The sequence below is a fragment of the Lipophrys pholis genome (genome assembly GCF_963383615.2).
Source record: "Lipophrys pholis genome assembly, chromosome: 3".
Taxonomy (NCBI): domain Eukaryota; kingdom Metazoa; phylum Chordata; class Actinopteri; order Blenniiformes; family Blenniidae; genus Lipophrys; species Lipophrys pholis.
In genome coordinates, this window is record NC_137627.1 from 22,725,152 (window position 1) to 22,855,866 (window position 130,715).

At 41.4% G+C, this 130,715-nt stretch overlaps 3 protein-coding genes across 4 annotated transcripts in view; 2 read left to right on the top strand and 1 right to left on the bottom strand.

The window, feature by feature from the left end:
* rhbdd1 (rhomboid domain containing 1) overlaps window positions 1–933 on the bottom strand; it is a 6,122-nt gene extending 5,189 nt beyond the window's left edge. The window contains exons 1-2 of the mRNA XM_080459482.1: window positions 684–933; window positions 1–119 (exon numbers count right to left, since the gene is read on the bottom strand). The exon at window positions 1–119 is cut by the window's left edge and continues 97 nt beyond it. Coding sequence (XP_080315608.1) covers window positions 1–56 — 56 coding nt within the window. The 5' untranslated portion in view covers window positions 57–119; window positions 684–933. The remainder of the gene's footprint in view (window positions 120–683) is intronic.
* Window positions 934–8,889: 7,956 nt separating this feature from the next.
* eml2 (EMAP like 2) lies at window positions 8,890–45,475 on the top strand. Of its 2 annotated transcripts, XM_080459297.1 has the most exons (22): window positions 8,890–9,160; window positions 19,470–19,697; window positions 20,090–20,207; window positions 20,608–20,709; window positions 29,690–29,718; window positions 29,974–30,103; window positions 30,639–30,788; window positions 35,125–35,194; window positions 35,278–35,388; window positions 35,726–35,821; window positions 35,947–36,081; window positions 36,188–36,287; window positions 36,853–37,007; window positions 38,399–38,524; window positions 39,269–39,400; window positions 39,472–39,539; window positions 40,588–40,676; window positions 40,754–40,851; window positions 41,050–41,137; window positions 41,247–41,342; window positions 42,462–42,592; window positions 44,122–45,475. In XM_080459297.1, exons 1-22 carry the CDS (start codon window positions 9,064–9,066, stop codon window positions 44,245–44,247), a joined length of 2,475 nt encoding a protein of 824 aa, XP_080315423.1. In that variant the 5' UTR covers window positions 8,890–9,063; the 3' UTR covers window positions 44,248–45,475. The 2 variants fall into 2 exon arrangements, with proteins under 2 accessions (XP_080315423.1, XP_080315422.1); XM_080459296.1 differs by lacking the exons at window positions 8,890–9,160; window positions 19,470–19,697; window positions 20,090–20,207; window positions 20,608–20,709 and adding an exon at window positions 22,307–22,437.
* A 12,305-nt stretch (window positions 45,476–57,780) lies between these two features.
* On the top strand, window positions 57,781–113,689 carry gpr4 (G protein-coupled receptor 4). The gene is made up of 4 exons (XM_080460164.1): window positions 57,781–58,001; window positions 105,430–106,229; window positions 106,959–107,223; window positions 109,944–113,689. Exons 2-4 carry the CDS (start codon window positions 106,101–106,103, stop codon window positions 110,663–110,665), a joined length of 1,116 nt encoding a protein of 371 aa, XP_080316290.1. The 5' UTR covers window positions 57,781–58,001; window positions 105,430–106,100; the 3' UTR covers window positions 110,666–113,689.
* The last annotated feature ends 17,026 nt before the right edge of the window (window positions 113,690–130,715 follow it).

Sequence of the window (130,715 nt, forward strand, 5' to 3'; positions counted from 1 at the left end):
AACTGGGAGGCCAGGAGCAGCAGGCCCAGGTGGGCCCCCCTCTGTCTGTTCCTCATCCCGAAAACTGACTGGTGAGACCAGAGTGTGAGATTACGCTCAGTTCTGGATTAACCGGGAAGCTGTGGAGAAAGAAGAAAGATGTGATTACGAGAGGACGCTTGCTGTGAAGAACAATCTGCAAACTCTCAAATTCTCCTTCACCTCAGAAAATCACATCAGGAATTTTGTTTTGTTTTTTTCATATTCGTGCTCTGGTGTGATGGCATTGATTAATGAAAGAATTGCTAATCAATTTGGGGTTGAGTAGCTTCAGTCACACGTTTCGTTTTACAGATAATATCAATATTTTTAGCGTAAACAGCCTTTATTCACTGAATGTTTATTAAGGAAAATAATCCAATTAAAAACGATTAACAACATTCTTGAACAAACTTCAGGCCACTATATGACTTAAACAAGAACACATATTCATTGATAGACTATATGAGTGCTTGTCAATCTAAATATATGAATTCAATGTCGTCAACCAAGCACAACAGATACTTTCTTGAAAGCTTCATAAACAGGCTTTTAGGTAACAATAGCAATCTTTCTTTGCAAAACACCTCATTTTAGCTATGTATTGTGAGTATCACCTGAAAAAATAATGTTTCTGCACCATTATTGACTAAAATTAAACTTACTGTCGAAGCTCTTCCTCGTCCTGGAGCCAAAGCGAAGTTGAGGTTATCCGCTTGTCTCACCAGCCAAGATCAACGATAGCTGTTCCACGTCAATCTAAAACCCAGCTGTACAGAATAAAAAAACATGTTAAATACTTGTCAGCAAAGTATATTTCTCCACATTTCATCATTTATCTCGAGCAGGCTGAAAGCAACGAGTCCCCAGTTGCAGACGGGTGCGTCATGGCATCATTGGTCACATGACCAAAACAAAACTCCCTCTCCAGCGCATGCGCAACAGAGAAGCCTCATTGACTGACACTGCCCTATAGGAGTTGACGTCGCAGCGCGACGCCATCTTGAATAGGGCACCCTGCGCCTCCAGTGCATTTATTTCTACTGAGGAAGGTGTAGTCCAACTATAATTTTCCAAACTCTGCAAAGTTTCACACGTCAAAAGCACGTGCTTTCATGCTGAAATACTTTTTATTATGATTCTTTACTAAAACTGACATATAGCATAGCAATAAATGTATAAATTAAGAAACAAATTGATTGAGAAATTGGATTTCAAACAAGTCGTGCTCTCTCACACATGTACACACCAATAACACAAGAATGTCTTCATATTTTTTGTGTGCTGTGAGTATATTTAGTTTTTTGTAACTATTTCAGGCACATGCATGGGTGCTAACACACGCACGCACGCACGCACGCACGCACACACACACACACACACACACACACACTCACACACACACACACGCCGTCAGAAAATAAAGATCAGAAAAGTTGTAACTACTTTGACATTTTTGCGCATTGGGCAGTGGAGTCATAATATTTGTGAGACTCAGAGATAAATAATAATACTGGTAATAAGTAGTGATGCACATGTGGTTTTGGAGTCAGATTGGAGGTTTACTGAGTTGGTTTGTTGCACGTTTGATTGTTTTCCGCGATCAGAGAGCGGATCGCTGCAGTGTATCGTGGGAGTTTCTGTACGTCGCGTTTTAGCTGTTGTTGGGGGTTTGGTTTATTGGTTCGATTCAACTGGTTGGGATGATATTTAAATGTAAAGATGTATAAAATGGCCTTGGTGTTCAGTTAAAGTTCTCAACATGACAATTCATGGAGCAGCACCCAGCACGACAGAGGACATGAGGCCGCGGTCAAAACAATCACCTGAGGAGAGTGTCAAAGGAAGTCAGCCCAGCACAACATGAAATATGAGCCAGAATGTAACAGACCCAGATATCAGGATCACAGCTGCCTGTCACAGTGTTCTTCACTTCATCTGTCAGGACTCATAATCTGAAGGCTGATGTGTGTTTTGACCACAAATGCATTAATGTCTTGGTCTCTCGAACAGCATCATCAAAACCTCAACCCCCCCCCAAAAAAACAACCTGGGAGAGTTCTGAAAGGAAGGATGAACTCAAACTTTAAACATGGATCTCTTTTTGTTAACTGACACTGTGCTGCCGTCTGCTGGTGGTGATGAGAGTCAACATGATGGGCACACATTTTATCATCTATAATCTGTAGTATCAATCTCCGTTAACTGCTTTTAAAACACAAGATTTAACTCTTTTTGAAGCAAAACTAGATTACACATCTGATCACCTTCTATTCACAGCAAGCTCGTATCTAGTTTCATTGTTAGTGCAAAGAGTTTTTAAGTTTCTAATCACAAATAATAAATTGGTTTCTGAAGAGTTCCATCTGTGTCCCTGGTGACTTAAGAGGGTAGTACATCTTAAATCTGATGTTACACATAAAAGTCGTTTTTATTCAATATTATGGCAAATCGTTGACCTTTCCATGATTCATTGGTAACCCCTGGACCGAACGTCACTGATTTGTCCCCTTTGTTTACACTGATTGATGGGCGATAAAGAAAAACCCTTCTCCTTAAAGTCACGGCATGAAAGACCATGCCGTTTACTTATTCATTCTTACCTGCAAATATATGCAATTTTTCTCCCATTTTGCAGCTTGACCGTTAAATCAAGATCCTGAGGCGAAGGAGATGTGTAATGTAAAAATGAACCACCAAAGTGCCAAAATGGGAGCACCCTAGCGCAATCTAGAAACACTAAAACGGCCACCATGGCCTGTAGGAATGTTGTAGGGAGATCAAACCAAAACTCAACTGTTCGTCTCATTAGGACCAAAAAATCACGTGCCGATACCCCTGACCTAAATCCAACAAGAAGTCTGCAATTTGCCTTTCAAAGTAAGATGTTCACCAAAAAAAGGTCCTCACGCAAATGCTATCTCCTCTTAAGGCAAATACGTTTGACCCCTAAACATGTTCAAATGCTCACCAAATTTGGCAGGCTCATCAAGACTGGCGAAAATTATAAGAAAATGTAAAAGATAACCCCCAGAGTGCAAAGATGTGCTCTCTAGCGCCACCTAGAAACACTAAAACGGCCAGGCAAGGCTCATGCAGCAGTATTTGGCTTTTTTTGACATAGTTTATTTTTTTTATAGGTATTTACATACCTATGGATACTATGGAGGTATTATTGGTGAAAAAGGTTTGTGTACTTGTTAAAGTGAATTTGTAGTTGTGTCCCTGTAGAATTGTTTTCTCCCCACAGATACAACACCACCCTTACAAAGTCACAACTTCTTCATTGCAGATGCACAAATCCTGCTTTTACAAGTCACAGATTAAAGAAGCTGTCATGCTGATATTTTCCCTCATGACTAAATTTCATAATTTAGTCATATTGTGAACAAAGAAATCTGCTGTGAAACCCAGGTCACTGGCTCCTGATTTGCATTCCAGACTATAACTGTCTAATGAGCAAAAACAACTACAGGGATTTCTTTATCTTTATTTATGATGTAATGTTCTGTGTTGTTATTATTGGTAACTACAAACAGTAATATTGCAAAAGTCTGGACCAATATGATGTCAATATTCAGACAATAGCCAGAGAAATATGCAAAATCTGCACAAGATAAGTTTACTTCACGGCTGATAATAAAACACACACTTCTAAAAAGCTTATTTCCAGTTCAAGAAGTATCATGGCATCATGTATTCTCTACAAAGTAGCAGATCACGGCAAGTGCTTTAAACTATTAATCAGCAGGTGATGGAAGATAAACACTTTTAATCGACTCGGCAAGGTGTAAGCTTACTAAGTACAAAATAAATGTAATAAGAAATATACTTAGGTCTTATCTAGCCAATAGGGTGGCCAACTCCCTGAAAAGAAAATAAGGGACACTTCACTGGCAGGGCCGGCCGGCCCGTTTGCGTTCACCGTTCCTGGCGTGGTGATATTTCTTTAGCTCTTTTATTTCTGTGTATGAAACACTTTTTTTACTTTCTGACTTGAACCTGAATTTTAGTAGATGCATATTATTTGTGATATGAACACAATGAAAGCCAATTATTTAGCAATTTCTTTTTATTGCAATAAACCAACATGAACAGAGTAAAACCTGTATTTTTCTTAAATAGAAACCTTCATAGAATAAAAATACATGTTTGCTTTAACAGAACTTCATCTGGCTTAAATGACAACAGAATAAATACAAATGAACTTAAAATTGTATAAATTTCAGTCTGTTCCACCGATGTATTTATTTGTAAAAGATCTATCAATTGTATTTATTATTTATATATATTATCTACCAGTTGTATTTCTTTGTTTCTAACCATCACTAATATTAAACATGGTTTATCACTACCCTGGCATTTGTTTCATTCTTACCTGTCAACCAGGCAAAGCTGCTCAATGATCTTCTCCATGTCATTGAAGGAAATCGTCCCACGTGCAGAGGGCGGCTCCAGAAGTCACGGAGCGGATCGCCGCAGTGCATCATGGGAGTTTTTCAACGTCGCGTTTTAGCTATTGTTGGGGGTTATTTTAGGTGTGTAGCGTTGGTAATGGTTGTGTTGTGTTGTGTTGTGTTTTTTTTTTTTTTTTTTGCTTTGTTCATGTAGTTAGTTAATTCATCTAGTTTAGTTTGGTTTATTAGTTGCGGGTGGGCAACCAGGAGTAAAGAGGGTTTTGTGTGAGGCTTTCAACCTGCCATGGTGCATTAAATGATCAACAAACCCCAACGTTTAGAAACATTATGTCTGATTATAGCCCCAATTTTACTCTCCACATGAAGCACTGAAACTGGTATTAGGTGAGTTACAGTAACTAATTGTCAGAATAGTCAATGTATCATCTTCACACAGACCCATTTACATGCACAATGAGTAGGTGCCTGATCAAGCGGTTATCTGTCGAAGAGATTCTGGTCCAGCTTTTTCAACATGATGAGGAGGGCACTGAAATTGAACCAGAGATAGAGGAGGATGTCTTGGAAGTGGAAGACAACACAGATTTTGATCCAGACTTTCAGGAGATAGACCAGTCAACAGATGGAGAGGGAGAGGCACCTGAAGAACAGGCACCTGAGGAGACATTGCAGTCCAAGAATGGACACTTGCTCTGGTCTTCATCCCCCCAGGACAGAGGAAGTAGAGCGAGAGTGGAAAACATCATAAAGATGACGCCAGGGCCAACACGGTGTGCGACATCTCGTGTGGATGACATCAAGTCCAGCTTCCAGCTCTTTTTTACCAGAGTCTATTGAGGGAATTATACTGGAGATGACAAACCTGGGGGGGAAGCGTGTGTTCGGGGACACCTGGAGAGAAATCGACCTTTTAGTGAATGACAGCCCTCTGGGCAGTGGCACTGCTCCACAACATCCTTGATGTGTCTGCTATCAATGCCTCTGTGGTGTGGTCAGCCATCAACCCAACATGGAATCAGGGGAAGAGTTTCAAGAGGAAACTTTTCCTGGCAGAGCTGAGGAAAGCTTTGGTGACTCCTCTTATTCAATGGCACCAGCACATTCCCCGCACACCAGCCTCTGTCTGGTTAGGAGTGTGCCAGCCCCAGCCCCAGCCCCAGCCCCAGCACCTGCCCTGGCTGGATGTTAAACACTACTTTGAGACCTTGTTCCCAGCTAAAGAATGTTGACTTAAAAATTTTGTGGTGAAAAATGTTTTTTGTGCTAATTTAAGAGCAGTTAAAACAGACCGGTCAATTTTGACCGGGAGCACTAAAGTAAGGGGCGGGAGGTGAACACGACAGGGGGGGTTAATGGTTGTGAACCTAATTGCTAATTTTATTCTCAGATGTCATTAAATCGCAACAATGTTAATGTTATCAATTTGCGTGACACAAATCACTTAAAGGGGACATATCATGCTAAATCCACTTTTTTAGCCCTTAAATGCATGTTGTTGTATATTTAGAGTGTTTAGAAGTACAGAAAAGTTCAAAGTAGTCTCTTCAGGTGCTCCGTTGATATCTTTATATTCTGTTTTGGTCATATTTTGCGATCCGTTTCGATTTTTCTATTCTCTATTACGTTTTTTGAACTATTACGTCACAGTATTCCCGGCGGAACTGCCAAATTAGGACATCGACACTTCGAGCAATCCGCCATTTTTGTTTCTCGCTGCGATTTTGTAGTCCAACCGAAGTTACGAGAGGATAAGTCGAAATGTTCGGTTGTTGGATGTAGTAACCCACAAGCTTCGTTACACCGTCTCCCAGCATCAGAACCTTTTTGAAGTGCCTGGTTGAGTTTTATTTTTCACAGAAATGTACCCACATCTGTGGGTAAGGTCATTTTTGTGTGCGCGAAGCACTTTAAGGACGACTGCTTCAGCAACCTCCGCCAGTATAAAGAAGGATTTGCCGAAAGACTTCGTCTGATTGAGCTTTCAGTTCCTTCTATCTATGGAGACGACGAACAGAGCACTTCGGTAAGCTGTATATAACGCTAAAAAGTGTGATGATAAGACGTCCCTGTCATTGTTTTGTTAGCATTAGCAGTTGCACCGTCTTCATATGTTAGCGCTGTGTGCTCGTTTTAGATTATAATGTAACTTCTGTGTTAAATAGTCGTTGTAATACAGGCAGTATTGTAGTAGTGGGCATGGATGGAGAAGTTAGTGTAAATATAGTAACACACCATTGCGTTACATCCATATGAAGACGTTGTTCTGTAGGTGCATCATCGTCATTTTCATCTCGCTCCGCCGGGTCCGACTCTGGCTCCAACATGTATGGCTGGATGGACAAATCTTCCGTTGTTGACATTTTGTAAATAATGTGTGAATATAAAGTTTCTGCGCCGCTAGATAATTGTATCTGTTCTATCAAACTACAAAGATGGCCGAACAGGGTGGCGTTGAACCGAGTGTCACCTCTGCAACCTGGAGAGGAGGCGGGGTATGAAGAGACCGCCCCAAAACGAGTTGCTCTCAGAAGCACATCAGAAAAGCGGTAGAAAAGGGGCCTGTGGAGCTATAATAATGAGGAATTCAGACCCAAGCATTGCAGTTCCGCTTTATATAGACCACAACTGTATGATTTATATGTAAAAAGGAAGGATTTAAAAGCATGATATGTCTCCTTTAACACCCACGCGAGTCACTGATCTGTCTGGATGTTAAGAAGTTGTCTACCAACGTAGTACATGAAATTAGACTCCTACTAAAGTAATATTTATTGAGAGATGTTGGTCCGCAGCTCGAGGGACCAAAAGGCTGCGGGTTGCTGACCCCAGTTCTAGACATTTACTGAGTCTCAACTGTTTCTTCTCTGAAGACAAATGTGGCTCAGATATGTGATAAGAGGTGTAGGCAAGAGAAACCATGTCCAGAAGAGCCGTTCATGATCTTCATTCAATGTTCCATTCATGTTCAGGACACTTCATGTTCAGAAGAAATCATTCAAACTGTTAATAATGACATTTGAAGATTTTTTTTGTACAACTTTATTTGTGGAATCCCTGATGCGGGCGGCCCAGCCTCACCCGGACCCGAGTTTAAGACCTCTGATTTATTGCTTTTTCTGTCTTTTTAAATCACATTCCAAACAAATACATGTATTTTTTTTTTTTATAAACTTTATTTAAACTTTGTGGTGTACAAACATAAACAAATCGGTCATTCCAAATTCACAAATCCTAACCGCAACAGCAAAACAATGTTTACAACAAAGATTATGACACTAAAGTGGCAGAGATTAAAGAAGAAATACCCCAAAAAATTTACAAATAAAACAAGAAAAAATTAATCAGTGATTTGTTTTTACATATAAAAGAAGTGATTTGGTATGGCGTCACTTCCGGTAGTAGGATGTGGTTAAACCTCCCGCTCTGATTGATTAGTCTTTGGACTTCAATGATCAGCACGTGCGGCAGGTGTAACTCCCCTTTCCTTCGTGAATCATTCAGTAACTAATCCTCACAAGCGGCTTCATCTTTCTATCTCCCAGTAACTGAAGCCTCCTGTCGGCTGCTGTAATCCAAACACCTCAAACACTTCAGCTCTTCTCACTCTGCTCTACACACACCGGGAGCAGAGGAGAGACTGTTGCTATGGTAACACCAGTACGCACAGCGGAAGCAGCGCGAGGTAATTACATTATTGCAGGAAAGTGGCGCCTCTTCAGAATAAAAGTGCTGTGTTTGTGTTGATGTGATGTGCCAAGGAAATTCTTTGCACTTGATCCGCATAGAATAGAATAAAATAGAACACAATAGAATGATATCACATATGAATTCAAGGCAATTATGATTTGGATTCTGTACTGCTGAATCTATATGATTTATTTCTCCGTTTTTTTTTATTTATGCGCCTGCTTCTAGTTTGTATTTTATCTTTACATGTAAAAAAAAATATCAATGAATAAAACAAAATGAAACATTTTTGGAACACTCTGGTAATATACAGTTTGTGTTTAGGTTTTATATTTGTTCATTCATTTTTTCAATAATAATTCATTTCAGGCATACGGTATAATATATTATATCACATACGTAAACCAATATCCATATAGTCCTTAAATACACACATACATAGCCTTCAAAATACAAAATATGAAATCAATTTCTTTAATATAGTTCATTTCGGAATGACGTGCCACTGAAAGAAGGGTGTCGTTCTTTTTTCGTTTTTTTTTAAGTCGTCTAAACACACCTGCACACACACCTATCTCGAAATACATACGTACACACTTCGTTTGAATTTTGTGATATTCAAAACGTTCTTATGGATTTTCTTGGAGTGGTAAAGTCGAGTTGAACTGCAGCTAAAAAGTATTTTGGTCCCTGAGGGACACGGAGGTCGCGCTGCTGTGGGGCTGTGCTGTTATTGTGACATCACCGGAAGTGCCTCTTGTTGCGCGACGTGAACTTGACGTGAGGCTGTGAGGCACGAGCGGGAGCAGTGGCGGCAGGTACAGGTGTGTGTGTGCGTGTCTGTGCGTGTATGTGTCTGTGGATGTGGGGGAGACAGGGGAGACAGGGGAGGCAGTGAAGAAGAGACGGAGAAGGGGGAGAGGAGGACACGACGAGCTGGATGAGAGCAGCCGGAGGCGGGAAGAGGATGTCGGAGAGGATCGCTTCGTGCGGGAGTCTGTGTGACAGCAGCAACCTGCTGCTACAGTACTGCAACGGTGAGACACACACACACACACACACACACACACACACACACACACACACACACACACACACACACACACACACACACACACACACACACACACACACACACACACACACACACACACACACACACACACACGCATCATGCAATTCTATAGAAAACAGGAGAAACATGGTTTCCCAGCTGTGCATGTAATGTGGCTCTAATGTATTTTATTGCCTGCTGATGATATTAAATGACTGCTCTCAGACCGTTTCAATGTGTGTTTAGTATTGGATGGTAAATTTACTTTAATTTGAGCTATTTTGGTTGACATTTCAATGCATCTACGCTCAAATTTCCATTGTATTAAGAATGATTTGTGGTATTTTAGATATAATCTTGAATACTCAGCATTTAAACTGAGTTCTCAACCCATAGATGTGATTCCTAAAGTAATTTAAATATCTTCATCTTTAAATAGTAACTTTCTTTTCTTTCCCTATTGCTAGATTCTCTTGCATTGGCCAGGTTTATATTATAACTTGTGGTAATACTTAAAAAAGAAATGGTTGTTTTTAATGATTGAGCATCTTTTCATTACTCCGCTATTCAAAAACGATCGACTTTTCTTATTTACCTTTATATGTCTTGGTTGGTTACTTTTGAGTTTCTGTTAACTTTTCATCATGTTGTATCACATCCTGCTGTAGATATAAAAGGCAAATCCCTCTGTGGAGCCGTCAGGTCTGATCGTATCTGTGTGCTGGTGGAAGAGCAGGGCACTTTTAAACAAATGAACTGGCACCTTTTCCCCAGTGCCGGGATAAGATCTCGCACGGGGATGCAAATATAACCAAGGTCTCTTTAGTGCCGGTTAAATCATAGGAAGTGAGTGTAAGTGGATTTCTCAGACAGACATATTGTGCAGCAGGTGTGGAGGCAGCGTGAGGTCCTGGGGATCTGGTGCGAGCTGCGACGTTTCCCGTCCAACATGAAGACGACTGTACGTCGCTCCGAGCCGCTTCCTCGAGTCTTACGGTCGACAAGCTCCTGCGGCTTCCTGTGATTTCAGTTTATCTTGAGCACAAATCCACAGGAGCTCAGTTTCGGTGATAGAAAGAGGCAGAATTAGAAAATCCACAGAGAAAAATGTCATGTTTCTGCTCCGGGAGGAGTGTGTTGTGTGACAGCTGCTCCTGCAGTGATTGGTCAGCTGCTGCATTTGGGGAGTTTTCTGCAGGATTTCCAGTTTTCAGTCTGCTTTTAATCACACTTTGCTTACTTTACGCATTTCCAGACATCATATAAATCACCGCAGAAGCACTGATACTCTGTTTGGGCTTTTCAACATCGACTTAAACCCAGAACCTGCAGATACAGGACGGCCGGTGCTTTTGTTTTTGGAATAAAACCTAACTTTTCTTGATTTCAAGGTTGTTTAAACTCATTTTATGTTCAAAGCCAGACCTGTAAAAACATCTGAACTAGTAAAGTTGGATCAAAATAATAATAAATGTGCAATCTCAAATTGCTGAGGCCATTTGTTTCCCAGAACAGGGTGTTTCTGCAGCCATTAGCCTGGTGTCCTTTGATTTTTATTTTATTTTTTTTTACTGAAACGGTGGACAGATTGCAAACAGCATTAACTTTTATTGAAACGTTGCAGTCAGTCATTTTGAAGCTTCAAAACGGGCCACCTGTTTGACACCCCTGATCCTCCATGCATATTGAAATACATTTAAAGTGAACATTTCTACCTGCCTATAAGGATATTTCCATCAGCATAATAGAGAAGTTTGATGTTCAAAAACTGGCAAACACAAAATGTCGTCTGAAGATGTGTCGATCGGAAGTTTTATCTTCTTTGAAAGATGTCGTAGGTTCGTGTGAGGCCAAAGAGGGTTTCTCTTCTCATTGTCTCATCCTCTCCACACAAACAGCTGATTTAAATCCCTCCATCAGACACTAGAGGTGGCTCATCTGGTGAAATCTGCTCTAATGAGCCTGGATTATAGAAGCTGCGGCGAAGCAGCTCATGACATGTCGTGACGCTGGAAATTGCACCTCCACGAAGTGTGAATTAGTCACGAGGAGAGAGAGAACGAGCTCATAGAGCACAGTGTTCACACAAGTTTCATTGTCTTTCCTCCTTGTTTTGCATCTGGCGGGCCTCCGTCTTCTGTGCCGCTGTGCCTCCGTGTGCCATCTGTGCAGCCGCTGTAACCGGAGAGCCTCCGTCCACAACGGATCTGCTTTCTGTTTGTTACCTGCTCGTCTTTCTTAAGCCTCACCCTATACACTTTAATACCGACACGTTTTATGAGATAAATCTGTTATCAAGGCAGGGCCAGAGAGCTTACCCCCCCCCCCCCCCCCCCCCCACACACACACATTATTAATACCTGCAAACATCTTAACTTTTTTCCCTTTCTGAATGGAATACTAACTTGCCGATACTGTAGTTAAGTATTTGAGGTTGCTCCGGAAAGAAATTACCAATCTGAATGACGGTCAATGAATAGAGAATGAAAATGATCCTTCTCTTAATCTATACTCCAAGTGGATGCTTGGACACGTCCAAATCTGCACCCCCTGTTTGCAACATGTGGCTCTTCACTAAATGATATGTCAATAAGCATTTTATCTTATTTTTATTCTTTTTTAAAAAAAGGACACTTAACTCCGGGCTAAAAATGACTGATTAAAAAAAAAGCACAATAACTAAAAAACAAAAAAAGAAAGAAATACAAGAAATGAGTAAAACTGCTAAAAACATTTTTATAAAAAACAACAACAAAATGACTCAAATTTCTAAAAGGAAAAAAAAAAAAGACAAGGAAAAAAAGAATCTTGCACACCTGCTATAAAAAGTGCCGTAATGGTTAAAATGGTCTCAAAAAATGCTGACAAATACTATGAAACTGCTAAAATCTGGTACAAAACGGCTGAAAATGTAAATGAAAAGTCCTAAATGCAACACGCAGTGTTGATACAGTTTACAGATTTAGTTTGGGGAATCAGACGTCATATTTTCATCTTTGCATTGTTTGTCGTTAAAACGAGACGTAGTGCGCCCAGCGCTGAGTACAGTGTAGTACAGTATAGTACGGTGCAGTACGGTGTAGTACGGTGTGTTCCTGCTGCTGCAGAGCCAAACGGCTGATGAGTGGAGCGAAGCAGTGAGCAGTCGGATCAATCATCACTGCTTCTCTTCTTATTGGTGACTGCGTCACCATTAAACAGACGGAGTTCACTCCGTTTCTTCAATGTATATTGAGGCTTTGTTAAGGGAAGGATTGTGATATGTAACTACATAATCTCAGGTGATGTTGTGTGCGCGCCTGCCGACTGGTATGCCGGCCATTTAGTTTTTTTAACCAAAGGTCCCATCCACTTTGAGCGGCAAATTTTTCTCAGTATTTTGGTAATATTTGTGGTAATGGCTTGCCGATCATCAAGAAAAGTTGTAGCACACTATTCACTCATTTTCTGATGTGCTTTTTCTGCATCTTCACCCATTTTCACCCAAATCCCATCCGATTTGACTAGCAAATTTAGATTACCGGTAGTAACCTTTGCTCCTCGCCTCTTAAAGAGACAGGCACACAGAATTATAACAGGAAGGAACGATTCGCAAGTAGTTTTTCTGTGACTTTATCGAATCAAGTTCTAGATACACCTAGGTATAGCCAGTTAGCACTACGACTCATGTAATAGACCACAAATTTATCATTCATTCATTCATTCATTCATTTTCTTCCGCTTATCCGTTTCCGGGTCGCGGGGGTGACAGTCTGAGCACTGTCACCCAGATCACAATGCACCGATTAAGAACCTTCCTGCAGGTGGTGAGCCCACGGGAAGGTGACACCCGGCGTGGGACACGAACCCACTACCCCTGAGATTGTGAGTCTCATGCTCTACCAACTGAGCTAGCCGGCTGACTGAACTCAATATATCTGGCAAATCTGTCCCCAAATATACGTCGATATGAGTGTCTGAGGTCTCAAAAACTGTGAAAACAAAGTTATGTGTGGGTTAATTTAGGGCCCATAGTAAGAATACTAATGATGAAGAACATATCAGCATCAATTTTTATCACAAATTCCGTCACGTTTGCATTTTCACTTTAACACTCATTTAGGATATCCCTTCATACCATGGTTTCCTTCCACAGTCCAGAGACATCCGTTTAAGATGAAGTGGTGACTAACGAGCACGTATGTGAGAATACAGGTGTATGTGGTCTTCAACCACCGTCAGCTGGGGTCAAACCCACCTCAGAGTAGAGAAACTGGATGTATAGATGGAGAAAACGATTGAGTGACTACAGGAGGAGTGATCGAGTAGTCTGGGAACTCGGAAAGTTACCAGTTGGGAAAGTCACATATTTAAGCTGTTTTGAATGTTTTTCATGGTTTCATTTCTGTGTCAGCTTTAGCTACACATACCAACAGGTTTCCTTGCTTTTTGTGAGGATTTGCAGAGAAAAAATGACTGAATATTAAGTTTGGAAAACACAAAAGTTACCGTCTTACATTTGTATCTGTTTTTTGTCTGAAAACACAACAATGGTCTGATGTCAGTGCTCGGATTTGACCCGTTTTAAAATAACTGGGTGACCTCGCATGTGAAAACGCTGTGTCACTGCAGAATGTCTCATTGTGTGTTTTGAATTATTGTTGATGCAGAAAGTGTCTGACATGTGGTGTGTAGTGTGTGTGTGTGTGTGTGTGTGTGTGTGTGTGTGTGTGTGTGTGTGTGTGTGTGTGTGTGTGGGGGGGGGGGGTGTCATTGATCCTGGAGTCTGGCTCTGCAGCATCTCTTCCTGGTGGTGCCTGGCTGTGCAGATTGTGTAGTGTGTGGGTGTGGCCTTGAGCCAAGCTCCCCCTCCTCTGCCGCCGCCGTTCATGCTGCTTATAGCAAATGAAACGGCAGGAGGAGGGATGTGAGTGGAAGAAGGAGGATAGAGACGAGGGGAGGGGGGGAAGAGGGAGTGGTCATGGAAGTGAGGGAGAGATGGGGAAGTGGAGGAGCGAGCGGTTGGATAGGATGGGATGGGAGCTGGTGTGTGTGTGTGATAGAGAAACAGTGTGTGAACTGGAGGGAGGGAGTGACCAGGCGCTGGACACAGACGGGGAGGGGGAGTTCAGGAAGGGGGGGGGGGGGGGGGGTGAGAGCGGTTGGACACACTGACTGACCGACCGGCTGGTTGTGCAGTGGCTGAAGCGGTTTGATTGACAGGACGAGTGAGCGGGCGGTCAGCAGCGTGGCACCATGGCAGGTAGGCCGGACCAGAATCACTTCACTGCAGCATGAATATTTCAGCAGCCTTCGATCCTCTGATTGCCCCACACCGACCTCCCATTGTCCATTTCACTCCCTCCTAACACACACTCACTCACACACACACTCACTCACACACACACTCACACACACACACTCACACATGCACAGCCATCCATATCTCGGTCTGTCTTCCCTTCTTTCTTACAATCGCCTCCTTCCAACTCCTTCTTTGTCTCTTTCATCCAGCTCTGCCTCTTCTTCTGTTTCCTGACAGCTCTGTGTGTGTGTGTGTGTGTGTGTGTGTGTGTGTGTGTGTGTGTGTGTGTGTGTGTGTGTGTGTGTGTGTGTGTGTGTGTGTGTGTGTGTGTGTGTGTGTGTGTGTGTGTGTGTGTGTGTGTGTGTGTGTGTGTGTGTGTGTGTGTGTGTGTGTGTGTGTGTGTGTGTGTGTGTGTGTGTGTGTGTGTGTGTGTGTGTGTGTGTCTCATCACACATCAGCTGTAAATAACACTTGACTGTCTGCTGGATCTAGAGGAAGTTAACTGGTAACACAGAGTGTGTCAGTGTGTCGCCGGCTGAATATCAAACAGACGTGGCCTCTGGTTTATAAGGAGGATAATGAAATGGTGTAGCGGCTGTTGTCGAGTGTGTGTGTGTGTGTGTGTGTGAGATAATTCAAGGGCATATTGGAAAGTATCCGGCGCTGCAGCTCTTTTAAACAGGTGTCCTGACGGCGGAGGGCATGAAGGTGAACGCTGCTCCGCTCTCCATCTTTGTTTTCACTTTCCCTCTCTGGACAAACGTTCCTTTCTCCTTAATCCGTTTCTGTTGATGCTGTGAAAGAAACATGCAAGTGTTGACATGATTCAACACGAGCCAAACAGAATTGTTACACTGCTTCTCTCCATGCAAAAAAAACATACATTTGTGGGATGAGCGGTGGAGCTGGAAATGTGACTCGTGCACATTAATAATTCTCTGCCAAATCCACATATTCTTATTTGTTGTGCAGCACAGGATATTCATACATGGTCATACATTTGGCCGCAGGACATAAAGTGGATTTCGTCAGCGGCAGGTGTGCCGGGGTGTTGCAGCTCTCTAATCCATCAATAATATGGCCACTGACCTCTTAACTGTGTCAGTGCTGCTGATTTCACTAAAACATTACATGTTCATGTCTTGTGAAATAAAATCTGTTTGATTTGACTTAAAATAGAGTTTTAATAAACCAGGATATGTTTGAAGAATCTGGGTCTTCCTGTTACGGAGCCTTAGTTCAGTTTGAAAGAGTTTTGGTTTGTTTAAATATAATCCGGGCGTAGTTTAGAGAGTTAAGGTAAGTCTGAATTAAAGAAGTGGATCTGCCTGTGAAGATCCATATATTTTAAAGAGTCCAGGTTGGGTCTAAAGAAATCCAAAGTAATAATGTTAACTGGAACATTTCAGATGGAATTTGGTGTGTGCCTGCTGCTCGCTGACTAGTTTCCCCTCCTTTTTCTCTTTTTTAACCAAAATCCCATCGACTTTGACTGGGAAATCTTTCACAGCTTTTTTTTTTTTTTTTTCCAGATTTTCGCAGAAACAGTTTTTCACATCATAAACAAAAGTCATAGCAATCTATTCCCGGATTGTCTGCACACATTTTGATTTGCTTTTTGTGTACGTGCTTCTGACGGTGCTGGATTAACTACAAGCTGGCAAAAGAAACAACAAAGCTGGCGCCGAGATTAGTAATCTGTGTGCCTGCCTCTTTAAGAGGCGAGATGCAAAGAATAATAATTTGGACTTCAAAGACTGCAGATGGTTTAAGAAAGAACTTTTCCGTTGCTTTGTTTTTCTCTTCAGAGGACATTAAAGGTTAATTACCTACAGAAGTTTTTAATAGCTTCACTTGTGCTGAAGCTTTCACATGCAGCCATAGTAGAACTGTATACTGTATATTTAGTGTATTTAATGTGATATTCTGTGAACAGACTGAGCTAAATTTGAATCATGGACCAATAGAAAGTAGTGTGTTTCAGTGTTAATGCTGCTTCTGTGACCAACATCAAACCCTCTGATTCAGAGAACAGCAGCACATTCCCTCTGTCACCTCGCCCTCAAGACACGTTTAACTCCTTTTTACTGCTCGGCTGGTAAAGATTTCCCCCGACAAGCCGACTGGAGCAGGTTACAGTTTGTGAAATATCTGCAAAAAAATGATTAAAAGTTTATGTTTGGATTGGATGATTGCAGAACATCGTTTGAACGATGAAACAGAAACTCCTCCTCTTGTTTGCTCTTTTTTTATAATTTTTTTTTTTTTTTATGGCTGCCAGCTCAAATAACTTTACTTTATGGCCCCGTGCGTTTATATAAACATGATTATCGCGGCCGTCGGTTAAAAATTAATCATTTCTTCTCACTCTGCTCCCACGGCTTTGTCTTTTCTCAGCTGCTCAAAAACCGCCGACCTCCTCCCACCGACATGCTGTCTTTGCTTTCAGCTAACGACTGTTTCTAATCTGTCTTTCAATCTTTCATTCATTTTCTGTGCAAATGATTGTTTAGTTTTTTTAACATCAGATATGTTTGGGTTTTCTTTCTCGCATGAATTTCCTTATCGAACAGAGAGTTTCTTAAGCTCAGTAAATAAAAGTATGTGACAAGCACTCATGGATCATAGTTTCTCTGTATGTGTCATGAGAGGATAAGTCTTCAAATCCCTTCACTTTTGCCGTTACATGTTGAAGTATTAAAATGAGGCTGACACGGCTTCTAAAGTTTCATATATACAGTAGTTTTAGAAACTCGTACAAAAATTGTAGCTTATGTCGCATTTGTGAAGTTTCTATGACAATTTCCGGGATGGTAAACCATTTTGGAAGCCATTTTGAACGAATGGATGACTTTTAACCTCTTTATCTCTTTTCCAAGCAGTTTAGCTATTATTTTTCCTCCATTTTCAAGCTTTTGCCCCTTTAAGAAATCCCAGTCATTTCATCGTTGTTGCCCCATTTGACTTTTTGTGCCTTTTATTAAAACCCCCCCCTTTTTTTTTTTGTCCAAAAGATAAATGTCCTTTTGAAAGTGACTCCGGTACATAAAAACAATTAAAACAAGATTCTTTTTGTGTCATTTAGTGAAAGCTTGCTGGAGAAGCTACAAAGAGCGACTCGTGGCTCCAGAGTCGCAGGTTGCAGACCTCGGTACGACACAACGTTCCCCTGAGCTTGAAGTTTTGCATGTAAACCGTAAAGCTTTGCTTCCCTGTGGTCGCTTCCTGTCTCATTTGACTGCGAGATGTGATCCAGCGCACAGTAACTGTATTCTCTCTATGGCTCCCGGCTCAGTTTACAATGCTGAGCTCCTCCATGAGGGGGACCTGTTGTAGTGGCAGTTTGGGGTTCCTCAGTGTCATATTAGGAGGTTCTTGGGTTGACAAGCTGATGCTTGGTGGATTCTTATTCATAATGATGGAAAGAGCAGAGATCAGAGTGTCCAAGAGCTCATCCCAGACTTCATCTGGAGATATTCTCACAATGAGCACAGAGAACGGGGACATATTAGCAGATTTCTGTGTGAATTATATGAAATACACTGTAGGTTTGGAAGATCTTCTACATGTGCAAGGTTCTGATGTTTTCTGCAAATGCAACCTTGTTTTTTTGACCTAATCTGCTCATGTGGGCCAGATGAATAATCTGCTCCGTGCGGTTTGCCTTTGATAATCTGATCAGCCTGTGGTGGGGTCAGTGAGACGGGTGGGGGCGGGGGGCGGATGTTGCATGATTCCGTTTGGAAGCAGCTGAAGTTGAGAGGTCGGGAGACAAAAGCTGCTTGTTTATGGAATGAAAAGTTACTTTGCTTTTGACTGGATCACAATCATTTAGCCCACTTTTATTTAAGTTGATAACCTTTTGCTTTTTGGAGAAACTACAGTAGAGGCTTTACATATTCTAGAAATAAATACAGCGGGGCCTTTTAAAAAATCGACAAAACAGCATTGAATGTAATTTATTCCCCATTAAGCCTCTATAGCAACATTTGTTTACGATACCTTCCAGCCTGCATCAGTATCGTATTGTGCAAGTTGTTTTTGAAAACTTCGGCTATTCCGGAGAAATAATGTTGCTATTGTTTCTTTATGAAAAGCTTTGTTTCTGTGCCTCTCCCTTCTTTTTCTTTGGTCCTTCTTTTCCAGCCCGTCGGTTCAAACCGGTGAGCTTGATGTGGTTTCACTCATTCTTTCTTTCACGCTCGCTCATAGACTTAGTTTTAAATTATTTAAACCAGGCAAGGCTTCTTTTCTTCCACTGAGAAACTTAAAACCACCAACTCACAAACCTCCATCCATCCATCCATCCGTCCATCCATCCATCCATCCACAGGTCAAACATGCAAACTTCCCACACAAAATCCTAAAGTCCCAAAACTATATAAAATGGCTAAAATAGGTTAAACCACCAGAAAAAGCTGAAAATGGGCCAAAAATAAGTCAAACTGATAAAATCGCCAGGAAAGACAAATATACCCAAAACAACTAGAAAGATTTAAAATGGGTAAAACGAAAGAAAAAAATGGCAAAAGAATAAAATAAGCAAATTGGCTAAAACAATCAAAACGGCTGCAAAGGGTAAAAAGGAATACAACTAAAGTGGATGGAAATAGTTAAATCTAGTATCATAATACTAATAGAAGGCAAAACTGTTAAAAACAGCCACACTGTTATGGATTGTAGTTGTGAAAAGTCTCATGTGCAGCCAAAGATGCATTAAAATTATATTCAAAAGTTTCTCCGCTGGGCCGTCTTGATTCTCAAAGTTTTGTGGCTTCAGATGTACTTCATTTGGTGATAAATGTTGCAGGATCTTGGAATTTCTAATTCAGCGCCGCCAGGTGAGCTGCTGTTTCAGTGGCTGTGCCGTCCTCACACGGAGGCTCAGGGGGGGACATGCAAACTCCAACACAGCTGCCTGGATGTAAAAACCATGACGGACACCTTGCGGCGTGTGAATGTTACGTGTTGCTGACGCTCTCCCTCACCGTCCCCCCCCCCCGTCCAGATGACACGGTGTCGGCCAGCAGCAACATGGACATGGAGGACCGGGTCTCCCACCTGGAGCAGCGGCTGCAGCTGCAGGAGGACGAGATCCAGCTGCTGAAGGCGGCTCTGGCCGACGCGCTGCGTCGCCTGGGGTACTGCGAGGAGGCGACCCAGGGCGTGCAGGCGGGAGGCGCGCACGCCGGAAGGAGGTCTCTGGCTACCTCAGCTTCAGCGGCGCCCACCAAGGGTAAATCCAACCTCAACCATCAGGCCTCATTGTGCTGGGCTCATCTGTTTGTCAGCAGGTTTCATATTTTAAGATTTTCTGCCTCCTGTCATTTGGAGGAACTATTCGATTGCATGCTCCATTGATCTGAGCCACTGGCGTTGTGTCAAACACTCATCGATGCCTCTTGCTCTTAGTGAATTCAAAGTGCTCGTTATGTTTTCTCTGATTGAGTTGCTTCAGCTGCCTCCCAGTGAACACAGCACCGCATGCTGTCTCTTCATAGTGTCATTACTGCAAACTCTGAATATTTCATGAATAAGGTTGTGAGCTGTAATCGTACGTCCTCGCTCCCCGGAAAACTTGTTAACGTCCCGGTGCGATGAGGCTGATTAGAGTTTGTTATCTCGCAGTGCGTCAGCTCCTGCAGGCTCTTCCCTCCAGACCTCTGAGTAACGGCTACGTTCAGCAGAAGCGCCTCCTCTCCTCCCCATCGTCTCCAAAGAAGGAGGTGCTGCAGTCCATTAAGAGGTACGATCGGGAACTGAAAGCTCCTCCATCTCGACGCACTCAGTAACCGTGTGTGCTTTTTTTGGGCTTTGCGCTTATAGAAAAATTGCAGTGGAGAAGTGCAAAAGTGACGGGGAAGGACAAATGATTTCGGTCACGAGACAGCACTCCTGTGGGGAAATGAAATAAAAAAAAAAAGCCTGCGAAACAGTTTGAACCTGATGAAGGATGTAGATTTTACTTTAGCGTCGCAGCAGGTGGACACGAGACAGTTTCTATCAGCCATTGACACAGTTTACCTTCTTTCACGTCACACAGCGAATTGTCTATTTGCCAATTTCACCTTTCTTCATAAATTATCATGGTGAGAAAATGAATTGTCTGCACATACAGAGATGCTTGTCCTCCGCTTCATCCTCAGGAAGAGCATGTCCACAGAGCGCCTCACCCTGGTGAGGAGAGAGATGGCAGCAGAGAGTCGAAGTAGAACCACCTCGTCCAGCAGCTCCTCCGGGGGGAAAAGGTAAACAAACTGCCTCCTTCGGCTGGGAGGTGAAGGATAAGCTCTGTCTTTATCGCTCTCACTTAGTGTGTGGCAGCGTGGGAAACATGGCTTTATAATATAAGAGATGTTAATATTATCAAGACTGCATTAGTAACTGATTACTATCATGTACTTTTACTTGGGTTGTGACCGTGGGAGATTTCCCCTCTGGCAGCGCAATTAGCATGAGCCTCTTCCTCCCACTAACTCATGTAACTTCAGATGAATTTGATGAGTGACTCAGTCAAACTGACCGACAGCAACACAACAAAAAGCATGTCGAGAATGAGCCAGAGGTAATTCTTGTTTTTAGTGAGTGATGTGATCTCAAAAAGACAAGAACTATCATGTGTTCTACAGTATCCATCAGTGGTTCTCAACTTTTCATAGTTTTTCACGGCCAAAAAAACCAAGATGTAAATCCAAGGAGCATCATTTATCTACACTACTTAACAGTAGGTACCATTCATAGTGGGAGTCGATACTCGCCACTGTTTCACATTGTAGAAGCACCTCAAACTTTGTTTACATGTTGTAACAGAGGCTAGTTACACACGGGTATGATACGGAATTAATATGAAAACATGCTGTGCAGTGAGGCATGAAAAGGTGTTTTGGAATCTTAATGACATTTTATTTTGTATTTGTGCATTAAAGCAAAGTTCAGACTGTTAAAAGAAAAGGCTCACTGAAACAAAAAACATTTGGTTGTATTTACTGCTATTTGAACATAAATAGAATTTTTCTCTCTAACATCCCCACTAGTGAGTCATTTCTTCCATTGATCATCAAACGTGAGTATTATTACCTCCTGTGATAATACAAATCACCTCCAGGGGGTGCTGTTTCCTCCTTTGAGAACAGTGAAAACCAGTGGGTGAGTGTCCAGAGGCGGTGCTGGCTTTAGAATAAGACGGGGTCAAAGGTTAAAATAGAACTACTGCCTCAGATGGTCCCGAAGAGTCACAACTGCTTTGATAGTGGATCTTTTCCAGGTTTTATTTGTCGGCTCAGTATTTATTCTCTGGTGTAGGTAAAGTTAAATAGGTGTGTGTAGATATGAGGCTTTAGTTGTAGAAAGGAGAGGTGAGGTGGATTCTGCACTGCAGCTTTGTTGTTCTGTACTTTATGGTGTGTCTCACCCTCACGTGTGTTTGGGGAAACTCCCCCAGTCGGCTCTTCATAGATGTTTCTCATGCGGCCATGAGTTATTTCTCACACTTCATGATGGAGTCCTGATGCAGACCCTGAAGTATCCGCTTGTCACGCGTATATAATTCTGTCTTTACTCTTTCACTTTCATTGTACTTTTTTCTTTTGACTTTTCCATGTGAAACTTCCTTTTTTCTCTCTGATCTTCTCCCCTCTCATCCTCTCCGCTGTCTTTCTGCTGATGGATCGTATTTCCAAACAGTTCTCGGTGAGGCGGGGAGGTTGTGGTTCCTGTGCAGAGGGGTGGGAGGGTGGACGGGTGGTGGGGGTGTGGTTTGCAGAAGGAGGAAGTGTGCTCTGATTGGCCGGCCGGGGGTTTACAGGCCGTTATAAAAGTTTGCAGAGTGAAGGAGGAAGTGGGAGTGTTGCTGTGGCTGTAGAACGGGACAGAAACCTCTCTGGTCTGATCTGGTCTGATCTGACTGCTCTGACTGCTCTGACTGCTCCCTGCCGCTCGTGTAACGGAAACCCTGCAGACATGAAGAGGTCCTCCAGGTAAATACCTGCTTTACCACCAGTTAATGATTGACAGAGAAGAAGAAGAGCGAGATAAACTTTTGTCTCATTCAGTTTTGGACGGAATCTATCGTAGTAAGAAAAGAAGTGTAGCTTTGACCTTTGGATGACAAAATGAACCTGCAGATTTTAAATGTTGTTGTGATAAAGTTGTCACACCCAGTGCTGCTTGCACAATGATGAACAGTGAGCTTGAAATGCATTCAGGCTTCAGGGATTTGCAGTTTTCTCTTGAAGACAGCCTGTGGGAAGTTGGTTAGAACGGTTGTCACGCAAACAGAACCATGTGGTGGGTGTCTCTCTCTCTCTCTCTCTCCGGCTGCAGGGCTGTGGGTTGCTTTGTGTTGCTGTGGGGAGGGGCAGCCGCATAGTGACATGAAGAAAACAGAAACAAGAGCCGGGCCAGTGTAGTGCATCATGGATCAGATGGCAAAAGGAAGATCTGATGGAAAAGCACCAGTAATATAGAGTTTTTTTGTGGGGACGTGTTAGATTTTTAATGTTGAATCCTGTTGGGAAACAAAGTAGTATTTAGCGGGAAGTGCTTCTGGTTTAAAGCACAGGTGTCTCCTCAGTGTCACGACACCATACATCTGTTGACCGTGTTTGTTGAGACCTGCAGCTTCGGTTTAAACAAACAGACATGGCACAATTCTGTGCAGTTAGAAAACACACACACACAGATGAGATGAGATGAGATGTGACAGGAGGACCAGGAACCCTGTGCTCAGCACATCTGACAGCAGACTGGTTATTCTGTTGAACCTGACTGATCCTGGCAGCGTCCTGCTTTACCAGACAGCACAAAGGCGCTTGGATCACTCCATGTCCACTTTTTTCACAAACTTCCCACCGTCGACTACACTTTGATTGGCACACCCTGCTTTAATTAGCCCGGTTTTCATGCTTGAAACATTCCTTTTCAAATAGATTATTTACACGCAAAAGCCTAAACAGACATTCTCTGTAGCACTGTGGAGCATTACGGCCAAAACACAGGAGGCTGAGGTGGAGCTGTGGGACGGACCATTACCGAGTCTGCACGGCTTGCAGAAGCACTTACATTGATTGCATCTCCCACTGGACATGCTGCAAACACACTGACCACAGCTTTATGAGCAGGAAGGCAAATTTACAGCGGCCGCTTTAGATTTTTCCCTGGTATCAAGCAGATGTGTCGTCAGGCAGAGTAACAGAAGTAAGAATTATGTGCAAAGTTGACTGTGTGAAAGGAGCTTGCTCACTTTTTAGTCACGGAATAAATGACGTTAAATATCGAGCTAAATCTTCTGAAAAGAGCAAAAGATATAATTTTATGTATTCTCATCCTGTGCTGTGTACCAGAGCCCTGTATCCCACAACGCGCAGTTCTTTACTTCGTCTTTATTGGCTCCGTGCGGCTTTGAAAACTATTATGTGCAAATATGCATTTTAATCGGATTTTTAAGGTTGCTCTTCTGTGACTAATCTAATGCGACTTAATAAAGGAATAGTTCAGTAGTTTGTCATCTAAAATATGCGTCACAGGCCGTCATGTCGCCAAACCCCAGAAGGTCATGTTGAAAGCACCAAACTGCTTAAATCGCCAAAACTGCTAAAACAGTTCAAACCACTGAAATGCAGCGCAGACTGATAAAACCATGAGAAAAAGCCTTAAACAGCTAAAACTACCATAACGGTTGATATGGCAACAAAAAATAAAACATTCCAAATTGTCAAATATCATAATTGCAAACTTCTTACATATACTATATAACTTCCATAAATGGAACTGAATCTACAGTTGTTGTTTTAAAACGAGATAAAATGCAAGAAAGACCATGCATCTGGCCTGATGAAGGGTAAAAATTTATCTAAACATGCAAATTCTGATGGAGGAAAAAATCAACACATCTGTATCACGATCCAATCTTTTCCGTTTGAGTGGAATAATGGACAGTGATGGACGAGGAGATTGATGCTCACTTGTTTGTCTTCCCGCAGGTCAGGCGACTTCTACCGTCGTCTCTTGACCCACGCCTCCATTTCCTCTCTCTCTGCATCATTTATGCGTTTTCCCACTGAAAGCGACTTTTCTAATTAAGTTTCCTCACAGAATGAAGGAATCTCATCTAACCCGTGTGTCCCAGTACTCGTCCAATAGATCGAGGTTTGTATACAGCGGTCTCGGAAAAAGTCAAGATTTCTTAGATTTTTCACATGTGTAATTTAAAAAATCTGTTCAGTGTTTTTATTGCATTAGGTGATAAAAGTATATTTGTCATCATTTTAATTCATTTTCGTCACATGACTCCAATTCTAAAAATGTTAATTTGAACCAAATAACTGAGTTTTACTATATTTTAAATCTTGATTTATTATCATAAATTACAAAAATCCCGATTGCAGACGTTTTCCTACTTCTTTTCAAAATGCAACCTAATAATTTGCAGAAATAGGATTCTAATCCATATGAAACCTACTACTGAAGATTAGATTATATCATATTGAAAAATGACAACAAAAACAAAAGAGCTGTACATTTACAATAAAGTTCCCAAACTAGCTATTTTTTAGAGGCAAGCCTGAAAATCAGTTAGTAACAGCGGTTAAGACATGAGTATCTCTGTTTGATCAGTCTGTTTTAATTCTAGGCTGTTTGCACAACATTTCAGTTAAAAACGTTTTAGCATTTTCATTTCAGACACGTTTTGAAAGCGATGTCCGTTTATATGGAAACGACCGAAATGCTGAAAATGATGTAGCTATGCCTGCCAAGTTGGCACTGTTGCTTGGTTTTGTATTTCAACTACAAGCGCATGCGTTTAGACAACGGAACGCTCTAAACATTAACCATGGGAGGACAAGGACATTCTAGTGGACAGACGACCAAGTTGGGTTGTTATTACTGTCCCAGGAGAATATGGACTGGGAGTCATGACACTCTGGAGGAAGACATTGTTCTTATTGTTCCATTTACTGAGCATGTGCAGTAGCACCATTTCCCAAACGGTGCGTTTTCCCCCATAAACACTGAGATGGAGTTGGAGCATTTTCCCAAAAAATTGCATTTTTATTTACTCCAAGCACCGTTGTCCTGTAAACGGACGTCCAAAACACAGCAAAAGTTTTATGTTTTCACTTGAAATCGATGTTGTGTAAACGGGGCCTTTTGATTAAACTTGATTTCGGACGCTGAATGCGGAACATTAGAAACGTATTGCCTCGCTCATTCAGGTCAAAGAAGCTTGCATATTCCCTGGAAATCCTGCTTTATTCACATTTTAAAGATGCAGTTTCGTAAAATATAAGTTATGCCTGTTTGTGAACTAGGGGGCAGTAGTGAGTCGATGTCGGTTAGTAGTTTGTATCTTAATCTGTAATTACCGAGAGGTTCCACCACGGTTTTAACTTCTCCAGTTCCTCTCCGTCTCATCGGACTGAACGCAGTAATACTGGACAGGATGACGCTCCATGTTAGTGAAACCTGCTGCACAAGACTTCGGCAAAGAGCGACTCGAGGAGAAACGCTGCTTGCTGTGTGTTTAGAAAGTTTTCTTTTCCCAGTATTCAGTTCAACAGGAATGTTAATTGAGCTTCAAAGAAGTTTTGATGCCCGTGAGCGAAATCTTTGATGGCACTTTAAACGGAAAGGCCTAATTTCTCATGAAGGCTCTTTGTTACTTGTTTGTCTTTTTCTCATTATTACAAACATAAATTCCCTTTCCAGAGTGCAGCCAGGCTGAAAATGCCAACCAAGCTCTGAGTGTCAATGAGTGTTCTGTTTGTGCATTCCCTCTCCGTGGAAACCCGGCGAGTCGGACCGCTGCCACATGGGCTTTACATGCCGAGTTATTTGCCCTGTCCAGCTGCCAGTTACCCAGCAGGCCTTGCTCTGCACTAATTACCAGGCCCGGATCGGTGGTGCCCTGCCATTGGTTGAGAACCCGGCTCCACCTCGTCTTCCAGGCAGAGCAGGCAGACAAGCGTTCCCCAGACAAACGGGCCTTTATGTGGTTAGTTGAAAGAGCACCGACACCCTGCCTGGTGGCCTCCGGGCCGCCCAGAGACGCAGCAGGCTCCACTCAGGTCCTCAGATTAGTGGTCTGTTTGTTCTGCAGTCCGTCCTTTAATCTTCTTCAGAGGATCGGCGCTGTGTACAAACACGGACATGCAGCGCTGCCGTGTCTTCTTCCACGTGTCGCGTGTTGACTTTATGAACACACTTTGAGACACGCCTGTTGGGGAAAGCACAAGTGTACGTTTCGCTCGGAGACGCTTCAGAGCCGAGACGCTGTTTTCAGTTCACTCCCAGTTAAACAAATGTCAAGACGGGTGAAGACAGGTCGTTCAACATGGTGCTTAAAGGCGTCCAGCTCAAGGTTCTACAAACATGTCAAAGAGTATCGCTGGTGTGAGTTCGATCGGAGGCCCATTTGTGTGGAGTTTGCATATTATTCCTGTGCGTGGATGGGATTTCTCATCACTGGCTCTTGATTACCTGCATATCCATACGTCACCTTAAACAATGAGCCAGTTAAAGTTGACACTGAGGATTACAGGAGAGATGCGAATGATTTTTATTTAGAAAATCGACACATCGACTCAAACTTGCAGCAAAACACCCACGAAGGTCATTCATGCTCTGAGACGCTCGGGAAGATGCTTGAGCTTATCCTGCACCAGAGGGTGTGGAAGTCTGATTGTGCGTCTCTCTGGGTTAATCTCATGTTGTACTGTCGACCCGTCTCTTGAACGCACCTCGGCTTTCGCCTGATTTTCCGCTGGGACGGAGTCCAATTTCTGAGAGGCTGATTTGGATTAGACGAGCTCGGATGATGGATGGTAGAATGGATTTACTTAATTTGTTTACATCCTTGTTTGTTTGCAGCAGCAGCAGCCTTGTTATACACCCGCCCTCATTCCTGTCTGTATTAAACTGTTTGTTAAAAAAGAAGAGAACAGTGGAAGTTATTTTCTTTGATCTCATTGGCCTTTGGATGCACGAGACAAACTATTGAATGTTATTGCAAATAAGAAGAAACAGATGGGATTGTAGAGTGACTTGTGTATTTAATTTCAGCAACTAAGCCTCACTTAGTTAACTTATCAATCTGTGGAATAAGACAAATATACAGTATTTAATAAACCACTGTAACTGCATTACTTCTACATGCTTAATTGTGTAGGTTTTCTTTGATATCTTAGTTGCTGCTCGGAAATGTGAATGGTGTATATGTGTATATGTGTATACTGTATATTATAGTCAGAAGAAACTTCACATTAACAAGAGTTAGAAAAATAAATTGGATTATGTCCAGATCAATTGCAGGCCTGCTGCCAGTAACAGTGTGAGGAGTCGCTGCGGAGGTAGTTAAGGCAGTATTGTACGTGTAATACAGCAGGTATACTAAAGCAGTAGAGTGTGTAGAATGGTACTATTCATGATATATTATAATATATGAATGTATGTAACATAGTGTATAATGTACTATGTATAGCATCATATATGAATGATTATTTTATATATAATAATCACATACATGTAATGCTTAAACCTGTTGCTTGTTCGATGCCGGTTTATAGAAAGTAGAACTCCACAGAAAGAACTTGTCAAATCCGTGTACAAACCCTCGATTCTCCCACATTTTTATTAAGAGTTTTTGTCCGTCGTAGCCGCTGTCATGGCGATTGGTTGATGGCATCCCGAGTCAGCGGACGCTTCTGATTGGTTGACGGTCCGCTGAGTCGGAAAGTGTCGGGAGTCGTGCAGGAGGTTCAGACTGACGGGCGTAATCATGAGTTTTGTCAGGAAGGCTGAAGCAGCATGTGACAGGTTTGATTTAACTCCCCGATAAACTGCATCTCGTTTCTCCGTGTGACAGTTTGGCTGAGCGCCGCGTCGCCTGCCAGTTAGTGTCTTGACTTTATATCCTTCAGAGGCTTTCAGTGTTTCAAGACCACAACTTTCCTTCATTCTCTGTGACCATCAAAGAAAAACTGCTCTTTGTGTTCATGCTCCTGTTTTATCTGATAAACGAAACGGCCCACAAGGCTGCATCAGTCGAAAGTAAAGAAAGAGGAATCTTTTCATACAGGATATTAACATGCAACACAAAATAAAAGCTCCTTCATACACGGCAGCGATGAAGACACTTTTTAGATTTTGTGCATTTGCTATATGACTCTACCTTGGTTTTTCTGTTCAAATGCCAGTTTGAGTTGTATTTTGAGAATCTGAGAATAACTGTCGAATGGATTTTATTTCTTTAAGCGTTCTGTGCTGGAACGAAGCCGTTTGCTTAGAGAATAAATGCTTTAATTCAACGTTAGTGCCTTCTTGATGATTCTTCCAGAAGAAATAAGGTGGTTTTCTCTTGATATAGCCGTTTCAAGCGAAAGCAAAGAAAATGCCTTCACATTTCTTACCATCCTTTTCTATTTTTTAACCATTTAATGTTTTTTTCAGGTGGTTTTGTCTTCTAGTCGATGTTTAGACTTTTTTTTTTTTCCATCAGTGCTTCCTATTTATTTGTAATTCTTATTTCTGTTATGTCTGACTATTAAATTTACTCCAGTTTTTATCCATTTCAAATTTAATAATTACTGTTTATATGCCTCGCAGTGCTATTTCATTTGTCTTGTTTTGCTGTAGTCTAATTTTTACCCTTTTTTCTTTCCTTTTTTTTCTTTCTTTTTTCCAGTTTTTTTTTTTTTTTTTCTTGTTATTTTTGTTTTCTCCTACCTTGCATTGTAATAAGTTGCAAGTTAAATTTTTGAACTGGGGAAATATAAGCTGACGCCGGCTAGACTAAAGTATTTGTTGGTGTTGAGAAATCAGCTGTGTTTTGTTGGCCACAGAGATTCTGTCCACTTTGTTGTGTAAATCTTCCCTGATTACACTCGATGTTTCAGCCCAGCCTCTCATGGTGCATTATGTGGCCCTCCGGAGGATAAACGCTGTTTTTCATGTCTTGATTATATGATGAGCAGCCTCTCGGGTTTCTGCTGACTGTGCAGTTTGTGGCTCCTCCCTGCACATTACTGCCCACTGGTTCAGCTGAGTGTTGAAGGGTGCAGCCTGCAGAATGAAGAATAAATAATTCACACATGAGCAATGTGCAGGAACAATGTCCCTGGAGATTCGCAAAATGCCTCTATTGTTATCTTCTGTCTTTGTTTGATTTTTCCCATCGTCACTTTTTCTGATGAATTGTGGATGTGACCATTTTTTTTCTTTCCTCTGTTTTAGCAAATCCAAAGAATGCACCTTCAATGCAGGTACAAGAACATTTCTATCCTTTATATTCTTTATTTATGTGTTAAGATTTTGCAACGAGGTCTCATGTGTGAAACTCAATCATCATGTGGATCCATTGACGTGTCCATTGAAAGCCATTAGAAATAATGAACTTTCACTTTAATCACGTCAATTAAAACAAGTCACCGACACTGAGTGTGTTAACTTGGATGTGTCCTTTGACGGTTGAGAAAGACTAATCCTGACTTCCGTCTCTCTTCTCCGTCTTTGCGCAGAGGACGGCTACGTGAGAATGTTCCTCCGCGGCCGGCCCGTCACCATGCACGTCCCCGCCCAGCAGAGGGACGGCTACAACCTGGACCTCAAGGTGGCGCTGCCCGAGCGCAAGCTCAAGCTGCAGTGGGTGTATCCTTCAAACTGAGAGGCAAAAGTACTCGCATTCTTTTCTGGAGTCCAAGTAACCAGTTGGGCTGCAACGGGGTGGAACATTTCCGGTAAATTTCCATGGAAAGTTAAGCTGGGGAACTTTAGATATTCAACTGTACTTGCATGAAATCTGTTTAGGTTTTTTTGTTGGTTCTTTCTGGTCAGGATTATGCTCAAATATAATTTCCCCAACTATATTTAAGTTCCCTAATAAGAGCTCAGCTTCAATTTAACAAATTCCATTTTTCTTCCCGTTAATTCCCATAAATTCCCATTTATTCCCACGGAAAGTTTCCAACTTTGAAAATTCCCATAATTTTGCCACCCTACTCTTTAGTACATGATGCCTTTTCACAAGCATCTTGCAGCTTTTTTTTTTCTTGTGCACGCAAAACTGTTGTTCTAGTAATATATGCAGCTTAATCATTCAAGGATTCTATTGGGTCAGAGAAGCAGAATTAGCTTTTGAAACGATCGATTATCAGTTTTCTCCTTAACTCCGGCCGTGCGTCAGGTACGGCTACCGCGGTCGGGACTGCCGCTCTAACCTGTACCTGCTGCCCACCGGGGAGATCGTGTACTTCAACGCCTCGGTGGTGGTGCTGTACAACACCGAGGAGCAGCACCAGCGACACTACCTGGGACACAACGACGACGTCAAGTGGTGAGAAAACCACCCAGAGGAAGTGTCTCATGGCATGAGGAGTGTGTGGAAAGATGAACTGACACACCGAGTTGTATTGTTAGGATTATACATAAGGAGTTCTCGATTAATCTAGTGTTATTTTAGTTTTAAAGTCATCATCCAAAGTGAAACAGAAATTAAGGATTAATCTTCCAAAGAGCTGTTACAGTGATAGTTTGTTTTGGTTTTACGACACACATTCTTGGTGAATATTGCCTGTTATCACACAGAAACCCACACAGTTTCATATAAAACATCAAATAAGCAGCTGGTTCTTAAATTTTAGCACTTTTGAACTCCCGGAAGTCATTGTTTTGACCCACAGAAGTGGATTTAAATTGAATCTCACCAGATGAGTCGGGTTTTAGCTGGAGCCTGCAGTTGGCTTCAAAAGTATTACAAATTTATGCATTCATAATTTCATTAAATTTGATGAACTCTTGAAAAGTCATATCATTTTAGGCTACGGTATTTACATTGAGAGTAATTTTTACTGCCGTCTGTTGTCAAAATGAGTCTAAAGGAAGCTGAACTAAGCCCTAAACGTAAGCTGCAATATGTGGTGAAACAATGAAAATATTAATATCATGACATTAGTAATGATAATAGTATTAAAGATCACATTGACTGTGATGATGGTCATCCTTTTCTAACGTGTCAGTTCCACCTCTCTGTTTATCATCACCGGCCTCTGTGGTTCTCTTAATGACAACATGTTGATGTCCTGAATGAGCTTCGGCTCGGCGGCCGCTCACGTGTAAACATCACCTCCGCCCCCCAGGGCATGCTGGGAAATCTACTCCTCTCTGCAGGGAAATGATCACCGTTTTCTCCCTCCCGTCACGCCGAGTCCTCCTCTGTTGATTCACTACATCTCAGAGGAGTCACCAATTATTCTGGTGGTAATAACCTGAAACACTGATTCCCGGGGGCTCACCTGGCGGCCCTCAGTGTAAAGCAAGAGGTCAAGTACTATGAGCTCATAAAGAACTTTTCAAAGTTCAGTCTTGTTATTGAGTTTGGAAGTACAAAGGAAATATGCACAGACACACATTTTGATGAAAAAAAGTTATAATTCACATTACAGTTTATATTTGACCTTGAAGTTGGTTTCTCTTTGGAAAGTGAGCCACTAAATGACTTTACACTGGAACGTACTGTAGGTTTATGTTTATCCTAAATCTTGACTCATTAAATACTCACAGCATCCAACTGTGGTGAACTGTGATAAGAGAAGAAAGATTTGCTTGAAAGATATGCTAATATCACGCTGATACCCCGGACACGAAATCCAACAGGAAGTCCGCAATTAGTCTTTCAAAATAGGATTTGCAAACACTATCTCCTCTGAGGCTGAAAATCGTATCGGCTTCAAAATACTATTAAATTACATAGGAGACTCTCCTGCTCAATAATCCAGATCACTTTTTTGCGTTAGTCGAGCGGTTTTGTTTTTATTAGCTGTCAAAATTCCGAACGCCGAATTCCGCCGCCTCCCTCCTCTCATTCAAATACACACATTCAAACTGCGCCTCCTAGTGTCTGAAGTTTACGTCTGACTGCTTCCAAACCCACACAGACTGAAAGACAACAAATCTTCCTCTCAAGAAATGATCATTTTATCAAAATATTTGACCGAAAGTTGTTTCCAAAATATTTGGATAAAATCTGTCCTCTCCCCCACTGTGATGACATCACTAACTGCAGGCGGTCATAAAACTGCTGTGTAATTCCAAGAGCGTAGGAATGAGTTTAACATTGGGGGGGGGGGGGGACACATGTTGGAAACCTGACAGATCCATAAATAGTTTAAGCAGAAATGTCAAAAAGTTAACTACATGGCAAACCACTGAGAAAAACTGCTTCTCCCTCTTTCTCCACAACAAACTGGCCTGAGACTTGAAGCATAATGATCCTGTCGTCACAGGACTGTACACTTACTCGCAAGCTAAATATTTCAGTAGAACAAAGACAAATTTAGCAGCACACACAGGTGCTCGGTTTAATATGTTTATATTGGTGAAAATCCATTTGATTGTGGTTAAAAAAAAAAAAAAAAAAAAAAAAGCATTTACTTTGAACTGGTTCTTTCAGTAACAACTTTCTGACGTGAAAAAAATGAATAATGTGAGAAAAGTTATTCACTTTTGAATATCAGATGATTAAAATGCAAAAATGACAAGTTTTAACATTATATAATTATACTTCTTAATGTTGTGCCTCTTCCTAAAACCTTAAGTAAAACAACCGATCGTATAATAGACCGACTCAGTTTGAAACTCAATACAGCGAATCTGGACAATGAAAATAAAGTCTAATAAATAAACAAGATTTGTTTCTTTTCCAATGACGTATGGTTCAGTGCAAAGGTCTGGCCATCAAAAATAAATCAAAGTGATACCTCTCACATCTAATAGACAAGCTTAGTGCCTCACTGACAGTCTGTGCTCCTGCATTCACTAATCTGCATGTCAGAGGATTGAAAAACGCTGGCCTGAGCCAGGGAGACTGAGGGTAGAAGAAAAGTCCCTCCTATCTCCTTAACTATCGACTTTACCTTAACCCCGTGACGTCACGGAGTTAAGGAAAGGTGTGAGGAGGCTTCCTAAAGTAGTTGGTGAAAGGCGATCACGTTGGTGTGGCAGTCGGACCGCACTTTCACTTGATGACATCATAATAATCAGACGGCGGCGGAAGTTAGTGAAGTCTGCCGTTGTCAGGGAAAGAACTACAAGTTTCTGAAAATGGACTCCAAAAAACGCATTTCTACCACTTTTCCCCCTGTGCCTCTCACCGCTGATATAATCTCAAAGATTATTGCTTTGGTAACTTACATGATCTGCGTCCTCCTTCCGACGTCGTGAGTTTCCGTAAACGCTCGGATGAGCGGGTCCCTTTTTAAATGTTGAATTGTGGGGCAGCGTGAGCTCGTTGTCATGATGGAGCATCTCACCATATCAATATTCAGAACACTGGTGGGGTGTTGCCGCAAATCAAAACCTCACCCAAACCTTTATAGTACTATGAAATAATGAAATGATTGTTGAAAATGTATCTTTAAATACAAATCAACTTGACATCAGTCCTCACCTGTTCTTTTTTCTGGGTCTATTCTCACCATTAATCTGGTTTTTAAACTTTGCCTCACACCCTGAAGCTCCACCTCCTCTCCCGTCTCTTCCCTGGATGGATTACGGTCATCTCGTCATGAAATAGTTGCTTCCTCAGTCTCTCCACCTCCCTTGGCTTCACCTGCTTCACTGTTCTAAGTTCTGTCATTCTTCAGAATTAAAGTAGTGCATCCTCACTTTCCACTCAAACTCCCACCATGTTGGACTGTTAGTTAACTTGAGTCCAGATCTGAACGTTTCCTCCCGGTCATCATCCATTATAACATTTTCCTCCAGTTCCCATCTTTCCTTCACATCCATAGTATTATCATTGGATTCATATTGTATATATTTTTGACATAAGCCCATTATTTGAGTCGTCCTCTGTAAATGACATGAAGAATTCTCCAACGTTGCTTGTTTTTTTTTTTTTTGCTTTATTCTTTCCCATTCGTCATGTTTCTGAAGGTAATGTCTCAACTGTAAACATTAAAGTCTTTATTTGGTAAATTTAATAAATTTTCAAGCTGTTCAAATGATTTCAAAATTTCCCATTTAAAAATGTATGCTATTTCTAATAGTCCACTGCTTGTCCATTTCTCAAATCCTGCATCCATAGTACACGGTATAAAGTCTGGGTTTTTGGTTATTTTTCTAGCTCTACCGACAGACCAAGATATGTCTAATAATGTATTTCTATTCTATTCTATTTTCTGAAAAAGGCTGTTTTTGTTTCATAGTTCCTGTATTATATGAAACTTTATATGCTGAGTCAGCCTCCTTTTTAAGGTTAAACACGTTTGGTCTCTTTTGGTCATAAAGGTTGAAGACCTCTGTATTATTGGCCCCCGTTCGTATTGAATTATTCTCTTTCTGAAGATAACATTTAACCCACTTTAACAATGTGATCAGGTTGTGGATATTAGACTTGACGGAGTTGGGAAATGGCAGCTTGACAGCATTCACAGCCTAACGAATGTCACGGTTGTTTGGTTTTCTCAAGTAAAAACCGCCAAATCTAATTTACACACTTTCTCCTAAATAAAGTGCTCTGTGTCATTTTTAATGTCAAATTCTGATTAAGTTAGCCCTTTAAGGATTTCTTTAGTTGCAAATACTTTGCGATCTGTAGCATAGGAGGCTTTTATGATTTTACGGTGTAAATACTGTAATCCATTGATTTGTGCCTTATTCTTCCTTCTCAGTCTGAGTGTGCACCCGGACATGGTCACAATCGCAACGGGACAAGTGGCTGGAAACACTAAAGATGGAAAGGTGCCATTTCATAAAAGGAGCATTGTAGTATAATTTAAAGTACAGAGAGATGTGGCGTGTTTGACTCGCTGTGTTTTCTTCAGCTGCTGGCCCCTCACGTCCGTGTGTGGGACTCTGTGAGCCTCAACACGCTGCACGTCATCGGGATGGGCGTGTTCGACAGAGCCGTCACCTGCGTGGCCTTCTCCAAGTCGGTAAGCTCAATTACGCGCCGGCGATTCTCGACATGTGGACCGCGGCCCAAAGAGTGGGTCGCTGGCTGGTTTTCCAGTGGGTTAGTTAGAGCTTCTTATTGGATTCACTTCCACTGATCCACAGGCAGGAAACTGGACCCAACCATTGTAAAGCAGACGAGGGGAAAGGTCCTGATGTTTTTTATAAACACACGTGCATCATTATCTATCTTTAACCGGTTTATTTAGGTATTTTAAGAATGTAGAGTTCCTCTGAATGTTGATTTCTGTCTGTGGGTTAAATGTGTACGTGTGACTGTGCTTTTCTTCAATAGAGGTTTAACCCGTTTTGTTTCAGAATGGCGGCGCCTTTCTCTGTGCTGTGGACGATGCAAATGACCACATCCTGTCGGTCTGGAACTGGCAGAAGGAAAAGCAGCTGGCTGATGTCAAGGTAGCTTCATCCTGGACTCTGGCTCTCTTCATCTATCTTCCAGCCGGATATTTCTCGCCTATTCAGATTATAATCGGGTGAAAATAGAAAGTAACTGAATCGGGTTTGAACTCCTGGGTCTGCAGTGCTCCAATGAATCTGTGCTGGCGGCAGTGTTTCATCCCATGGACACCAACCTGATCGTCACCTGTGGAAAGTCTCACATCAACTTCTGGACGATGGAGGGAAACACTCTCACCAAGAGGCAGGGCCTGTTCGAGGTATGAGCAGAGGGTTAGGGTTAGAATCATTCAACCCGACTTCGTACGACGTACAAACGTGAGTCCAGAAGCGAATCCTTCCTGTTCTGTGCTCCCCACCTTTTAGAAACACGAGAAACCAAAGTACGTGCTGTGTGTGGCCTTTGCTGAGAACGGAGACGCCATCACCGGAGACTCCAGTGGAAACATCTACGTCTGGGCCAAAGGTATCGTCCGACACCTTCTCTGATTCTTCCATTTTTAGGTTTTTATCTGTGTGTTTATCTTTATGCAGCGGTATCAAACCGCTCACTAGAGGGTTCAATCTGTCTTGTAAGTGTAGAAATTAGAGAGAAATCAATCATTGACTGCAATTTTTCACAATAAAAGTAATTCAGTTGGTCGTAATAAAACACAGAGAACCCGAACTGAACAGCAGATGGCAGCGTTGCTCATTTCCAAGAGATGAGTGACGCTTCCTTATTGCTACTGACAACCACTAAGATGAAACTGTGCACACGAAAGGCTGCAGAAGAGAGTCACTTTTTTCCCACATTAGTTGGAAGAAACACCGTTTGTTTACAGATGTAACAGGTTATTCATCCTCGATTTAACAGAAAAAAATTTGAAGTTCTCGATGAAGTTGTTTATTCTTTATATGTTGCAATGCTATTTTTTCCTGCCGATCCTGAGTGAGTTCAAATTATATAGAACATAGGAAATGGAAGTAATCCCATGAGAAGCGGTGGGACTGTGGTGTGTTCACTCCCTGACTCCTCTGTTTTCTATCAGGTGGTAACCGCATTACTCAGGTGCTGTCGGGGGCCCATGAAGGGGGGATCTTCTCCATCTGTGTCCTGAAGAACGGCACCATGGTGTCCGGGGGAGGGAAGGACCGCAAGGTGGTGCTGTGGGACCACAAATACAGGAAGCAGTCCGAGATGGAGGTACGATCACTGTCCTGCGGACATCAGATCTCAATCATCCCGTCACATTGAACGACTCCCTCGTGATTCAGATCAAATCTCCAGCCTCCTCTTAGTTTCAGTTGGAGTAAATGACACAGATCACACTAACTGATGTCCCGGTTCAGTTTCTTTAATGACCCTTAAGGACAAATCTGTACTTTAATATGTATTTACATGAGCAGATTCTTTCAATATGCACAAGATAACTTCAGCTGAATTTGAACAATTTAAATAACAATAATTAGATTACTCTTACCTTTTGAAGGGAAACTTATTAACTGTCCACGATGCAGTACTCTTATGGAAGCGGCTTTTTAAAATCTGATTTATACAAATGATTCATTCATTTGAAGCTCACTCCTCATTTGAAAAGATGTGATGACTTCCAGCCGATCGGAGGATGTTGTGTCATCACAATCACGTATTTCCTTTCATGTTTAAACCTTGATTTTTACTGGAGTGTTACGGTGCAGCAGGTGAGGCTTGTGTGTGTGTTTATTTGCGTCACTGCAGTGTGATGACCAGGTGATGACCCCCCGGGATTAATTGTATTTTAGGCATTAAATCATAGATGACAGAAAATGTCCTTTAGCTCAATGAGGACAAAACTGGAGTTTTCTGGTTTCTCGGTCCAGAAGATAAGACCGAGAAAGGTTTGTCAAGAATACCGGCACCGCCTTTAAAAACATCCGATCAAGTAAAGAACCGGGCGTTAGCTTCGTTTTATTCCACATGTAAAGTGTGTGGTGAAAACAGCTTTAGAAATATATATCCAGAGTTTGCATTGTTTCTCTCTCGGGGGAACATGGAGATGTTAATGCTTTATTAGTTACTCTAATCCCCCCAACTAATGCTTCTCTAGAACTCGGCTGCTATAATCACATTACACCGGTTCTAAAGGCAGTGCATCGGCTCCCCGTGTCTTTTAGGATCGATGTAAAGGTTATTTTAAAATTCTGAATGGTCTTGCACCTTCTTGTCTTTCAGATTTACTTTTGTCTCATACATTATCGCAAACCCTCAGGTCCTCCGGCACCGGCCTTTTAATAATTTCCCCCCGTTAATACAAGAACAAAAGTCTACCTTGTTTATAGAACAACCCTTGTTACCTGATATAGGATTTTAGAGTTTTTGTTTATTCATCTATTTATCCTTTATGCATGTACAATGGCCGGGGGCGGGCAGACTGGTGGGTTTTACTCGTTTTTAACCTGTAAAGCAGTTTATACTGCATTATTATTGTTTGATTTGACGTTCTGTGTGGAGTTTTCATGTTTTGCCTGTATGTGGATGGGTTTTCCTCTGGGTGTTCTGCACAGGCGGGAACATAGGAGCTCTTTCTCAAGCTGTGCTTTGTGTCCGTTTTCCAGGTGGGAGACTCATTTGGGCCCGTCCGGGCTTTGACTGAAGGAATATCTGGAGAACTTTTTGTCGGAACCACGAAGAACGCCATCCTCAGAGCCGCCTTCCCCAACACCCTCACTCCCATCGTACAGGTAAAACGTCAACGCACACTTTGTCAAGTGATATTTGATTCTCCTTTTTAAAGAGAAAAGTTAAGTTTTATTTCATTCATTGATAAAAGTTGAAGGAAAGTTTGCTTTCATTTCCAAACTTCTGAAGAATAAATGTATGTGAACCCCTTTCTACCAAACTATTAGACTTTATACTAATTTCCACTGTAGCTGAGAGCCTCATGATAACACGATGATACTCTCACTTCATTTCTTTGTATTTTGATAATATGCTGGCTTTAAATGTTTCAATCTTGCGTGTGAATTAGACTGTTTTCATTCCTTCTCGAGATTCTTCCATAAATTGAATGCAGCATTCCAGTAAATTTGGTTTTATGAAGGTCGCTGTTCCTTGTTAGTTAGAATTACTTATTTAATTATCTTATTGCAATTCTTTCTGGTAAAGTTTCTTTATGAGTTTTATACAAAATTTTCAGAATACTTTAACCTACTATGTTGTGAAATTTCAACAAATTTGTTGCATCTATATACATTTTATTTTTGATAGATTATTCTTATTCTTTTCGTAAAAATACGTAGCAACACATCTAAGCTTAAGGGGACGTGTTCCTCATTTGACAAAACCCTCGTCCAGTTCGATCTGATACCTGAGGACCAGAAACTTCCTGCACAGCTGCACACGCAACACAAAGACGGAGCGACGCTGAAAGACTCACCCAGCACGTTGTTTCCATTGTGCTGATCTGAACTTGGATCGTGTTCCAGGGTCACACAGACGAGCTGTGGGGTCTGGATGTTCACCCCTCCCTGGAGCAGTTTGTCACCTGCTCACAGGACAAACAGGTTCACCTCTGGGACACCAATTCCCATCAGCCCCTCTGGAGCAAGACCATCGAGGTGAGCGCCACGGGAAGAAACGTGACACTGGAAATGAGTTGAAGGAATTATTAAAAAGGGTTTGTTTTCAGGACCCGGGGAGGTCTGCAGGCTTCCACCCCAGTGGGGCCGTCCTGGCTGTGGGCACCATGACGGGAAGGTCAGTTTGATCTGTGACACAAAGTTTATTTCAAACTTGAGTTGAAACTCAACTCTCATCTGTTTCTGAGAGTTTAAAGTCAAAGTTCACAGAACTTTAACACTAGACTGGAATAATCAGGGTTAATAGAAGGATTCCTGTAGGTTTCTTTTACAGTGATTTTCTTTAGATTTTAAACTTCTTTAATTTAAGCTTCGCTTTGCAAGTTTTATTTCATTTGGGTCTTTAAAAGATAAGCTGATATTGTGAGGGACTCGGTCTCATTTGAACTCTTCATAGGACATATTGCCTAAGCAAAGTTAAATATATCAGTGTCCGTGTAAAAACATCGGTATGTTCCATTTACGCATTATAAAAGATGTTGAAAAGCATTATGATAAATACAATCACACATATTTCACTATATTTATCTTGTGAAGCCTGAAATTGTATTGATTTCTTTGTGGATGCCTGCAAAAGATTAGTTATATGCTAATGAGCACTGCTGTCCTACTATATGGAAAAATGTAACTGCTCCGAGTATGACTCACTAAAACCATATAGTTTATTCTATTTCTAAACTAAAAGCATCAATCAGGTGAAAAAAGTCCAACAGCGGCACTCTTATAAGCTTAACAAAACGGATAAAATTATGTATATATATATATAAAATCGTATTGTGTTCCCCAACGGTCTTAATATAATAGTTCTAACATTTTAAAATGAATTGATCAATATATAAATGTAAGCAATAAAAAAGATTATATTTCTTCCCACTCCTTTTCGGACTTACAACCAGATTATGTTGTTTGTTTATTTACTGTTTGTTTGCTGAAGTAACCATTTGGTTGATTAATGTAAACTATTTGTTTAAAAATGTACGGGTCTGAAATAAGTGAAAAATGACATTAATGTATGAAATATTCATAAAACTCTGGAAGAAATGAAGTTATCAAATAAAACCACTTAAAGGGCTGAAATGTGATTTGGAAAAACCAGCTGCTTACAGACTCATTTCAACTTGCAATTTCACTTTGTAACCAAACTTCTTTGTTCCTGTGTGTTGCAGGTGGTTGGTGCTGGACACCGACACCCGGGACCTTGTTTCTATGCACACAGACGGCAATGAGATCATCTCCAACGTGAAGTACTCTCCAGGTAAAGCGTGAGCTGCTGATGTGCTGCCTCCTCCTGTGTCCAGCCTCCGATAACTCCCGCCTCATTTCTCACTGCAGATGGAAACTTCCTGGCTGTTGCTTCCCATGACAACTTTGTTTACATCTACGCCGTGACGGAGAGCGGCCGGAAGTACAGCCGCGTGGGGAAATGCACTGTAAGAACGCGTTCACATGATGCCTGAGGTTTTTTTTTTAATAATGTATACGATCTGTGAAGTCTTAAGTGTCAGTAAAGTCTTCAGGGGCCATGGTACAGTAGTCGTATCTTCTGCATTGCTCAACCTTCAGTGTTCATGTTTTTAAAAAACCACCTCCTCTTAATCCGCGTGTCGTCCGGTTTTCTTCCTCCACAGGGACACTCCAGCTTCGTCACCCACCTGGACTGGTCCGCCTGCAGTCAGTACCTGGTCACCAACTCAGGAGACTATGAGATCCTCTTCTGTAAGACATTCTCACAGTTGATAAGTGAAATAAAATTTGACTACAATAGAATGGATGCGCCCGTCAGTGACGTTCACAGAGCTCGATCGAAGTGTTTTTATTGTTTCAGGGGAGGCATCCAATGGTAAACATGTGACCACTATGGACACGGTGCGCGACCTGGAGTGGGCCACGTCCACCTGTACTCTGAGCTTCAACACCTTCGGTTGGTTGATTTCACTTCATTTTCTATTCAAGCTGGTGAGCCAAATGCTGCCAAATACAGCCGAGTGCTCTGCTTTGACTGGCCAGGTTTAGCAGGGAAATGAGAACAGCCAAATTACCAATGCAGCGGTTCAATCGCGAATGCTACGGATGGAAGCAGGAAGTACAGATCAGATCAGTCGGTGACATGCAGGAAAGTACAGAGAGGAGCAGAGAGCACAGACCTAATTAGTTAATCACAACTATTTTCTCACCTTCAGGCTCTCACACACTTACACCAACAGACACTTTAAAAGTCACCGATTAACCTCAAACTAAAGAACAAACGAAAAAACTCCAAACAGAGTTGACGACTCGGTGGAATAAATGAGGCCTCCCAGCAAAATACAGCTACAGCGGGATGAAGCTACAGCAGTACAAAACCTATACTGGTATAAACCCACAGCAGTGTACACCTACAGCAGAGTAAACGTATCAGTGTATACCCGAATGCTCGGCCTCTCATCCTTCCTTTTAATAATTTGGCCTCCATCAGATGAACTGAAGAGAAAACATTTCAGATTTATATCTCATGTAAATTACATAAAGTACCTGGCACTGTATATCTTTGCCTATTCATGTTTACATTACATTTTGGACCGATTTTATAGTACTCCCTATTTTATTCTGTTGCGTTCTTTACTCATTTATGTTTCGGCCTCGAGCACAGGATTCCTTACCGTGTAACAGTGTACTGGTATGACCATAAAGAATCCCTGTGTCCTAAATCCTTATGACTGTGCTTTTAAATGTGGAGGTGAAGAACATATTCACAGAATAAAGTCCCAAGTCATCTGAGCATATATTATTTCTCACCTTTCTGTTTTCAAACAATAAAAACGGGGCAGTCTTTACAAGACTGTCAAATAGAGTTGCCTTGAATCCATCAATAGAAACTTCTGCGACTGTACGTGGCATCATTAAAAGTCTAGTAGTGTGTTTTCTGATGTGAACACTCCCGAAGTTTGTTCCGCGATCTCCTTCAGGCCGAAACAGACCGCGGGGTGAATATTAATGTCTGAGCCGTCTTGTGCTCGCTCTCCCGCTGCCTTTCTCACCCTTTCTGTTTTGTGTCCCTCAGGAATTTGGCCAGATGGCGCAGACGGCACAGACATCAACGCCGTGTGCAGGTCACATGACGGATCCCTGCTGGCGTCCGCCGACGACTTTGGCAAAGTGCACTTGTTTTCCTTCCCCTGCTCTCAGCCGAGGGTCAGTGGCGCACGCGCTCACACAAGTTCGGTTTCTGTTTGAAATCTGCACTTCTTCCTTAACCTTTTCAGAGAAGGTTGTGAGAAACACAGTTATGGAGCCTGAAGCCTCGTAACGTCAGGCCGCATAATTTATCAGGGGGGAAATTTTTTTTACAAATCCTGACCTGGACGACACATAAAACTAATTAACAGTTGAATGTACAGTAAGAAATAATGTAAACATTAGAAGGATGCAATTTTCTCTGGATGGTGATGATGAAAGCTTTTTCTCGAGGAAGAAAATTAATACAACTCTAGTTAAAGGCTTTTCCTTTTCGATTTATATTAAGTCTCTATAAATAGCCTGTCATCCTTGTTAGACTCACTTTTCACATTACAACTTCTTTTACGATCTGAATTTTCATGGCTGTATGCAACAAGACACACGATGCAACGTTGCACCGTTGTACAGTCTGAAACTATGGAAGAATGAAACAACCAATTAAAATGATGTTAAAAGTCTCATATTATGCACTTTTTCCTACAATTTCATGTCGGTGTCAGCGTTCCAACAACATTGTATTCAAAGTGTATTTCCCCGAATCCAGCCTCGGTCCTGAATTTCAGTCTAAATGTCCCCCCAGTGAGCTCCAGTGAGAACAGGCTGTTTCTCTGCCTGTACCTTTAAATACTACTGCGTCTTTTCCAGCAGCATTTGGGAAGAGAAAAATTGGCACCCGCTTGTAATTTTAAATTGCAGAACTCAAATGATTTGCGTGTTGTTAAAGTTAGGGCTCTGCCATACTTTTCCACATTGTGCGTTCGCAGACCACAGATGCACACGCAATTCCATTCGTGCTACATTTCAGGGTTCACGTCGGTCGGTACGCCTTCAGTAACGTAACATAACGTTATTTCTCTCCAAGCCTTCTGACTATCTTTAAGTTCTTTTAAATTGGCATTGTACAGATGGGGAAACCAGCAGATCTCCTCATACTAATGCTCCTCGAAATAGACGTCCTTTGTTGTCCTTTGTTGCTCTGGCGCATGCGCCATCGGTGCATTAAATCCATGTGATTGGGCTGTGCACTCTCGTGCACAGAGGTGGGTGACCATGTTTAAATCACATGGACCAACGCGCACCCTGCCGATACGCGGAAAGTATGAATTGGCCTTTATTGCCAAGTAGCTAATGGTATTATTCAGTATATATAGGGATTGGTTATTTCCCTGCATGATGTCATGAAGGGAAAAGGTATGAGAACACGCTCGCTAAAATGTCAAGCATGTAAGTTGACAGACTATCTTCACTTCTGGAGCCTCATACACAGACGATGGGGACACCTATTACTGTTAGGAAACCATTATGAAGTCAATTTAGTATAATATGGGACCTTTGAGGTATAATGACTGTTAGGTCAGACTACACCACTGTGCAAGTCACACGCTGATTCTTATAATCGATGTATGTAAAAGCTGCTAAGCAAACAGCAGCATGTTGTTGATTTGTTCATCAGTATTTTATCATTCCTCTCCTTCCCCTCTCAGGCTCCGAGTCACGAGTACGGCGGCCACAGCAGTCATGTGACCAACGTTGCCTTCCTGCTCGATAACAGCCGCCTGATCTCCACCGGCGGCAAAGACACCAGCATTCTGCAGTGGGTGGTTGCTTAGGCGTTGATCAGCGTCTCATCTGACCCCCCCCCCCCCTCCTTCCTTTACCGATTCACCCTCTTGCCACCAGGGGGCAGACCCTCCTCTGTGCCTACAATAACACCTGGCATGACCCCACCGACCTGCAGATGTCACACTGGATGAAATATCACTGTTTTGAATTAAAGTGTCCCACTGTTTGTTCTAGATTATAGAGAAAACAAGTTAATCGATCACAGAAAAGGCTCCACTTCACACCATGAAACCTGTGATTCTAGCGTTCGTATTGACTGTGCCTAAACTCTTATTTATTCCAAGTCCCTTTAACTGGGAATTCCATCTATTTTACACAAGTTGGTGCTTGAATGCATGTCACATAGTTATGGTTTAGGGAGTGTTATGTATTCTACACTTGTGAAAATGTTCAATTGAGTTTAGCAGGCTCTAGAAAAGTAGAGATTAGCCTCTTGATGGAAGTAAAACGTGTTTGCGGCGATTGACTTCACAACTCAGATATTCTTTAAGATTCCTGGAAGCGGACTGAATGCATGAAATCGATTAGATACTTTGATTAACCGCTGAGTTTGCAAAACAAAAGAAAAAGGAGCTGCGGTGGTTTGAAATCATCTGAAGTACATGAGACATTTATCAAAGCGTATTAAATCCACAGTAACGTACTGAAATACGGCAGAATGTAATGCATGTCACTGAACAAACAACGATTGTAAAAGAAATCTTGAAATAGGTGGGATCCCCCCCTTTTATTTTTTAAGAAGAGAAACTTACTATGACCCCATTGCCTTCCCATCTCTCTCCTCCGCCGGCCAGCTTTCCAAACTCTCCCGGTGCAGATTGTAATTATGACACATTGCTGTTGGAGCTTGTGAACGGTACTCGGTGCTCTCATTGCTTCACCCCCCCCCCCCCCCCCCCCCCGCCGGCTGCTGTGTTCTCCGACTGTAACCCCGCTGTAATGCGCTCGGGTGGCACCAGGTGACGCCGCCGTGCAGCAGAACGAGCCGTCCCTCCTCTGTAGCTGCTGTTCATGTCTCTAGAGTAAATCTATATCATATGCAGTATATCCGAGTGGCTGTGTTATTTTAATATTTAACAGTGAATAATGACGGGCGTTGTTGTGCTTTTAGCGACGGGCAGAGGGCCGCTGTAGGCCGCTCTGCTCTGCAAGTGTGCTTGAGCTGTGCTTTGCCTTCTGTTTTGTTAATAAAGTTTTTACCCAAGTGCTCAGAGGGATGTCGGTGTTTTTTTTTTTTTTTTGAACAACGTCTTTTTATTTTCAAATACAACCAATAAACAATATAATCACAGAACTTTTACATACATTTCTCAATAACCCCACCCCACCCCACCCACCCACAGTTACTGGACCATCTGCAAGCTTACCAAGCACATTTGTAAACATATTGACAACAAAAAGGAAAATTAAAAATAACAGGTACATAGTCACTTGGGTTATGTTTCAATATTGGCAGCTGCCATGTTTTCTACAAAAGCGATAAATGGCTGCCAGGTAATATAGAATTTTCTGGTAGACCCCCCAATGGTATATCTAATTTTTTCTAAATGAATATGGTGCATGACTTCCCTTATCCATTGGCCATGTTTTGGAGGCCGGGCATCCTTCCATTTAAATAGAATAAGTCTCCTGGCGAGCAGGGTGCAAAAGGCCATCATATTTCTAAAGTGCCCAGGGAGAGGAGTGGCCCCCGGGGCCACACCAAACAGTGAGATCATTGGAGAAGGATCTACTGTTGTTCCACATATTATAGACAGTGTCTCAAAAATAGACCGCCAAAAACTGTACATCTGTAGGCATAGCCAGAACATGTGTAGTAATGTGGTTGAAGCTTGTTTGCAACGGTCACATGTAGGATCAATATCTTTATTAAACCTAGCTAGTCTTTCTTTGGTCCAGTGATGACGGTGGACTATTTTAAATTGAACCACAGCATGTCTAAGGCATATTGAGGAGGAGTAAATTCTTTGTAATATTTGTTGCCACTTTGCTTCTGGAATTTTTTTCATTTAAATCTTTTTCCCATCTGTGTTGGAGAGAGTCCAGATTATCCACATTAGATGTATTTAGTAATATGTACATTCTACTTATTATTTGTTTTGAGTTGACATTACATTTGAGAATTGCTTCTAGTAGAGTTTCAGGTGGACGTAATGGAAATTGAGCAAAGTTAGAGGCCACAAAATCTCTGGTTTGTAGGTACCTGAAGAAATGGAACTTGGGAAGATTAAATTTCTGTGATAGTTGTTGAAATGAAGCAAACCTGTTCTCAATGTAGAGGTTAGATAATGCTCTAATTCCGCTTCTTGACCAAATATCAAATGCCTCATCCATCATTGATGGGGCAAACAAATGGTTTCTTAATATTGGTGCTGAACATGAAAGGTCGATGAGGTCAAAGGACCGCCGAAACTGATACCAGATTTGGAGCGAATAGGTGAAGGATGAGATAGGCTGATTTAGTGGTAACTTGGAACATGGGATGTCGGTGGTTTTTATTCCGGTTCTGTCACAGGGCGAACACACTCAAATTCACAGCGACTTTTTATTTCTGATTTGGCAAATATCTGGAGAAAGCGACGAATTGTAATAGAGTCAAGTCCACAGTGCGAAGCACGACTTTCACTGTGAAAGCAAGTAAAATCAAAGCTGTATTGCTGATAATTACACTAAAACATGTTTATCTTTTGAATTGGTATATGGTTATTCTCACTGTTTTTATCACCTGCCATCAACCTCTGACTATAGGCTCTTTTCACAATGATGGGGCGTTACATAAAGTAGTTTCTGCAAGATTCCGAGTAACAAAATCGTTTAAATACTGCAGCTCAGTAACTTTTTCTTGTGATGGGCAAATGGTTTACCTCAGATTTCTTGTGCCAATATTTATCTTTTTTTCACGAGTATCAACCCGTAATGGACACATAGGGTATCAAAACTTCTTCAAAGTCCTTTATTTGTCACAAACAATTATATATGTATAATGTGCAGTGAAATGTTTGAAGTACCTGTTTCACGCCAAAGGTTTTTTTTCTATTTTTACTAGTGTTGTTAATCGATTAAAAACAAAGTACTAATTAATCACACAATTTTCTATTATTAATGCGATCAATACAAATTTTACTAAGACTGAAGTTTGTAAAAGACATTTATTTATGGGAAATCATGGAATTAAGGTAGACTCAACACACAAACTATATTTAAATTCAAAGACCATTTTTATAACTTCCTTTTATCTTTGAGTGAATGCTGTTTCCAAGTGTTTCCAACACTCATCACTTCCCTGTTTCAAACTCTACGAGGAAATGCTTCTACCTCAAAAGTAAACCATCTTCCCTCTGTGAGGAGATCATACGAACTACTATATAACCTGCAAAACATAAGGGTAAGAAAGTGTCTTGACTGTGATGACAGTCCACATTAATGTGATGGATGGAAGTGAGTTAGTTTTAATCTCCTGAAGAAGCAGCTCCTGTTCACAGATAAATGAGGTCCGTCACCTCTTTTTCAATAAATACACATTAATCAAAAAGGGATTAAAGTGGGGAACATGTGGTGGTCGATACTCATTACAACAGGAAGTCTGTCTTGGTGTCAAAGAGTAGGGTGAAAATGTTTTGAGCATAAATCAGCTGGTTTGTTTTGTCCTTACATGAATGATGGTAGAATTGAAACTGAAGTGTGAAAAACGGAGACGGAAATAAGAAACTGAGCTTCAATATATCTCGACAATAACTGGATGGACCGTCATAGAACTATAGAAACAAATGTCCTTCTGAAAACAAGAAAAAAAAAAAAAAAACTTATTTTAAGGTACTTTTACCTTTAAATAAGTGAAAAGAATCTGCCAATAGAACAAGTGCAGTTTGTCTTGGCAAGACGTGATATTTAGACTATTGAGATCTCAGAATTAGCAGGTGGAACTTATTTTAGATTATATTTTACCAGTACTTTCAAGCTCGGTCTCCTGGAATAAGCCACAAATGCTAAAATCAAGAATATCTATCTTGAACAATTTATCTCAGCTTGAAAATTTAAAACTAAACCTTTGTTTCTTCTAAAAGTCAACTCAAGACAAGATTGTTTGACGTAGAGTTACGGTCAGACACATTTAAGATGCATTGTCTTCAAACTAGTCCCTCTGCTGGAATATTTCAATCAAGTGGGATGAGATATTTTGACTAAAAACAAGCCCAATGAACTTGGTAAGATTTACAGTGATTATGTGCAACTTTCATGAAATCCTCTAGGACGATTCACACAATGTGTTATAACACATTGTGTGAATTAAACGTCCTCTCCCACACGCCAAAAAAGAATGTGCAGAGGTACATTACTGACTCTATATTGCCTGTAGGTATCCCTGTGTTTCATTATGAGATCTGGGCAAAATGTGTAAATCTTCTGATGAGTTGTTTGTATCTTGAGTTTTCGGCGCATCAGGTCATCTAAACATGAGCATTAGTCCCAAACACCAGCAGAGTTTTGGCATGTGAAGCCCTCCCACTCGTCCTTGTGTTGTTTCTCTCTGCTCCTCATTGTCTTTGGATCGGGTGAATAAAAACATACAGAAGAATTACATGCACATACTGCGCTCTTTTTTGTGTGTGTGTGTGTGTGTGTGTGTGTGTGTGTGTGTGTGTGTGTGTGTGTGTGTGTGTGTGTGTGTGTGTGTGTGTGTGTGGAACTTTGTCCTTTCAACAACAGTGCGTTCACAATCCTCGCAGAAAAATCGGGTGGCGGAAAATAATTATTGTCCCAAAAAAATGTTTATTTACTCGTTCGAAACTGAGACTTTTCTTTCTTTTCTCAAACATGTTGAATGATACAAGTGTGTATTCAGACCACTGCAGAATTTTCACACATCAGTTCTTTAATAATCTCTCGGGTTTTAAATCTCTTCAATCCAATTCATAGAACATGAAGATCAACAGAAATAACAAACACTGGGGTGGACTTTCCATCATCTTTTTGAGTCGTAATAAAACCCTCCAGAGAGTTTTTGTAGTTGAAACAGAACATGCATGATGGGAACTTGCTGTTTATTTATTTATCTATTTTTTTTAAATACATGTTCAATTAAGTCTCGGTTGTGTATTTATAAGAGTTTCATAATAATAAAAACAACAGTGTTATGAAGTATTGAATTCCCTTCCAGTTACATAATAGAAAGTGTTGGGCCTCTTTGGCTCGGCTGGTGGAGCGTGACATCGTCCAGTCCCAGGTTGGTGGTTTGATCCCCCCACAAGTTTGCCCCCGGTGCTTTACTCGTACCTTGCATGGCGGCTTTCCCCCGCTGGGTGTGTGTAAATGTGACTGTTTACGTGTGAATGAAAGGTCAAACACTGATATATCACAGCTTTCCCTCATTTTCATTGTCGTGTAAACGGGGCCAAACTCTGTCGTTTGTTTCAGGCTCCTTTACTTCCCCTCCTCGTGTCTCATTGTTTCACCTGTCTGAGTGTGGGATTGTCTTCACCTGGTGACGTTGGTTTATATTGGGGATTTTCTTGTGCGTTTCTGTGATTTCTACATTCCTTGTGTTTGGATTTTTGTCTGGACAGCATGCCAACATTGGCTGCTTGTTCCGCCTCCTCTTTCCCAGGCGCTCCTAATCAAGAAAAGCTCCGGCAGCGTCTGTTCTGATGAGTCCTTCCCCAATCAGTTATCCCTGCCGGTGACATCAGAGTCGTCTCCGGGGTCTGAAATAATCTTTTTATGGTTTTGTTTTAACCTTTAAAACTGATTGCATCGTATATTACTGACCTACAATTAGTTGACCTCACTTTAAATAACAAATACTTGTTTATCCTCCTATAAAACTTCAATTATATAAAATTTTCATTTTCTTGTAAAGAATCAATGATATTTGCCAAAGATTTAAAATGCTCAACAGGGGAAAAGTCCATTTAACATTTACACTGATTGTTGTACACGATGTATCTGCACCTGTGGGCGAATGATGAAGATACAGAAGATCCCAACCTGGACTGTGACTGAGTACCTTCGAGATGTGAGCTTCAACTTCTAACTCCACCAAAATGCAGCCAACCAAACAAAGTTAAAGTACCTTGAATTTAAAAAAAAAATAAAAAATTCTTCGTAGTAAAGTTACTCAGTCGTGCACGGGCTCAGAGTTGCTGTGTAATTTGTGAGGAAAGCGGAGAGGAAGTGTGTATCAGCCGGGTTGTACTCCTTCGTGCAAAGTGAGTGTGAGTTATACCCTTCCTCCCAATTACAGTGTGGAGGAGAGTTAACGGCGGACGGGCATCTGGAGTTGCCCCATAATTTACCTGCGTTGTGTGCGACGCTGCCCTTTAGAGACACAACACAAAACTACAATTACTCTCTGGAAGCCAAAACACTGCAGTGCTTATTTTAACAGTAAGACGCTTTAGCTTCAGCGCCGCCCCCTCTGTAACGTCCATAAAGCTCCAGGTTCATGCTGGTGGTGCTGCGACTGATATATATTGGCCGAGAAAACAAAACGTTAACTATCTGTGTAAATAACTCGATGTTGAAACCAGGTACGCTTGGATTAGTTGGAGAAGTGATTAAACTCGCCGCCTTAAAACCCTGAAACATCCACATCATTTCACGATTGCATGATCTGCACCCAAGCAGAGTGTGACGAGCAAATGTCTCAGGTCGAGAACACTGGAGAGGCTTTTACGTGTGGTCCGATGGAGAAAAAAAAACAAAAACTGTTGGTAAATGAAGCATAAGTTAGTGTTTTTTCTGATCATAAATAAACCGTGAGAACGAGAAAATGGGCCAAATGGTTCCCAGGGACAATTAATAGAAAAACACAGGATGGAAGATTCTGTCAGTCTGGAATATCCAAATGTACAACCCTGAGGCCACACACACACACACACACACACACACACACACACACACACACACGTTTATCCACCATAACATTTTTTTAATTATCTCGTTAAAGAGACACAAAGTGACTCACAAAGACAGTGGCGCGCGGAGGTTTTTCACGATAACATCCAGAGTTGTTCCTTTACACACCACTAGGTCGTCCCTCTGCCATGGAGTATTACAGCTCTATAACTTTAGAATACATTCAACATTGACTGGTTTACTTCTTTCAAGAAATTCAAGAGGAAAACTCTGGAGGAGGAAACAACCGATCAACCTACTAACCAACCAATCAGCAAAGCAGCCAGCCAGCTAATCAACCAACCAAACAACAAACCAACCAACCAACTGACAGACAACCTAAATAACCAACAAACCTACTTTCCAACCAGATCATCAGCAATCATACAAACCACTAAATAATTCAAATAACAGGCCAACCAAATGACCGACAGACAAACCTACAAAGCCAGGTGACAAATCAACCTACCAACCTAAATAACAGGACCAACACCACCGACACCAAACTACTAATTCCATCGTTTTTTTAACCAGATACGTTGCGTTTGGATGTAAAACAATGAGAGAAGCAACATGAATCTCTCACCACGTCAACAGATTTGTGTGCAGATACTTTTCTGGTGCTTCTCCCAGTTTGCTGCTGCCCACCATGATACCTCAGATGATTGATTGTTTACAGTACATTTTTCATATCCTCCCACACAGCGCTGCACTTAAACTGTGTGACATGTTGAAGGTTTTTTTTTTTATTTTTTTTTTTATGTATTTAAATCTTCTGTGAGTTGTGTCCTATTTTAGAGGAAAACATACTGGCTGAAGAGGCTGAAAGAACCAACGAGCTGTTGTGCTACATTAAAGTAAAACATCTTCATATTATATATATCATAATGACTCACTTCTGGATTTTATTAAAAATCTCTATGTACTGTGGCTGGTTTCGCACCTTTAAACATGTTTGTCATGACGCTGCCAGTATCAGATTTCATATTCATCTGTGTTTAACTGAAGACGCTGATGTATCCGCCAAATGTTCTGTTTTGGATAAAGAAAACATCAGATCATAATCTAGACATAGTTTAATATCATAACAGACCCAGACTGCAGAGGAAGACAAAGAAGGAGATGAAATAACAAGACAAAAATGACAAGTATTCGTGTTGCTCCACAGCGTGGCAAAACGTGAGATAAAGATGAATAAATCTCTCACAGCTTCTCACTGCTGCATGTTGTCACTTTCATCTCAGAATTTCTAAAAGTCATTTCATTTTTTTTACACTTTTTTTCTACTTTAACACTCAGTTAAAGACTTCAGTTCAGCATGAGAAAATCAGATGTATATATTTTTATGTTTATGTACCTATAGGGGTACATACATCAGTTATGGTTTTCTTCTCTTAAAGTGTCAGCTTTGTGATGAAAGAAAACTTAAATAATAACAAAAAAAAAAAAAACATCAGATACCTATACAGATACACGTAAAGCCTTCCGTCCATAGTCTGCATTCATTTCGAATTAATTTTGCACATAATTTTGTCCTTCTGAAAGCTTTTGGATTTGGACAAAAAGAGCAGTACCATCAGTAAATACAGGGGGCAGTGTTGGGATTAAAAGTCAAAAACACAAATGGTGGAAGTGTTAATAAAGCTGCACCTCCTGAAATGTTGCCTCCAACTATAGATTCTTCTGTATAATCCTTTTGAAACTGCTCATTTTTATTGTTGAAGTCCTACTTGGGTTTTCTGATGAAGAACTCTTCTATTCTCCTTCGTAATTAATATTTTCATGTCGAGCAGCAGCCGCTGGTGGAACTAAAAATCCAAATTCTCTTTCCAACACATTGGATGCATGATGGCAGTGACATTGAGGCCACGTTCACACATAGCTAGATACTTACAAAAAGGGATATTTCCCAATCTGTTTTGACGAAAGAAAAAAAAAGATAATTTACACAAACCTGCAAAAAACAATGCTACAATGAGCATGTAGGCGGCAGTGTTACGAGAAGCTGAAAGACCGTAAAACTGTAAACACGAGTCACACACACAATTTTGATGACACATCTGTCGCATACTGGGACATTAAACTCCGCCGCTGAGTGTCTACATGCAAACGTAATAACGGAGTTTTTCCAAATCTCCACTTTAGCCGGAGTTGGGGCTTCTTTTATGTGTAAACAAAAGGTCCAAAGGCACTGAAGCATCACAGTTTTTGCTACTGCAAATGGACCTCGCACTTTTTCGAGCACACGAATGAGTCATTGTGTTCACATGGAGAATAAAAGACTCTTTAAGACTCGTTCCGGTGTTTGTAGCAGCGATTACAACATACGTCTACACCCGGAATGACTTTATATTCAAATACATTTCAGAAGCAGACATAAAGCCACTGACTCGACGGCGTTATGCTGAGAAAGGAGTGTATGGAGCTTCAGACGGAGGGAGTGGTGGAGAGGAAGAGTTCAGAGAAAAGGTCAGGAATGCAGATAGTGTGGAGGACGCTATTCTCTGGACCGCCGGGGGTCCGAGCTGCTGCTGAGCAACGTGTTGACGTTCGGGGCGTCGCTGAATAGTTGCGGTTTGTCTGCTGCTCGTCCTGCGAAGCAGAGAAAACCTGCGTCGAAGTCACCTCGCGTACGGCATGAGACCACCGAAGCTTCCTGCACTGGTTAGTTTAATCTTTGGAGTCGTTGCTAAAATGTCTAAAAATTAACATTTCAAAAAAGGAGCAATAGTTTTTAATCTGATGTTCTTCACAGTTTTACAGATTCACACAGAACGGCAAGCTAAAATGCTAACAGAAAGATTGCTAACGAGCTACCAAAAAGCTAACGTTGATTCTTTTTTTTTTTTTTATTATGCCCAACATTTCAATTCATTTGTTTTTCTTAAAATGTAGTTTAAGACAATGCAGTTCATATTCAGGGCTCTGAATATTAAAAGGTGGATAAAGTGAAGATTTGTGACCTTCTGCCCCATTTCTTATCAGAATTATGAGACAACGTAAGTAGCTTTTGCATTTCGACCAAATTTTTCCGAAGTCGATAATTTCCACTGGATGTATAAAAACTGGATCTCCCACAAACTGTATACAGTTATTTCAGTATCTGTACCCAGCGAGCCATGTATTTACGCATGTCTGTGCCTAAGCTTATTGGAACAAGTTGAGAGACCATCTCACTGATTCAGCCTCACACGCAAATCATGACCGTCCTATAAAGTGTAAAACACCTCGTTGTACTACTTCAGGTCAGTGTTTCATCTCCGCACGGCGCCTCACTCGCTCTTGGAGTGTTGGAAAGTCTCCACCTGTCTCAACAGAGCAGCTACAGAGCCGTGGATGTGGTGCATGTGGAGAAGCCACATGCTGATGTTCACACATTAAGTAACACGGGTGGAAACAACATGTTGAGAACTGAAGAGGAAACATGCAGATTTGGGGGAAATTGGGACATTCTCAAGAAGGTCTGTTTGGGGAAACACACTCAGAACACCATGATCGCTGGTTGGAATCCTCAGCTGCTCAGATTGCATCGGGAAGTTCATCCTTCAAAACATCAGCTCTTTTAGAAACCTTTTAGAGATGTGGAAAACAAAAGTTGCGATGAGACGGAGCAGAATCACTCTGACATGACAGGTCGATGCACGTTTTTACCCTCAATGTGTATAATTGTAGTTCAATCTAACATCAGGTACAAAAATCTGTTCCGCAAGTATGAAAATTCTGTTCTGGCTTTCAGCCAATTTAATGACAAATCTGAGGCTTGTCCATCTTATTTATTTACTTTCTGTAGCTTTGTTTCTGTGACTTTATAAGTATTGCAGTAGAAGCTGTTGCTCTCTGGTACATCGTTAAACATGAATGTTTTCTTTCACTGTTTGAGATTAACTGTAAGAATTAAAATGTGGTGGAACTCATTGGAGGTGATATTAATTGTTCTGAAGTCTGAGATACCGCGGAGGTCGGGGAGCTCAAGCATTAAGGTGTGTTTCCCCCCCATTATATAATAATGGCGCAATATGTAATAATGTATTACATTGTCAACTCATTATGTATTAAGGCCGCATTTTCTAATAAACTTTGCCACAATTTGTAATAACTTGTTACATATTGCAACAGTTGTGACAAAGCGTGGCTTAAATGATTCAATGTACTCAGTCTCACGTACAATCTGGTTTTCAAAAGCAAAGAGTGACATATAATTCTAGTCCAACTGAATCTTCATTTTTTTTCTCATTATTCAACATAGAACCATGTAAAGGGCCAAATTTATTACATAATGCACCAAATTATAAAATTTTCTGAAACAAGTTATTACGAAATGCAGCAAGGTTTAGTAGAAAATGCGGCAGATTATTACAAAATTCTGGTGAAAATATAATGAGTTGAAAATGCATTACATATTGAACCAATATTACACAATGAGGCGCTACAAGGTGTAATAAATGTTCAGGTTTGTGGTTTAGTGTGTTTGTGGTTGCCATTGGAGCAAAGTCTTGTTGTTTGCATTGGTTTCAGGGGTTAAAACAGGAATTACACTGGGTTTTGGACGGAGCAGGACAAGCGTTTGTATCTGACAATACTTCCGGGTTGTGTGATTGTTTTTGGCCAAGAAGACAAAACAAATTTAGTCCGAAAATCCAATCGTGGTCTTTAATAGCTGTGGTCAGTAGAATACTGCATGTCTTCCGTTTCATCTCTAACAGTTTGAATCTTGTCTTCGAGTTCACAAAGTGTGAGCGCGCATGCGGCCGGCCTCCTCCACATTTCACACGTCTGCAAACCAAACACCTGCTGGAGTTCAGTCTGAGAAATGTGAAAATACAGAGACATCCGTTTCCAAATGAAAACTGCAGCGTCTTCCACCTCCAGCTTCTCACCAAGCCAGAAGATCATCCGCAAACACACTGTCTGCTGCAAAACAGCACAGCTCAGACTGAAGAGAGGAATCCCTTACATTGAATGAATCGACCACCGGAAGGAAAGATTTAAGACTGGGATCTAAACTTGAAATCTTTCTGGTTTAAGTCCGGGGGATTACATGTTCTCCCCGTGCATGTGTGGGTCCAAAAGCATGTGTTTGAGAATAACTGGTGTTTTTAAGTTGCCTGTAGGTGTGATCTATTACAGATGGGCCACATAATGGGATCTACATGTAGCCTGTGACAAACCTGAACTACAGTGCTTTTACTCTGAAATGTACAGAAAATTACACAACTAAAGCTTGGCCTAAAAAAGTAAATCATTTGTGTCACAATACGAGGGGTAAAAATAAAAGTGTTTGCGTTTGCATTTTCATTTTTTCTATTTAAGTTAGTTTTGCAAATTCTGACTGAAATGTGAATTATTTTCTGTAATTTCAAGTGAAGTTTGAATAAAAGAAAGCGAAAAGGTTGAGGAGCGGAGGCAGCAGGGAGGGAGCACAGACGCAGAGGAGTCCTGATTTATCTCAATACGGCACCAGGGGGAGCAAGTAAAAACAAGGAGCTGAAAAGCTGCTGCCACTAAAGTTTTTACTGTTCAGTATTTCGTTACATCATGAACAGCAGGTGTTTCGTTTTCCTGGAAAACATATCTTTGTGGAATGAAAAAAAGAATGACAATAAGCTTTAAAATTTACTCAGTATATCTTTGACTTTGACTATAAATAGATTTGTTTTGCAGTGGTGTACATTTTGATACTCAGTTTAAATGCCAGAAAAAGACAATTAGAAACTTTTTCACTAACATACAGATCCTTAATATGAGAGTGTATCAATACTTTAGTATGAGCAACATTATTCTTGAAGTCTATAAGTAACCATACATACTACTTAATGTAAAGTTTTTGTAATCCAGAACTAAAATGATTGCTCTGTTTTGTTATTACTTTTTTGTCTTTTAACATTTTGTGTCTCTGCGTCTTTAAGAGGCAAAGCGCACAGATTACTATCAGAGGCACCCCTTTTTCACACAAAAAGCACAGTGGAAACGTGGGAAATGTGGAAAATTCAGGAATTGTGTTCTTTGACTTTTGTTGCGAGCATGTTGGGGGGGGGGGGGGGGGGGGGGGGATTAAACATGCTGCTGAAAATGTTGGTAATGTGTGCTATGACTGTTGTTAAGGATTCTGCAACTGTTTCTGCAAAAATCACAAAAGACTGTGAAAATTTGGCCAGTTTTGATTGGATCGGATCAGATTTTAGTGAAAAACTCAAAACGGGGGATACTAGTCGGCCAGCTGCAGGGACGACATTGGCATATATATATATATATATATATATATATATATATATATATATATATATATATATATATATATATATAATTCTTATTATTCTCATCATATTGAGCATAAATTAAGAAGCAGCATAAGACTGCATCTATATGATTAGTATACTGTTTTTACTGTATTTATTAGTAGAAAACATTTGAAAGAGTATGAAAGTAACTAAAAATGCTAGTTAATGTAAGAATTAAAAAATTTTGACAGTAATTGTCTTTGAATCCATATGTTCAGGAGAGAAAGTGAGACTGACGCTCAGAGGAAGCGAGAGTCATCAAGTCTCTCTCTCTCTCTCTCTCTCTCTCTCTCTCTCTCTCTCTCTCTCTCTCTCTCTCTCTCTCTCTCTCTCTCCTTGTCTGTATGTGTTTGTGTGGGCGTGCACACGCGCGGCTCAGTGCGCGCCCCGCCGCGCCGCGCTGCGCTCCGTGTCTCTCTCTGCCTCTCGCTGTGTGCGCGTCTCTCTCTCTCTCTCTCTCTCTCTCTCTCTCTCTGTGTCTCCCGGAGGACCAGGACGCTTTAAACGGACTTTTCTGTGCGGATACGAGCCGTTTTGACAAGTGACTGCGGGAATCCGAGAGTCTGACTGTGAGTAGCTGGATTAATAATCCCCCTTCCTTGCTTGTGAGTGGAAAGTGTCACCTGCAGAAATCCGCCGCATTGTGCGCGCCGTGGGAGCGAATCACTTCACATGCTGTGCGCGCATCGGGGAACGTCTGCCTTCGGACTTGCCTCCGAGAGAAAGCGAGGTGGGGTGGTCTCACTTTACCGGAGCGAGAACCGTCCACACGGTCTCTCGTTTAAAGCGGAGGCGTGTTGAAATCTCCGGTTCCTGTCAAGTTTCAGTTTGTCTCGGCGCGTCTTGCTGCTTCACATTTGGAAGATTGAGATTTTTCCAAGACAGATGATGTTCGTGAAGCTGCAAGCGCGAGCGTCTAACGCAAAAACAAAGCTTCCACCTTCAAAATACAAGCAGGTCATGCGAGATGTCGTAATAGTAATGATACGTACCAATGATGCGATGGTGTTGATGGGAATTGGGCTTTGGGAAATAACAACGGCTTTAATTTCATTTAAATTTAACAGTGGTACTAATTGACACCAGCTGTGACTGAGCTGGGGTTTTCTCTTTTTCTTTATCATGTTTCTTTTTTTTTTTTTTTTTTAAATGTGGCCTGTCTTTGTATTAATGAATTAATTGTGAATAATCACACTTTTTCTTTTCAACTTTACTATCTATCTATCTATCTATCTATCTATCTATCTATCTATCTATCTATCTATCTATCTATCTATCTATCTATCTATCTATCTATCTATCTATCTATCTATCTATCTCATGAGGTCAGCTGATTCTCCTGTCATCTCATTCAGCCACATTAGCTCGACTCTTCCTCTCAATGATAAGCTGTTAGTGAGCCTCCATAAACTTTTTTAAAATTTTTTTTATTAACATCACTCTCCTCTCTACGCTGGGCTTTCTTTCTGTTGCTGCAGCCTTTAACTTGTTGCAGAGTTAAGTGGAGCCGCATTAGCAAATGGAAAAGCGTCTCTCCAGCAGGCGCTTGTTGTTTGTGCCTCAGCTCCAGGGCCTATCGACTGCACATGATTAATAAATCATAAGGCCCAACAATGAAATCACCCACTTGTGTCTCTCAGACCACTTAAGCTGCTTTTCGCTTCGCCCAGAGGCCCAACGTCGCTCGTGTTTTTAGTTTTACTAATGAAAAGAAGAAGAAGAAGCTCCGAGTCCGCGAGGTTGTATGTTCTGAAGTCAAAGTTTGCCCTTGCATCGCTTTGTGAAAACAGTCTGTGGTATTTGCTCGGGAGTGAAGTGGCTCAGCTGGTAAAGTGGGTAGTTTTCCAGTCGAGGGTTGACGGTTCAATCCCTCACCTTGATCTGTCCTTGTGTTGAAGCGCCCTCGATCAATATGCCGAATCTCAGACTGCTCCTCGTGCAGGTTGAACATGTCGGCTGGTGTGAGTGAGTGTGTGCAAATCGATTTGAGATTGTTGAAATGGTGAAAATGCACAATATAAGTGAAGTTTGTTCACTATTAAAGGGGTCATATTGTGCTAAATTCACTTTCTAAAGGTTTTCCAACATTAACTTTCGTCTCCATACCTGGACTGACGCCCCAGAAGTGAAGACAGTCTGTCCTCTCACTCCTCTGGCTTGTTTCAGTTTTTATAAAGTGTGTTGCTCCAACCAGCCAATCAGAACTCAAACCCTATATAGTGTCATCAGGGGTTTAGCCAATCCTAATCAAGATAGGCCCTCCTTTTGACCCTCCTACAATTAGGCAGCTCTGCTCTGGCACATGGCACCACGAGAGGAAGTACTTCCTCCTCTTCGCAAGATGGGCATGTGTGGGCGGAGCCAGTCCAGCTCACACAGACACAGCAGATTCTGAATGCAGCTCCTATGAAGGAAAAGTTGGATTTGGGGCAATAAACTTTGAATATAATGTTTTTGGATCAACGAGACCATGTGAAAGTGATGAAAAGCTGCATAATTTGACCCTTTTTCCTGCAGAGCTTCAGTCTGTCACATCTCTTCATGAGGAATCACTTTTTTATTCTGTTCCTTCCCCCTTTTTTTCAATCTTTAAGTTGTTTCCGTGCAATTGTAACGAGGTGTGCGGCTCAATTTATGTTTTCTATCACAAACAGACGAGAACATTTCCGTGACATTTAGCAAAGCAGTTTGAAAATCAGCACAAATCCATTTGAAGGAACGTTTGGATTTAATGAATTGGTGACTCACTTATTTGTTTTGCTCTTTCATTGTGTTGTAATTTGCAGTAGCTGCTGCGTGTGTTCATTTCGTTTTTCCTCTATTTTCGCGTGTTTTGATTCTGTAGAGCATCATCCGTCACATCATTTCCACAGAGAACACCATCTTTAACTTGATTATCACCCATTCATTTTGATTTGTTGTTTGTTTTGGTGTCAGTGCGACTGATTCAAGTTTGTTTTGACTGCGTTGAGCTGCTCTGAACGATGTTCCTGGAGATTTTGGGATCAAATCTGAGGCGAAAACGTCGGAGCTGCAGACCTTTTAATGCGCTCAGTGAATCTACTGTTCCTCCTCCGCAATTCCTCTTTTCTACTCCAACATTTGTAATATTAAAATCAATAGAATCTCATTTTCTGCCCCACCCGAGCCGCTTTCCACCCGCTGGGAAGATGGATGGAGTCGCTTTGTCTCGGATTTTCAGCTCGAACTCTCTTCAGCAGGGGACCTCGGTGATACCACATAAAAACCTCCGAATTTAACTTACGATCCAGTGCATTCAGCTGCCATCTTCTCTATCGTTGCATCTTTTATAACTTTGCTAGAAGACCCCCCCCCCCCCCAACCCCGTTATTGAACTGTGTCTGACCTTGTTGGAAAGATAATCTGTGCAGTTTTAGCTCCAACCTTGAAGGCAGGAGGATGACTGTGGTTAGCTAAGAGTCCCAGCTTTACTTACACTCAGTTTTTCACAGACACACACACACAGACACACACACACACACACACACAGATGCACACAGACACACACACACACACACACACACACAGATGCACACAGACACACACACACAGACACACACACACACACACACACAGATGCACACAGACACACACACACACACACACACACACGCACACACACACGCACAGACGCACGCAGCGGCTCCGGCCCAGATCGGCGATGCCTCCTCATTGTCTCGACCCAGAAGTCAGACGGTGGCTGTGACCTTTAGAAGAATGTGCTCACCCATGGATGGATTGTGAGACGAGCACACATTCAGCGGAGCAATGCTGAAACGGAAGGCTCCGGTGAGCCGCGCCACACGTTTAATTATCAGCTGGTTTTGCCGTGTCGCTTCTGCACATGGTTTTCGCCGTCATTTGGACGGTCAATTTTCGGAAAAGACGGCCGAAAAAATAGTGGACTTGATGCGCAAAGCCTCTAAAATATATGTATAACGACCATCACCACTTGTCACCGGCTAATTTTGCCTTAATTCATCTTTTTTCCAAAATGTTGACACATGTTTGCATTTTGCCCATCATTCATGCTTTTCATGGAAGAATAGAATATTCTTTGCTGTGAAAATGTTGATTTAGGTGTAAGTATTGACAATCATGATTGTTCCATCATCAATTTATGTGTGACTGTGACATTCTAATGTCTTGGGACCTCGCAAAATAAGCTAAATAATGCAAATAAGCATCTAATATTCAATTAAAAACTATTCATTCATTCATTCTCTTCCACTTATCCGTTTCCGGGTCGCGGGGGTGACAGTCTGAGCACTGTTACCCAGATCACAATGCACCGATTAAGAACCTTCCTGCAGGTGGTGAGCCCACGGGAAGGTGACGCCCGGCGTGGGACACGAACCCACTACCCCTGAGATTGTGAGTCTCATGCTCTACCAACTGAGCTAGCCGGGGGATCTCAATTAAAAACTAATAAGAGGATAATAGAAACTATTTCAAAGTTCAGTGTCTACAGGTGCTCAGTTTAGGGGTGCAGATAGAAGATATGTGTCTACTACAGGGGGTTTAAGCAAGTACCTGTAGTGAAGTTTGGAGTGAGGTGAGTCAGGTACGGGTACGGGTACGGGTACGGGTACAGGTACAGGTGAAAACCATCACCATTACTTTAAAAGAAAAAAGACAACTTTTTAACAAAGCAAGAACGTATATTGGATGCATCAGCAAAAATGTCAAGGAGAAAAGGAAATATATTACTGTGGAGAAGCAAATGTCACAATGTAGTATTTAGTAGTCCAGAATGCAATCTCTCTCTATTTATTTATTTTGCTAAAACAGCGACCCCGACCCCACCCCCCCACCGATACAAAACATTTTGGGCACTCACATTTTTGAGATGGACATCATAACACTGATTTCTGGCTAGAACCATGCTTCTGCAACACCTTGATTGTTGAATTAATCTTCCAGATATGCACAAGTATGTCAGCGTCCACTGATTGATGAGAAAAACTGAAGGTTTTGATGGAAGGAGTGGCACGGTGGTGCAGTGGTTAGGACTGTGTGATATGAGTCAAACATGAGAGAAAGATGTCGAGTGCTGGAATATATTACTGCTATTAAATGGACATAGACGTATGTGATGTTGACTTCATTGGGACTTGCACTTCTTAATTAAAGTGCCATTTCTTTTCTTGGACCCGACCTGAATTGCACCGTGTTTGTTCATTGTTTTTTGTTTGTTTTTTCAGATCACGCGCTGGGGTGCAGTCGCGTGTGTTGGGGCTGTGGTGGCGTACAGAAATCAGCTCGTGTTTAGCGGTTTTCAGTTTCCCTATCTATGAGGAGAATGGAGAGATCATTTCCCCAAAGGGATCATTGTACTTTCTTTTCTCTTGTTCACTTGAGAATTTAAATATTTGAAAATGTATCTTATTTCTGTTCAGTCAGTCGTTTGTGTTATGCACCGTATTTTCAACACTATAAGTTGCATCTTTTGTGAATTTGTTCCTCAGCTCTGACCGTCGTGCTTTCAGCGCACAATTTATTTGTTTCCTTCATCACGCTGACGCTTTCTTCACTCCAGTCCCTTTCGAGTTTCTCACACACTCTGACTTCTGCTGCTCTGCTTCTGTTTCCTGCTGCACCTTTTAGAATATTTAGTTTCAATTCCGTTTCGTTGCTTTGTCTTTTTGTCAGACACAGTGGTGACGGAGGATTTTCTTTGGTAATGTAGCAGTATTCTGTTGTCATACAGTGACATCTAGTGGTCCCAGATATTATGTACCAGTATAAGTCACATGACCAGCCAACAACCCAAATAAGTGTGATATATAATCCAGAAAATATGGTATAATTAGAATGTTTGCATCGTATTAACCATAAGTATATGGTGCAGCGCAAGTGGCTAGATATAGTAGTTAGAATATCCTGGTGCTCCTGGAGTTTGCACGTTCTTCCAAAGTTAACAGAACTTTGAAAGTCCTTTACATCCTGTGTTTAGTCATCAAACTGAACCAGAGTACATCAGCTGGCTCACTGAGGCCTGAGCGCCTCGGTTGTCTCAGAAAAGTTTTGCGTTTACAAATGCAGAGACATTGAAAATGATGTAGTTAGTATGCCAGGCCACGAGTTGGCGCTATAAATGTTAAAATTGAGATTACTCGAGATTCATATGGACAGATGAGGAATTGGATGCTATGCGGGGAGAATCTCAATTATCAAACTATATATGAAGTGTAAAAGTAAAACATGGACTGGAAATCCTGCCATTGTGAAGGCCGTCATGTTTGTTACTCGTGCATGAGCAGAAGAATGAGAACGCAATGATAGTTTTGCAGGGCCTTTGTCCTTTATCAGGGGCCTGGAAGTGCAAAACACTACAAACTTAAAAAAAGACACTACAAAATAGAGGAAACACTGCCAAATCTTAAAACCATTTCAATTTGGTAGTCCACAATGTGGACAAACATCTTGTCTCCTAACTATGGAGAGCAGTCTCTAAATCTACAGACCATGCTTCAGTGGACAGGATTGACTTCCTGTTAAAGAGACGGACTTCTGTCCAATCAGCGATGAGCGTGTCATTTTCAGCACGTCCAATCTGTGACGCCGCCGCTGTCAGTAGGTACCTAATGTTTCCCTTGTGTTTTCTATGTTTTGTAGTTTTGGATTTCGTAGTGTTTTCTCTATTTTGGAGTGTTTTTTTTTAGACTTTGGAGTGTTTTCTTGATTTTGTATTTTTCTCTGAGGTTTGTGTTTTGCACTTCCAGGCCACCGTTCATGTGTCCCGTGGGCCAAAACTGGCACAGCAAGATGGCTCAACTCAGCTCGATTTTAAGTTTTTTGTTTTTAAGACAAGCAATAGTAACTGGTGATTTGCCCACTGGAGGTCACAACTGTTTAAGTAAGACTGAGAAGGTGTAACGTAACACTTGGGCACAGACCTGAACAGCCTACTGACGGAAACACTGTGGCAGGTCGGATGTCAGATTACACAGATTATTTATACATTTTTTATAAACGTGACCATTTTCAGGTTGTTTTTCGATCAAAGCTAAAAGTTAACGTGTGAAATTCTATCATCAGCCCAGTTGAGTCCAAACCGGATCGTCTGTGGCTCCTGAAATAATTTCAGCTCGACACCCTGAAAATAGCTGGAAATTTGTGTGTGTATCAGTGGACTGATAAGATTAAGGGAAGTAACCGTCTTTGGCCTATTTTCAGCTCGGCGGGGCTCCTGACCATGTTGGCCTATGTTGGATAACATTGTGTGTGTGTGTTGGACGAACGGATGGATTCAAGGACAGGACGCCACACAACAAGGAGGCAAAAGGGACAACAACAGGTTATGAGTTTTTAAAGGAAAACGGATAAAACAGCCGAGCAGGAGAAGAAAGGAGTGATGGATGGAGGGGAGAGTGGGAAGAGATAAAAAAAGGCCTTCAGAGGTGAGTGAATGAGAAAGAGATAGCGGCGATGCTGTAATTGCTCTCCAGAGGAGCTCTGATAAGCAGCACTTAAGAGCCTGTGTGGTTAACTAATCACGATGATTAACGGCTGCAGCGGAGGAGAACAACGCCAACAGGCGGCCTGACTGGCAGCCGGACGCCCACTGCAGTGCTCCATCACATTATCCTGTAACACAAGACCCCCGACACGTCGGCCCCTCCCCGCTTCCCTTTGTCAACACGCCGCAGTTGTGTGAGAAGAGTTTAACTCTGCTCTGCTTCAAATAATCCCACAATGGGATTTTCTCCAGGTGCAGTTTGTTTTCAGGGAGTGTTCAGGTTCACGCCGCTGAATTCAGTTATTTGGTTGATTTTGGGTGCCGTCTAAATACCGTAAACAACGGGAGCCAGACCACCTGCTTGCAGACAAACCGTCTGAAATCTGAACCTCCGTAACTGTAAGCAGGTCTCTTGTGTCTGCGGATAAAGGTCGTTCTTGTATGGAGGGGACTTTGAGTACAGTTATATGGTTTTTAGATATTTTAAAGATATATTATCAGTGAGAGAAATTAAAATGGAACAAAGTGTAAACAAAAATCTAAATAAAATAAACAAAATATTCAATTTGAAGAAATGTGGCAGACATCCGTTGTATTAATTGTATTGGAATTATTATATTTACACAATAATTACCTTTAAAAATGACACAAGGTTACAAAGATCGTGACCCATTTATTCTACTCATATTTCTTCACTTGGTCAGTACGATAATAACATATTTCAACCTTTTTTCATGCTTTCTACTCAACCTGAAACGTTAATAGTTTCATAAGTTACCAGGCCGATGCTATCAGACGCTAACATCCCTTATTTTTATTTTATAAGTTCCATTTGTTATGTAAAACCCAAGAAAATGACTCTACAAGATGAGGTTTTCAACTGAGTTAATAGCCATAAAAACCTGGTTGCAGTCTGAACTGGTAAACAGGAAACTACAAACGTAGCACAGAAACTGGACCATTTCAGGTGAGAGTTTGTGTTTGTCGCTCCCTGCGCACTAGTGGCCCTCCATTTTGTGTTTTCCACCAAAACCGTACCCACGTCGACTGGCCCATTTTTTTCATTTCTTTTTGTTTTTTGTGGAAACGGTTTGCTGAATAACTAACGAAAGTCTTGGCACACTATCCCTGAATTTCCCGCACGTTTTGATGTGCTTTACACAACGTGCTCTTTGTTTTTAGCACTGCGACCTGGGACCTCTCCGAAGCCTCTGATCCAGTGTCAGTTCCGATCATTTGCAGTTGCTGTGATCCAACTCTTGATTCCAGGCTGAAGTTGTTTTTTCGTGTGAGGTTTGCATGTTCTACCTGTGTGTGCGTTAGAGCCCTGTCCACACGAGCCAAAACAATCTTTTTTCTCCCCGGGGTTCTCAAAAAAGATTCTGTCCACACGTCACTATGAACACGGCTCAGCACGAGGCTTAAGGGCATGTAGTACATACGCCAGGCCTCTAGGGGTGCTGTGACTCAACAAATATACCAAAAATGCTTAAGAAGACCCGGAGCACATAGAAATTTAGAAGTAGACTCCTGCTCATAGACTTCTATATAACTGCTCCTCCTCGGGCTAGCGTCAGTAGCTTCTTACGGTCGACATGGAGCATGAAGTCCGCCATTGTTGTGGATATTAGATGACATCACGGACCGCGGTGGGGAGGAGAGGCGGGGCAATTATGTCATCTTTTTTTCACAGATGACCGTCTTTGCCGTCCACACCTTAAAGCCAAGCCAGGGTTTTAGAATGTCCCCACTCTGGGGAAGGTTTTTGGGCTTCTAAAACGCCGGCCCGTGGGAATGATCGGCCAAAGAGTTAACGTGAAACGGCGTTCTCGTGTAGTTTCCTGCAGCTCCTCCAGCTTCCCCTCAACAGCCAAAAGCAGATCGGAACCGTTTTATGTTCATGTCACGTCACCTCTGGCAACATCTGGAATGCTTCCCTCATCCGTTTCAGATCCATCTCTTGAAACATCAGAAACTACCTGAAAGAGTTTTGTGCCCAGATACTGATCGCTACGTCGTGTCCCCCAGTACGACCGTCCAATCACAGACAAGATTCACCAGCATCTCACGTATTTATTAGCTTGTGCCTCTTGGCGTCCAAGAAAAACACACCGATGTTGATTTGCTGAAGTCTCAGTCATTCACATCCTGAATAGCAGACTCCACTCAAATATGTGAGTTTGTTGTCATCAGTTGTTAATTCATCCCAAAGAAGAAACAACAGTAAAACTGTCATATATGTCTGATTATTTTATATAAGCTATAAGTTATATATATAACATCATCATAAATAATAACCTGACTTCTCTTTTTATACCTATTGATTGAGCCTGTGTTGACACGTACAGACGTTTTTCCACTCCGGTATGTAGATAAAGAACAGCGGGACGAGAAACGGTGTTTGAACAAGCAAAACGTGATAAAAAAACTAAATATAAAAACTAAACATATATGACGGACTGCTCTCAGATAGTCTCCACATGGCTGCTGTTTCCTATGTGAACTGTGTGATTCACACAGTGGAAGAAACCCAGTTCAACATGTGAGCGAGGATCTGACTTCTGTCACAGAGAGACCTCAGGTTACAAGAGTTCAGAGATTTAAACCGTTTCAACTGTCAAAAATGACTCGAAACAAACATGATTTGATGAGTGAAACCGCAGAAAATGACCAATTATTACTTTAAAAAAAACAACAACCTGTGAATAAATAAATATAACGGCTGATTCTCACAGGTGAAGTGCAGCTGACGCACCAGAGATATTTAAAGCAAATGATATATAAACGCATGGTTGTTTTTTTTTTTGTTCTTTTCAGAAAAGTGGCTCATTACCAGCCTGACGTGTAAATGTTGAGAAGTGTAACTGGAGGAAACCTCCGCCTGCAGCCTCACAGCTCAGATAATGAGATAATTGTTCTGCAGAGGACAGGTGTCACCATCCTGCTTTCTTAATTAGCAGGATGACTCATAACGGAGTCTCTCTCTCTCTCACACACACACACACACACACACACACACACACACACACACACACACACACACACACACACACAGGAACGCAGTGCTTTATTTTTGAGGACTTTACATTTACACGTTAAAAGCCGAACAACAACAGATATGTTGACGTTAATCTAAAAGCAGGACTCGCTGCACATCGAGTTTTACAGGCATTACAAAGTATCACACACTATCCATTGAGTATGTTTGTTGATTGTTCCACATCCTGCTTGATCCTGGCAGGAGTTCATGCATGTTCACATTTGTTTTTACAATGTTTGATAAGATGCAAACCAGCTCAACTTTCTGCAGCGTTACTGTGCTGAGAGTGATTTCCTCATCTGGCTCACCATGACTTTTATTTTGTGATATTATGTATTTAGTTTTTGTTTTTTGTTTGTTTGTTTTTTTTAACCTCAGATTTTTATTTTGTGTCACATGACCTCCTTCACTTTTATTTTCCCAACTCCGTGCTTCGCTGCATTTTGGGGGTTTGGTACGGTGGCCTGGAAGTGCAAAGCACTAAAACGTACGCACTAAACACTATGAAATTCAGAAAACACTACAAAATCAAGAACACACTGCGAAATTCACAGACGCAACAGAAAAGGTAGGTACCTGCTGACGGCAGGGTCGTCACGGATTGGACGTGCTGCCAGTCACACGCTCATTGCTAATTCGTCAGAAGCTTATTTATTTATTTATTTATTTATTTATTTATTTATTTATTTGTGAACGTGTCCCAAAAATAAACAACAGAAACAAACAGAATAAATCAACAAAAAAGAAACACAATCATCCAGATGAGTAATCCAGAGATCACACGACACACACTCCAATTTTACAATGTTCGAAAAGTGGGTAGGAAGAAATCTAACTTTTTTTAATCCTACCCCTTTACATCTTCATCGTTACAAATCACTCAAAATATTTATTTAAAATGTTTTAATTTTTCTTAAATTACGTCGATGTTGTTACGTCAACAGTCAGCCTTTTAACATTTTTCGAGTGGCGTCTTCGTTGCCGCTCATGTTTGGACGTAGTATTGATTTACTGTTCAAAAGAAGGACCGTGCTTCTCTCCAATCAGTGACAAGCCGTGCCCTCAGCAGCTTCCGATGTGTCCGTGAATTTCGGAGTGTTTTCTGAATTTTGGAGTGTGTTGCGTTTCTGTAATTTGGCCTTCCACTCAATCACGTTGTGGGGAATGGAAGCTCCTGAGCCTGGAGGCGTGACCGTTTCCAGCTGGTCTTTGTGATGTTAAACGGGTCTAAAACACCAAAAACCCTCATTGAAATGCTCCTCTTTCACGTTGGTGACACACACGATGTTATTCTCAGTTGATCAACTGCAAAAACAAACCAAAAGCACAATGTTGTTACGTGAGCCTGCAATTAGCATGCTTCACGCAGGATCTTAACCTCTGCATAATTGGAACCTTAGCGCACATCTTTACCCTCAAATAGCACCTTGTCAGGCCCGGCGTTAAAGGTGAGACGGTCCCCACAATTATTGTAGAACCATAAGGCTAAAACAGAACTGGCACGTAGGCGGGACCCCATTCATGTGCTTCTATTACAATACAGGACCACACACACACACACACACACACACACACACACACACACACACACACACACACACACACACACACACACACTGAGCAGTCCTGTGCTGTTTAATTGGAGGTCTCTGAGGAAAGTGCTGTTTTCGTGTTTCACTATGGGTGACCGCTTTTGTTTTCTCCGAGTCGACGGCTCGTTTACATCGACGCCTCCTGCTGACCTCGGCTTTCTCAGTCCTCTAAATGAGAACATGCATTTGTTTTCGTGAAAATCTGCGACTTCCACCGTACGTCAGAAACACCAGTTTACTCCAAACTTCTCTGAGTCGTTTTGAATCGCCGCGCTAACGCCGCAGCACTCAAGTATTGAATGGGATTTTTAATAGCTGTGTGGCCTGCCAGACATTACTAATGTGACAATTTACTATTCCGGGACTTAAATCGAACGGCGGTGATGAATTATAAACGACCAATTATTTTCTGATTGCGAATAAAAGAACAAGGAATCTTTTCTTTTTTTTCAATTAGCAGTCATGAAATTGTCAGATATTTTGTAGAAGAAATGGGGTGAGTGAGTTTAAAGTTTCATTACTATGTACAGTTGGTAAAGTTGAACAGTAATGCTTTAATTGTTCAGTGTTTTGGTCGGTAGGTTCAACTAAAGCCACATAAAACTTACATTAGTGAATGAATGAAAGCTTATTTTCCTGCTGTGTGTGACTGAAATGCATCTGCATCAATTCAGTGCTTTAAAAGTCAAAATGCTGTACAGCGTTATTGCATGTTTTAACAATGAACTGATCGCAGTCCTGTGCTTGTATATCAAATACAAATACAATAAGTCCAATTAGTGATAAAGCTGCACGTGTAAATGTTTGGGCGTTTCTCTGTGATGAGTTATTGTCTTCCTCTGCAAGGCCTTTAACACTGTAACTGTGTTATTGTAACATTAGCCGAGCTGTCAGCACTGTGTGGTTTTATATCGATGACGGATTCACTTCATTTAGTTCAGCTGAAGTTCCAGCAGCTCGTAGGAGGAAGATGCTCAAAACTCAAGAATGTTAGTCCTGTGGATACAGCTCGGTGTTAATGATACTGACCGTTCATGCTTCACTAAATAAGGGTTTAGTGACATTGTAGCAAATGAGCTAATGCTAACAGGCTGCTAAGGCCCCCGTTTACACAACAAGGTTTTCTACTGAATACGATAACAGCTCTCAAGCGCTCCGATGGCGTCTCCATGGAAACAGGGGAAAATGCAACTTTTCGAAAACTCTTGAGTACGTCTTCATGGGAACTTTTTGAAAACGATTCATCTCCGTGTACACACGGGAAAACACAACTTTTCAGAAACTCTGCTACCGGTCGTGGTAAAAAATGTCTTCTGCACATGCTCAGTAGAAGGACAATATGAGTGTCATGACTCCCAGTTCATATTCTCCTGGAACTCGGTAGTTTTATAGTTGACAGTCACCGTAATAAAAAACGTTGTCTTCCATCTCTACGAGTGTCTATATTGTTCATCTTTATAACGTATTGTTCTGTGCGCGCACGTGTGTGGTCTCAGCACCAACCCATGGCCCGACACATTCATTACCTAATTTTCTGCAATGCAGCGTAAACAGACATGGTTTTCAAATCGCTGTCGTGAAACTTTTCTGAAACAAAAACGAGGATATGTTTACACTTGAAACATCGTATAAAAGGGGTTGAAGTGAGCGAGACGGAGACGGCAGCTCTGTCGCTTCAGTAGAGCTCACTGCGACTTTAACTGCTTTGTAGTAATGTAATTGGGGCTGGGCGATATGGCCATATCCATATCTCTATATTCTTAGGCCATATCATGATACACCATATTTATCTCAATATTTTACCTTGAAATCAACACTTTTGATGCATCAGTCACACCCGTATGACGATTCTATGTCTACATTAAAACATTCTTGTTCATACTACATTAATATATGCTAATATTGAACTTGGATGCAATAAGGGGGAAATCACAACAAAGGGAATTTTGCCAAAACATTTTTTATTCAACAGCACAATCATGAAATGGTCGTGTTTTTCTTTTCTTCTCTCTCTTAAATAAACAACGCAGGTAGAGCTATCTCTGTAAAATATTTGCGAGCAGGCAGATTACATCTTAGGTCAGGTGTGTTTTCTGAATCTGGACTTTTCAACCCCACTAACTGGGACCACGTCTTCTGCCATGTGGTGGGATAACGCAGAGGGTGGAAGGGACGGTTGGCTGGGTACCTTAAGGGCTTACAGAGGGGACAGCCTGGGCCGAGCCGCCGCCACTGCGTTGACGGTTCCAGTTCCATTTTTAAAACTATCAATTGACACGAAGTGAGTCATTTATTTGTTCTTTGTCTGTGCACTGTGTCTGGTAAATTAGTCCACATTTTTCCTGCAGTGACGCCACAATGGTGCTTATGTGAGATGCACATTTGTGTAGCGAGGAAGTTCAGCCGGAATCAGATCGGGTCTGACGGTGAGGTCATTCACGTTAAAAAGTGGGATCAGAGAAAGTGTGCAGGACTTTTGTTTAGAAAATCATTGTGAAGAATGGAAAAGAGTATCTGTGTGTGTTGATGAACTGTAGGCCTGCAGACTTCGTGTGTGTGTGTGTGTGTGTGTGTGTGTGTGTGTGTGTGTGTGTGTGTGTGTGTGTGTGTGTGTGTGTGTGTGTGTGTGTGTGTGTGTGTGTGTGTGTGTGTGTGTGTGTGTGTGTGTGTGTGTGTGTGTGTGTGTGTGTGTGTGTGTGTGTGTGTGTGTGTGTGTGTGTGTAACAGGGCTAACAGTGTTTAGAGACAGACAGGAGTGACCTCATGATGCCCTGGGTGCATTTAGGCACGGCGTCAGAGACACACACACACACACACACACACACACACACACACACACACACACACAGTCTCTGCTGTGAAGACAGCAGCACCTGTGGCCAGTTTCTGAGGGTCGATAACCATCCAAGTCTGTTTTCTTTCCCATTAAGCCTTCATCCCTCCATCCTTCAATTTTCCAGCCCTCTCTTCTTTTTCTAATATCACTGACTTACTCATCTTTTCCTCCTTTACAAGGTTTTCCTCCTATTCAAACCTCTTTCTTCCCTCCCTGTTTTTCCTACCTCTCTCTCTCTTGTTCTTTTCACGTGTGTAAAATGACCTTGTGTGTTTCTATCGATTCAGCCGAAGCCCTTTTCAACCCGTCCTCCTCTCACATTATCTCTTTCCACTTCAGTTATCTGTTCTGCTGGGAGTGTGATGCAGCCACCTCTCTTTACTCTCAGATAATCAATACACGTCATCTTATTCTCTCTTCTGTTCTCCACCCAGCGCTCTGGCTTTGTCTCAGTTCACACACACACTGTTCTACCTAAAAGTATCAGACGCACGCACGCACGCACACATCTAATTTCGTGTGTTTTCACACTGGTTATTGCAAACAAAATTGTAAATGAGCCGTGACAACTGTGGCTCCTTCACAACTTGTCTGTCGTTGAAATCCAGCACTAACGTTGTGGAGCGTCGTGTTTCCATGACGACCCGATATGTTCTAACAAAGAGCGTCGTTTTCACGTGTCTCCAGACTGGAAATGTACTTTTGCTGTCATGTAGCGTTTTTTTTATACAGAGTGATTGAAGCTCCTCTGCCTTCACCCAACACTTCACTATTCTAATGTGTTGTGGTTATATATGTGTATTTATAACATTTATAACAACATCCACATCACTCATACGACGACAGGAGCCTTGTCAGCTCAAACCTGTGGCTAACTGCCGTGGTTCCTTTCGGGCTCGCCAGACTTGGACTATTCAGGCCACTCCGGCAGCTTTACCTTGGCCTAGAGTTTAGTTCTGCTTTCACACCCGAGTCCCCAACACAGACTCCAACCCGCTGTGAGGTGAGAGCGCTAACCACCACACCCCTGTGCAACTCATGCGGTTCATGTGTGATTTACATTCAATTGTATATTTATGTTTCACAGGGACAGAGTTCATGAGGTGGAGTGAACCGGCTGTAAAGTGTCTTAAGTACTCCGAGAAAGAACATTAGCACTCACGTCCTTTGTTTGTTCCGAACTTACAGTCATAAATGATGACAGTTACAACATGCAGTATATGTTCAGAATGTTAAGATCGGTGGTGCCGGAGAACATCGAATCTTTAAAAAAAAAATACATTGAACTAGAGCAAGTGACAACATGTCATTTTTCAAACATACAGTGTATGTAGTGAGTCCTGTTCATGGCCACATCAAAAACGTCTAAAGAGCCATACGTCTCACTGAATTCTGCTCAATATTTCTTTCTAAAAACCTGTACGCTACATGGTTTTTAGAAGCTGCTGTTTCTGCTTTGCATTAAGGAAGTTCTCATTCACGGCAGATTTTGTCTAATACATTGCCTGGTAGGGGTCACATGACCAATGGCGTTTTCAACCGTGCGGTCACCAAGTCTTCTCTTTGTTCTGAGAAAAACGTGGTCTTCCCCCCTGCTGTTTTATGGCCTGTTGGGAGTGAGTCATTAACCGTTTCAAACAGGAGTCATGCAAAGTGAAAGAAATCAAAATGTCGTCTATAAACTATAATCTCATTCATACAACATGAGAATTAATTTTCAGACTCAACCGAAGGGGCCACTTAATACATCAGGTCGGCTTTGGGCTGAAACTCTGAAAAAGTATGTGAATTTTTCATCAATAACACCTTGAAATAACCTTTTTTGAAAATAATGTAGACTATTTATTTTTTTCACCCTTCAAACACTTTGATGAAGAGCAGCTCTTGTTCTTCCATTTGACATGTACGACCCATTTGTTTTGGTAAAAGTACAACAGCGAGCCGCGGTCGGTTCTCACTGTGCTGCTGTGCACATCTGTGAGGAACGGCACACCACAATGCCCCGCAGATAATTATAAATAGGTCGTCACTCATAACAAGAGGCGCATGTCGGTGCCCAGTTTGCATGCTCTCAGTGGTGCGTGCAAAGATGCGAGGAGCAAAGCACACTGAGACAGTTTGAGGTAAAATGTGTTTTACTATTTACTGCCATTGGGTTTCAGTGGCTCAAAGTGATTCGGGATGAAATGTGAACCAGACAATCTGATAGAGTAATAGAAAAAGCTTTCTCTTTCTCGTAACCACTTCCTCTCTTTCACCGCCTCTCATCTGCTCTGCCACGATACGCTGTTTTTTTTAATAATGGAGCGTCCAAGACGATTATTTAAAAGTTTAATGGCACCAGAGGGGACAAAATAGATTGTTTGTGGCTTATATAAACATTCACAGTTTTCAGAGACAGAAGGAGAACCTTTAATTAGTGGTAACTTCTATTTTCCACAGTGGCAGTGGGCATATTTACTATTTCAGCTCTGAGTCTGACTGTCTGCCAGTTCTGGCTGCGACCGGACTGATGGAAGCCTGTTTGTTTTTGATGAAGTTCAAAATATACAAAATAATACTCAGATATTAGTTATATTTTGGTTTACAAAGGCTTCCCCTGAGTTTTCCCAGTTAATACAGCAGATTTTTTTATTATTTGTCTGTGTTTAGGGACTCTCACACTGTGACCAACTGCATAAACAAACTGCAAAAACCACCAGTCATGGTATTATTGCAGGATGTAACAAATACATTTTCAAACAAATAGATGTGCCTTTCTCCCATTGGTAGGACAGCACCTTATATTGCAAATGGATCGTTATAGCATTCAGAGCATCCATATTAGGGCTGCATCTAACGATTATTTTGCTAATTGATTTTTTTTTTTTTAAACAAACAAATTAAGAACATATTTCAAGTCAAGTCCTTTATCACACACAACAATTATACATAGAATATTGTGCAGTGAAATGCTTTGGGTACATCAGTTTTTATAGGATACAAGAATAAAGAAATGAAGAAAAATCCATGAAGAAAAAGAAAAAAACTAAATAAATTGTACCTTTTAGAGAATTTTATTGAAATAAAGCTTAATTAATGCTTAATGAGCAACATATTGGACACAAATATAAACTGCTGTCTCGACCTCGTCTCAGTTTGCAGGTCACATGTCTTTTCCCACACTTTGGAGGAATTTTTTCATGAAGTTTTCTCTCCTGATGCATCGCTTTTCTCCCATCTGTTCCCGCCGCCAGCAGCCTCCGCCATCTTGCTGAAAATATTCTCTTTGCTGTGGCATGTGATGCAATAGGAGGCCAACTATTGGCTGTTTGCTGCTCCTCCTGCTGTGCTGGTAGATTACAACCACTGGTGGCTCATTACTGCCACACTGTGGTAGCTGTTTGAACAAATTGTTTGAAAATTGGTCAAAAACACTTCAGTGTTGGATTTGTGGCAGATCATGTGTTTATTGCAGCACTAAACATTATTACATCTTCACCTGGTCCATCAGGTGCAGGATACACCCTGGACAGATCTCAGTCCGTCACAGGGCAACCACACACTCACATTCACACTTATAGGGGCAATTTAGGGTCACCAATTAACCTTGCGCGCATGTTTTTGGAGTATTGGAGGAAACCCACGCACACACATGGAGAATAAGCAAACTGCACACAGAAAGACCAGGCTGGTATTTGAACCCAGATCTCCCAGCTGTGAGACGAGCGTGCTCACCACTGCTCCACTGTGCTGCCCTCAGGTGATAACACGCAGCTCTAATTCAAGTAATTCAAGTATATATGAGATGTTTCATCTTCAGAAACCTGCCGCAAGGGTTTCTGGGATATCAAAGATGGCGTTGCGGCAGCACAAGCAAAAATATCAACATTTGACCGATTCAGCCCGAAAAGTCTTCAAGTCACGAGAAAAGTCCTAAATGTTGTGAAACTGATCGTTAATCGTTTTTCCAGTGCGAAGCGAGATCAAGTTTACAAATGGAATCCTGTGTTCCCAATGTCTCGGGAAACTTCTGGAGTTTCCTTGACCACAAGATGTCAACAAAACCCAGGTGGGTATGTTGTGGGAAGTTTAAATGCTGAAAATACGTGTTTGTATCAGTGTAAAGATGAATTTCCTTCAGAAAGGTATTGATAACGTATTAGCGATGCACATCGACAACTAAAACTGCCTCCTAAATGTTTTCATTTTTCCCTTGAAGACCTGCTCTGCCCACGTTACTCAACACTAATAACCAGAATAGAATCGACCAATCAGAAGAGACGAGACAAAACAGGACGTGGCACAGGAAGCAGCCGCATCCTGGTAGAGCAAACACACACACAAGCACACACACACACACACACACACACACACACACACACACACACACACACACACACACACACACACACACACACACACACACACACACACACACACACACACACACACACATAGAAAATCCTCACTGATATCACTCCCTGATGATCGTGAACTTTGAACTGATACGAACTCAAATCTGAACACGAGGAAGGAAGAAGTTTTAAACTTCTTTCTCACTGTGTTTCGGGTGTGGCTTCCCCGTGGTGTTTCAGAAGTGTGAGCGAGTGTGTGTGTTTGGGGCAGTTTCTCTTATCCATCAACACTCATAGTCTTACATACTCACCCACACTTACCCACACTTACCCACGACTCAACACGGGAGTGTGTGTGTGCGTGTGCATGCGTGCGTGTGTGTGTGTGTGTGTGTGTGTGTGTGTGTGTGTGTGTGTGTGTGTGTGTGTGCGTGACACACACACACACACGGCGAGCCCCGGTGGGATTAGTCTGGCAGGCTGCCCTCAGAAATGAGTGGAGGTTTTCTGCAGCCTGTCATTGAAACTGCTGACACCTCCACATGCAGACCTCCACTGGAACATCACTCGTGCTGCCAGCGTCCGAGGACTCGCTGTGCAAATCACCGTGTCGGACTCCAGAAAGTTTCTCTCCTGGGGGAATGGTGCAGTGAGTAAAAAAAAACTTTGAATCTGGAAAAAACTTTGACCTTGAAGCCAAAAATGTCACTTAATTAAAATGATTCATAGAAAAGGAACCCCGATCACACAATAGAGTAAAACACTTGTGTGCGCAGTGTCAAATAGTAAACAACAGTCTGAGGAAATTCCAGCCCTTTACACAGCTTCCAACACAAACAAGCAAACAGGCCAGAACGACATGTGCTCTGAGTTTAATGGGTGAGGATCATGATTCAAATTGAATCATGGTTCTGAGCGGGAAACAAAACAAAAAAAGGTTTCTCCACAAATCGAGTCTGATTTTCTCAAATGAACGATGAACTACATCACACATTATTTTGCATGTTCTGTCGGTTACGGGAGGATTGAAATGAGAACGACCTGCATTGCTTCTGTGTTTGTCAGCTTGTGGTCACCGGGACGATTGTTTTCACCCCCCCACAAGCACACAAATGTGGAATTGTTGGTATTAACTAATGGTAAAGTAGGCCAATGAAAGTCGTGGCGAGCCAGCTGAGGAGCAATAACAGCTGGATTGCAGCTCCTTTTTCAAATGTTTTTCAAAAACAGTATGCATGAGAACACATTAACCCACTCATTGCCTTTTCAGACTGACTGTAAAAACATGGCGCTGAGCTGAAGAGACTCTTCCTGCACACTGCACACCCTATCTTGTGCATTGGCTGCGGGAATAAGCACTCTCAGCATTCATTCCGTCCGCTTACGGTAACGAGCGTTTGGTGATCTGATCAGAGTCACATTTGCCCATTAAAGCTCGCAGCGGGAAGCGTCTCAGGATATGTGGCACTTTTATTGAAGTCATTAATTTCCCCTGCAGGGCGCCCGGTCGAGCCCACGTGGGCTCTGAAACATGCTCCACTGCACGGCTACCCGAGCATAAAATGAACAGGCAGGATTAAGTACCTGCGGCCTTCAGCTTCGCCTCGTCCCGCTCGGTTCAGACCCTCGGCCGCCGTCTTCGCTGCTCACTTTGTCTGTTTTCTGTCCGATAATCCATTTCTCTTTCTTCCTCTCTCGTAGAGGTCAGTAACTAGTAAATAGCGCCTATACACGAGCTACTGAAAGCAGCCCTGTGGGTTATTTCTATGGATAGACTGCAGTGGAGGACCAGACGGCATTAAATTGTTTCTACAAGGTCTCATGTCACCATCTCATACATCTTCTGTAAGAGCTTCAACGCAGCACTATCGCACCAAAACCATGCGGCATTGTTTTGATAAATTTTTAGAATGATTTGTTTATTATTTAGGTGACTTTACTTCAAGGATTACTTTATTTTCTACTTCTAAATTAATATTCTTTCATTTTAAATTCAACTTTTTTTTAAATAGATTTTTTTTTCAGGTATTTCTGATATATGTTATATATATTTTGCAGCTTTAAAAGACCCACTGCTGTCACTGGTTTCCATTTTAGTTGCACTGCTTGCTCATTTTGCTAGTACTTATTCAGAATCAGAAACTTTGTCATTGTCATTGCGGTAAAACAACAAAACTTTGTTGGTGCAATCACACTTCTTCAAGCAGCACATAAATAGGAAGAAGATAAAAAAAATTGAAAAATAATATAAAACAAATGTTAGATAAATATATAAAAACAGGTAAAGAAAAGTATTTTTATCATAAGTCTTTTTTTTTTCTTTTTATTAAAGGGGACATATTATGCAAAATTCACTTTCTAATGGTTTTCCAACCTGGAATGACGCCCCAGAAGTGAAGAAAGTCTGTGGAAAAAAGTGTGTTGCGCCAACGAGTCAATCAGAAATCAAACCCTATATAGTGTCATCGGGGGTTTAGCCAATCCCAATCAAGGTAGGCCCTCCCTTTGACCCTTCTACAATTAGTCAGCTCTGCTCTGGCACATGGCACCACAAGAGGAAGTGCTTCCTCCTCTTCCCAAGATGGGCATGTGTGGGCGGAGCCAGTCCAGCTCACACAGACACAGCAGATTCTGAATGTAGCTCCTATGATCCAATATTCAAATGAATGAAAATCAAGGAAAAGCTGGACTTGGGACAATAAACTTTGAATGTTTTTGGACCAGCAAGACCACGTGAAAGTGTTGAACAGCTGTATAATATGTAAGATTACCCTTGTAAGATTAACTCGATTAAAATAACTTATCAAATCTTTGAGCAGTTCTAAAATACAGGTGGCACACAGACACAGATCAAAACTCAAAATTGATGCAGTAAACCCTCAATAAAAACTTGAATTGAGTGCTGTTGCTGTTATATATATTTATATATAGAAATACACACAGTAGCAGTGATATTTACAATATTCTAATTCCTTCTAGGTTTCATCAACAAACGGTTCAAAAACTTCCAAAAATTTGAATCTTGAAAGCAATAAAAGGAAACATGGAAGAGGAAAAGGAAAGCTTCAGGTTTGCAGGTTGATTTATGAACAAAGAACTCCACAAAGGATCAAAGCTCCTATTATTGTGTCCAGCTCACCTGCCATTAAATCCCCGTCTCTTTCTTTCACTTGTTTTTACTGTAAACAGGTCGTGCATGTAAATGCAGCGTTTTGATGGAGTTTGTACTTCCCGGAGACATATTTAGAAAGCGGAAGTGGGGGGGGACATAAAAGCGGGGCTGACCTCCTGAGTGCCTGAGGAAAAGTGCTGCAAGCTTGTCGGTCTGAAACTGCTCCCAGAATTCCTGGAATTCCTCGTTGTCACATGAAATCGCTGGAGGGAGGGACACTTTAAGACCCTGAATGAGATGGAATAATACTCTGGCACAAGACGCCAGAACCATTGTGATTGTACAGACACATTTAACCCTTTATTGGGGACAAGGGATTCTTTAGTAATCGTATTTCTTATTGTTTCCTGACGTGGAAAATTTGATTTTGTCAAGATAAAGACAATATGATGCGTCTGCTCTAAACTTTCTACATATCGACAACGTACCTGCTTGATGCTCTTATGTTGACTGTGCAGTAAAATACAACGCACCTTCAGTAACCACTTTTAAATAACTCGTTTAACTGCAAGACAAAAGACCAGAATGACATTTTATAACCTCTTCTAGAAATACAATGAGAAATATTTCCTATTCCAACACATTCCATAGCTTTAAATTGTAAAATGTAAGTTAATTTTGCTAGATTGATGTGTCAATCAAGTGTGAGAACGTTTTAATTTAGCAACACCTTAGCAGCATCTTTATTAAGATTAATATTACTAATACTAATACAAGTAATACTATTAATGACAATAATATTAATTATGTTTTATCCATTCATCCATCCATCAAGCTAGCGCCTATTTATTTACTTTTTTCAAAACAAAAATGAGACGGTACCAGATATTGTCATTTTTCCAATAAAGGGTCAAAGATATGACAAAGCTGGACTTGAACAGTGGCTACTTTTAAACATACAGCTAATAGGTTTTATTGTAAGGAACACACTATGTTGTAGGACAGTGGTACACAATAATATGCATGAAATATTTAATAGCAGCTGGAACAAGATTCTTTAATCTTTTCACCTCAAAATGTTGGAATATGCGCACAAATTGTCTCTTTAATTCATGTGTAATGGTGTAGCTTTGCGCAGACGTTAAAGTTGGAGTATGGAAATAGCCTGCAACAGCACTTGAGGGTTAAAACACACACACACACACACACACACACACACACACACACACACACACACACACACACACACGTCCAGGTGAGCGGGCCACATGATGACAGCAGCTCCTCGGGCTGCAGTCTCATGACTCAGCTGTGCAGCTGACGACGGGCTGGAAGCTGTTATCATGCGGTGGCTCCGTGTTGTTGCTCCCTGCTGCTCTCAGCAGCTCTGTCATCTTGTCCGACATGCGCTGCGGTGGCAGGCGCCGTGTTCAGGCGCTGCCGTAACAGGAACGCATCCTGTTCCTGATTATTATTTTCGTGGCGTTTGCTGGTTTCGCGGTCATTGAGACTCTCATTGGTGACCTGCAGTGGAAGAAGTGACACGCACACACACACACACACACACACACACACACACACACACACACACACACACACACACACACACACACACACACACACACGCACACATGCGCACACGCACGCATCCTCACACAGTTTGGCCTGTTTTCCACCAACATCAGGTGGTCACATGCTGGACTGTCACCTCTTGTTCGCCAGGTGTGACACCGATCGTTGCGTTGTTTCACTTTTGCAGTCATTTGGTCCGAGGAGGTCTGGGTGCCTCTCGCTCCCCCGGTGCTTGTGTAACAGAGAAGCTCCGATGTTTATCCAGACTTGATGCATCGCTTCCTCTGCACCGAGAGAGTTTCTCCCACCACGCAACTGTGACACTTTGTCAGCTCAGCAAAGTTTTATTCAAAACCTGGATCACGTTAGAATCTCTGCATTCAAATGAGGTTATTTTTTGTGTCCATCTACCAGCTGTAGGTACGAGCAGCAACCTCTTTATGATGTGCCGTGTTGCTTCGGGTAACCGGGGGTGATGTTATGCAAAATTCACTTTCTAGTGGTTTTTCAACAGTAATAATCGTCCCCATATCTGGAATGACGCTGCTGAAAAAAAATGTGTGTTGCTCCAACGAGCCAATCAGATTCTGAATGCAGCTCATATGATCCAGTATTGAAATGGAAGAAAATCTGGATTTGGAATAATAAACTTTGAATATAATGCTTTTGGACCAACGAGACCACGTGAAGGAAATAAAAGATCATTTGATAGAATTATTATATTGATCAATTTCAATTGGTCATTTTCAATTCAGTCTAGCTATAATTATACTGTACAAAGCAGTGGGGGCACCAGATAGCTTAGGGGGGAGAAATTTAGGGAGACTTGATTTGTTGGGGGGGGGGGGGGGGGGGGTCTAAAGAGATTACATAAATATAAAACCTTTACATATTCTTTCATATCTCTTTGCACTGACACATAAGAACATATGCGGAATTGTCTTTAATTTTGAAAGAGCTGTGAATGGTTTATTTCGGTTACGGTTACGGTGTGAAAATTCCATTTTGGGCATTTAGTTTATAGTGCTTAAAAGTTCACTGACACATGTTTTGTTTTGTTTTGTTTTTTTTACTATTTCTGTAGCTGAAATGGGTATAGGCTGAATCCAAGGATTATTATTTTTGCCTATCCCTCAGAACTCCATTAAGTTACCCTGGACAACAGTGATACAAGAGATTAAAAAACAACTGAAAAAACAAAACATATCAGAAGTAATACAAAAGAAGAGAAAAGCTAAAACTTAGTTATTCTTCTTAATTTGTTCTGATTTCACTCCGTTTTCATTGAGGAGTGTGACCCCAGCACCTTTGGGAAATAACTGTGCAGTGAGTCTTACGGTTCTTACGGTTGCGTTGAAGTAAACAGACCCTGACCTGCTCCTGTCACCTTGCTGCGACCGGTGCGGGCCGGTGTGACGCACGGCGCGCTGCAGTTTCCCGCTGAGCTCGACAAATCCAGCGCATGTCGGAGTGCATGACAGACATGTTCTGGTCCCGGCTGATGACATCCAGGACGCAGCGCTGACTCACACCCTGCAGGGACGCTGCAGTCAGATGCCATCGCGGTGCACTTTACTCCAAAGATATAACAACAACCCCAAAAAAAAAAAGAAAAGAAAAAGTGATTACCTTGCTGGAGACTGATCCGTTCTAATAATACAGTCTGCTTGGTTTGGTCCAGATACTATACCCAATCATTTTCAGGGTAATCTCATCTGAGGTCACTGTCTGAGGTGACTCACCCGTAAAAGGGTTAGGCGCTTGATGGATCGCTGTAATAACTGGAACCGGGAGAGGCGTGGAGAGGCGTCCGCGCTGCTGGTGACGACTGTCTGTCAGCACTTCCTGTCACAGGATTTAAACATAGTCACGGATCAGCACGTACATACTGTCATCTATAGAGTCCATTATTAATAAACTGCAACATGTTGAATCAGGAACTTGGTTCTAAGACCCACAGCAAGAAACCTGCAGTTCATGCTGCCTGCCAGCGGTAGAGCGCGTCCTGTACCCATGAGCGTATTTCTGTGCTCGGGTTATTTATTTTACAGTTTGCGCATGCTCAATTTGGTTACGCAACAGCTATTAGTTTAGGATGTGGTTTATGTGTCTTTGTTTGAACTATAAATGCAACAATATCGTGAGCGAGGTTACTGTCTGTTTTTGGATGTGAGGAAGGCAGAAAAGTGTTCAGAAGATGTGTGTAAGTGGTGCTTGAGGTTTTGTTTGGACTCATGTAAGTGGCTTCACACGCAGCATCCAGCTGCGTTGTTCAAACCGTGTATTTAATGGTCCGTGTGAGGGTTTCCTCAGTTTGCTCCAGTAGCAACAAGTTTCTTCCATCCTCCACAGGTATTAAAACAACTTGATGATACTCAGTAGAAAAGCCTTAATAAACATAATCGTCGTTGATAATCGCTTTCTGTTTGAAACTGGATGCCAGCAGTGATCTTTTCCTCTGAAAAGCAGCAATTGTTGCAGTTAGTCGGCACGTCTTTATTAATCTAAACAGGTTTCACAATTTATTATATTGTAATCGCAATATCAGAGTATTTATGATGCAACGGACTGATTCAGACGTGGTAAGTGACGTTTCCATGCACTGTGCATTTCTGAAGTGTGAGCAGTCACAATTATTTGGAAAAAAATGTGTGATTGACTGATTGAAAATTTTAACATTGCATTTTTAAAAACAGACACATAACCCAACCACAGCTGGTGTGAATTAAGGGGCAAAAGAAAGAACATTCTCAGTATGATGATAAAACATTTCACAGCAAAAAAGAAATGAACTTCCCCAAATAAAAACAATCTTTTCCATTTGTTAACTTTTGCCAAATTTTTAGTTACTAACTCTAATAACCCTTCAAATTTGCATATATATTAGAAGCATCTAAGTTTAATTTGGGCAGATTATGTTGAGATAAGATGGAAGGAGCACTTTTATTTCTTTTATGTGTGTTTTGTTTTTCCTTTCTTGTGCATACATTATGAATATAATGCAATACAAAATGTATAGCTGCATGCATGCAGCTCTGTATGAAGATATTTCATCCACTTCATGGGGGATTCGCTCATGTAGCTTCACCAGAGCCCAGTTGGCCTTAACTGGTTTCCACCTCTGACCACGAGGACGTTGGGAGGTTAAATAAAAATGTTTTGGAGAAAAAAAAGACACAAACTTAAGTTTTTGCATTAGTTATTGCAATACTTGATTAACTTCATGTTTACCTAATATCATGCAGTCCTAGTAGTATTTACTTTAGAAGGTATTTCTTCCATTCAGTGGGTCTGTTTCGATAATGTTCTCAAGCTTGTGTTACTCTATTAGGTCAATTTAATGACCAGAACAGTGCTGACAGCTCCGGTAACGTTACATCAGTCAGAGGGCGGAAGATGCTCTATGCGGAGGGAGATAACGGTGCTTCATGAGAGGAAGTGATGTTTGAATGGCGTGCATCCATAAATCTAATTGAAGACTTTTAGGATCTGCTGTCCTGCGCCAGCCGCTCGTCTCTGCGCAACATGAGCGCTGATGTCACAGCCGCTGGACGCTTTCCATGTGACACAGCGGATTATCTGAGCACGCCACAGGTGTTGTGTTTACACGACCAGGCCAAATGAGCTAACGCCAAGACTATCGCGGGAAGATCTGTTCATCAGGCCTGAGGCGAGTCGGCCGTGAAAGACAGAAAACAGAACCCAGCTGAACTCGGCTTGGGTGTTTTTGTGGAGCTGCGAAGCACGAAATCTTGTTTGGACAGAGAGGATTGAAGGAGCACTTTAGTGTGAGTGAACAATGGCTGCTTTTTTTTTTTTTTTTTTTCATCTTTTGCGTCAGTAGTAATTAATGAACACCTTTAGACTTTGTGTTTTTCTGGTCTGAAATTTGTATTTTCCTCATATCCTATCATTACAATTACAAAAAAAACCCAAGAATAAATAATTACTTAAAATCAGAAACAAGATTATTTACGCTTGACACAGACTTCTAAAGCTCATTTTACACCTGGACTTTATAAAAAAAGACTTTAAAAGTCCCATATTAGTCTGTTTTCAACTATTTCACATCAGTGTCAGAGGTCCAACAACATTGGTGTGTAATTTCCCCAAATCTTCTCATGGTTCTGATTTTCAATCTAAAAGTCCCTCTAGTGAGGTTCTACTGAGAACAGGCTGTTTCTGTGTCTGTACCTTAAAATGCTAATGAGCTGTGTCTGTGTCTGCCTACTCTACGCCACTCTGGTAGCGTTTGTGACAAGAAAGAAATGGCGCCGCCTCGTATTTTAGAGGGCAGAGATCATCTACCTGTAGGAGGGCCAGAGTGAATATCCGCTACTAGAGGGAGGGTTTATTTCCCTGCATGATGTCATGAAGGGAAAATCTCTGATTCGCCTGTTTGAGCATACTTTCACTAAGAAATGGAGCAAGTGAGGGAGGCGACAGACTTTCTTCACTTCTGGAGCCTCACACACAGGCTATTAGGACATGATAATGCTGGATAATGCAGAACCTTTAAATTTCATCGGAGGCTTTGCTCTAAACATGAGGTTTTTTCGTCATGATCAGCACTTTTGAAAATGATTCTTTACATCAAACCTTTTAAGCAAGACCTGATTTTCTGAAAGTGGACTTTTCACTCTTTAAGCTGCCCCTGGATTCTTCAAACCAGACCCTTTGAAGAGCCTCAGACAGCTTTTTTTTTAAAAGCTCGCCAGAACTCTTCAAAACACAAGTACTTTGATATTTTCTTTTAAACAAGACCCAGGGATGGTTTTACACGGCAACCGTGGTCAAAGCCGCTGTAAACGCAGCTATTGGAAATCTGCTCCCACGGTGGAACTTCTCACAAAAGCTCCATCTACGTTTTCTGGAAATGATCAGGCCCCCGCCCCGAGTAAGTCGACGGCAGAAACGCTGCGACTGCACATGCACACCACAGCCGAAGTAAATAGATCTTCTGCACAGTTTTATAGTTGACAGTCACCGTAAAAACAATCCAACTTGTTTGTGGTTTCTTTACAAAACCAACCAACAGCACCAACTAGTGGCCAAACATGAAAACTACCTCATTTTCAGAGTTTCTGCTGTTGCAGTGTAAACTGACCTCGTTTCCAGAACTTTGCCGTCTACACGGAAACTTTTCTGAAACAAAAACACAACGGGTATAAACAGACTACCAGAATTAAAAATAGACTTAGAATTGTACATTAATCTTAGCTAGTAGATCACCCAAGACTCTTTAAACTCAATTCAGAGCTTCAAGTGAATTTTCTAAACATTTAGTTGGACCAAATAGTTTCAATTGTCAATTGCTTTTCAAATTACTTGTTTCTCAATACGTTGAGGTTGTATTAAATCATTTAATTGCTTGGTAGAGGGTTTGGCTGGAGTCTTCCCTGAGACAGCATTTTATAAATGAACTGGAGCTTAAAAATAACTGAAGCGTCATTTGCAGGCAAATCTGCAGTGACATCAGTGGACGACAGCCAAATGTGAACTCCCGTGCAGCACATTTTTCTTTCGTATTTGCAGATTTAATGTGACAACTGAAGGCTGTTGTATTTCTATGTGCTTGGTCATATGCTTAAAAGGCTTTTTTTTTTCTTCTTCTTCTTCTTCCTTTTTTTTTTGCAATAATGCACTTGTACAAAATAGAGTACGAAGTGTAGATGCAAAGCAGAATCTGACAAGGCATATAAGAAAGAAAAAAAAGAAAGACGGTATCGGCCATCTGGAGGCTTCAAGCACCAACAAACCTTTTTAACCTTTGACTATACCTGCATGTTTTTGCTGTTATCATAAGACAAGGGTGGAGAAAAATAAATGTGTTTGATCAGTTTGATCTGAATGTTGACGGAGTAGCGAAAAGTCAGTAAACAAACAAGTACGTCTTAAAAAGTTCACATTAATGAAGATATTTTGGAAAACGTTCTAATTAGTCTATTTTGGTGTAAAAAGATGAATTTTACTGCTGTTTGCACCTCCTGCTTTTATTTGCAGGTTTCAGAGTTGTTGTTTTTTTTGTTCTTGAGTAAATTATGAATAGCAGTCATTTGTGTGAGAAAACAAAGTGCTGGGAATGCCTTTTTTTTGGTCATTTTGCCTCTGTGTCGGGTCATTCGAGGTCGAATTGACTTATTGGGTATGATGATCACACACTGAAGATGTTTTCATACAGCTCGGAATTTGTAAAGTTACCAGCTGGTGAAATCCAACTTCCTCATATCTATTTATTTTTTTAAGTCAAAATCTTTTTATTGACATACAAAGAAGAAAGTATCCATGAAGTGCTGATATTAGAGGACGTTATAAACGCCAAACGCAGTGAGCCGTCCCATCGAAATAGGAAAGTGAGAGACACAGAAAAGAAATAAAAACAGTGACTAACTGCACCTGGTAAATAAGTGAAGCATGGAGCTACAACAGCTTGTGCTACCATTTTGTTTTTTAGGTTTATGAAAATAACAAAGTAAGCAAGCAAACAAACAAACAAAAACAAAGAACAAACTATCAAACTGGATGAGTTTCCTCATTTAAAAGTATTTAAACAGCAGCATCCCCCTGTAGCTGCTCAGTCAGTCAGTGTTCAGTAAAACAGCTGACCTTTGACCTTCTCAGTCCACTGATCACATCCAGGATGTTACTCTAGTTTCTAAAGCAATGCAGAACTCACCACAACACCAGCAAAACATCAAAACAAACAACAACAAACACTTTCCTGTGTTTCTATATTTCTGTGTCTGATTGTCAGACACTCATCCTGCTTCTACTTCCTCAGTTTACTCCGTTTTCATCACATATGCATCACCCAGTCGAGTTTCTGTCTCTTCGTCACTCTTCCTCCTCTTTCTACATCCCTCTATTTACATCCCACACTTCTCTCTTCTGCGCTGATGAATGAAAGCGGTTCTAATTTTAAACATTGTGTTCCTGTTTCGCTTCCCCTCCCAGACAGTTCTCCTCCAACATGAAGCCTCACGTACCCATTTGTAATTTATTTCATCTTTGAAACTGTATCCTTGAGGAAGTACAGTTTACCTGCTTCCGGCTGCGGGATAAATCACTTAATTTGCTTGATGAGATTCAGGAGATGTGAATAAAGTTATATGAAATAATCTACATCTGTTTGGAGTTTGCAGATGGTTGCATGGATTTAATTGTATAGTTGTTGTTGTTTTGCAACATTGCAGAAAGGTTAAGATGGTCTCTTTATTACAGTGTAGTTTCTTGCTTGTTAATGCGACGACACTTGAAATAACGAGGTTATTTCCTCTCAAAACAAAGTATTAACAAGTAGTGTGTGTGTGTGCGTGCGTGCGTGCGTGCGTGCGTGCGTGCGTGCGTGCGTGCGTGCGTGCGTGCGTGCGTGCGTGCGTGCGTGCGTGCGTGCGTGCGTGCGTGTGTGTTGTGGAGTTTTTCTGAGTGAAGTTGCTGCTTTTCCCACCCCACTTATGGGAGCTGACACCAAGCGGTCCTCCCTCCGGTTTACAGCTCATTACCACAGTGCGGCTCCTCCGGGACGCCGGGACCAAATTCAGAGACGCAAAGACGGACGTGCAGCCAAAACTGTCGCCTGAGTTGAAACTTCAAATGTGAGCTGAGCGTGTGTGGAAGAAACAAGTTTTTGTCAAACACGAAGGTTCTCCATTGAAGTGTCCCCAAACAGACTCAATGTGAGGCGAGAGTGCAAATCACTGCTCCACTGTGCCCGTCACTGACCTGCATTCTTTAAAACGAGCAGAAAAATGAAAACGCTGAGAGCCCGCAGTGGGCAGCTCTTCAGTAAAACACGCATAATTACCTACAGCTGGAGTGGCAGTTAACTACAACAACAGAAGGTTAAAGTAGAAAAAGCGCCTAATATTCATGTAACAAGCACATGTTGTCAAATCTGTTTCTATGAATGGAAATGCCATTACTAAAGGGATTCTGGCTTTGGGTAACAAATCGCTCAACATGAGACCGAACATGTGCGACTCGAAAATGTTCCCTATTAGTGAAGTCTAATATTTCACAGCTTTATCATTACAGCAGTATTTGTCTTAGTAGGAGTTCAGTCTTATCACAGGAACAAAAATGCCTCCTTATCTCTCAGCTTTGTCACTGTGTCATGATCTTTACAGCTTGTCAACAGCGAACGGCGGGAAAGTCTCCTGTAAAGCTATTAAACTGTTTTCTTTCCCATGAAGCTTACAAGGGAGAGTAAAAATGGAAACTTTCTCTGCACTGCACACGTGTCGTCCCTAAAGGAGCTGAGTGATGCTGCTATACATGTATACCTATGAAATAGAATAAGTTTCTGTAGTTGAATAGATGTTTTTTGTAAACCAGACTCGCACCAATCGGCTCAAGTGTGAAAACACAGGATAAAGGCAGACCAGCCTGACTTCGGACCTGGAACACCTTGGACTTCAGCTGTGACGATGCACAGAGAATTGTTCTTGACTGCAGTATTTACAAGTTAAACAGATTACCGTGGAAAAATAATGATAACTTGAATTTATATTGCGCCTGTCAGGAGACCCAAGCGCATTTCACACAAACAGGAAATGATCAATTCAATTCAATCTTATTTATATGGCAACAAATGCAATACGGTCATGTCGAGGCACTTTTAAAGAGCAAAAGCCAACAAGCACAGACAAGAGCAGACGCAGTGGCGATCATCAGCAGAAAACGTTGTCGGCCTGGTTGAAGAGGTGGGTTTAACAGGTTTTTTTTAATGTTTCAAGGTATGGGTGACTGTTGTGAGGAACTTTCAGAAGGTAAAGGCAGATGGAGAGTTGACCGTGGCTTCAGATTGCAGGTCCTGTGACTTACTGGGAAGGGTTATAGGAGGCCAGAGAGATACAGAGAAACTGAGTATGGCGGTGAGGATTTAAGGTTTTATATGTGATTTCACCAGGAACCATGGGTGCAACATTAAAGATCTCCTATGACACAGCTTTTTAACACTTCCACATGTGGTGGTCCAAAAACATTGTCTTCAAAGCTTCTTGCCCCAAATATAATTCTATATAACTCAGAGTTATATTTTTTTTTCTTTTTTCTATAGATGCATTTGAGGTTGTTGAATCCACATGTGTATTTGATGTAAGAGTGGTTGGAACTGATGGAGTCAAGAATGTCGCAAGCATCAACATCCAGAGAAAGATCTTTAACCTTCTAAAGTAGGGTCTTGAGATTCAAACCTACGAGTATTACTTACCTTTTTCATGCCAGCCGTTGACATGAGATCAGAGTAGACGTACAGCTCTGTGTTGCCGGTACGGGGATGTAACTGGAGACCGTGAGCGTTCTAAACAGGATGAGAGCCAGCAATGAGCTTAAAGGGACACCTGGATCGACAGAGGCTCAGGTGGAACAGGAGATTTTAGTGGTGATGGACCGTTTCCTGTTGGTGAGACGGCACTAAAGCCGGGAGAGTGCCGAACCGATCGAAATGTTTTCTTCCACAAAAGTGCTTCTAAAGAACACTTCGGGGAATTCCTCAAGCAAACACAAAGTTATGAAGATGGTTGTTGCAGGAATGGCTTTGTTTATGGAAAACAGTGTTGTCGTTAAACGTTAACGGTTGCTTTGAGTCACTGCTGATGTCTGTCGTGAGATATTGGGGTAATTCCTGCTTGTGCATTTCTTTGATTGTGTTCACTGCCACAGTTCTGCATGTCACCGTCTCCGATCATCCACGGGACATGCTGACATACCCCAGGACTAACAGTTTGATGGGTCTCATCTAGATGTCAGGTTGCGATATCCAGGAAACCTGCAGCATCGGGATCATTACTGCGTTTCACTCTGTTGTGAGGCTGCGAGGCTCAGGGCAGCACATTCCCAGACGCAGCGGGGCTGTAAACTGATACACCACACCAATCATTCCTTATTTGATTGAGATTATCTTACAGAGTAATAATGCCAGTAGATAAACCTCTGGTCAACCCTCGTTAGCCGTGACCGACGCTGCTCGGATTTCATTGGCCGGACCGAGCCAATCAGGTGGGCGTCCTGTTGCAAATGTATTAGATGGAGCTCAGGCCAACTCCCTGTCTCTAAACGCGAAGCTAAACACAAAAGCTACAGCCGTGTGTTTTTTTGCGTATTTTCAAGTGAAGAGAATTATCCTCCTGGAATTCCCAATGACGGTATTCCTGGTTTCATGTTGTTCTTGGGAACAGTTGTGTTTGCATGGTCTCCCTGTGCGTAGCTTTTATCTGGATACAACAGTCCAAAGACATTCACACCCGGATCACTGGTGGCGACTGTAAATTGAACGTGTGTGTTTGTGATTGTGTGTCTCTTCCCCTCATTGTCAGCTGTGATTGGCTCCAGTCCCCTGCGACTTCACGTAGGCCGAAGCTGGCATGGAAAGTTGATAAATGGATGGAATTATTTGGAAATAGTCACACTCCCAAAAGTCCAGAGATTGTTATTCAGACGTATAAATGAAGCCAACCTAGAATGAAGCCACTCCTAGTGGCATTTTGACACACAAACAAATGAGGGAAACGATTCATTGTCTTGCTTTTAACCTTTATGAGAATCTGTTGAACCACTGTTTGAGTGTAGATTCTTTGTGTCGGTTGGTAATTGTCGCGTGGCTAAAACTGGACAATGAAAGTAAGTGTTAACATGTTGACACTACTGAAATTGAAGTATTCGATGAGATTAGAAGTTGATCTACTCCGGCGGTCGGACAGGAACTGGACGAGATATCCTGCGTAAACGCCCAATACTGGTCCAAGAGTCAAACTGCATTAGAAAAGGTAAACAGGAGCTCAAAGACACAAAGACACACTTCTAGTTGTTGTTATGATCTGTGACCAATGCAGACCAGCTGGAGAAGCTCAAATCACATCCAAATTAATAATTTGGTGAAATGATTGCAACATGAAAGTGATTATAGTTCCAACAAAGACAATAGTCCAAAACAAATTGTGAGAGAGAGAAGATTGTCTCAGTCTGTTCTTGGTCAAAGGAAAAGAAAAAAAAAAAAGCCTCAGTGGCCGCCTGTTGACATCTTTATGTAGAAAACTGTTTCACATATTTCTGCCATGATGATTTTCCATGTTGGTTCATGTTTTGTTTGGCACAGTTGAAAATGAGGCAGATCTGGGAATATCGATCCCTTGGAATAATGTTTGGACGCTGACTGATGCTCTGCCAAAACGATGAAAACACAACAATGCTTGTGTTGTTATAAGAATCATAAAGACACTTTGGCACCAAATGAGTTCACAATGTGCCAGCACAGCCTTTTTGATTATTGCAATGCCCTCCTTCGGATCGACAAATTCCCCCTTTCTTCCTGACTCTCTTACCCGATGGGGCTTTGACTTCTGCTTTGGTCAGGAAGCAAATGTACACAGATAAAGGCACTCTGTTCCGTTTTGAATAAACACATCTCATTCAATCCTGAACTTTTATCAGCGCTGCCCGCTGAGTGAGATTTCAGCATTAAGAGGAAATCAAGTAGTCCGGTGTTTTTCCAGCCAAGCTGTGCATACAGTGCATGTTGTGGAAACGATTATCTTCCAGCTCGAAGCGCGATAAACACGACGCACACTCTGACAATAATTCACCCTCCCAACCGGCCGAGCTGTCGCGGGGGGAGAAAATGAGTCCAGGCAGTTTTCATCCCCAACAACCGCTTCTGAAGCCGTTTGTCTGTCAAGTTGTTCACTGTGCAGTTCAACACCTCATCTCATTAATTAGTCTTCAGCTTTATACCTTTTTACTGGTTCTGCAGCATAATATCAATTTTCTGCTCAATTCACCCAATCAAGTAGACGACGTTAATGACTCCCCACCAAGCAGGTATTAAAAGCAGAGCTTCTAACTTTATTGTTATAAGGTCATTTTCTTTGGGCTTTTTTTGTGCCTGTTCATATATTGCGATAACAATAGAATGTGTGATTCATTGAACAGACCTGATTCTTTTCCGTTGTAGGCGCTAAGGTCTCTTATTTGTCAAAGGTTTAAGTTTAAGTCTGTTGAAGTTGCGTAAGTCATGCATGAGATGCTCTGATGTAGTCACCATTTCTGATTGTTTGTACTTGGAACTCCGACAGATTTGCTTTGAAGAGAAGATGCAGTGCCTCTTTTAAAATCTTTGATTTGCCCAAAACATTGAAGTGATGAACTCATTGGTACCGACATACAAAAATATTAAACTAAAAATGCAATTGGCTGCTTCTCAAGTCTTCTTTTTAGTTTCTTGTGCAGGCATATGAGCATCCCCAACCCCAATTTGTGAAACACTTGCTATAAACCACACAATTGACCTTTGCCTAAGCCCCGCCCCCAAACACAAATGAACCAATAGCATTACACTTGAAACTGACCGGACTGGGACAAACATTCTTGGCTCCATAGAGGCATTAGAGCTGGCAAGTCATTTGAGATGCAAAAATGGTGGAATGTCCAAAAATAACCGAAATGGTACTATTTTCTTTTCTCTCACTATTATTTTATCAGTTCACTGCGATTCATGTGAAAATTCTTTGTCCTTTTGACACAGTAGATTATACAGTATACATGTTGTTTGCTAAGCAGGAAAACTTTTACCTGACATGACAGGGGCACAAAGCGGAAAACTGTTGAATTAGGTTTTTAGGTTGTTGTTTTTTTTGTGGCGTTCTTTCAGTAACCCCATCAGTATCAGTGTGGTGGTCTGTGGAGGTTTGTCCCTGTTTGTCCGATGGCCGGCTGGCCCCCGGCTGGAAGATGAACATAAAAGTTTGTTCCAGCAGTGGTGGGAATGTTGCAGCTTCTGGGTCTCTGGTGTGCAATATGTGCTTTACTAGTCAGTGTCGGGGGTAAGAGTCAGTGGCCCCTTAATTCATTTAATTCAGGAACTGGATTTTCTCCTAATCCGATAAACTGGGTAAAAAATAAGATGAAATGACGTTCCTACAGGATAGTTGCAAGCATTTTGGATTCACGCTGGTATTATTAGGGCACATTAATCCTCAATCATAGAAAACTTCATTGTTTATGAGCCAATAAATGTCTGGAGTTGCTGTATGGAGACGGTGCAGCCGCCACGCTTGTCTTTTCCAGCGACGCCACGTAAAGTCGAGAAAGATCCTCTGTAGGTGATGCAGGAAGTGCTTCAGACGTTCATCTGCTTCATACGTGAAGGTCATTATACTGTACGTGAGGAAAGCTGTGTAAACCTCACTGTGCACCAGAATGAATTAAGCCGCAGCAGATTTTAGACTCACGGCTAAAAGCATCAGGATCTCAGACACAGCTTGACGTCATGGAGTTGGCTTAATATCCCCAGAGATGCCCCACAGTGCAGACACATGATCAGCAGGCACAAGAGTGCCACTGACATGTAAGGAAAAGAAGCTGATTCCAATCAGTGAGTGTCTCATACCAACCTTCAGCCCTCACACACATGTTGAGAGACCTGCAGTGGTCGGCGGGAGAGCGAGGCTCCCTGATCGCCCTCCTGACATTAAGCTGTCCTTTGGTCTAATGAGTTCTTGGCTGCAGCTCAAGCCCTTATCCTTATATTGTTTTCCACAGAGCTCTGAGCTGACATGGAAAGAGCGCTGGAAGATCAAATGATTCAGCCAGAAAAACTTGTTCCCATGCAGCGTTGTCCAATTTACGCGAAAAAAAAAAAAGTGGGGCTGCACATGTTATACTATCTTTAATGTATCGATGTCACGACTTTCATGCTCTACAAAGTCGAAATGACAGAAAAGTGTGATACATCGTGAGGCACAAAGTGTTTTTAATCATTATCGCACATTGCATGTTTACTTAATAACGGCAGCCCTGAGAAGACTTTACATGTGCTTTTAAGGTCCTGTTAAGGGGGTTTATTATGTAGTCTTGTCTAAACAGTGTGCACAAAGCTGATGTCATCCCGTGTGGGTCAGTCTCACAACTCATTCATTAATTAAGTCCAGTTGAACTTAACAGAAGGAAGATGCTCTATAACCTGGTGAGTTCTTATTGAAATAAACTGATTTATTCAAAGGAAAATAAGAAACGGCAGCATAAACTCCCAACATGTCAACAACATGACTCTTAATAAAAGAAGTTAATGTTTAAGGTTGGTAATGTATGCTAAAAGCTTTTCTTTATTGTTGCGTAAAGACATTGGTGACTGTTCAAAATAAAGTTTAGCAAATAGAACAATTTACTTTTTGATGCTAAAAGTAAAGGTTGACTTAACAAACAAGAGAAAGCTCATCAAAGTTGGTTATGAACAAACAAGCTAAAACTCCTGTAAAGGAAATGTTTCCATTGATGTTTTAAATCGTTTTCAAGTAAGGGGCAGATAAATATAAGACATATTTTCTTCTTGCTGCTCCTTTCCGATGGTGGAAGTGCTGATTTGAAAATGTAAAATGTTTTAATGTACAAATCCTGCTTCCACGTTCATGAAAGGATCAAAATTTAAAAAAAATTTAAAATTCGGTGTGTTGAGTGTTTGCTCACAAGCTGGACATCATAGTCAATCCTCCGATGTCACTGACTTTACCAGCAAAATTAGAATCATCTGTCATGTGGCTGCTTGAGATGATTAACAAAGGCAAATGTGTCCAAAAACCTCAAGAAAGCCAGCTGGTCACCATCGCTGGTAGTTTTCACCACAGCTCTGAATGACGACATCGAGATGACCGAATGTGTCCGTGTGGGAATTTCACTACGACTGTGGGGACTTTAGTCTGTTTACAGACTCACGTTCTCATAGTTTTTATCTGAAGAAGGTCAGACTGAGATTAGTGTTCCACAGTTACAGATGAGATTTATTTAAACCTGCGGGAAATGAATGGAAGTCGATGCAATGTTCTAGAAAGGCATGAAAACAAAGCGCGTGTGTGCGTGTGTGCGTGTGTGCGTGTGTGCGTGTGTGTGTGTGTGCGTGTGTGTGTCCTGGAAGTGACTAGAGTTACTTTGTACAACGACTGAAAGGCGTGTTGACGTGTTTGATAGTGGAGCCTCGGTGTCTTCCTGCTCCCACTGTTTGACTGTCAGCAGAGATGTTTGGCAAACAGCCACCGAGTTCCAGTCACAACACACACACACACGCACACACGCACGCACACACACACATGCTTCTACACACTGTCCCAATCTTTCATTCATTAATCATTACTCTCCATAATAACAAATACATATAATATAGCTGGAATAAACCACAGATACTTAATAATCTCTCAAGCATTTTTAACTGGACAGAAGTGAAATTTACAAGAAATATAAATATTCCAAAATTTAGAATCACAGTTCTGACACATCAGCGTCGATTCTACCTGCGTTGCTTGATGTGATGTTATGATTAGAACCCGACTGTAATGTTGCCCTATTCAGAGCTCGCAGTAAAAATTTTATTACTGCTACTTGAGCTAATTTTAGAGCATTCTTCTAGAGCATTTATAGTCTGTGGGCGGATAGCTGTAAATCTGATTAACCATCATAATTCAAAGGCTGGATCAAAAGAAGTGTTATCTGGGATAGTTTTCGAAACACTCAGGAACACCTCGGTCAGATCTACTTTGAATTTGCCGTAACTGACTACTTTCACATGTGTACTCAAAAACCTGCAAGTAAAGAAACCTGCACGTAGTAATATGTATTATGTGTTGTAGATGTTTTATGTTGCTTCTCATTCAATGCAATTCAATTTTATTTATGTAGCACCAAAACCCACAGCTTCCTGGTGGCACTTTTAAGGAGAAAAGAAAACCACAATTTCACCTGAGCAAGCATAGGCGATGGAGGAAATGATAAATTCCATTTGAAGAACCAGACTCAGGTGGAGACTTTCTGCTGTTCTGGTTGAAGGTTAAAGGTTGGAAAGAGAGAAAAGGACAGACAGAGCGCAACAAGCAACAAACAGATTGTCATAACTAACAGACCGGTGACAGTAGTGACATGTTATAGTGAAACATGGAGAGTAAGAAAGGAAAGAAGCTCAGTGTCGTTCTCCGGACTGCAGCCTTTATGACCAAAAGAGCCTTTTAATCACTTTCCCCGAAAATCTAAATTAACTGGAGCCTCAAAACACATTTGATCTTTAAAATGAGGCCCTAAAAGTTTCAGTTCTACCCAGTTTAGCTCTAGTTTTCTTCTAGAAATCTAGTCATTTTAGATTTTATTAATCTATTTTAGCCATTTTAGCTTTTGAAAATGACTTTGTGTGCGTAAATGAAATGAAAAGAAGATAAGATGTTTATTTAGGTTTGATTTAGTGAAGGTTCAGGGAGCCACTACAGAAGGGCCAAAGAGCCATATTGCAGAACTTGCGGACCCCTGGTCTAAACCTACAGCAGCTTCACTTGAAAATGGTCCAGGGTGGCCCGAGCCAGTCCTAACTGTAAGATTTATTAAATAGAAAAGTCTTCAGCCTAAACCCTTAAAAGAAGAAACTTTTACGCTGAGAAATTTATTGCTGACTGAATTTCTTGTGAATCACGAGTCCAGTTAGGTGGATGAAGACCGTAAAGTGTCCAAGAATGTAAAGCAGGACGAGTGTAGATGGAGAAACAAAGAGAAGAAAACTGTGTTTTTTACTTGCATGCATAAATACAACTCGTCCCTTGTACATTTTGTGTAATTTACATCTCGTGTGTTGTGTGTTTAGAACCGGTTTGAACTAATCTCCTTTGGCAGGACATCAGACACCCACACACACACACACACACACACACACACACACACGCACACACACACGATGTGAGTTCGTGTTTGTCAAACACAGAGTTTGGGAGCGTCGGTCGTCGCTCAATCGGAAGGTTGCAAGTTTGATCTCTCATCTGTCTGCGCGTCGAAGTGTCCTTGAGCAAAACGCTGAACCCCAGACTGCTCCCCAGTGCACGGCAGCTGCCTCCAGTGGTTTGCGAATGGATGAGTGTGACTTCACGTTGTAAGTCGCATGAACCCGATTTTTAAATACGCATTGGCTTTATTTTTGCTTCCGTGTGTTTCAGTCCTCCGCTGTATTCGTGCAACTATCCACCGGTGAGGTGCAGTGGCAAACAGCTGGCTAGGAATGAGTCATGCCGCCTACACAACACAAACAAAACAGGCTCCCACTCATACAAAAAAATAAATAAATAAAAAAAAAAATCATTGCATAAGTGCTGCAAATAGAAATAAGAATAAATACCTTCACCGTGTGAGATTTCAGAATCGCCACAGTGAAAAGAGATTTCTGTAGTGTTGAGCTGAGCTGTAAACACTGTGTGGGTCAGTTCATTGATTCACTCATGAAATAGTTACTTCAGTTAGTTGGAGGAAGATGCTCTAGCAATGAATGAAAGAAACAGATTATAAGTGTAAGTTATGGATGTCGGCCGTAGCGATCAGGTTCGGTGTTGACCGGAGGAAAGTCTCCTTCAATTTCATTTCATTTCAGCCGAATGTCTGACTGCTGAACTTCCTGCCGGCACGAATACAAACCGGTGTTCGCGTTGCATGCGAACGCAACGCGATAGAAATCTGTTGTTGAGCAAAGCACATTTCTATGAAGTGGCCACACAGAGATAACGCTCAACTTAATGTCCCTCTGTCTTGGACTGCTAAAAGACGTCTGACTCTTCGTCCTGGGGCCTGAATTTGAGTGGAAATATGTATAAATACTTTGCTGAATGCTAAATTTGTTTTGTTTTTAAAAAAAAAAGATGGCATGAAGTGTCGTTGTTGTTTTGACAGTTGGAAAACCTCCAAGCGTGTGGTCGGTCATTGTAGCTGCATATGAAAGTAGAAGGACGCGCTGGTTTACATTCTTACAGCCGCAGTACTTTTTTTTTTTTTATGACAAGCGGAAAAAAGAAGTCTCTGTTCTGAATACTAAAATCCCTTTGACATGTGAGCGAATAAGACACAGGTTTTCTGTATTTTAAGAAAAAAGTTTTGATAATGAAAATGGACTGAATAAAAATAGTCTTAAAATGGTAAATTGAGTTTGAGTCACGAATGCAACTTTTTTTTCATTTCCACCTTTTTACTTTTCTTCCTCTTCATTTGTACCTCTTGTTACTTGGTCCATCCCGTGTTTGGAACGTCCCTTCCCTAAAAGCACATGAAATCGCCGGAGCTGGACACGTCGACCGTCTGTTGAACGCCGGTTTCTTTGTACGGAGGCCCCGAAGGGTCAGAGCGTGATTTGTTTTCTGACCCCTGAAAGCTGCGGCTGAACTCACAGCCAGCGTGGACCGGGTTAATAAATGCATCATGTTGGTGTCTCATCATCTGTTTTCCCTTCTGCTGTGCAGCGATTCGTCAGACTGGTAATGTGTCATAACTTCAGGGTCAACATTCACGAGAAGAATGTCCACCGGAAGAGTAAAGAGGAGAAACATTGTATTCAAAGTGTATTTCAAATCCAGTCTTGGTCCTGAGTTTCAGTCTGGCTACGATCTCAATATAAAACCAATTTTAATGAGACTTTCTGGTGCAAAATACAGTGAAATGTCCCAAAAAGAACTTCTCTTATAGGCTTTATGAAAGTCTTGTGAGCCAGTTTGGGCTTTATGTTGGACACCCCTGGTGTAGCAGAAGATAAATATGATAAGCAGGTTTACACCAGTTTCCTTCTCTGCATTTAACTCCAAAAAGAGCCAAAAGATTATTGACTCGGTAAACATCTCCGTGCCGAGGCGGAGGTGTGTGTATCATCAGATTACAGTAGTGTTTTGCTCCAGCTTGTCAAAAAGCTTGTTTCACCAACAAAGACTTTTTTTCTTTTTTTTTTTTTTTCTTTCCTAAAACAAGGTCATTGTTAAATTGTCCCCATTGAGCACACTCAGCCACGTCTGCTCACATTTTATATGTAACAGGTTGGTCGAAAATCAGTGTTCCACACCAGCGAGCATCATTATCAGCATCTGAATCTGTTTTCTTCACAAATCTTTGAGCTGCTATGTGACGTGCTGACAGACACTCCCAACCAGGAAATACACATTTACCAGTTCGCCTGCCTTCCACTTTAGGAAATAACCCCAGAATAATGAATCCATAAACTGTACAGAGTATCTCTTCAACTCTTCCTGTCTGAATGGATTGTTTTGTTTTTCTAATGCAGCAAGTCGTCAAACACACACGCCGAACGTGAAAACTCAAGACGTGCCGATTTCGTTCTGTGGATGTGCTCACTAAAAGGTTATTTTAGAAGAAACTAAAAACTAATTGGAATACCTCAATCAGGGGTCTGCAACCTTTATGATCAAAAGAGCCATTTTTGTTATTTTCCATCAAATACAATTTGTCTGGAGCCACAAAATACATTAATGATCCGAAATGAAGAAGAAAAAAATGTATTCATGACAGTTGATAGCTGCAATTTAGATATACCAATACTTTACCTTTTTTTTTTTTTTTTTTCTTTTTTTTGTTTTCAGCAATTTTTCTTTCTTTTTTTTCATGGATTTGTGCCGCTTTAGCAATTTTTATGCATCTTGACTATTTTAGCTTTTGTTTTACACTTATCAGTGATTTGATCATTTTTGCAGCTTTCTTTTTTGAATTTTTTGTCTTTTTTTTTTTTTGTAGTTTCCACTATTGTACCTGTTTTTAATAACTCCCTCTGTTTAGCTGTTTTTATCCAGGAGATTAAACCATTTTTGGGAAACAGGGATGTGCTCTGCACACCAACTAAAAATAAAAGCTAAATGTGTATACACACAGAATTATCTGGAAGTTTAAGGGAGCCGCCACAGCTACAATTTTTATTACTTTTCCTAATTTTCATTATTATTATTATTATTATTAACGTTATTGTGTGCTTTAGATTTTTACTCTTCTCCTCCCATAATTAAAATGGTTCGTTTCGGTGTGGAAGAGGTATTTAACGGCACATAATGTGTATAATTGTGTCACATAAAGGACCAGAGCGGCAGGTTGCAAACCTCTCGTCTAAAAATATAATTTGATTCTAATTATTTTAAAAGCAAAACACAGATTGACATGTAGGATGTCGAATTGTGCTAATTTTGCACAATAACTTCATATCTTCAATATCACTTTGTCGTGAGACGTAATAGTGAATCTGATCTGTTGCCATACTCTGAAACTGTTGGGCATATATATGGATGAAAAACATTTCTTTATCTGTTTTATGTGTATTTTGGAATTTTTTCTACTTCTCATAAACAGGTTAGTAGTTACTTAATGCGTGCCAGCCCTGTCAGCAGTAACAGAATAGGAGTAAAAGGTTAATGAGTTGGTGATTATCATGTTTCCAGCATTCAAACTGATTCCCATGTTACGTTCAGTACAGCTTCACAAATTCCCAAACATTTTTTATTTTTTTTGGCTGACTGACAGCCTGGCTGACCTTCCGTTTAACGGCACTCTCACCCCCTCATGATTGGCTATTAAATTTCCAAAGCACATTTGTGTGTCCCATAAAAATACGCCCCTTTGCATTTATGACGGTACGTGTAATCTGCTTGGATTGACTGCATTGCTGCGACCCGCTGGAGGTTGTTAGACAATACCACTTCTTTTAAAGGAAACGCCATCATGTCGTGACTTGTCAGGCAACGTGAAACACCAATGCAGATGTTGCAGTATTTGTGCAAAAGTTACAACGTGAATGATTCTGTCCGTGCAAATGGGCATACATGAACTGATGGAGGTTTTGAAACATATTCCAAGAAAAGATCTGACTAAGTTGTTTAATGGAAACATGAATGAATGCATGAAAAATGAAAAAAAAAATGCATATGTGAGCAAACTCTGCAGTGTAGAACCCATACCACGAATGTAAAAGCTGCAACCTTTAACCAAAAGCCAAAACCTGAAGGTAAAGCAACTTTCTTAACCTGGAAGCAAAAACAGCTGCGCAAATGCAAAACTTGCGACATAAATGCAGAAGTTGCGGCACAAGTGCAAAAGTCAGAACATGAACGAAAAGACAGCGGCACAAATGCAACCCAAAAAAAAAAGCATGAAGTTAATTCTAAGGCCGTATTTACACAACAACGAATTTGAGTGTATCATCAAAACTTTCTTCACTTTTGGGGGGTCCGTTTACACGACACCAGTTTGAGGATGCACTGTATCCGCAAAGTTTTTAATCCGGCTCCCAAGGTGGAAAGATTCTTTCACGGCACTAATCCCTCCTGCAGAGACTGATGGAGGCTACAGAGCCTGTTACTGCGCATGCACATCTCTCCCCCTCCCTCCTGCTCATTCAGTTGTAAACAAACATGGCGGCCGCGTAGTGGTACGACTCGCGGTCTATATTCTAGTTGTATCTTCCAGATCAGTAGTTTAATAGTTGAGATTCACCCTGATAGCATCCGATGCGTCATCAGTCCATGCGGATATTGGCTGCTCTCCATTTTCTTCACGTTTATAGTGTATTGCGCTCCGCACACACGTCTGTGTAGTTTCATTACAAAATCAAGCAACAGCGCCCTCCAGTGGCCCGGCATGCTAACTACACCGTTGTCTCTGTGTCCGCTGCTGCAGTGTAAACGCACTCCTTTTATTTAGCGGATTAGGTGTTGTCACGTGAAATGTTGTCGTGTAAACAGGGCCTAAATCTGAAACATTAATGTAAATGTTGTTCAATTAAAGCAGAAACTGCAACATGGGCGCAAAAGCTGCTTTGAGCCAAGGTCACATTGACATGATGCAACGAGTTTCTACACAAATGCTAAACTTACAAGACGAACGGAAAGCATTTGGAAAAATGCCCAAATCAAGAGAAATGTGCAAAAGTTGCAACAAAAATAAAGGAACAACAAACATAAGACGGCGCAACACAAACATGAACACAGAAGCTTAATCCATCGACTATCAATTCTCTCTGGTCCTTTAGGTGAGGAAGTCTAGTGAGACGTATGAAAAGAAGCTGAAATGTAGAGAATGTGAGGAGAAGCGGCCGCAGCGCTGAGGAACGTGCTTGAGTGAAGTGATTGAAAGCACATGTGGACTCGTATCAGCCTCACATGCAAAAATACTGAGGTGATCCAAGATGTATAAACACAGTTTGAACTTAGAGTGGACCAAACTGAATGTTCTGGCTCACCCCCCCCCCCCCCCCCCCCCCCCCCCCATCTCACACGGCCGCACGTGTGGATTCAGGTTGAAGGCTTATGTAACGCCGATCGTATGTCCCGGACTGTCTGTTTGCACGCCGCGCAAGGTCCTCGGAGTCCATACGATGTGTCAGCATGTTCTGTGTCACCGCACCAGATGTATGGAGGTCTCCGTTCGAGCGTGGCCCAGATAAAGTCCTGCCGCCTCGCCTGAAGGACCCCACCCTGCATCCTCCTGCTTCTTTGCCCGTCTGCCGACGTCTGTCTTCACTTCCACACACTTTCTGTGGACGTTTGCTGCAGAATTCGAGAAATGAGCCGGAGCACTTAGCGGTCTGTAAACATTAAATGCCGAACACAGCGAATAAACAACGTGAGGTGAGTCTGACCACCTGAACGTTGTGTTTATGACGGAGGAAGAAGGATGGAGCGACGGCAGCCTGCAGCCCCCGTGGTTCTCCCCATTCAGAAGAATGTAAATCACTGAATGAAGGAGGTGATGTTTAGTTAACGTGACCACAGTCTGATCTTAAAACCGGCAGTGTGATATACTCCTCCAGTAACGACACGACTCTGCAACGGAAGCACTAAGTAACTGAACTCGCTCAACCTTGTGATTGAGGGATCAACTGAACCCGTTTCTGTTTTTTTAATGAAATCTCCCAAATGAACCGTCAGTCCTTGTTGAGGTTTCTGCAGAGCCTCAAGAAAAGACCTTTGACCTTTGACTCTTTTCCTTCTTTTAATGGTTTGGACAAACCTTGCTGATGCCTGCTTTTGTCTGCTTTTTATCTTTTTAATTGTCATTTTAATTGTAATTTTTCAGCTTTTATTTCCTAATCTTCACTTGTAGCACTTTGAGATTTAATAGATTTTTTAAGTGCTTTAAAAAATATATTATTATTATTATTATTATTATTATTATTATTATTATTATTATTATATAAACTTTTTCACATATTCAAGTTTAAGGTTGTTTAGTACAAACGTCTCTATTTTTCCAAATCTTACGTTTTAAGGACACTTAATCGCGAGGCGACGTTGACGTGTGAACGGGTGAATGTGACTGAGACCCCATTTACACAAGAAGGTTTCGAGTGACAACGCATCGCTTTTGTGTTTTTGTTTCAGAGAAGTTTCGCGTTTCCACAGCAACGGCTGTTTTTGTAATGAAACTACACACATGCATACAGAGACCAATCGGTTCTAAACGTTAACAATGGAGAGTCCACGACGTTCATATGGACGGAGGACAAATTGGATGTTATTGGGGTGAATCTCAACTATAAACGGACGCCATGATTGTTACTTAAACACGAGCAGAAGAACCATTTATGTTGCAATGTTGTGTAAATAGGACGTCAAACTTGTGTTTTGGGCGTCTGTTTACACGACAATGGTGCTCGGAGCCACTGAAGTTGCAGCTCTTTGAAAACTGCTCTCAAGGTGGAACTGTTTGAAAATGTTCCGTCTCCAGGGAAACTTTTCTGTAACGCTACTAATTTGCATACGCACCACTGCCGTAGTAAATACTTCCTCTGCACATGCTCAGTAGATAGACAGTAACAACACTGTTGTCCTCCAGAGTGTCATGACTCCCAGTCCATATTCTCCTGGGACTCGGCACTTTTATTTTGACAGTCGCTGGAACAACAATCCCACTTGGTCGTCTGTCTTTCTCCTATTGTTTATGTTTAGAGTGTATTGTTCTCTTTGGAGAACTACATCGTGTTCAGCGTTTTTATTGCCATGTAAAAGCAAAACCTTTCTGAAACGAAAACACAAAAACGAAGTTTTTTAACTTGAAAGGTTGCGTAAACGGGGCCAGACCTTGTGAAGTACTTCATGCATGCTGAAGAAGTGATAAAAAGCTCTTTTTGAGTGAAATGTATTCATAATCCATTTGTTTTGTTTCACATATAAATGTAACAGAAAAAAAATCTTGTCTATGACGTCAATTTAAAGAATAATAACTACATTTTGTTTCTCTGTGTGTTTTTATCTTTCAGATGTTAAATGGACGGACCGGCAGCTCCAGAGAGCTTCAGCGCTGTAGAGTCATTCCTGTGTTTTAATGCAACCCACCCCAAGAAGATTTGTGTGTCATCAGGACATTGACACACACACACACACACACACACTGATGTTGAGCCTCGTCCCTCACTCAGTAGACCTGGCAGACCTCTAATCTCTGAAAGATTGATGAGGTCTTGTCCAGGCGCAGGAGGCCTGGCACAGCCTCGATAAGGCAGCTTTCATTTCACCACGTTTTATTCGTTCCCTCCTCCTTTACTCCACACTTGAGGGGCACAGGGGGGTTCGGTGGGTTGGGGGGGGGGGGGGTCAGCTTTGAAGACTGAGAGAGGATTATGCCATGGTGTGAAGGACGCTGCTTTAAGAAAGTGGGAACCATGAATCACCCTGCGTATAAGGGTTCCGTCGTCCCGTTTGACTCCGCGTTGGATCGCTGTGTGATAGCCGAGAGCCACGCTGCCGGGGTCGGCACGTCACCATCAAACTGCCGGAGCTGGAACACCATGAGACTGCAGAGGGCTCCAACGCAGAGCTGAGAGGAGCTGAACACACACACACATCTCAGACCTCGACACACACACAACCACACACACAGACACACCGACACACACACACACACACACACACCAGAGACTCACACAGGACAATGTGCAACATCTCTTTCTGTGATGTGGACAGTAAAGTGGACCAGTTCTTCCAACCCACGCTCTACATCATAGTCATCGTACTGGGGCTGCCCACCAACTGTATGGCTCTGTGGGCCGCCTACATGCAGGTGAGGCCTACACACACACACACACACACACACACATTTTTCAACATAAGCCTCAAGAATAGGCGGGAATTCAAAGGGTCGCCAGGATTGGTAAATGGATTTTCAGACATTTGGAGCGTTTTCCACTGCTTGAGCGGTCCCCAAAGCGCTTTACGTCGTTCATCACATTCACACATCCACACACACACATTCACACACCAGTGGAGACGGCTGCCATGCAAGGTGCCGAGTCCCTCCGCTGGGAGCAAATTGGGGTTCAGTGTCTTGCTCCAGGACACGTTGGCATGTGGACAGATCGGAATCAAACCTGCAACCACAGCCGTCCTACACCTTAGTTTTAAAACTACATCCTCACCTTGAACCCAGGCCCAAATAACAAGACGCCCCTTCAAGTCGAATAATGTGAACATCTTATGATAAACCCATAATCCGGAGTCGTCTGCAACCTTGATGACCAAAAGATCCATTTTTGTGATTTTTTACAAAATACTCAAAAGAGTATTAAATAAGTGATTTTGAAAACTTTTTACTTCCAGAATTTGGATTTTGATTTCACTTATATAAAGCTTTTCAACTGCTTGAACATCGTTAGTCACATTCACCCATTCACACGCCATTGGAGGCGGCTGCTATGCAAGGCACCTTATACTGTTTACACTGTCACACTTCCTTTTCCTCCCTTCCCACCTTAAACCTACTCTCTCCATCCTCGCCTCCGCCTTCCTGCAGGTACGCCAACGCAACGAGCTCGGCATCTACCTGATCAACCTGTCTGTGGCCGACCTGCTCTACATCACCACGCTTCCTCTGTGGATCGACTACTTCCTGCAGCACGATGACTGGATCCACGGCCAGGAGAGCTGCAAACTCTTCGGCTTCATCTTCTACACCAACATCTACGTCAGCATCGCCTTCCTGTGCTGCATATCGCTGGACAGGTACTTGGCCGTGGCGTACCCGCTGCGCTTCGCAAAGGTTCGACGAATCAAAACGGGTACGTAAGAATGAAACCTGGAGTAACTGCACCCATCAGGCAAACGGCAAACTGAAAACAATGATGTTATAACAGTGTGCAGGGATGGCGATTTTCTACCGAATTCCATCAATTTGAAATAAAATCTGTTATTTTAGTTAAAAGTCTAAAACGGTGGATATCTTTTATGGAGTTGATGTACCTGAGTTTTATTTCTATCATCAAGGATAGCAGAATAAGTTTAGATTACGTCGATTCGTATCGAAATGTTCTGCTACTGTCTCGCCAATACCAGGAAATGACTCGTGTCTTATAGAGGAAATTAGTAAACAGATCGGTGAGAATTAACAATTTTGACCAATGTGAATGCTCTGTTCATTTCACTCTTAGTCAGACATGCTGCTCACAGCTTGTTAGAGTCAGGTGATGTTGGAATATACAATTCTTTTTTTCTTTTTTTTTTTTTCCGCTAAGGCTTTATTACCTCTGCTCTATAGTTCTGTAACTTCAATCAAAAATAGTCGAACCAAGAAATTCATTGTTAGTGTATATTTTGCCACTTAAGAAAATAAACATACATTTTTTTAAAGATCTTGATCTCATTGACAAACTAGAGCTACACTCGGTAGAGCGCACACTTTCGCCAACACCACATTTGTTTGTGGAACCAAGGTAGCATTGTTAGCTGTTAGCTCATATCGATGCTAACTAGCCTGTCAGGTGGCAACATCACTGTGAAACACTGCGCAGGAAGCGTCTCCATGGCAACAGACGCTAATCTCCATTGATCTCCTTCATGAAGTGCTTCTCCACTTTGTATGGGACTTTTATTTTCTTTTTTGCAGTTTTTGGGGATTTATTTGAAAACGGTTTGCCGTTAACATCTCAAAATCTGATCTATTGGTCCTTGGATGATGACAAATCTTCCCTGAAGATTTCATGCAATTCGGGTTAATACGTTGGTAAACTCATACGTACATACAAACCAATAGATATATACACGCAGACAAAAACCTAACCTTCCGCCCCAACTTTCGTTGGAGAAGGTAACAATATCATTTTCATTCCATTCAATGAATATTAGGTAATTGTGCAATTTCAGAAAAGAATTGTCTATTATCATTTAGATATTATAAGACTCATACTGTTGTGTTGAGAAACAGTGCTGTGACCCAACCAGGATCTTTATGAAAATATGTTCAAGATAAACGTGAAGTTATATTGTGAAACATTAAGTTTATGTGATGAAGTGACGAAAGAAAGTGCCCAGTGATGTCTGGTTATACATTTCTTAGCTTGGCTCTTCATTATTCGATTTCAGCCAATCTTCCCTTAATTTAAATCCAGTGTGTTTATAAACCACATTACAACAATCTAGCCTTTCTTCGGTTGAGAGAGGCCCTCAGTGATCAAACGTAGTTCTTTTAAACAGCGAGTGAACAGAGAGCACTTATTAAGACTCTTTTATTAACATACTTGTAAACGAATACAAGCAGAAGCTTCATGAGTCCCTTTTAGAAAATGAATGAGATTCGGGGGTTGGTTTACTTGAAATGACAGGTAGTCTGAGTTTAGGGAAAACCAAAAGTATATGTGTTATATTTTGGAACGCAAACTTTGAAAGAAACTTCAAAAAAAATAAGTGCAAAATTAACTATGCTTTGTTTAAGCTCTGAGATTTTCAGTCATTAATAAACATGAGCTTATCTAAACATTTCTAAACGTCAACAAACTTGGACACATTTGCAAAATTCTGAACACATTTCTGTTTGTGTTCATTTAGAAATAACTATGATTGTGAACGTTGAACCTGACCTGCAGCTTTTCAGCCAAATTTTTTCATTCAATCGGTGGATTAGAAGAGATGTGACAGAGTTGATAATCAGAGACTCGCCGCTTGTTGCCGTCATCTCAACATCTCGTAGAAACAAGCGAGAACAAACCAGAAGGGACTTTAAGCCAACCAATGAGCCACGGCCGATTTAAAAAGCGCCTCGAGTCTTGGACATGAAATGATGCTGATTAGTTTAATTTTGTCAGTCACTCTGGTGTTAATCAGTCCTTGGTGAGTTCACTACTAAGCCCCGCCTCCTCAGGGAGGCTTTCTGCAGTGTCCCAGGCTGCTCACACACACACACACACACACACACACACACACACACACACACACACACACACACACACACACACACACACACACACACACACACACACACACACACATAGACGACTGGAGAGAAAGAGATCAAGAAATCCTCTCTTTTATTGGAGATTATCTGTAGAAAATGAAGCGAATACAGTTCAGGGCCCACTGTTAGTTTGTTGGCATAAACTAATTTCGACAGTGTTACAGTTTATTCATATATTTTATATTTTAAAAAAACCCCAGAACATTCCTCTTCCTTCCACCAGGGCGCCCTCTATTGACCAGCCACCACTTATTTTAATCCTTCACACTGTGACTGTTAAGCAGATATCAGAAAGATTGTTTTTGATTAAATATGTAAGATTTATTCCAGGTCATTTCATTATTTTGTTGTGGTACAAAATATTGCTAAAATGTGTGGAAGTGGATTAAAAACCTTGCACTCCAGGGGGCCTCTGGCCTCCAAGACCCCCAGAACTGTCAGCTGAAATATTATTTTCCTGTTGCCACTCCTGAGTGTTGAATTGTTTTCTTTCTGTGTCCATCATTAAGACTGTGTGTGGTTTGCATGTTTTCCCTCCCTGTCTGCGAGCAGCCGTCCTGGTCAGCGCCGTGGTGTGGATCATCGAGATCGTCGCCAACTCTGCTCCCCTCTTTCACGACGAGCTCTTCCAGGACCGCTTCAACCACACCTTCTGCTTCGAGAAGTACCCCATGCAGGACTGGGTGGCGGGGATGAACCTGTACCGGACCTTCCTGGGCTTCCTGGCTCCGTGGACGGCCATGCTGGTGGCCTACCGCGGGATCCTCGCCGCCGTGCGCTGCAACGTCTCCACGGAGCGTCAGGAAAAAGCCAAAATCCAGCGGCTGGCCCTGAGCTTGATTCTCATAGTGTTGTTCTGCTTCGGACCGTACCACATACTCCTCCTGGTCCGGAGCATCATGTTTCTGAGGCAGCCGTGTGACTGCAGCTCCGAGGAGACCATGTTCGCGGCGTACCACGTGTCGCTGGCACTGACCAGCTTGAACTGCGTCGCCGACCCCATTTTGTACTGTTTTGTCAACGAGGGCGCTCGGCACGACGTCAGCCGGGCGCTGTCGGCCTTACTCTCCGCCGCCTGCCACCGGGGCTCCTCGTCCTCGCCGTCTCACGCCGACATGCTCAACGCCGGCTCGGTGACTATGGAAACGCCGCTGTCGGCCAAAAAGCAGCCCTGCGTCTACGCCGACGGAAGCAAGACCAGCAGCTACAAGACTGAGCTGGTGGCTCTGAAGGAGGAGTGTCTCCAGATGACCATCCTCAGCGTGAGGAAGTGACTTCAGCCTGGAGCGGAAAGCGACGGGTCCCAACCGAGCCGCTCGGAGGACGAACGGACCTCAGATTAGTCCTGAAGGTTGACTTTGTTCCTGTCCCAGCGAGCTGAACGCAGTCAGCAGCCGTGGGTGTCGAGGTGGAACAACCAGCCAGAATGTCAATGGGCAACATGTGCGCCGATCAGCCATAACATCATGACATGAGTAACATTATGTGCTTTAGACCTTTTTTAACAATCTGCCTGAACTGGTATTGTTTCTATAGTGATTGGATGGAGCTCTGAAACCCCAGAAGCACAAAAATGTGGAGTTGGATTATCAAACATTTGATTGTGCCAGCAAATTTATCTGGATTGGACAAAAAAAACAACAACACCTAAAACAAACAAAAAAACCTAGAAAGTTTGTTCACTAAGGCAAGGAAAATATATTTATCGAACCCCGTTCAGACACAAGGCAGTTCACATTTTCACACATTTTTTTAGTTTGGTTTGGTCTGCCGCCCGGACAACGTCACGCAATCACAACAGCTGCTCCTTTGGGGGCGCCGTCGCCCCGATACGAACACTGACCAGAGAGGAAGAAAAGCATGACGAAGTAGAAACCTGGCTCATTGATTGGTCCGGACCAAAAGCGGAAATCCTGCCCTGTTAGCCAGCTAGTGGCTAGTAGGTAGCCACGATAGAGATATAATCTTAAGACCATAGATCAATGAGCGGCCTTCCTCGCTACTTCTTCCTCACTACGTCTGCCCATGAGACATCTTCAAACATTGTGTTTCTGCGTCTGCTTCTTCGAATTTGCGCTGTTTGCTTTGTTTACCACCCAAAATGCAGTGACCCAGAGTTCGCTTCGTTAGTCTGGACCAGAGTCCGGGTGAGCTTTCCTACCTGCCCAAACTCAGCGGACTTTCCCTGAAACCAACTCTGGTCCAGATCAAACCGTGCTTGTGTGAAAGCGCCCTTGATATTAGGCGGGTCATTATGTCATGGCTGATCAGTTGGTGGTTTCTTGGCACGGTAAGAGTCGGAGAGACGCTGTCGGATGGAGCTCAACCTTCAGGAGCACTTCAAGCTAATGTCAGCGTCTTGATTTGGTTTCGCCAAATTAGATTGCACCTCCTGACGGCACTGGGTCCAAATCACACGTCAGGAGATGGACCGTCATTGGACAAGATGTTCTTGCACCTCCACCCAGTAAAAGTGGAGATCTTTCTGTCCGTGCACAGTGAGCATCTTATCCAGCAACTTGGATTTTTTTGGTTGGGACGTAGTTGCAGTGGCCTGGAGGACACTTGTAAAGCTCTCAGAGGATTGATTAAAGTGCTTCCCACCCGCAGCATGAGAGGAAACTGCACGTTTTTTAAATGAAAGGAAGATTTTGATGAAGCCTTACGAAGTACCTCAGCTTGTAAACTGTGACGGCCGGGCTCGCAGTGGAAGGGTCTTGTGTTTTGATGTGAGCCATCACTTTTTTTCATTATTTTTCAGTCGCAGCAAATCGATGTCAACGTTTTTAAACACAATCGGAGGAAATTCTTAAATCAATCCATCGTCTGGACCTGAACCTGAACCAGAGATGGAGATATTGGTTTCTTTTTCCGATGCGAGTGCACGTATTAACCTGAAGTCATTGACGTGTGGGAGAAGAATCCAATCCGGAGGATTAAGCCTACAAGTGTTGCAGACAAACATATTTAAACCTTGGTAACTGTACGTTTGGCCCAGAGTGGGCTCATAAAGTTTACGTTCCTATCGATGACAAAACTCTCACTCAAACTGTCCGTAACTTTCCACGTCAACATTCATTCCACGTTTCAGATTTACTTTTGTCTTTTCTAGATTTGCTTTTTTTTTTTTTTTTTTTTTTTCGTGAGCGAACACACTGGCTGCTATTTGTCACCTTCAGGAAAATAAATTCAGAAAACATTTCCGTGACTTTGGAAACAAACTACAGAAAAGAAGCATTTGGTGGATTATTTCTGTGTTGTAACGCTGCTTCTTGGCAATAAATCTGACACTGTTGGAAAGCCTGCTTGTTATTGCTTCTGAATGGTTCCACATCTGGAAGCAACGCACATTTGTGGGATGAGTAGCCGAGCTGTCTTTGAGGGACTTCACCATATTTGCCAAACTGCTCATTCTGCTGTTGACTCTTGCTGTTGACTGTGCTTAGAAATGACAGTTTTTAAAAAGCATGCATTTGTGGGATGAGCAGCGGATAGGAATTTGCGAGTTTTAATTCTCAAAAAACTTTCCAGCTCGTATTCTGCTCACCACTTTTTGTTTGGTTGATGATTAAAGCTGGAAAAAGCTCTGACACGTTGGTAACTTAACAGTTTGTTTGTTTTATAAACAGGAGACGCCGCGAATGTGACAAGAGTTGTGCTAAAAAGAAGTAAAAAAATATACATACAGATCCAAAACGTCTCTTCATCCTACTTAAACAGGAAGTCCTGATGTCATTGATGTTGGCTGATCCTTTCCAAATTCATCACCTTCTGCAGCCTCAAGTGTTGAAAACTGTCGCTGTGACTTTATTTCACACTGTTTTGACGAAGTGCAAATGAATCACGGATGATGTGAGAGAATTACCGGCACGGCCAAACAGATGACGAGTCAAAGACTCTGGTTGACTTTCCCTCGCAGTGTGGTGTGCTCTAAAGGCCAGTCGTCATTTTCTAGAGGTTAAAGCAAGAAGGCAGCAATGTGAGGGAGGCCGAGTACAGATATAGTCTGTATTTAAATAGAAGAAGAAAACAATGGAAGGACTTTATTGTTCAATCAAATTGTCTATGTGCCACAGAGCAATGATAGAATTTATACAACAGAAAATATACACTCCGAGAGTCCAATAAAGCTTAATAAACTGAAATTAATAGACTTAAATAGTTATTGAACCTGGCAGACTGTAAGTACAACATTCATAATGAACAGTAAAATCATATTGACTAAAGTTCAAGTAGTGCTAATTATGAAAATACTAAACAAATGTGAAGAATAAAAGTAAGACATAACACAATTTCTTAAAAAAAAAAAGAACTACCTAATAAAGAAATAAGAATGGATATTAAGTACAAAAATCTTATAAAAGAAAACATATGGAATAATTAGTAAAATAGAGGGCCTGGAATTATTAAGAAAACTCAAAAAATATATATAAACTGAAAGAAGAAAAATGATATAATACATTTTTTAAAAGAATATAAACAAACTATTAAAATTACATAGAAAACAGTATAAATATGCATGTGTATATTTCTATATACCATATGGTAAAACTAAAAATAAAATTACATAATTCTGTGAAAATGTATAGGCTAAGATTACAAAACATTTACACAATAAGTCTTAAAATAAAAAAAAAAGATGTAAAAATGTTAACATTTTCATCAGCTGGAGAAGAAAAGCATTTTTTTTTTCATAACAAGTTTGGTTAAAGTGCATCAGGTGGGTGTATTTCAGTGTTTGAATAAAAACATTTACAGCTATAAAACAGTTGGTCACATCCTCCTCGCTGCTCATCAGGCCGATCGCCAGCAAATTCATGTTTCTTTCAACTGTGGCACGATTTAAAATGTTTAAAAAAAATAAAAATAAAGCAGAATGAGCGGTTCAGCAACTTTTTGCTGAGAATACACAAACTTATCACACAAATGCATCTCCCTTATGAAATGTGAAAGTAAATGCAAAATTTCTGTTTAAATTTTGCGCGTGCCTGTTGACTAGTATCACCTCCATTTCCTATTTTTTCACCAAAATCCCACCTGCTTTGACTGGCAAATGTTTTCCAAATTTTTTGCTATCTATGTGGAAACTGTTTCACTGAATCATTAATCATAAATCTGCTATTCCCGATTTTATTTTTGTACACATTTTTATGTGCTTTCGGAATACTTGTTCCCATTTTCACCAAAACGCCATCCGCGTTGACTGGCAAAATTTTGCTTTTTTTTTTTCTCTAATTTTTTTTGCCAAAACGTTTTTCCAAATCATTAACAAAAGTCAGAGCACAATTTTATGGAAGTTTCCACACATTTTTATGTGCTTTTAGTGTACGTGCTCCCATTTTCAAGTCCCATCCACAGTCTTTTGCTATTTTTTGTGGAAACATTTTTCCGCATCATAAACAAAATATAAAAAAAAGAAGACATTTTGAAATAAAGACATACCAAAATCAGAGCACATTATTCTGGAATATTCCACATATTTAAATGTGCTTGTCACCAAAATCCCATCTGCTTTGAATGTTTGAAAGTTCTTTGCGGAAACAGTTTGTAGAATCAGTAACAAAAGTCATAGCACACTTCTTCCAAATTTTCCCATGTTAAAAAAAAACCAAAAACAACCTAGGATAGTGATCTTTGCACGTTCCTCTTAAAGAGACAGGCACACAGAATAAACAAGATTTCCAACAGTATCAGACTCCCAAGAAGCCTCCATTTAAAGCTTTGTGAGAGAGATTTGCAGGAAGTTGTGTCTGAACTCGTGTGAAAAATGTAATGTTGAACTGCTTTTATTGTTTAGCCGAGGATTCTCTCCACTTTCTGTGCCATGCTCATCACTTCTGATGTAAATACCACTGAGAATCCGCCACGGATAAAGCCGCCATGTTTCCGCCATATGTTGACTTCCTCGTGGCGCTCTCAAAGCCCAGCGGGGAGGGAAATATTTATGTGCATATTTGTGACGATTTAACATAAATCTGACAAGAGTGACCTTTCTTTTTCCTGTACTGGGATCTCACTTATAGAGGAAATCCAACAACAAAAAAAATTGACCATACGTCGCTCCTTTTTCAGCACGTGGGCGGGGGGGGGGGGGGGGGGGGGGGGGTATAGTGGCAGCTTCAATGAGAAAGCAGTTTAAATAAAGCGCCATGCAGATTGGGCTCCATCGCAATGTTTAAGTCCAAACCTGAATGCTTTCCTGTGCAGTCTTCCGTGGTTTGATCAGTGCCTCGGTTTACATTGTGTGACGCCGCGATCTGTGCAGTATTAAGGCTCGTGTAATTCCAGCTCAGCCCGACGGTTCACCAAGTGTTTCAGTCCGATCGTAGCAGCATGTTGTCTCGGCATGAAGGCATCGTCTGAAGTGGAGTGTGTGGGCGCTTTCAGCTGTGTATCTCCGGTGTGTGTCGTGCTTCTGTGAGTCTGACGCGAGGCCTGGCTTCTTCACGTGTATCTGTCCGTCAGCAGTGTCAGTGAGAAATAAATGATGCATATGAAACTTTGGACGGAGTTTGCTTGTGTGTTGTTGTTTTTCTTTTTTTTGAAGGGACATATACAGCTGCCTCATAGTGACAGCTTTTCTAACACTACTTATTATTATCATGGGTTTAAAAAATGATTACAGTTACTTCTTTTATCGTTCGTCTTCTTTATTAGTTTATGCAAATAAAACAATTTGCACTTTAAAAATATACTCTTCAGTGACATTTATTATAGTGTGATCATGAGCTGAGCTGTCCAGTGACTGATTCACTCACTGAAATCAACTGAAGTTAGTGGAGGAAGATGCTCTATAATCTCAATGTCAGTGGAGGAAGATAATCTATAATCTGGATGTTAGTGGGAGGAAGACGCCGTATAATCTGGATGTTAGAGGGAGGAAGATGCCGTATAATCTGGATGTTAGTGGGAGGAAGATGCTCTATCATCTGGACGTTAGTGGAGGAAGATGCCGTATGATCTGGACATTAGTGGGAGGAAGATGCCATATAATCTGGATGTTAGAGGGAGGAAGATGCTCTATAATCTGGATGTTAGTGGGAGGAAGATGCCATATGATCTGGATGTTAGTGGGAGGAAGATGCTGTATAATCTGGATGTTAGTGGGAGGAAGATGCTCTATAATCTGGATGTTAGTGGGGGGGAGATGCTCTATAATCTGGATTTTAGTGGGAGGGAGATGCTGTATAATCTGGATGTTAGTGGAAGGATGATGCTCTACAATCTGGATGTTAGTGGAAAGAAGATGCTCTATAATCTGGATGTTACTGAAGTTCTATCAGTCAATGGGAGGGGGACCATCATTGCAGGCAGCTCTAACAAAATTAAGCTAAAATGTTAACGTACTTCTAATCCCAGCTCCTCTGAGCAGATGCTCATGCCCATGTTACTGTTGAGGTCAGGTGTTTGTTCGGGCTTTGAAAGGTGTTTCACCTTCAGTTAACAGGAGTTTAGTAAAATAGTGGGAAGATTAATCTGAAGCTTTGGTTTTAATCCCAGAAAGACCGAGTGGCCAGTCTGTCATCATTTTCTTATTTGCTTGAGGTTTGAACGTCTTTATTTATTTACTATTAGTTTCTGTGCGACAGCCTTAACAAGATGGACACCAAAGATGGATTTTAACCTGCTCCGATCCACCGGGGAAGTTTCCCGCAGCGGCAGCTGCTCAAAGTCACCTTCCTCACTCATCACTTTGTGCTGCACACTAATGAAGTCCACCCAGGACATGCTGTACACTCGGCTCACATGAGCATTCATGGCTGACATTGTGCGTCCTTTTCATTGTTCATGGGAGGAGGAAACCTTATATTTATGAGCTGTCTTCCTCATCAGGGTGGACGGCTTCACGCTGCCGCGAGAGACGGAACAGTGGGTAGAGACGTGGGGGAATTTGTGCAGGCGATGAGCATATGTAACATTATACTGTGCATCTGTGTTTTCACATGTGAGGGGAGGGAAAACGCAGCACACATGCTCTTAAAAAGGAGAGAGAGAGAGAGAGAGAGAGAGAGAGAGAGAGAGAGAGAGAGAGAGAGAGAGGGTGGACATATCTGGCTCCGTCTCTGAGGGAACATTGTCTCTTGCCCGCCATGCTTCACTGGTCACCTCTGCTATAAGTCTATATATAGCAGCTCCAGAGGCCTTGCTGTCATTACCAACGACTCACCTGATTAAAAGTGTGATTTATAATCAGGTAAGGATACAGAAACGCCTCCCCGCCACACGCACGCAGTTTCCCTTCTAAATGTAATATTCACGTTTATTTATGGCCCCAGTCCAGCTCAGCTGCAGAAGTGAGACTCTGAACTTTGACACTGATTGGAGATAAATGAGATTTATTCTCACGGTGAGCAGAAACAAGATTTAGGGACTTTTTATTTTCTGATGTCAAACAGGAGAAAGGAGCGATTCAAACTGCACTTTATACACAGGAAATGCAGAGGAAATGTAGTTTTTGAAGAGCTGATGAAAGAGAAAGACGTCCACCGTTACGATACAACGTGTTGATTTCTCCTGCAGCCCAGAGCGACGTGACCCCGGACCCATCTTTAAGATGTTCTGATCTAATTAGTCACTCATTCAGCTGTGTTTCCATCCTGGCGGAGGAAGCAGGTCAACACACACACACACACACACACACACATACATACACACACACAAGCAGATGACTGGTGTTGCTTTTGAGTACAAACCTTTGTGAGTCCAAACAAAAGCCTTGATTCCTGATGGACAAGTGTTTATGTTTTTCACTTCAATCTGTTTGAAGAGTCATTCTGGGTCATTGTAGGAATATAAAAGTACTTTTTTTTATAGCTGGAGGAACTATGTAAACCAGACAGGACCCAGGAGCAAGCAACGTCCATAGACGTCCAAAACAAGTCTGTCCGTCCAGGCCGTAGTCTGGACGTCTACTCAACAGCCAGAACTAGTTGACAAATGACATAAAAATGATGGACAATATAAAAACGATGGACATCAAAGACACCCAGAATCAGTTGAAAGAGACAGGTCACAAGCTGTTTGTTACGTCCACCTGTTTGTGGGATTATTGATTTGTCATTAAAATAATGAGGGAAGTCGATCATGACAGGCATGAGGAGACAGGATGTGAACTTTAATACACAATGTCTGAGTTATGACCATTTATTGTTTTGGTCACAAGGTATTGAACCTTTCAAGTCTCCATGGAGAAACTGGCCACTTTGGAAGTGTTTGTCGAGATTGCCTGTGTGTGTGTGTGTGTGTGTGTGTGTGTGTGTGTGTGTGTGTGTGTGTGTGTGTGTGTGTGTGTGTGTGTGTGTGTGTGTGTGTGTGTGTGTGTGTGTGTGTGTGTGTGTGTGTGTGTGTGTGTGTGGTTTTCCTCCCACGTTCCTAAAGCATATGATTGTAAAGGGTAATGCTGAATTACTCCTGTATGTGTCTTGTGATAGACTGGTGGCCTGTCCTCGCTCTTTTTGAAATGTATTTTCATTGACGTCCATATGACATCCCGACAAGATGTGAATACAACGTCCAAGAAAGATGTCTAAAATCTTTCATTCTGGCCCCTCTGAGGACGTCTTCTGGACGTATAGAGACGACGTCTTTTAGATGTCTTTTGCTCAGTGGGGAGGCTCCTCTGCACACAAGTATTGCAAATATTTGTGATGACGGGACAAAGGCTGTTCACGCTTCAATTAATTAGCTTCTGTCATCCAAAATAATCTGTATGATAGATTTGCTCTAGCACAATTTGGCCGTCTGGAAAGTGAAGATTTACATTTGTGTTGAAAATCTGTGATGTAAACTTTCAGTAACAGGATTAAGATTTAGGATTACAAGAGTTACAATGCAATATTACATTTTTTTTCATGTTATTATTCATTTTACTTGTATGTTTCCATTACACAATAACCAGAATAACCATTATGGTTATTTCAAGAGTATCATTTACATTTTAATTTAAATAAATAATGAATGCATTTTATATAACTACTACTACTACTACTAGTACTACTTCTACTACTAATGATAATAATGATAATTATAATAATACATTATTTTGCCCATTTTTATTGTATTTTATATACAAATTTTTTTCGTTTGGATGATGTTAGAAAGTTTAGAAAACTTTTTAATGAAAACAATATGAATAATAATGCAAAATACAATCACATCCATATTACCAAACATTATTAAAATTCACAAAGAAAGAAGACCAAAGCACTATCACAAGGACTCCTGTTAAACTAAAGAAGAGAAAACACCCTGGTTACATAATACAAGTTTGACTCTGACAGTGATTATAACAAACTGTCTATAAAAATAAGTCGAATTCTCTAATATTTGTTGGTTCGTCTTGTTGAATTAAAGCTAACGGACACAACAAGCCTGGCAGATCTGCTGAATGCAGCCGGTCATCAGTCTGACCTTTACTTTCTCTGCATGAAGGAGATTTGTTTCATTGAGTCATTAGAAGCCGTTGATCAGGTTATTGAATGAGGTGAGACGAACACACCTGTACCCACCACACTCTCCGAAGTCATTCTAGGAACGTCTCTGCATCACATGAGGACAAAAAAAAAAAAATCCCAGCTTTATTATTCATATCCAGAGCCAGAGCTCATTTGAAACACAAATTGGAGGCGGGTGAATCATGCGGAGCCTTTGGGTTCAAGACGTGGACTCATGGCAGGTCAGAGGAGAGAATTGCAAATGGCCATCCATAATTCATGCGAGATCTGCATGTGTTCATCAACTTTTCGCTCCAGACGTGGGCTTTCAAACACATCGTGAAACCGATTTTAAAACACAAAAAAAACCCTCAGACACTGATGCCCAGCAAACCTTTGATCCCAAACGCTGAAGTGTTTCACGATTCTGTCAAACACAGTGACTGGAGTCACCGAGACGAGTCCTGAGCTCAGAGCAGGAAACAGCTGGAGCTGAACAGATGTGCACTACAGCTACTGACCACCTTTTTTTATTATCAACGTGGGGAAAGTCAAAAGAAATTCTTTCTCTTTCTTATTATATGTATACTGTATATAGTAAATGTCATGTCACTCGACGTGATTGAGCAGGAATAAAGCGTCATAAGCGTGCGCCGTCCATTCAGGAGAAAGTAACTTGTGAAACATGAACGGAGCCTCGACCTTGTGGCTTTTATGTGTTTGGAGAGAAATCCTCCAAAAAGTTTCATTGACAGTAAAGTGTTAATTAATAACGAGTAGATTTTTGTAAAAATATTTTTTTTAAACGTAGCAGACACAACACTGAGACCTCAGCTCAGATATCGGTGATGCGAGAAGCCAGCCTGGCTGCAGCGTTGATGAGCTCAATGTGGGCGGAGTCAACATTGAGGTGGGTTGGGTTTGTGGGAAACATGCTTGGGCAGCGTGTCGCGTTACATGTCTTAACTTCAGTAAAGACAGATTCAAACTCCATAAGAACAAGGAGAAAGTTCGGCACTGCTGCTTGCTGTGAGTGCACGTTCCAGCTCGCTAATAACTATCAGTCATATTTTAATCATGTTTAGCTTGTAATGTCGCTACTGTATGAGCTTGTTAACATGTCGGAGGGCGGACTTACGTGATGCGCCTGAACGCATCACTCAGCTCCTGCAGTTAAAACCAGACCAACATCGCAGCTCAGACAAACTTTCTCTTTTATTACTGAAACAATTCTACGAAATGTATTTCTGATAACATTGGAAGTGAGAATAAGCTGTGCAGTTGAAAAGTTAATATGCCGCTTCACAGATGTGTGAATGCTGTGAGGGGGCGTGGCCTGCGAGTTCCACAGCTTCTTCTCGGAGTATGAACAGTCCTGCCGAAAAAGCATTTTTTTCGGCAGCTGACTGACGTTACCGCCCTTTTCTTCTTGTTCTTATGGGAGTATGCAGCGGCCTCTCTCTCCGTTTCACTCTCCGGACAGTAAATGCGTCAAATGTTAGACTCCGCCCACATTTCTGAACATTTGCTCCTCTCCGCAGTCAGCGTTTATTGGGTAATGCTGCCATGAAATAAATTTATAGGTTAATATGGCACTATTTTACCGGCACTGGGTAACGCTGGTAGTAACTTAGTACTACCGGCACTTAGTAATGCTTAGTAACGCGTTACTTTCATAGAACCACTTTTACCAGTAATGAGTACAAGTGGTCCTATGAAAGTACTCATCCAAGTCACTGTGCGTTACTATTGTATTGTCCCGCAGGACGAGTTTCTGGTCTGCAAAGCCGCTTTGTTATTGATCAGAACCAGAACGCTCCTTCATTCAGTGTCTGCAAGCTCACCTGACCCGCCCCCTTCTCCACGCTCAGCCAATCCCAGGCCAACTCACTCTAACGGTGCGTTCAGGTGATATAAAAGAATCAGAACCTACAAAGATCATTACTGAACATTAACACTGCATCTATAACACAACTGCAGAGATGTTATACTATTTTTTGTAATTTTGCGCAATAAAACGGTATATTGGCAGGAAGCCTCCCTTTTTCCAATCAATCAAAAGGCAATTAAAAGGCAATTGATTTATTAAAAGGCAGTGGAAATAAATAACTAAATAGATTAATAGTGCAACAACAGACTACAACTACATCTCTGGGTAAATAAATACTAGTAATAGTAAAAATCTGATAATAAAACCGTGAGTCAGATATAAGTACAACAAAGAATAACGGTCAAAGGTTAAAATACGTATCAGGAGGAGACCAGGAAAAACCGGTTGTCATGTTTATGAGATGGTGGAAGGTGTTGTCAGCAGCTGCAGAAAGTAACTAAAAAGTTACTTGTAATCTAACTTAGTCACTTTTGAATACAAGTAATCAGTAAAGTAACTAAGTTATTTTTTTAAAGGAGAAACTAGTAATCAGTAATCATATTACTTTTTTAAGGTAACTGTAGCAACACTGCATCCCACATAGACGCCTCATTGACTGGTGCTGCCTATCGGAGCTGACGTCGCAGCACGACGCCATCTTGGACGATAAAACTCGAATATGGACCACAGGTCATATCACTACAGGTCCGCCATGTTTGTTTACACGTGGATGAGCAGAAGGAACTATTTTCAACGGGAAGGCAGGGAGAGAGATGCGCATGCGCATGCGCATGCGCAGTAACAGGCTCCGCAGCCTCCGGCAGTCTCTGCAGGGCGGAATCGCAACCGTGAAAGAATCTTTCCACCTTAGGAGTCGGTATGGAAACTTTGTGGATACGGTGGATCCGCACACCGGTGTCGAGTAAACGGACCCCCAAAAGTGAAGAAGGTTTTGCGGATACACTCGTTTTCGTTGTCGAGCAAACGCAGCCTGAGTGTGTGATTGTTGTCACCTGGTGGCTTTGGTCTATATTCCTCTGTTTTCCTGTGTGGAAAGCTTTTCAATGAATCCCTCTGTGTTTCTGAGGCCAATTAGACACATTTTGAAGCTAAAAATGTGTCATTTTGGTGAGTTTTGCAGATTTTCACAAAGGTTTTATCATAAAGGTCCTTTAAAAGTCTCCAGAACAACTTGACCTTTGACATAACCGTCAACAATTCCCTCAATTTGATGAGCTATTATACTGATACAGTATCCTGCTTTATCCCGCAGACACGAACAATCCTGAGTGCTGTGCAGCAGCTTAATAACATTATGCACCTGATCACCCAGTAATGAAGTATACATTGGAGCAGAAGAACTATGTGACATAACCGCAGCTGTTTCTATCTTTCTTTTTTTTTTTTTTAGAGGTTGTATCGATTTTGAATTTGATACATCGCAAATAAAACCAAAGAGCAAATCATGGACTGTTCTAGCCAGCGGCAAGAAAACATCCCTGCGTGAGCGATACACTTACAGAGAGGCAGCTGCAACAGAAGAGTGAAGCGAAAGCTGCCGGTTTAAGCTATATACAGACTGGTGTGGACATAAAGGTGAAATTGCCTGGGTGATTTACAGTTTTCATTGGCAGTATTGAGCGGTGACTCACGAACTCACAGATTCACTGGAGGTGGTGGACAAAAAGTCCGCCGTGTGCAAAAGTCTCCCTGCTTTGCAAGGATCCGCAGTTTGAAGACCCCATGTGGTGAAACATACCCCCATTTATAGTAAATCTTTTTTTCCCCCGATGACTCATCCCAAGCAAGAGGAAGGGAAAGAATCGAGGCAGGAGCAAGTGAGAGAATTTGTTACACTAGAAAGAGGTTATTTCATTTAGCGCCAACTCATCAGAAAAGATTGTTCTTCAAGCCACGACAACAACAGCTCACCTCACACATTAGGTCATTAAATAGTTAATCATCATTTTAGACTACAATCACATTACGTGATCTTACGTTATCCTGAAATAATAATCACTTTCAATATTATAGAGAAAAATATGCAAACTAATTTATGAAAATTATCTTTCAGTCAATAAATAAATATTGGTCAAACCCATTTTGTGTTTTCTCTATTTTCTAGACTTTGTGTGTGTTATTATTGACTATTTTTACTTCCTGTTTGGGCTGATTCTCGCTCTCATTTTTTTCACCACTTTTTTTCAGAAATCCTCCAGTCAGGTTGTTGAAGCACCAGCTTACAGCTTTTCCACCATCATATACTACGTCAGTGAACAAACCTCACACTTTCTTATGTGGGCCTCGATTTTCTTGTGACAGAGCTGAAGGGCGAAATCCAGTCTGTGTCGGTGAGAGTAAGAATGAATTTATTGTTTCTTAACGATCCAGGTTCTCGTGACTCAGTGGTATCATTGTCCCATGATCCTGTGACCTGGAAAACATATTTCAAGACCACATGATCTTCTTTTTTTTTTCTGCTGCCAAGAGAATCTTAAACTGGTAGGATATTACTTTTTGTTATTTTTATTTGTTTTTTAGAGGAAATGAATTATTCTGATCAGGATTCTAGATATTTAATAGAATAAAAGTTCATCAGTAAGTGACCCACATGCTGTTAAGGCAGTGCTCTAGTCCAGTGTTGGTAGGTAAGAACAAACCACAGTTAAGCAGATGAGATGAGGCATCATCTTGACATTTTCATCCTTCTGCAAATAAAAAAAAGTTTACTTTCTAGTTTTATGTCTTCTAAAGTTCTCAAATCATGTTTTGAAGGAACAATGGACTGCATGGCACGGTTTGGGTTCAGGTATTCGCCGGGCCTTTCTGTGTGGAGTTTGTATGTTCTCCCCATGTGCATGGGTTTCCTCCCACAGAAAGAAAAACTGACTGCATTTTTGTAATTTAGTTAAATAATTCTATATGGGAAGTAGTTCTTTTCATTTATTTTTATTGATTTATGGAGTTTACAAGTACAAACTTTGTGATGATGATGATGATGATGATGATGATGATGATGATGATGATGATGATGATGATGATGATGATGATGATGCTTCCCACGACTCCAACCTGTAAGTGACGTGATGAAGGTAAATCTCCTGTAACTTTCCCAGCAGCTTTATTGATTTGAAGGATGTTTGTCACCGATAACTGAACTCTGCCGTGTGTTTGGTTCATTTCTTTATAGTTAAACTGCAACAATACTCAACAGAGTTTCCCTGCTCATCCCTTGAGCGCTCTGTCACTTTTGGTAATTGATTTTATCCTGAACACTTCTTCTGATTGTCTTGATGATGGTTTTCTGGGCTGATTTTGGACCTTTCTTAGCACTTGAAACTCATTTTGTTTTATTAATAGTATGTTTACAGTTACTGACAGACAGACACACACACACACACACACACACAAACACAAAATGTTGATTTAGTGCAGCTTCTTGTTTTAATGTCCCTATAGTTTCATAACCATTGTATAAAAAAAATTATAATAATAATAAAAAAACAGAGCTATTAACTTGCTTGACTGTCTTAAGTATTGTAAACATAAATCAGTAAAAAAAAAAACTCTGGATGTATGAATGGATGAAAGTGTAAGCAACTTTATTTGTGTAGCATTTCAGCAAGAATGCATCTCATTCATTTCATTGTAACAGAATCATTTGCATTTGTATTGTGGCTTGATGATGTTGCCTTGTGGTATTTTGCATTTGAGTTTTGGCCCTTTGTTGTTGTGTTGTATCTGTTTGTTGTTGTGTTGGGGCGTTGGCCCTTCCTGCCACTGCATAGAAACGAAGAAAGATTAAAAACACAACTGGCATTATGGGGTGTTACCAGAAACATTGGTACTGTTGCTTTGGATTGCTCATGTAAATCAATAACAACATCCTGTCTTATACCAAACATTTAGTATATTTAAAAAAAACAACAACCCTGTTGCTTCTGCTTTCAGACAATCTGAACATTCAGCAGCCATGACCTAGTAGCTTCAGTCTTCTTTGAATTTACTCAGTGATGACTTCTGCAGATGTTCCTCTCAAGCCCGCCGAGCTGATGGTCCGTTCCACACGTGGGAGTTTCGTCCTCATTGGTCCTCTTGAGCAGGAAATAAGAAAATCAGCCCGAAGCATAAAGCCATGTTCAGTCCCCGTGGTGATGACAGTCTGAGTTCAGCTGTGTGTGTCCACACAGTAAATCCTCAGAGAGGCCAGACGGGGGACATGGGACGACCAACAGGACTGTGATCAGTGTCGGTTCAATGTCAAGATTCAACCACAAACAGCAAAACGCATTAGAGATGTGGAAACTCGTCCAAATCTTTAACCTGAAATAGTTTGTTAGAAGACAACGCTTCAGTTAAAACTTTTAGCCTTCAGAGTTTGAACCGGTCATTTCCAGACATAAAGAGGGAGAAACCCATCACATAGTACCCCAGCAGTCTTTGCTTCAGCCCGGGCGGCGCAGCAGGGCTCTCCTCAGCAGCAGCAGGGCTCTCCTCAGCAGCAGCAGGGCTCTCCTCAGCAGCAGCAGGGCTCTCTTCAGCAGCAGCAGGGCTCTCCTCAGCAGCAGCAGGGCTCTCTTCAGCAGCAGGGAGGGCAACGTCCAAAGTAAACCGCATCATCTTCAGAAAACAAATAGCCATGTCTGAGCGAGACAGGAGGATTTCTCATCCCATTCACTGTTTACAAACAAAGTTCCCTGTTCTCTCTACTATTTCTGCCCAGCCGGGACTTTCTGACCCTCGTTTCTCGCTTTGGTTTATTTTTCAAATCGAAATGATCTAATCTTTAAACCAATAAAAATCCTATTTTCAGCATTTGAGATAATTGTATCTTTTGGCCAACGAGGCCATTCAGTCTCATATTTCTGGAAGTGAAGCCTCTTTTAAAAATTATTTTTATATTCACTGTGTCTTAAGTTTAACTTTTAGGAGTTTTTCCCGTATTAAATGAAGTGACTTGAGTTTGTGGGGTGATTAAAAGAATGACACAATCTTATTTATAACCTCGGAAAAGCAGAACCCTAAAATTAAGTCTTTATTGGTGAAAATCATGGGAATAGAGCGACACAAACGAATGGTTTGTATTAATGGACCGGGGCTTTTTTCTTCATCAGGGTCCTTAAAATGTTCAAATCTTAAATACATGACTGTACAGCTTGAATAGTTTTCACCCTCGACTTTGTACGGGATGTAATTTCTAACTGGAGGACCTGAAACCGTCCCGATCGTAATGTGACCTTGCGAGTTGAGATTTTAATCTCCTTGCAGAACAAATATGAGTTTTCTGTTTGTTTCTGCGTCGGACCAATAAGATGAAACTTTCTCACGGTACCCAGACGGGGACGGATGTTAAACAAACAAACTGGTGTGGTAAAAGAATATCAGCTACGTGACTGTCATGTTTACCTTACCTCCCACAGCCTGCCGACACATGTTACTGCACCATGAACGACATGGAAGGAGGTCACAGCCAAAGGGATGCTTGTAAATGGATCACAGTGGGAGGGTGGACGAAAAACTATTTTCTTTATGTGGGAATATATGAGTGCGTTTTCAGATTTTTAAAATAAGGTTGTCGATTAAAATTGGTATTTAAACGGATTTTTAAGACTTCTCCATCTGCGTTTTTTTTTCTAGTTTTCTTCCCACAGTAGAAAAAAACATGAATTTAATTGTGTAAGAAGGCAATATATCAGAATACTTAAAGGTCCCGTATTATACAGTTTTTCAACTCTTTCACGTCGGTGTCAGAGGTCCAACAACATTTTATTGAAAGTGTAATTCCCCACATCCATGTTATGGGCTTCTTGTGGAGCCTGTTTGTGTTCTTTTTTTTTCTTTGTTTAGTGCAGTTGAGTGTTTACGATGTGTTTTTTATTACACATATAATAGTTTTATGGTTTTAATGTGAGTTTCTACAGAGGTTGAGATTTGTGCTGATTTTTATTGAAGTTGTCGGGTTTTATGTTGTGTTTGGGCTGGAAACAGTGAGTTAGATCTGGCAACCCGGGGCTTTCTGTACAATGTGCTCATGTTTACTGTGGAATTATCACTATGACTCGTAGAGACGTCGTTTTTCTACCAGTTCGAACTATAATCAGACCCAGAAGGAGAGACTCCTGAAGATGGTGAATCCAAAATATTGTGTCTGAAAATGTAACTTAGTTTGGTCATACGTGTTTTTACAGTTACTAGTAAGTAGCTAATGCTAGCTCCTGCTAACTGTAAGGCTAACGGTTACAGTTTTTCATATTATACAGAATGTATTCAGTATATCACTAATCTTGGTAAGTTTTCATCTAACTGCGGGAAAGTCAAAGTGAGTATCAGTACCAGTGGGAGTGGTTATTTCCCCTCATGATGTCATGAAAGGAAAATCTGTGAATCACCAGTATGAGCACACTCGCTAAAAAGTGAAACAAGTGAGGGAGATGACAGATTTTCCTCACTTCTGTAGCCTGCATGAGGCTCCAGTTACAAACCCATTAGAAAGCGTTTCTTTCTTAATATGGGACTTTTAAAATAATAATGTTCTAATTGTAATATATGGATCAATAAAAAAACAAAACAACTCCTGATTAGCAATCTACATTCTTGATCATGGGGAAAATCAAGTGAAATGCTTATATGTGTATTTTTTAAGCCAATGGTTAAATAAATTTCATTATTCATGCATTATTATCATAATAAATAGTCATTATTAAACTGACAATAAGGTTTTAGCTCTTTTAACTGGTCACAGGATAATTGATGGAATATAGCTTTCAAAAAGCAATGCAAGTCTATTTTAGAGAAACGATGGATCTGCAGTTATATTGAATTTTGCATTAGAGAAACAAAGCTGTTGAATGAAATATCCTGAATTTTGAGGATTTTTTTTTATTTTATATTTTTTTAAGAAGCTGGCAGTGTTGCACTCACTACTTTACTGCAGCGTGTTGAAACTTGGACAACAGCGCCATCCAGTGTGTGGGTGTAGCAACACTATCCTCTTCATTATGCATCTTTCCGCCATCCAACTATATCTAACAGTGGTCGCTGACCCGAGGAACGTCCGCCTCTTCATCATAATCTTACTGTTAAAACTCAAGAGAATCAGTCGTTTTCATTTTATCCGAAGCATTTAAAGTCTCCGTCCCATCAGCAGGATTTCTGCTGCTGTAGAGTGAATTCAGCAGAGTATTTATTGTTTTCACAAAGTCTGTGCTTCAGGAGGCCAGGCTCCTCTCTTCAACCCATATACTCCTCTCCTGGTGCTGCCGACTGGATTGAACATCTAGAACTAACCATCATAACAGAAAATTCCAGACCGATATTGCGATGTTGAAGGTCAGAATTCGAGTGTTGCGCTCATATATTTGTCATTATGTCGCCAGGTGGCTTGAATATAATTATAGCCATGATAGGGACACGGGTTGATTAAAACCGGTTTTCTTTTTCATCTTATGTTGCCACGCTACGACACAATGGTCCTGCACATCAGTGGAAGAGATCCATGGAGGTCCTGCATATTTTAGATGTCATTACTTCTAACATTCGAACCCCATGATGATTTCATTACCATGCAGCTGTGAAATCCAAATGATTATCCCCTCATTGCAATCAGATGAGGCGCAGCAGAGAAAGACCCAGAGCGTGTTTCTACAACCTGCGGCTCTGCAGCCGCGTATGCAGCCACAATATGTAATGTATTTGTTTTCATTTTTATTTTACATTTCACATTTTCAAAAGTGATCTGATCTCCAGGCTAAGAATGGCCCAATAAGATAAAACAGCCACAGCTTTGAGGAAAAGGTTAAAAAAAGAGAGGAAAAAGTAAGAAAAAAGTAAAGATGAGAATAAGAGAAGAAAATGAAAAAAAAAAAAAAGAACATACAGAAATAAAGAAAAAAGAAAATGATATAAAAGGTAAAATGCAAAAAATAAATAAAGGCAAAGGAAGACGTAAAGGAACAAAAATGCAAGTATAGCTTAAAGTGCTCCAACCATTAAGAAACTGGGACCAGTTATAACCAGTTAAAGAGGCTAAAATAGCCAAGATGCATAAAATGATTTGTGTGAAAATCCTTTAAAAATGGCCACAACAGCTAAAAATGTAATAAAATATACCTAAATTGAAGCTTTGATACTTCATTAATCAAACTTTATTTTTTTGTATGTATGTCAATTGTTGTAGATTTTTTCTTCATAGAATCCTTTATTGCCATCGTGCGTATGCTCCCATACGCACAACACATTTGCAAATGTAATCAATATCAGATAATTCGCCCGTGTTGAGGCTCCTGACAAATTGTATTTTGTATAAAATCATGAAAACGGCTGCAGACTAATGAACTAGAATCATTCAGGTTCCCTCCAGGACCAGGACTCAACACCTGCTGTAAACCATTGACTTTGGTTATAATTGCTTTGGCCACTAGAGGTCGCAACATACATTGTACATGGGTCCTTTTTGTGGTTGTTGGTCTGCAAATGTTGGAATCCTGATTTCTTTCCATCACCTGGTGGTAGATGTGGCGTTGGAAGCCATGTAATAGACATGATTTTAATTTGATGTTTCTGTATTTACATTATTGATCAGCGTTGTTGTCTCAGTCTAATAACACTACAACATTTTGCTCACAAAGGAAACGTATTTCAGTCGGCGTTTCAACTCACATGAATTCATTTAATCTTCCTGTCCACAGCAGATTCCCTTTTGGCTTTTCCAATCTGTTGCACACCTGTGGGCGGCGAGCGGGCCGTGATGTAACCATGAAGCTGCTGTCAGAATTAGGTTCTGGCAGCAGCCCTCGTATCATCATGCAACGCCACGGGGCCGGATTTCAGTTTCACTCAACCGAAGGGAATAATATCAGAAACATAGAATCACCCTCAGCCAGATGTGTCGGTCCAACACTTTCAGTAGAAGAGCGGCTGTGAAGACGGCAGCTGGCCAAACACACAAGTTCCTTTTTTTTAACTGTTGCACTCAAGAAAGTGTAGAAAAGTCCACCTGGAATATGACAATTAGAGTGTTTC

Excerpts from the sequence above, each read along its gene's own strand:
- gpr4 (XM_080460164.1), top strand. The coding sequence starts at position 106,101 with ATGTGCAACATCTCTTTCTGTGATGTGGACAGTAAAGTGGACCAGTTC. Across the intron at positions 106,230-106,958 it reads TGTGGGCCGCCTACATGCAG|GTACGCCAACGCAACGAGCT; the intron begins GTGAGGCCTACA and ends GCCTTCCTGCAG. Across the intron at positions 107,224-109,943 it reads GGTTCGACGAATCAAAACGG|CCGTCCTGGTCAGCGCCGTG; the intron begins GTACGTAAGAAT and ends GTCTGCGAGCAG.
- eml2 (XM_080459297.1), top strand. The coding sequence starts at position 9,064 with ATGAGAGCAGCCGGAGGCGGGAAGAGGATGTCGGAGAGGATCGCTTCG. Across the intron at positions 40,852-41,049 it reads GCCGCGTGGGGAAATGCACT|GGACACTCCAGCTTCGTCAC; the intron begins GTAAGAACGCGT and ends CTTCCTCCACAG. Across the intron at positions 42,593-44,121 it reads TCCCCTGCTCTCAGCCGAGG|GCTCCGAGTCACGAGTACGG; the intron begins GTCAGTGGCGCA and ends TTCCCCTCTCAG.